Source organism: Sitophilus oryzae, unplaced genomic scaffold (assembly GCF_002938485.1).
Source record: "Sitophilus oryzae breed Bouriz unplaced genomic scaffold, Soryzae_2.0 scaffold_942_pilon_pilon, whole genome shotgun sequence".
Taxonomy (NCBI): Eukaryota; Metazoa; Arthropoda; class Insecta; order Coleoptera; family Curculionidae; genus Sitophilus; species Sitophilus oryzae.
The window spans coordinates 822,485-966,663 of record NW_022147575.1 but is presented as its reverse complement, the minus strand read 5'-3'; the positions used below and the strand labels follow the sequence as shown (position 1 = coordinate 966,663).

At 33.2% G+C, this 144,179-nt stretch overlaps 4 protein-coding genes, 2 long non-coding RNA genes and 1 pseudogene across 9 annotated transcripts; 2 read left to right on the top strand and 5 right to left on the bottom strand.

Moving 5' to 3' along the window:
- The first annotated feature begins 20,242 nt into the window (after positions 1-20,242).
- On the top strand, positions 20,243-21,862 carry LOC115890976 (annotated as a pseudogene).
- A 39,253-nt stretch (positions 21,863-61,115) lies between these two features.
- Positions 61,116-90,291, bottom strand: LOC115891010 (luciferin 4-monooxygenase-like). Of its 2 annotated transcripts, XM_030911400.1 has the most exons (6): positions 90,239-90,291; positions 89,786-89,915; positions 80,759-81,282; positions 80,489-80,648; positions 74,757-75,047; positions 61,116-61,663 (listed from the first exon to the last, which is right to left on the bottom strand). In XM_030911400.1, exons 1-6 carry the CDS (start codon positions 90,271-90,273, stop codon positions 61,151-61,153), a joined length of 1,653 nt encoding a protein of 550 aa, XP_030767260.1. In that variant the 5' UTR covers positions 90,274-90,291; the 3' UTR covers positions 61,116-61,150. The 2 variants fall into 2 exon arrangements, with proteins under 2 accessions (XP_030767260.1, XP_030767261.1); XM_030911401.1 differs by lacking the exon at positions 74,757-75,047.
- On the bottom strand, positions 66,739-66,980 carry LOC115891011. The gene is made up of 2 exons (XR_004051736.1): positions 66,938-66,980; positions 66,739-66,778 (listed from the first exon to the last, which is right to left on the bottom strand). It is a non-coding gene; the product is annotated as an uncharacterized LOC115891011 (long non-coding RNA).
- Positions 67,412-67,757, bottom strand: LOC115891012. The gene is made up of 2 exons (XR_004051737.1): positions 67,579-67,757; positions 67,412-67,525 (listed from the first exon to the last, which is right to left on the bottom strand). It is a non-coding gene; the product is annotated as an uncharacterized LOC115891012 (long non-coding RNA).
- Positions 90,292-95,569: 5,278 nt separating the features above from the next.
- LOC115891006 (luciferin 4-monooxygenase-like) lies at positions 95,570-116,688 on the bottom strand. 3 transcript variants are annotated; one of them, XM_030911396.1, is made up of 6 exons: positions 116,380-116,688; positions 112,971-113,373; positions 112,841-112,934; positions 112,613-112,772; positions 101,007-101,297; positions 95,570-96,701 (listed from the first exon to the last, which is right to left on the bottom strand). In XM_030911396.1, the coding sequence occupies exons 1-6, from the start codon at positions 116,488-116,490 to the stop codon at positions 96,180-96,182; spliced, it is 1,581 nt and encodes a 526-aa protein (XP_030767256.1). In that variant the 5' UTR covers positions 116,491-116,688; the 3' UTR covers positions 95,570-96,179. The 3 variants fall into 3 exon arrangements, with proteins under 3 accessions (XP_030767256.1, XP_030767255.1, XP_030767257.1); XM_030911395.1 differs by having other exon boundaries at positions 112,841-113,373; positions 116,380-116,687; XM_030911397.1 differs by lacking the exon at positions 112,841-112,934 and having other exon boundaries at positions 113,123-113,373; positions 116,380-116,687.
- A 3,685-nt stretch (positions 116,689-120,373) lies between these two features.
- On the bottom strand, positions 120,374-140,058 carry LOC115891017 (4-coumarate--CoA ligase-like). Its single transcript, XM_030911409.1, has 5 exons — positions 139,931-140,058; positions 134,876-135,393; positions 132,318-132,480; positions 131,964-132,254; positions 120,374-120,944 (listed from the first exon to the last, which is right to left on the bottom strand). Exons 1-5 carry the CDS (start codon positions 140,039-140,041, stop codon positions 120,387-120,389), a joined length of 1,641 nt encoding a protein of 546 aa, XP_030767269.1. The 5' UTR covers positions 140,042-140,058; the 3' UTR covers positions 120,374-120,386.
- LOC115891019 lies at positions 129,733-131,605 on the top strand. Its single transcript, XM_030911410.1, has one exon. It carries the CDS (start codon positions 130,173-130,175, stop codon positions 131,289-131,291), a length of 1,119 nt encoding a protein of 372 aa, XP_030767270.1. The 5' UTR covers positions 129,733-130,172; the 3' UTR covers positions 131,292-131,605.
- Positions 140,059-144,179: the final 4,121 nt, after the last annotated feature.

Genomic DNA, 144,179 nt, shown 5'->3' with positions numbered 1-144,179 from the left:
AATATACAACTTATTATTGTAGTGTGTAGCCACAGTTTAAAGTGTACGTGTAGCCGTCAAAATTTTTGTTTCACTGAAATTACTATTTTAGATCTCACTGAACGAAATAATGCAATAAAATTAATTATTGTGAAATAACTGAATACTATCATATTTATGATCGAAAAAAAAAACGGCGGCAGCGATGGCAATGAAATGAAAATTGCTGTCATTTTATATGTAAAATTATATGGGGAATGTCATCTATCGTCATTTCCAAGCCAACTAGACGCCGCTTTTTTTCGATCATACGGTACCTTTTTGTGTAAACTTTTTCCTGTGGGGAGAAATATCATACAAAACGGCCTTATCGTACAGTCACTATCATATATACGATGATCGTAATTACTTTGATGTAATTACTTCGACAATGAAATCATACCACCGAAATAAATCTTTAGGTACTCGTACAATTCTTTGAAACGACGATAGATTTAGACGAAAAAAAAATTTAGGTACTACTACAATGAAATCATAGTACCGAAATAAATTTTTAGGTGCTCGTACAATTTTTCGACACGATGATCGATTTAGATGAAAAAAACTTTAGGTACTTCTCTATATGTATAACCATATGCAAAAGAAATGTCAAAAATTGACATATTATATGTCATTGAGGGTGCATCCACACTATCCTAAAACGGCTTATCGGCGTAACAGCGTAACGACCTTAATTCCAGTAATTCTATTGGCTGAAAAATTCATCTGTCACAAATTTTATCTATCAAATTGAGCTGTCAAAAATTTCAGCCAATAGAATTACTGGAAATCGATTCAAGGTCGTTACGCCGTTACGCCGATACGCCGTTTTTAGGATAGTGTGGATGCACCCTCAATAGAATGACATGACATGGTTATACATATAGAGAAGTACCTAAAGTTTTTTACTCGTACAATTTTTGACCCTTCGCGTCGCGTCGCGTCGCCTCGATCGATTTAGATGAAAAAAATCTTTAGGTACTTTTACAACAAAATCATAGCATCAAAATAAATTTTTAGGAACTCGTACAATTTTTTGACACGGTGATCGATTTAGATAAAAAAAACTTTAGATACTCGCACAATTTTTTGACAAAACGATCGATTCTGACGATTGTCATTTCAAAGGTAATTTGACGCCGTTTTTTGGAATCATATATATGCCATGTGTATACTTATCTAATAAGTAAAGTGTATTCATTTAGAATATATTAAGAAATTCAGACGAAAAAAATCAAAATAGGTAGTAAGTATTTTTTAAGATTGTTTCTACAAGTTTTATTTAAAAATTGTAACAGAGAACCATTATTATTATAGGGCCCCTCTCGGACCGCTTGGACCAGTCCATTATAAAAAAGAGCGAGGGATAGTAGGTAGAAAAAACATATGATTTGATTTGTCACGGAAACGTGAAGTTTATTAATAAAAGTGTTTTGTTGAAATTCTTCGAGTTTTATCATAAAGTTTATGGTTCGACACCCAATAAAATAATTGTAACGAATCCCCGTCACAAAATATAAATAATTTAAAGTCTAATCTGGCGAGTTGAGTTTGGATGAAACTGTAAACAAAATGTTTAAAAGTGTAATGTAATCATTTAAATTTAAATAAAATTCGTATAGCAGTAAAGTAGTAAAAAAAAGTGTAGGTTTAAAAGCATGAACTTCTGGGAATTCCCTATTTGTATAGTCTGGGAACCACCTACTTTTCTGGGAAACACATACTTTCAAGTTCAATTTATAAGAATTGTGATTAAAAGAAAGCACTATTCTCATTCATATTGCGATTAATGAATATTAATATTAATAATATTATACTACCATATAATACTCAAATTAAGTTTTCGAATACATAGTAAGTAAACATAGATAGAAGATAGAACATATTATAGAGATGCAACCATAGAACGTGTTTGTCATATTTATATAGTGTTGGTAGATAGCATCCAACCGTAAACTGAATATACAACGTAGTACTGTTGCAATCAATATTTTTGTTACACTAAAATTACTATTTTAGATCTTACTGAACGTAGTAATGTAATAAAATTAATTATTGTACTAATTAACAACCATATAATCGAGAAAAAAAAACGGCGTCAGCTGTGGCATGAAATGAAGATTGCTGTCATTTTATACCGGGTGCGTCTCAAAAGTGGCTCACCGCTATAACTTTTTAATTTTTTTTAGATAAAAAAACGAGATTTGGTATGTAAGTATATGACATAAATTGGGAATGATTGACGTATTCAATTGTTTTTGGTCACTTCCTGTTTCACCGAAAATGACTACAACTTTTGATTTTAAATGACACCCCCGGTATATTTTTACATTATTTGATAGAAAATGACACTCTGAATCGAATGACATATCATATGTCAACTTTTGACATTCTCGCTTTAAACAAATTGTTTTTTAAATTTCAATCTAGAGTGCCATGGCTGTATTAAAAACACTAATTTTTAATCAAGAAGCCTTGGAAAAATAGATTTGATAATCTAATGATTTTCGTGTCTTGTCCGGGCCCGTTGTTATAAGATGCCCAAATCGTATTTTTAATCATATCTCAATTTTTCCAAACGGAACAAGGGAGGCTCGTTAGCATATTTGGAAAAAGCATTTTTTACGAATAATTTGGTACCACACACATGGTATTTCGAGTCAAATTGTCATATGAACCGCATGTTACTATTTCAAATAAACCATATGAGAAAATGTCAAAAAATTGACATATTATGATGTCATTCTATTGAGGGTGCATCCACACTATCCTAAAAACGGCGTATCGGCGTAACGGCGTAACGACCTTGAATAGATTTCCAGTAATTCTATTGGCTGAAAAATTCATCTGTCAGAAATTTTATCTATCAAATTGATCTGCCAAAAATTTCAGCCAATAGAATTACTGGAAATCGATTCAAGGTCGTTACACCGTTACGCCGATACGCCGTTTTTAGGATAGTGTGGATGCACCCTCAATAGAATGACATATAATATGTCAATTTTTTGACATTTTCGCATATGGTTATACATATACAGAAGTACCTAAAGTTTTTTACTCGTATAATTTTTGACCCTTCGCGTCGCGTCGCGTCGCCTCGATAGATTTAGGTATCCACACTATCCTACAAACGGCGTATCGGCGTAACGGCGTAACGACCTTGAATAGATTTCCAGTAATTCTATTGGCTGAAAAATTCATCTATCAGAAATTTTATCTGTCAAATTCATCTGTCAAAAATTTCAGCCCATGAATTACTGGAAATTAGAGTAATAATAACTTTCATATTATAGAGATGCAACCATAGAACGTGTTTGTCATATTTATATGGTGTTGGTAGATAGCATCCAGCTGTAAACTGAATATACAACGTTATTACTTGTAGCAATCAACATTTTTGTTACACTAAAATTACTATTTTAGATCTTAGTGAACGTAGTAATCTAATAAAATTAATTATTGTACTGATTAGCTACCGTATAATCGAAAAAAAAATCAGCGTCAGCGATGGCTATGAAATGAAGGTTGCTGTCATTTTATACTGGGTGCGTCTCAAAAGTGGTCCACCGCTATAACTTTTTTATTTATTTTTTTTGGATAAAAAAAACGAGATTTGGTATGTTAGTATATGACATAAATTGGAATTGATTGACGTATTCAATTGTTTTTGGTCACTTCCAGTTTCACCGGAAACGACTACAACTTTTGATTATTAAATGACACCCCCGGTATGTTTTTACATTATTCGATAGAAAATGACACTCTGAATAGAATAATATATCATAATATGTCAACTTTTGACATTTTTGCTTAAAAAATCTTATTTTAAATTTCTATCTATTATAGAGTGCCATGGATGTGTTAAAAACACTAATTTTTAATCAAGGAGCCTTGGAAAAATAGATTTGATAGTCTAATGATTTTCGTGTCTTGTCCGGGCCCGTTATAAGATATCAAAATCGAATTTTTAATCATATCTCAATTTTTTCAAACGGAACAAAGGTGGCTCGATAGCATATTTGGAAAAAGCATTTTTCTACGAATAATTTGGTACCACAATTTGGTACTCGAGTCAAATTGTCATTATGAACCGCATGTTACAAATAAATCATATGTGAAAATGTCAAAAATTGACATATTATGATATGCCATTCTATTCAGAGTGTGATTTTCTATCGAATAATGTAAAAACATACCGGGGGTGTCATTTAAAAATCAAAAGTTGCAGTCATTTCCGGTGAAACAGGAAGTGACCAAAAACAATTGAATACGTCAATCAATCCTAATTTATGTTATCATTTTAATAACAAAAACATACCAAAACTCGTTTTTTTATCTGACAAAATAAAAAAGTTGTAGGGGTAAGCAACTTTTGAGACGCACCCGGTATACGACGATCGATTTAAATGAAAATAATTTTTAAATACTTCTACAACGAAGTCATAGTATCGAAATAAATTTCTAGGTAATCGTACAATTTTTTGACACGACGATCGATTTAGACGAAAAAATTTTAGGTACTTCTACAGCGAAATCACAGCATCGAAATAAATTTGTAGTTACTCCTACAATTCTTTGACACGACGCGCTGATCGATTTAGATGAAAAAAAATTTAGTTACTTCTACAACGAAATCATAGCATCGAAATAAATTTTTAGGTACTCGTACAATTTTTGACCCGCCGATCGAAATAATTTTGTTTCTAATATTTATTAGCCGAACGACCGGATTTTTTTTGTCTGAATTTCTTAATATTCTAATTAAAGTATGAGCATTTTGTTTTCTACCAAATATAACACGGCTATATCTTCGTTTCCCTTTAATAGTTTGCTTTACCGTGTTGCCGGTTCTTGGGTCTGAATACATCGATTCAACGTAAATCGGCTTATACACTTATACTAATGTCGAAGGTGGCGCCGCCCGTGACAATACCGGTGTACCCCCAATCGTATATAAAAACGTAAAACCATTTTTTCAGGCCCAGCTGAAATTTGGTCAGGGAAGTGGGGGAAACCGTTCTAGACGATAACCACTGAAATCGTACTCAGACCCGACCCCGGGCCTGAAATGTTGAAATCGGTCTGAGCCCAATGAAGCAACGTAGTTTTTGGGCTCGTATAAGCGGTTTAATAAATCTATATATATATATATATATATATATATATATATATATATATATATATATATATATATATATATATATATATATAATAATATAATATATATAGGTACCAATTACCATTCTAAAACGGTACCTACAAATTTCTATATTAACCCAATTTTCTCGTTGGAGTGACTTTATCAGTGGGAAATTTATTAAAAATTCAACAAAAAAAATATCACGTCTGTCTCTAGTCTAGTAGTCATTCATCAATGCTCTCCAAATAGCAGCCAGAACACACCAATGCGCAGAGAGCACAGTATAAGACAAATAAACTATCGCCTCCGATTGATGATTCAATCTCTAGGCCTCACCTCAACCGATCCCGTTGTTTATGCGTCCGTCACACAGATGTCGCTGCGGGTTTTCCCTAATTTCCCCCTCCCCTGTAACCGGCCACGGCCCCCACAACTGTAGCCAACGGCTGGCGGCCTGCTTTATGGCGGCTCCGGATTTATGTGGCGTTATTGCCGAATTTATGGGTCTGGTTATGTAATGTGCCCGGTGCGCCCGACCGTATCAAGAAACAAATTCACTTCGTATAAATACGGCAAGGGGGTGGGGATCGGTTTTTTTCGGGTGTAGTCGTGGGTAGTTCGATAACGTAAAGATTCAAACCTGGAGAATGATGGATCCTAGCCACGATAATCATTATCGACAATGACAGTTGTTTGAAATCACATATTTGGATGTCGTTTGTTGACAACTGTGATTAAAAAAAGTAAGGAAGGGGTATAATACCAAATAGTCTTTTAGTTACGTGATTAAGCTTGACCGGCACAGCTTTGTCCCCTTTTACATATCTTCTTTTAATCAAAATATTTTAGGGAACAAAAATAAATTAATTATAGATATGTTAACAGTTATTTTTTACGTCAACAAAACTCACCTCTCTAACATCACTTAAGGGACATAAAAGCCATTACTACCCCAAAGTAGCATTTGGACGTTATCTAACGTCGGGTATACGTCGCGTTCAATAAACCTGACGTCGGATACCAACGTGGGCCGTCGGCGTCGGTTCCACCGCCTGACGACCCTTATTTGCACCTAAATGGGGAATACAGATTCGGGTCGCCTCGACGTCGGTATCTGACCTAATAGGGAATGTAATTCTACCAATTACCAACGTTATATTACGTTGGATTTCAGTCACTTAAAATTCGTCGCTAAGCACTTACGTTACGTTTGGTTTCAAATTCGCTACCAAGAATACATAATGGATTCATAATCACTCCTCGAATATAACTATAAGTGCCTACCTAATTTCATATTATAATAATTCTGAATTATTAATCCAGAACTCAGTTTTGTCAACGGAAGTCACTTTTTTGATATATCTGATTAAAATACTACGGAAAACAACGAGCGCCTTCAAAATTAGGTAGATTTATGAAATAAAAATATCTATAAAAAAGTAACTCGCAAAATATTTTTTTTTTATTTTCTAGCTGGTTTAATCATAAAACTGTACTGTGGTTCCCCCCAAACTCAACCTTATCAATATTATTCTACTAGAAATCGGAATGTGAATATAAATTTTAAAAACAAAAAACGATTTTAAAATGGCTGACAATCGGATACTAGTTAAGAATGGCGGATGTCCGACTTAATATGAACTACCAATATACCAATTCCAACCGGGTCTCCAACATTAGTCGTCTCACACGACCGAAGTCATCAAACCAGACGACCGTCAATCGTATTATGACGTATTTAATTCTAACGTACGCCACGTAAAATTTGCGATCGGCCGGCATACATAGGAGCATCCGTCGTACAGAGCATATAATTTTTCGTATTCCTGGTAAACGATCCCCGACGTTGTCTGTTATTGGTCTATGATAGGTCAATTGTTTGTTGTCAAAAAATGTTTGACGGTTGACGGTTCAATGGTTTCGTAGGCGTAACCTCACTTTGCGTATTAGTGATTTGTGGATTTGTGCAATTATATTTTAGTTTTTGTTTTCTCCTTAAAAAAATGGGCAGCCACTTTTTTATATTTTGTATATATACAAAATTTAAAAGAATTGGAACCAGTACCTCACATGTGGGAGGAGGACGGGGTCTGCTGGTTTCTTGAGCTAAAAAAGAAATTAAGATGCACCAGTGTAATGCAGCATCTCTTCCGGATTATTACCCATTAAGTTTTTACCACTACTTGAACGAGGAGAATACTTTCTTAATACCACAAACATATTGTATTGTATACCTACCTGTTCTGGCTGATTTGCAGTCTCCTCTGCATTCGTGGGTGGAGGCAAGACATCACTACTACTACTATTATTTTGCAAAAGCATCGACCTCTTTCTGTAAAACGTAGATGAATGTCTAAATGCCTTTTTAGTGATTTTTTAGGCATAATAAAAAAAATTAAGTTTGTTTACAAAACTTTTTATTAGGTTAGTTCATGATGTTCATTAGGCCGCAAATGCTACTTAATGGGTTGTATTTACGGACTTAAATAGAGAGACGTAAATTAGGTTATAAATATGAACATCAAATACAACAAAATATAATTGGACGTTACTTTAGGGATTATCAATGAGACGTATCCTATTCGGGCAACGGGTAGACGTCGAGCTAGTTCAAATATATATACGTCGTGCAAGCCAACGTGGGAACGATGTTGGGAAATTAATAAAAATGGTACGTTGTTATTTTGTACGTTGACAGATCGTTGAATTTACCGACTCGGATCCAACGACGTCGCTTTTGATAGGAAAGTGACGTCACCGGTCGTATCACCAGCACCCGACCTAAATTTGCACAAAGTCTGGCGTCGCTTCAGGTCAAATTTCGTTCGCTTTCCCATGAGTTTTTTGCAACCGATATTAAGCTTTTACCCACTTCGCACTAAAAGAGGTTCTAAAAAAACAATATTCAAGTACAAGGTCTGCTAGTAAACATTTTTAAGCTTAAAGTAGCTATCACAACAATTCATTTAAACCAAAACCTCGTCATACAAAACTAAAGTGTCAAAACGAATGACAGTGACAGGAAATAAATAAATAAATGTGGCACCTTGACATTTTTACAACAGAGCTACCACCTGAATCCGCAGCGGGAATTTTAAATTCCAGTTAGTTAGCCGAATATGTCTATGGTTGGCAACAATGAATTAAAAACCACGTGGTTACTTTTAAAAAAAGTGCCTGAAACCTATAACTTTCTGATTTTTTCAGATAAAAACCCAGATTTGGTATGTTAGTATATGACATAAATAAGGCATAATTGACGTATTCAATTCGTATGTTCATATATTTTTTGGTCACTTCCTGTTTCACCGGAAATGACCACAACTTTTTTTTTTTTTTAAGTGACACGCATATTTATATATTTTTTTACTTTATTCGATAGAAAGTGACACTCTGAATACAATAACATGTCATATATTAACTTTTGATATTTTTGCATATGGTTTATCTGAAATTGTAACATGCGGTTCAAACGACAATTTGACTCGAAATACCAACTATGTGGTGCCAAATTTTTCGTAAAAACTGCTTTTTCCAAATACGCAAATGAGCCACCCTTGTTCCATTTGAAAAAATTGCGATTAAAAATACGATTTGGGCATCTTTTAACCGGCTTGGAGAATACACGAAAAACATTAAATGATCTAATGTATTCTTCCAAAGCTCCTTGATTAAAAATTAGTGTTTTTAACACAGCAATCTAGATTGAAATTTAAAATACATTTTTTTTAAGCAAAAATGTCAAAAGTTGACATATGATATATCATTCTATTCCGAGTGTCATTTTCTATCGAATGAAGTAAAAATATACCGAGGGTGCCATTTAAAAATAAAAGTTGTAGTCATTTCCGGTGAAACCAAAAAATTACCAAAAACAATTGAGTACGTTAATCAATTCTAATTTATGTCATATACTAACACACCAAATATCATTTTTTTAAGTGAAAAAATAAAAAAGTTATAAGGGTGAGCCACTTTTGAGTCGCACTCGGTATATTTAGTTTTATTATATCCTATTTTCAATTTTAAAAAGAAACGTATAATAATAATCAACTTTAAATTACCTTAACATTTCGAATTATTTCTTCCTGTTTTAATCGAAATTCCATCTATTTTCTGAAAAGATTTTTTTCCTCCTGTTTTATAGGGATTGGTAAACAAACTTTCCCTGCTGCTAAATGGACCGGGAATTATCGGCGATTAAAAGTTTTAACGAGTGCGCCCCTATTAGAATCGTTATAGGAATAAGTTTCTTTACTTTAGATTCGTTACGCTTTTCGTTAATTAAATTTCAGTTTTATAAACTTATAACTATAATAAAAGAATACTCGAAATAATTTGCAGAGCAAAGTTCCCAGTCTGGCCCATAAACAGTAATTAGAAAAGTTTTTTTCTTGGGAGCCGAATGAAAATTTAAAATTTTTAGTGGGGTAGAACAACGATATAATGGATAACTTAAACTCTAAGCTAGGGCAATTAAAACTGTTGTTTTATTTCGTTTTTTTATTTGAAAATTATATTGTTTTGGTTCAAAGTAAATTAAACACAACGAAAGTAGGTAAAAATATTTTTCTGGAAACACCAATAAAATTTTAATTTTCAAGTATTTGAATGCCATTTCTGCAATGCAATGTAATGTAATGTTTCTCCCAAAAAGTCATGAAACCTACTATAACATCCTAGATAAAAAATCGAACGTTAAAACCCAAGATTTCTTTTTTCTTTTAATTTTCTTATTAATAAATTTTTGCGACGTTTCTACGCGGCCCCGATCGTTTTCCCGATGCCTCTCGGTCCAGAAACTCTTCGATTTTCCTTCCAGATAGCACAAATTTACTGCAAATTAAAAATACTCTCGAGCCATCGGAGGGGCTAGCAAGCAGCAGAGAAAAAATTGAGCTGTATCGCTTAATAGAGAGACACGAGCCAGTAATCTGGAAATAAAGCTTCGGGAAATATGAGAGAGAAGCGATCATCTGGAAAAGAGGTTTAAAGATCGGATAAGAAGGAAGGAGATAGGCGAGAAAGATGTAGCTAATTTAAAAAAGAAGTCGAAAAAAAATGGATAGTGACTAGTGATGGGAAAAAACGACTAATTTCAATAATCGAGTACTCGAGTTTCAAGCGAATGCAATAACCGAGTAATCGCTCGAGCAAAATATCACTCGTATTTAAAAATATGGTTTTTCACTCGTCGTCTGTTGTAAGTACTCGTTAACGCCAAGCGCCAAGTAGTAAGTTGCGTGCGCAGTGATGAATGGTAAGTAGCAAGCGGCGAGCGATTCGCTTGTCGCTTGATCGCTTGATTTAGTTTATTTCAAAGCATTATCGATGTAGGTCGTAAAATTTTGTCCCTCAGATACGCAACGGATAAATATACAGGGTTGTTCATCACATACGACACGGAGTATTGTAGCTAAACGATGAGATTTTTACAAATTGTAAGTTTTGGGTTCGATGAAGGACTATTAGAGGTACAATTTAAAAATAATTTTACAAGATACAGTGTCCCAAATAAGTAAAAAATATCAAAGTTGTATTTTTTTAAATGGAACACCCTGTATATTATTACATTTTTAGTTTCTACGATTAAAATAAAGGTAAATTTGATTAACATTTTAAGGCTTCATTTCTCCAAGGGTATCAAAGTTTTTAATACTAAATATTTACTGAAGTTTATTTACTGATCAGTTATTGTGTTGCAGTAATAAAAATAATACTACCTTATACAGAGTGTCTAAAAATTTATTTTAAATAATTATTAGCTTCAAACGGCAATAACTTGTTTAATTTAAATGGAACACCCTGTATATTTTACGAGAATCAGATGCACAATTTAATTGGCTATCAAATTATATTATACCATTTTCTACCTATCTCTTTAAGTTTCCGTAGAAAATGCATTTTCTTGTAATTTAGAACTTATTTATCAATAAACCCATGGACTATTGACATTTTAGATTATTTTTAAAGATGTACCAAATTTTTAAAGAGTACAGATGACAGATACTAATATTGTCGATATAATTCGTTTATTTCATTAAAAAATAAAAAAAAAACTGTTTAAATATTTGTTAAAGAGAACCAATTAATATGATTCCAGTATTCAAACTACATTAACTGACTGTTTGCGTTGATTAATAAGAATAGCTCCAAATACTAAAAAACTGAATTTTGTATGGGCATTAGACAGTGTGATAAAAAGTAACACCTTAAAAATGATATTTCATTTTTTAATAAATGCTTATTTATAACAACAAAGACTTTAATTTGATAACTTATTATTATATTGATTTCTGACTCAAAAAATCCACATTTATTTATAATAATTTATTAACGAACACAATTAAGTATGTCATTAATTAGTATATGGGCGGAAATAATGGTGTTATATTTAATTAATGGTATACTCTTTTATAAAGATTTAAATAGTTTTCTTTTTGCATACAAATTGGGCTTAGTAATATTATCGTTTTGCTAAAAACGATAATATTACTACTCTAACATTTTGTACATTTGTTGCTTTAAAACAATCTAAAATGTCAAAATTCCATGGATATATTGATAAATGAGGTCTAAATTATAAGAAAATGCATTTTCTACGAAAACTTGAAGGGATAGGTAAAAAATGGTATAATACAATTTGATAGACAATTTAATTGTGCATCTGATTCTCCTAAAATATACAGGGCGTTCCATTTAAATTAAAGAAGTTATTGCCGTTTGAAGCTAATAATTATTTAAAATACATTTTTAGACACCCTGTATAAGGTAGTATTATTTTTATTATTGCAACACAATAACTGATCAATAAATAAACTTCATTAAATATTTAGTATTAAAAACATTGATACCCTTGGAGAAATGAAGCTTTAAAATTTTTACTGCAATTTCACAATATTGAAAATATTTCAAAAACGGTAAGGTTTAAGTATAATAAACCTTAATCAAATTTACCTTTATTTTAATCGTAGAAACTAAAAATGTAATAATATACAGGGTGTTCCATTTAAAAAAATACAACTTTGATATTTTTTATTTATTTGGGACACTCTGTATCTTGTAAAAATATTTTTAAATTGTAGCTCTAATACAGGGTGTCCCAGGCTGAGCGTGCATTAAAAGTGTCTAGAGAATTGCAATATTTAAATCGAAGATTTTTTGCACATCATTGTTTTGCAACAAGATCTATCGTTAAAAATATTTTCAATATGGCTGCACTTCCGGAAATACCGGAAGTTGACAGCAACTTTCTTATTTTAAATGGGTGCCCCTATTTTCTATTACATATTTAAATTCTTTGTAAAATTTTATGAATTTTGATATTAAACACTCTATACCTTTTCTATAACCGTTTATGAAACAAAAAATTCTTAAAATTTTTGGACGAAAATAACTGTCTATCAAAAATATGTGTATAGTCTAAACGTCAAATTAAGTGATTACCACAGTCACTGTGCCATAAAGAGAAGACATGTTGCTATCTATTTCAAAAACTAAATTGTTCCAATGTCATATAATAATTGCCGCAGCTGTCATGCAATTGAGTGATTAAAAAATTATCATAAATCATTTTTTTCAAATAGAAACCCACTTTGTTTATTTAACTAGTGAAAAAGCTTTTCAATTTGTTACTTTTTGACTATGCATGTTCCTGTACCTAAAATAAATGGTTTTTAAGTTATTTAAGATTAAGTTTTAAAGCGTATATTTTTGTTGATGTTAATGAGTAGCCTATGAATTTAAACGTCAAGTAAAACAATAGATGTCCTTGTCATATTGTGACACTTTGTTCAAAAAACAGTATGTTATCGATCGTGATTTCCAAGCCAACTTTGCGTAATCATATGGTATATTAATAATAATTAATAATATCAACTATTAGATATCACTAAAGAGCGAAAATACGAGATATATTTTTTTTATAAATACACTTTTTAAACTCTTAAGGATTCAGTATTTCTAATATAGGAAATTTAAATAATTTGTTTCCTGACAGATGGAAATAGAAAGCTAGATAAAATCAAGAAACATATGCGTTTTCAAACTTAATCTTAAATAACTTAAAAACGATTTATTCTAGGTATAGGAACATGAACAGTGAAATTAAAAAAGTGGATTTCCGCCATTATTATATGACATTTAAACAATTTAATTTTTGAAATAGATAGCTACATGTCTTCTCTTTATGTCTCGGTAGCTGTTGTTATCACTAATTATAATAGGTAATGTTAGGTATGGAGTGTTTAAGATCAAAATTCATAAAATTTTAGAGAGAATTTAAGTATGTAATAAAAAATGGGGGTCCCCATTTAAAATAAGAAAGTTGCTGTCAACTTCCGGTATTTCCGAAAGTACCGCCATATTGAAAATATTTTTAATCGATAGATCTCATTGTGAAACAATGATGTGCAAAAAATCTCCGATCTAGATCTTATAGTTCTCTAGAAACTTCTAATGCACGCTCAGTCTGGGACACCCTGTATATAATAATATAAAAATATGTCATTATATATTTTTTCCGCATTTCTTCCCATCAGAAGATTTTTAGATACAGAAGAATTGTTACTTACACGAAATGTGAAAATATTCTGTTTTCAAGCAAATTTTTACTGGATGATCATTTTTTTTTATTTTATTGTGAACTCATAGAGTGCCACGACTATACTTTGCCTAGTTATAGTCCACGACTCGCGTCAGTGGTCACGGGACGCGAGAACAAGGTCATATAAAGTGGCAGAAAAAGAACAAAGGATTTGACAAGGAGTAAAGCTACTAGTTTCCTTATACTATGGTATAATTACAGTTTTAGGGAAAACGGATAAAAGAATGCGGGAAAATCGCTCAAATATCGCGATAAGCGGGCGCAATAAATCGGAAAAATCGCGAAGATATCGAAAGGTCCGGGACGGAGTCTGCTCTCGTCTCAAAGCAAACACAAACTTCGGGCTGAGTCGAGACGGTTTCTTATCGGCAAAGAAATAAAAGGAAGATTTCTTTGGATCCTAGTTACGCCTCAGCGGCTCCTACATTCCTTAAAATTGTATTTGTTTAATCTGCATTTCAGATATGAGAGTCCCGATCTATGTGTGTCTGTATGAAGGAGAATGAAAGAGTCCTTTTATTAAGATAAAAGAAATTTTCAAAGTGTTATCCAAAACGAAAGAGAATATTTGATGGAAGTCTCTATTAAATAAACCCAGGAAGCTTATCAAGAATATTGGTGTTGGTTTATTTGATGTATTTACGGTATTAATTGGTTAGTAATGGTAATTAATAAAACAATTAGAGAACAAATATACAAGATGAGTCTTAAATAAGTGTAAATATTTTTAAGGGTAGTACATTTTGACCACAGAAATACGTCTATGGGGTATTTTTGAAGTAAAACTGCTTTAAGCGCGTTGGGAGTAAAAATTCAAAGCCGTGACATACGAGCCAGCGTCAGGCAAAGTGGTAACGACAGTGTTGCCATAGCTATACCATTCGGGGTAGATCTACCCCTTTGTAAAACAATTTAACTCGCTCTGGGTAAGGATCTGGTCTTACGCGGTTAAGGAAATCACTATAGGTCTGTTCCCAGAAGAATCTTATTGGTTGAAATGCGTAGAAACCTGACTAACAATCAGGTTTTCTTCTGGGAACAGACCTTATAATAAACTTGATACTGAAAAAAATGTCTTTCATGATCCATCTCTTTTTCATTTCAATGATTCATCTCTCCAAAAAAATCCTATATGGGTTTTTCGCCACTGCAAGAAAATCTACAAAATAAAATAGTTATTTTATTTAAACACTTCTGCGTCAATCCCAAACGGAAACTACTTGTCAGAAGTTAGGTTTAAATATATACAAATTTGCCTAACGAACAAAAAAATGCTTAGCGTTTCGGAAAGTTTATCTCTTTCCGTCATAGGAAGTGAAAGAAAAATACAAAGAATGAAGAAAAAAACTATTTCAAATATTTAAACTCAACTATTCTATTATTGAACTATTCTATTAATAATAATAATAGAGTACGAGAAATTAAAGAAGAATATTGGCAGCGATTTAGTAGCGAAATGGAGGCGGATATGTACGGAGCACAAAAACGTATTTGGAAGATGTTGAGGGGTTTGAAACGAGAAACAAATGAAACAATACAACTAAGAAAATTGCAGAATATACGTGGGAAAAATATTTCAGAGACTTATACGCAGAAACAGATGAACCAATGGAAGCACAAGAGACAAGCCAAAGAGATAATATAGAAGATCATGCGCAAATCACTTACAAGCAAGTAGAAGAGACAATAAGGAAACTTAAAAATAGAAAATCAGGATAAAATACCAAACATGCTAATAAAAAACGCAGGCATGGCTATCATAGAGGAATACACAAAACTGTTTAACATTATATTACAACATAAGAAAATACCAGAAGAATGGAAACAAAGTATAACAATACCCATTTTTAAAAAGGGAGATAAAGCAGACCCAGCAAACTATAGAGGAATAACATTACTGAGCACCTCTCTAAAACTTCTGACTAAGAGCATTGCGGACAAAATCTCCTCAATAGTGCCAATAAGCGAGGAACAACAAGGATTCCGAAGAAACCGATCAACTACCGATGCACTATTCATACTCAGGCAACTAGTTGAAAAATCCTTAGAATATAACTCTCCAGCCTATCTATGTTTTATAGATTTAACAAAGGCCTTTGATAGAGTCCAACTAAAGGACATCATCACCATCTTGGAAAGCAGTAATGTCTCGAAAGGACTCACAGAACTTATCAAGGACTTAAACACAAACACAACAACCCAAATAAGAACAAACTTTACCTTAACGCAGCATCTTCGAACTACAACTGGTATTCGCCAAGGCGACAGTCTCAGCCCTCTGTTATTCAACACAATCATGGATCAAGTAATAAAAACCGTCAAGAATACTGGAATAGGATATCGAATGGGAATGCATAAAGTAAACATATTATGCTATGCCGATGACGCAGTACTTATTGCAGAGTCAGAGGACGACCTCCAAAGAATGGTACAAGCTTTTAACAGACAGGCAGAAAAACTTAACATGCAAATTTCCACAAATAAGACCAAATGCATGACCATTACAAAGGAGCCTCTACGGTGCAAATTGGTAATAAAAAACAAAACTATTGATCAGATAATGTCATTCGAATACCTCGAATGCAAAATTACAAGCTCAGGATTCCTGGAAGAAGAAGTAAGGAAACAAGCCAATAAAGCTGCCGCAATATCAGGACATCTTAAATATCCCATATGGAAAAACAAACATTTGAGTACAGAATGTAAGTCAAGAATATACGAAACCTGCATACGACCAGTGATGACATATGGTGCGGACACCAGAGCTGAAACATTAGTAACAAAGAGAATCCTACGAACTACTGAAATGAAGACCTTAAGAATGATAACTGGATACACATTGAGGGACAGACAGAGAAATGTAGACATAAGAGAAAAGTGTCAAACAAACGACGTTGTCAGATGGATAAGGCAGAGAAGAAGAGAATGGAACCAGCATGTCAATAGAATGGGCCCCAACAGAATGGCCATAATAATTCGCAACAACGTACCCCATGGCAGAAGACCTACTGGACGACCACCTAAACGTTGGCAAGACAATTGGCAGTCAACCTCGCAAGAGTTGCTTAGACGAGGAGGAAACCGGAACTAAACAGGCGATACGCCTTCTAAAAGAAGAAGAAGAAGAAATTCAACTATTCGAGAACACTTTAGTTTTTTAAAACAGATACGTCTACAAAAAACCGTTGATGTTCTGTTAAAATGGCATTATATCAAGTTAAACTTCAAAATTAACAATTACTACCTGATAACAATTACTTAATAAGGTAAAACCAAAAAGTCCCAAACTTTCTGTATGATTATTTTTAATTCTTACATATGTTATGTTTATTTATGTTATGTTCTTTAAAATCAAAAAAGCGATTGCCATACATTACTAAAATCTATAGATGCATGAGCAATACATTTGTTTTTAGTAGAATGTATTAAAAAAGCCTCCTTTATTTTTCTTTTAGAGGCTATCGCTTCTTTCATTATAATTTTGGCGTTATTAAAAAAATAACAATTTTTTTTTCTTGCAGTGGCGAAAAACCCATATAGGATTTTTTTTGGAGTTGATACTGTAACTGAGACCAATATCCTCTAGTTGTGTGCTAGAAAGTAAATGTTCATGCATATTTTCATCGATATGTTTGTAGCTTCTGAATAACGGTCTAGGTAAAGCATCTAGCTCATTTGCTAGCTCTACTATTAATAGAGTTAATAGAATTACAATTAATAGAGTTAATAGTCTAAGCTACATGAAAAACCTTATCATCGTTACATGGCTAATTTTTTCTTGTAAAGTATCCTTTTGAGTAGCCATTATGAAATAGTCATGTCTGCCAGCGCGATCCCGGGGCTTATAGCGGGGGCGGCCAATCAAAAGGGTGAAATTTTGACACTAAAAATATTATAAGGTACACGAGTTATCATTGCGAAAATAGCTTTTACCTATTAATTATTAAGAAAGGTGGAAAAATGCCGGCAGACAACGCCAAAGAGGCATGAAATTTTCAAAAAAGTATTATGGCATAAATGCATGCCTATTGATGGAATGACATATTTATTTATTTTAAAAACGGTATGCAAAAAAGGCAGACAAAAAGATCGTAGCTAAATCCGCGGCAGACAATTATCAAAAGCGCTCGCCACCTCATCCATTTAAGAAAAAAAATGTGTTATCTTCAATTCAATAGTATACATGAGAGTTTTTAAAATAGCTTATATTTTTTTACACACATTTTCCTACAAACGTAAAAAACCGGCAACACTGTATGCCGCTGTTGATTTTGTCTCTCTGTCTATCAACCGGTCATTTATATTATTCTCTTTCACGCGCATTAAAATCCAGACTACATAGTTTCGATGACCAGCAGGGTATATGACTTTAAGACAAACTTGTTTACAAAAAAAAATATTAATTTCAATTATACCGCTCTAACATTATTGAAATGATGATAATTTAAAAAATCTAAAAACGCTACTACAAATTAAATTAATTTAAATATAATAAAAAATAATAAACTATTTTAATTTTACTCTAATGTTATTACCGTCATTCTTCAGCTGTAAAATCTCTACGAAGTTAAATATCTTGTTTCCAATATAGATATCCTTCAAATCTCTTCTCTGCTAATTCTTTTTCCCCTGGAAAGCGCGGTTATTGAAGATCTTCAGGTCTTTATCGCTTTCTGCGTATTATTTACGCGTTGTTTAACTCTGAAGCCTCACTTAATTGTCTTCAAAGCCGTACCGGCTCCGCGCCAAGATTAAAAATTTAATTTTTTGTCTTCGTAATTAAATCTACTTTGTCTAGTTTCGTCTTCTTACCTTTTTCGAAAAATTCAACATCACCTGGAAAGGCAATTTACCTAATTGCCTTATTGCTAGTATATTAAATTCACAGGTGATCGATGTAATAAAAATTAAATGAGTTATAGGTTTGGTGCCGTCTCCGCCGCCGCGCCGGTGCTACTACCATTGAAGAATATCGTAAACAACTTGTATAAACAAATGCACGGGTTTAAATGGCGAGTATACGAAAAATGTATTATTTAATATTTAATTATTCTAAAAAGGTTAGGAAATATAATTTGGCAAAATTCTGAAAATAAAAATAAAAAAGTAAATATCTTCATATCTTCAGAAGGTCTAACTTGTATTATAATTTATTATTCTAGTTAAAAAAAAAATTTGATGAGTTCAACTACGGTAGCGAGCATAGTATTAATCACCGGTTCTGCTAGTGGAGCATAATAAGGATGATTCACAGTACACCGGACCGTGTCTGAGCCGGGCACGTTATGTGAAGTAGACACCGAGCCACGTCCGAGCCTTCTGTTTATGTAACACCGAGTTGATAACGGGGCTCGTATTAGTTCTGAGTATATTATAAAACACAGCCCCATAGACACGCGAAGATTTAATACGATAACAATGCCAAAGTTCTCGCAAGTGGAATTTAAGAAGTACCAATTACAGTTGATGAAGAAAGAACAACACCTGCTCAAAGGGCAAGATGAAGGACCTATCTTCTTCATTACATCCTTTCATTGTCCAGTTTTATGCATTCCCTGTCATCAAATACTGCTGTAAAATTCACTACCTACTACAGACATGATAAAAAGTGTACTTTGTTTATATTATGACTGCAGATTGCAGTCGGGGCACCAGGAAAAGTACATACATGCTTTCCGCAACGTGGCGGGAACGAAGCGGATCCGAGAAAAAAATGTACACCGACATTTCTGTGCCCGGGCACGGACGAGTTCCGGCGAAGCTCGGATCGTGCTCGGCCTGGCATGAATGTATATGTGTAAATAACACTTGACAATGTTTGGCCGTGTCTTCACCGACGCACGGCTCGGACCCGTCACGGTATAGCGTGAATCATCCTTTATTGGGGCTATTTCGGCTAAAACGAAATTTTTTAAAGGTAGACAATTATAATTTTAGATGTTCATAAAATATTCAATCACTAGTTGATTAAAAAAAGTATACCATTAATTTTACAAATTATATTTTATCCTCTCATAGTATATATGTCTTTTTAATTTTTTGATTATGTAACGAGTAACGAGCACTTTGTTTACTCACCTGTTTCGTCGAACTGTTTGAATCCATTTTTGGTCGGTGTGAGAATCTATGAAGCTATAAAATGTTGTTGAATATCCGGGAAAGTTGAATTATTGAATGTGATTGCACCCAACTACTCTCTAATTCCTTCCCAGGACTTTCACCTTGTCGAGGTGGGAGGGCTCAGTAACCTTCAATATCCAGGGAGCAATGCCGGCGGTAGCGTAGCTACTGGTAGGGCCACCCATGCCGGTAAGGTCTCGAAGTGATGAATGTGAAGCTAAGGAAGTCCATAGCATGCAGCGTCTGACTCAAAGTGAGCGGCTGCAAACAGCGTCTGTATCCATAGTGGGCGGCTGAGATAATACTCGCCAACGCTCGGCAAGCGGGTCGTTTTAACTGCCATTTACCTTCTTAGAACCATGCTAGAGTCGAAATCTAAAACAAGATTACCCCAGATGGGTAGAGCTCAAGTCTCAGAATCCCATCCCGCTACAAATTCGGGCAGCCTCACGGATTCTGGGGGAGGCAAGAAATCGATAAACTACAACAAACAAAAACGAAAACGGACACAGATTATATCCATTGCCACTTATAATATTAGAACGATGAGAACAAATGACCACTTGGAAGAATTTGAACAAGAACTGGGAAATATTAATTGGGACATAGTAGGCCTATGCGAAACAAGGTTGCAAGGAGAAAAAATGACAACTCTAAATTCTGGACACGATCTGTTTCAAAACAACTCAGAAACAAATCATAGCCAAGCAGGAGTAGCTTTTATTGTAAACAATAAATTCAAACACCTCGTCACTAAATATCATTCAGTATCAAATAGAGTGATATATCTAATAATACGCGCTTAAACCAAAGATACAGTATCCAGCTGATACACTGCTATGCACCTACAAGCTCAGCGAGCAGTGAATTGATCGAGGAATTATATGAAGACATTAGCCGGGCTAGGAACCTTGAAAATACACATTACGTAATCATAACTGGAGACTTTAACGCCAAGATAGGGAAAAAGCAACCGGGTGATACAAACTACATAGGAAACTTTGATCTCGGGGAACGGAACGACAGAGGAGACATGCTTGTAAACTTTGTCAACAACGAAAAATTATACTGTATGAATACTTTTTTATCAAAAACAAACTCAGAAAAAATAGACATGGCGGAGTCCAGACGGACGAGTAAAAAATCAAATAGACTTTATCCTCACCAACAAGAATACAATCTGTAAAGATGTCGATGTGTTAAACAGTTTTCGTACAGGAAGTGACCACAGACTAGTACGCGCCAAAATACAAATTTATACTAATATAGAAAGAAGAAAATTAATTACCAGGTCAATGTTTCCTACAAGGGACGCTCTACAACTAAATCAGGAAACCTATCAAAAAGAGCTTGAAAAGAGACTAAAGCCACAGACACTCAGAGATCAAGACCCCAACGACATTCTCAATAATCTAAGGCAGGGCATAACTACAGCAACAAAGAAAATATGTAGTAAAATGAAACACCCTTCGGAAACTAAATTAAAACCAGAAACGACAAAACTAATAAGGGAAAGAAGAAAGACTGACAGAGATGCCCCAGAATATGACACCTTAAATAAAACAACTAAAAGAGAAATAAGAAAAGATCTTAGGGATTATAAGAGAAACCAAATTTTGGAAACAATTGAAAACAATAGAAGCATGAAAGTGTTAAGACGCAAGCAAATGCGCGGAAAACAAAAAATAATAAAAATAAGAAACACACATGGCACGATAACAACAGACAAACATGAAATTAGAAATGAAATTCACAAATTCTACGAACAACTTTATCAGTCTGTTATACCAAACAAAGATAGAGTATAAAAACACATCACAAACGTAGGATCAGAAGATATGCCAGAAATATCAACCACAGAAATTAAATACGCACTTCAACAAATAAAAAATGGCAAAAGCCCAGGAGAAGATCGTATTACACCTGAAATGCTGAAGATAGGCGGAAAACCATTAGTGGATGCCGTGGAGTGTTGTTAAATAAATGTCTGATGGAGGGTAGAATCCCGGACGCATGGAAAAACGCAGAAGTTGTGCTATTATACAAAAAAAAGGAAAACAAACAATTAAAACATTGAAAAAACAACAGAATACAATATACCTCTACATTTGGCCTTTGTAGACTACCAAAAAGCCTTTGACTAGCTGCCTTGTTTCTAGCTGCAATGGAGGACGCGAGAATTGATTCCAGATATTATTCCATTATTAAAAATATCTATGATAGTGCAACCTTCCAAGTTAAATTAGATGATGACCTCAAAACAGAAAAAATACTACTCGGCAAGGGCGTGAGACAAGGACATACCATCTCTCCCAAGTTATTTACACTGGCACTGGAAAATGTCTTCAAGAAATTAGAATGGGAAAATAGAGGTCTAAACATCGATGGGGTACACCTTAGCCATCTGAGGTTCGCAGACGATATTTTCTTTGCTGAGCACCGACATTCAAGAACTAAACACCATGCCATGAGCTAAATGAGCAATCCCAGAAAATTGGCCTTAAAATGAACTTGAAGAAGACCAAGATAATGAGCAACAATATCCATAACATTGCCGTGGACAACATTATTATTGAAAACGTAGACCATTATATATATTTAGGTCATAAAATCAAGCTGGGCAAGGAAAACCAAAATACGGAGATCAAACGCAGGATCCATTTGGCATGGGTAGCATTTGGAAATATGAGCGATATTTTCAAGGATAAAAAGGTGCCCATGAACCTAAAGAAAAAGGCTTACGACAGCTGCATTCTACCTGTGCTTACGTATGGCTTAGAGACTATGGCAATTACTCGAAAAACAGCAGAACAACTACGAGTAGCACAAAGAGCCATGGAAAGAATCATGTTGGGAGTCACCATTAGGGAAAAAATACGGAATACCCACATACGTCAAAAAAGAAAATTAATAGATGTCGTTAGAAGAGTGGCAAGTCTGAAGTGGCAATGGATAGGACATGTGGCAAGACAGGATCCAGACCGATGGCCCCAAAAAATAATCCTATGGAGACCTAGGGGAACAACAAGAAGTGTGGGCCGACCAAAAAAGAGATGGGTCGATGACGTCAGGGCAGTGGCGGGAAGACAATGGATAAGATTGGCTAGAGATCGCGAAGCATGGAAAAAACTAGAAGAGGCCTAGAAGATATCCTAGAAGATATCCAACACTGGATGGAACCAGGCTGAGAAAGAAGAAGAAGAAGAAGACTCTCTAATTACGCTCTCCTTTACGCGTTAACATTTTTTTCGCCGATTTTATTAACATTTGAAATTATCACAACACAACACGACGCGACGCCTAGTTCGAATCCTTTTTCACTTATTTTTTGCTAACCGAAACAGCGTTACTAGAGACACAGCTAGAGATGAGCAGAAAATCGCAAAAAAAGAAATCGAAATAAATGGATCAGGGAAAGTTATAGAAGTGAGCCTTGAGAGTTGAAGTTACAAAAATAAAATATACAAAAATGTAACACCATTTTTGGATGCTTTGATTTCTTATAGCTTTTTAACAATTATTTTAACCGGTATTGGAACTTTGTTCCACCGATATGCTTTTTATAATTAAATTTATCCACTTCCCCAGCACCGCAGAATATAGAAACGGTAAATCAATGTCACCTCACCCCTTCCCGAATTATCATAGGGGGCCCGGGTGATTTTAGGGGGTTCACAGGGTGGCGCTAGTGTCGTTTGAGCGGTAATAAACGATCCTTCGAAGATTCTCCGCGGTCATATTTCCTGCTCTATTGGTCCCGAAAACTAAACTTTGCCGAGGGCTGAATCGGGCGGAGGTGGGAAACAGTCCCCGAAACGGGGGAGACCAAATGAAGCGCGAAAGATGACTGGGACTCGCCTGGCGGCGTGACAGTTTTATTTGGGGGGAAGAGGTGTTCTCCCCCCACGGGTTTGCGATAGGAAATGTGGAGATTTGATGGCGCGTTATGGACTGGCGACCTCTTGTCTACCGAATTTACATTATTAGCTGCTTTTAACAAAAACAAAATATTTTATGGGTATATGTGGGAAGGCAATGTGCATAATTTAAAATTATTTTGAAATGTACAGGGTGTGTCAGAACCGAGGTCAGAACTAAGATTCATATCAAAGTTATATTTTTTCTGAAGGAACATCCGGTATTTTATTTCATTTTTGGATTCTTGGGCATAAAATAAGGCATTTATTATAAGGGTATAATATGTCTAAAAGCTTTGGTTTTTGAGATATTTAAAGATATTTAAATATGCACGCTATAATAAGAAGTTATAATATAGCCTAAACTATCATTTGAGATTGGGGGTTGGAGACGGGAGGTTCTAAATAATGGTTGCCAAATATAAGCATCAGTACCGCATGATAAAAAAACGGCGTCAGCGATGGCTATGAAATGAAGATCGCTCTCATTTTATATGTAAAATTAAGTATATGGGGAATGTCATCGATGTTCATTTCCAAGCCAACTCGACGCTTTTTTTTCGGACTGTTTTTTTTCGATCATACGGTATATTGTTTTTATATATATATATTGGTAACAAGTTAGCTTGTTACCAATCTATTCTTGAATCTAAAAAATACAACTTATAACATTTCTTATAATAGATATATCTTTACAGTTGCCTGAAAATATGTCCTGAGTCAGGACATAGTTTCAGGTAACTGTGTCCTGAGTAAATGTAGTTTTGCAAAGTTCTCAGTTGGAGACAAATTAGCTAAATTAAAGATAATTTTAAGGGCTTGTATTGATGTAATCCTATTGTATAGAGTGTATCTCAGATGGTTAATATGTTTAATATAGCTTGGTCAGTTTGTTTAGCTTTAAAAGATAATTCAATATAATCTTAATCTTAATAATTATTATCTTGACTAATTAAAATATATTTTAAAAACATATTATCCGTCTGAGATACACTCTATAGGTACCCGGTGATGTAGTGGTACAGTTCTCGTCTACCAATCTAAATGTTGTGGGTTCGAATCCTACAGCCGGTTGTTCATCGGTCGACTATTTTTAATAAAATAAAAATAGTTTGGGTACTTAGGTCGACTCAGCCTTAAATGAGTGCTTGGGATTCACAATCCTGAGGTAATAATAGGCGGTTGAAGCATAGTGCTAGCCACATTACCTTCCTTGTATACCGAACGGCTCTAGCATGGCAAGCTGTACCTTGCTACTCCCAAGGCGTTAAACGCTATATACGGGATCTATTATTATATTATTATTATTATTAGATACACTCTATACAATAGGACTACATCAAGACAAGCCCTTAAGACTACCTTTAATTTAGCTAATTTGCCTCCAACTGAGAACTCTGCAAAACTCCATTTACTCAGGACATACTTAAATCCTGAAAGTAATAATCTGTAATAACATCTATTATATGAAATGTTATAAGTTGTATTTTTTAGATTTAAGAATGGGATTTGTAATAAGTTAGATCCTTTACAATATGGATGGAAGAAAGATCAAAAAGGCAATCTAACACCTATTCAATCAACAGAAGATGTGGCGCCTCCTGACCTAACTAAAATCATTGTTTTTTGCAATTGCAAAGAGAGTCAGTGCTCTAAAAATTGCTCTTGTAGAAAACTGGATCTTAAATGTTCTTCAAAGTGTGGTCAGTGCTACGGAATTAGTTGTACAAACTTACGCTCAAAATTACGCTCAGAATGACGCCATAGCAGATTTTATTTAATAACTTTAATTTAATAATATTTTTTTTACCAATAATTTTACTTAATAAATAATATTTAAACGTTATGTTTAATTGTTTTAATGCTTAAATTTATACTTGGTTTATCTATATTAACACTATACTGTTAACGCAAAAATTATAGCTGATTGGTTTAAAAAAACTGGAAAATTTATAAAACGTATAGTAAAAAATTGCTCTATCTCAATTACTATTTATTTTAGAAAGAAAATGATTAAAGATAAAATGTTGTGGACCGAATGGGACTTTTGAGGGGTTAATTAGGAGATCATTATCTACACATTCCTGTTGAGATTGGTTGGTTACTAATTTTTTCCACCTTTACATATAATACTCGGCTACGTTTACTGGCCTAGCAGTGGAGGGACAGCATCTGGAGGCATACAAGGTTTTACAAATTCTGAATCTACAAAAAAAATAATTTTCATGTAATGTTAGTGTTAAAGCTTAATAATTTCTATAAAATGGTGTGGCTTTGAACACCATTTGGCCAAACTTCAAAAACTCACGCGTGTGTTATATTTATTTTATATGCATGTATACATGTGAGTAATGTCTGTATAAGTAGTGGCTGTCCGATAAAAGAAAAATAATTTTTGGATAAAAGAAAAGATTTTACCGCCTAAGCATAAAAGTAAAGCACTTATAAAGATAAAAGTACGTGTCAAAGTATGTGTAAAGTGTCAAATTCAACGAGCGTAAGCATAGTTCCTCGATATACAGGGTCCGGCAATAGTGCGTCGGGCATCTGTAGCTCCTAGAATAAAAAATTTGGATTTTGTTCAAGTGCAAATATAAAGTATGTACCAGGATGTATTTCAGGAAAATATTTTAAGTTCTATAGGGTGTCTCAAAAAAGTGTGAGTGGATCGGGATGATTTTTTTAAATGGAACACCCTGTATATTATTGCATTTTTGGCTTCCTTTTAGATCACTTTACATAAACCTAAGATATGAATAGATATATTTCGATAGTTTTAGAGATATTAAAAAATAAATCAAAAATATATATTTTACAGCCGTTTTAAAAAAAAAATATTAAAAATACAGGAACTGTTCTGAAATCAAAAGTATATTAGCTATTTACTTTAGATGGTCTGTTCTTATTTTGCTATAAATATGGTAATCGTAAATCATACAGGATGTTCAATATTCTACGCCAAACTTTCTAAAATATAAAATATTTTTCTTTGTTTTTTTAAATGGAACACCCTGTATATTATTTTTTTATTAGATCGAGAGTTAAAAAATGAACATTTTTTGTATTTAGAGTATTTCAAAATTTTTAACGGTTATTACGCAGTATTATTTCATATGGCGCACTGTGGTCAATTTTGTCAAATTAGCCGGAAAAAAATATTAGTGAAAATTACTTAACTTTGATTACTAGCTATATCCGATTTTATATGTTAGGTATCATAAAATTACATTAATAATATAATTAATAAGAACAAGTCGTATACAGGGTGTATAATAATTAAAAACTTGGAAAAGTTTCGTTATTTTTTATTTTAAATAGATTTTGTTCGCGATCATTTGCATATGTTAGATATTTAAAAATTATCATATTATAAGAATAATACTATGGATCTTACAGATTTTGCTAACAGTTGCTTTTAAAAAGTCAACAACCTCCAAGCATTTAATATGGGCAATACGTCCTAAAAATGACCTGGACTTAATAGACGGATTAGGACGGTAAATTTGTAGGTTTGGTAAAGTTGTCTAATGGTTTAACTATCAACTTAACTTTATTTAAAACTGAAACCTCATAAGACTTTTTTCTGCTAGTTCGTTAAAAAAAATGTATATTCTAATAATTTAAAAAAAATCTAACCATATCAAAATTATTTACTCATATTTAATACTCAACAGAAGAACGTTAATGTCAAAAAACTTACCAACAACAATTGCTCTTTCCATTTTAGATAGTATTAATGACATATAACTTTTTGCATGGAATACGCAAATTAAAAACTTTATTCATGTGCAAATAACAAGATTATTTAGTTTAATTTGTCAACTATACTACACTTTCAATCAAAATAACAGTAAATTCGCAACGACCTTTGACATATTTGTTAATGAAATGTTTTTAGCAACTATTTCAAAGCCTACTTATGGAGTTTTTGACGCCGCTTAGCCTCATCAGATTTTTTAATATTTTCCTGTTAATTTTTAAAAATTGACCACAGTGTGGCGCTTTCAATGGTAAAATACGAGAGAAAAATCATTGGGTGGCTTTCATAAAAATTTACTGTGGAAAATGCCATATGAAATATAAAACCGCAAATATCTGCGAAACCGTTAAAAATTTTGAAATACTCTAAATACAAAAAATGTTCATTTTTTAATTCTCCGTCTACTGAAAAAATAATATACAGGGTGTTCGATTTAAAAAAACCAAGAAAAAATATTTTATATTTTAGAAAGTTTGGCGTAGAATTTTGAACATCCTGTATGATTTACGATTTTCATATTTATAGCAAAGTAAGTACAAACCATCTAAAGTAAATACCTAAAATAGTTTTGATTTCAGAACAGTTCTTGTATTTTTAATAATTTTTTTATGAAGGGCTGAAAAATATATATTATTTATTTATTTTTTAATATCTCTGAAACTATCGAAATTTATTTATTCACATCTTAGGGTTGTGTAAAGTGATCTGAAAGAAAGCCAAATATGCAATAATATACAGGGTGTTCCATTTAAAAAAAAACCATCCAGGTCCACTCACACTTTTTTGAGCCACCCTATAGAAGTTAAAATATTTTCCTGAAATACATCCTGGTACATACTAGTGATGGGCAAAACTGTTATTTTTAGGTAACAGTTGAAACTGTTATAGTTATTTATAAAAAACAACTTAAAATAACGGCTTAAAAATAACAGATTCCTTTATTTTATTGCTAAATATCTGAAATAGTATGAGGCGGTCACCGCCAGGCGTATTAACGCAGTTGCAAGTTGCAATAATGACATGCTAGGTGGTAGTATTTCCAGGGTGTCAACACATTTCTAAATATCGATTGTTATCTAAAATACCTCTCTAAAAACGGTGGTTGTTTACAAATAAGCGCTGTTTACAAATTGCGATATAAAAAAGCCAAAATTCCGCCACTCGTTTATACGTATACATTCCGATCTACCTACGCATTGCCCCTCGATCCGCGTAGATCCTGAATTGAAGAAGCTATTAGTTATAATTTTACCATTTGCGGGCAAAAAATAGCAATATAAGAAAATGTGTAGTATATTCTTCATAAGTAAACTACATCTACACAATAGAGTTCGAATTAATTTTACACTTAAACTAGCGTGTACCCGCGACTTCGTTGGCGTCGAATTAATAATTTGGAATGGTGATGATAAAGCAAAGCAAGAATTTCTATTAACATACAAACTGGATAAAATTTTCTCACATTTGCCAAAAATAAGCTTTAAACGTCGAGCAGTTTAAGCAGAATCGTGATTAATCAATTACTCAACTTTTTGGAACACCCTGTATGATTTTTCAAAAAATTTCAAAATATGTAAAAAAACAAAATAAATTATGCGTGTCCAAGCGTTTTCCCGAAAGACTAACCGTTTTTTAAATAACAAATATTGTGATATTTGATGGGCGTTTTCACCCTCTTGGAATTTGAGATTCGAGAAACCCCTCCTTATCGAACCTCAACCCCACAATCAATCAGTTTGCGAAAAATCAGCTTTAAACGTCAAGCAGTTTAAGCAGAATCGTGATTACTCAATGGTCATATTTTATGAAACACCCTGTATATATTTTTAAAAAATCTTAAAATATGTAAAACAACGAAATAAAATATACGTGTTTAAGAGTTTCTCCGAAAAACTCACCGGTTTTTAAATAAAAAATATTCTAATATTTGAGGGTGGTACAAAACACCCTGTATACCTTTTTAAAAAATCTGAAAATATTATTCCAAACCAAACCAAACCTCCGCCCGTTATGCTCGTAACAGGTTGAAAAACAATGTATCTAAAACAACTGATGCCGTTATTCTCCAACCTGTTTCGAACCTCCATCGACAATCGACCGATGCAGCCAGCGTTCCTTGCCCACTCCTATTATCTCGACCGCCAGGCGTTATGCCCGCAACTGTTTCAAAAAACCTGCTTCTTTTATATCCTATTATTTTTAAGCTGTTGCGACCGTCGACGGCATCGACCGAAGCAGCTACGTTCGCCGTAGCGCATTCCCCACTCCGTTGTCCGTTGTCTCGCCGCCTGTATCGATGGTTGACGAAATAACATGTTTTCCATCAATACTAGTTGTTTTTTGGAATTGTTTCGAGCAGCATTGAATTTTGTGGCGGTGCAGAGCGCCGACTTCGTTTTCCGTTTCACGAGCGGCCGATATCTACGCGTCGTTATTTTTTAGAAGTAGTAACGGTTGCGTTATGTTATTTCTAAATAATTGTTATAAAATAACAGATAGTTAAATAACAACCCATCACTAGTACATACCTTAGGTTTGCATTTAAACAAAATTCTCAAGTTTTTTATTCTGGGAGCTACAGATGCCCGACGCACTATTGCCGGACCCTGTTCTATTACTTCCAGGGTATTATTTTAAATCATTTTATATTATTTGGAACCTTTGAAATTGTTTCAAAACTTATTTGTGGCGTTTGAAAAAAATAGTAAATAGTAATTATAGTAAAAATGACTTTTTGTGTCTCGGCTGTATCAGCAGCCTCTTCAAATATCTCTAATAGCCCTAGTAAGTATGTAACCCCTAAAGGTCTTAGTGCAATAAACACATAACAGGAACGTATATATCTATATATAGAGGGGGTGATATAGTGGCCGTTTCGCTTTAATTCGAACTTTACGAGTCCCTGGGGAGTCTGCGGTCGGGGCAAATTTAAATATTTTCAGGATTACGTCTTTTAAACTGATAAAAACAGTGAAAAGGTGGGGGTGAGATGGTATAACTTTTATCGTTAACAGAGAACAGATCACTCATGCATCGGCGATACATCTTCTTTAACGTATATACAGACATGGCCAAAATTATTGCATATTATATCGTTTAAAAATATACGGAAATGAATTTAAAGAACCTTCTTTTTATAGCTTTGATAATCTGTAATAAACATTTTTTTGTTAAAATGGATATGGTAAACAATGTTTATCGTTCAGACCCAATTTTATTACAAATTCTTGCACATTTCGATTTGTGGTCTCTTGGGTTTCAGAAGAAATTTGACCATTGTTTTGGCCTTAAAATGCCTAGAAACATTATTTCACAGTTTAATAGAGTCAGAATAGTAACACTGTCTCAACAGGGCTACCGGCAAGTTGCAATAACTGAAATTGTAGGAGTTAACCAAAGCGATGTTTCACGAATATTAAAAAAAAACAGGGAGACAAACGAAGTTACAGACCGGCCTTGAAGAGGTAGAAAGAGAGTTACTACTGCTGTGCAAAACCGTCAAATATCCCTAATTGCACGACGCAATCCCCTGCTTTCTACACTGATAAAAAAGATAGACTTGGACTAAAGTCGTCATCGTTCTTAAAAAAAAAATTAGTGGCAAGAGAATTTATTTTAGCGTAAAAGAAAATATTTTGCCTGAAGAAAAACTTTCTTAACTCAAGAAAACTGGTTCTCTGGGAAAATTCGAAAATTTCTCTTGAATCTATTTTCATTCAACCAAGTGCAAGTTACTTTGTTTTAAGATAATAACAAAAATACGCTAGGAAGTACTTCATTCAAGAAACATGGCCATTTTTCCAATACCCAAATACTCTTTTGATGAAAAATAATAACGACACGCAAAGACGATGACGAAGGACGGTATATACAATCAGTCGGCAGTCCGATCAGTCGTACGTCGCATTTCATAGGTCGCACATCATAGTACGCACGGGTTTTGTTGCTTGGAATTTTCCACTTGGAATTTTGCATAATTTGATTTTTACACGCATATCGTATAACAAATTAGTGATCGTTAACATGCATTTGTCATTTTTTATGGACAAATTTTAGGATATATGGATTCTTTAAAGGAGTTTCTGAAAAAATGGAAATTAGAGCATTATTTGCTATATTTGAAGGTAAGAGACATTTACATAATGCACCTGTTTAGATAATGGATGCGTGACTATAGATAGAATAAGAATATAAGTATCGGTTTTTTATGCAAATAATTACAAAAATTTTAGAATTTCAAGTCATCGTATTAAAAAAATCAAAATGTGAAGACTGGTTATAATTTTAATAATTTGTTTGCTTTACTTTGATTAATCGTGATGTAACATTTTTTTGTAATTTGTAGAGTGATGAACCACCCCAAAAAATACCAAGGAGTGAAGAAGCAGAAATAACTACTATCGAGGAAAATAATATCACTTTACTTACTACAGACTAGGAAAACCTAAATTTATCAGAAAATAATATACCTACCTCGTAATATGCCTGTATATGATGTATAGACTTCTCTTAGATCAAAATAAATTTTAATTGAGTCAATTGTATTCGCTATTGGTTTAAGAAAAGTGTCTCTTTAATTAAGAAATGTCCCTTTTCAATCAAGAATTTTTGCATGAATCAAAGAGACTATTGTTCTTGTAGCAAGAACATATTTGCATATTAATTTTGGGTCAAGAGTGAAATACTTTGGACAGTTAGATTCTTCTCTTCTCTAAAGTAGTTTTTTAAAGCTTATGAAAAGATAGTTAATGCTTTGGGTAAAGAAACGTCGTTCTTGGCCAATCTTTTGGGTCAAAGTCATATTAATTTCGACTGAGAGATCCTTTTTTTCAGTGTAGTACTGCTATAAAAAATGAGTTAGCTTGCTTTGAAAGAATAAATGTTTCAAGAAAGACCATAGCAAGAAGACTCCATGACAGAAGATTACATTACATTTAAAGAGGCCTCTACGTGTTCCAAAGCTTAATTTACCGCACAAAATTACGCCACTACAATGGACTGTAGAGATGAGAGCAAATGGACCTAATTGGAATGTCGTCATGTTTAGTGATGAAACAAGAATAGGCCTAGTGTCAGACTTGCGACGAACTTTGGTCTGGAGAGCATCTGGAATACGAGCACGCTTGAATGCAGCTCAACCCCATGTCCCGTTTCAAGTGGGAAGCATTATGGTATTGATAGGTATATAATGCACAGAGCTCGAACTCCTCTTGTTTTTATTGATGGCACAATGACAGGTGCCTCATATCTTAGAGATGTTTTAGAGCCTATCGTGCGTCCATTTCGAGAAGCAGTGGGGGATGAATTTGTTTACATGGACGATAATACTCCTCCCCATCGCACTTTAAAGGATTAGCACTTTTGCGAATTTTGCGAGGAAGTGGGTATAAGAAAACTGTAGTGGCCACTTTTAAATTATTAATTTTAAAAAAAATATATACTTAAACCATTAAATTCTACATAAAAAGGTACTTTGGAAATACCGTAACTCCGAAACGGTAACAGATATCGATATGTGGTTTTCATCATCATGTTTTTGATAAAAATTGAGCTCCAGACATCGATATTAGTTTTCGTCTATCTCCTATAGAAACCTGTGTTTCCCTTTAAAACTCCAATTTGGCCCACCCTGTACAAAGTATTTAAGGATCTCATTTAAGTTCAAATTTTAATATTTTAAGTGCTTTTTTGATTCTCCATTAATGTTTACAATATACAATTATACAAATTAATCTGCAAATATACCGAGAATCTGCCCTGGAATATTTCTTTACATAATATTGGTACATATTTCTTTTTCCGATTCACTAGGACATATATGTATACATTTGCGGCGAATTCAGGAGTAAGACTATTTTCTTTAAGAGCTTGATACCATTAGCTATAAAAAAGAACCTTCTCCAGCAAGCCATAAAGCCATTGTTCCCTGAAAAATTGATGTCAGGAAAAGGTGACATTAGTTGGCTCTTCAGAAGTTTCCTCGGCTTAGCTCTAAGGGTATTTTTTATAAGGGCTAACATAAGCATTAGGGTTTAGGGTGCTTTTGTGCTCTGTGGTAAAATAGCCGGTAAAAGTAACGATCATTTTACTATCAGGAACGTTCTGAAAATAAAAGCATTAAACAAAAAGCTTAAAAATAATATACAGTTCTTATGTATATGGCGAAAATTATTGCATATTTATGTATGAAGATATGTCTCTCTCTGTATTATGTCTCCAACATCACGACATGCCATTTTCAAACCTTCTTTATTGCACTTATGAAACGTTCAGTAGTTTTGTCTTTCTCGAGGACCTTACTTTGTGCATGCGCATTAACAGTTGCACGTATTTCCAAAATAATCACAATTTTATACGATTTAGAAAGTACAAATTATACATTGTTATGGAAACCAACTTTTCATTGTTTTTATATTGTCATAATCATATGTCATAATCTTATTTCCATTGTGTAACGACGCTTGTTTTTTGCGTTTTTTATTTTAAAAATTGTATTAATTAATCATTTATCGACCGCTTTTATATAGCAAAGGATGCAAGTGTGTTCAGTGAGAAGTTAATTTTAAGTTTGTACAACTATATTTCTATTTTTTTTCGTTGGATACTCGTAAAAATGACTTTTAAGTGTTTAGTGTGTGAAAGTTCTAATATAAAGGTCCCCGAATTATCTTTTCATACACTGAAAAAAAAGATCTCTCAGTCGAAATGAATATGACGTTGACCCTAAAGATTGGCGCTTTTCAATTCAGGGCCAAGAACGACGTTTCTTTGCCCAAAGCATTAACTATCTTTTCATAAGCTTTAAAAAATTACTTTAGAGAATAGAAGAATCTATCTGTCCAGAGTATTTCACTCTTGACCCAAAATGAATATTCAAAGGAGTTCTTGCTACAAGAACAATAGTATCTTTGATTCATGCAAAAATTCTTGATTGCAAAGGGACATTTCTTGATTAAAGAGACATTTTTCTTAAACCAATAGCGAATACCATTGACTCAACTAAAATTTATTTTGATCTAAGAGAAGTCTATACATCATATACAGGCATAATGCCTGAGGTATATTATTTTCTGATAACTTTAGGTGTCCCTGGTGTGTAGTAAGTAAAGTGATATTACTTTCCTCGATAGTAGTTATTTCTGCTTCATGACTGCTTGGTATTTTTTGGGGTGGTTCATCACTCTACAAATTACAAAAAAAAAATGTTACATCACGATTAATAAAAGTAAAGCAAATAAATTATTAAAATTATAAGCTTTGGTCACATTTTGAATTTTTTAATACGACGACTTGAAATTCTAAAATTTTTGTAATTATTTGCATAAAAAAGTCGATACCTATATTCTATCTATAGTCACGCATACATTATCTAAACAGGTGCATTAGGTAAATGTCTCTTACCTTCAAATATTGCAAATAAATGCTCTATTCCATTTTTCAAAAAGCTCTTTAAGAATCACCATATCTAAAATTTCCATAAAAATGGCAAATGCATATTAATAACTTAATTCACTAATTCTTTGATATGCGTTTAAGCAAAATATACATTCAGAACATGGAAAATTCAACCTTATTCTTGTACTGATTATTTGCGACCTATGAAATGCGACGCGACGTACGACTGATTGGACTGCCGACTGATTGTCTTTACCGTCCTTCGTCATCGTTTTTGCGTGTCGTTATTATTTTCATCAAAGTATTTGCTATTGAAAAAATATTATTTCTTTGAATGAAGTACTTCCTAGCGTATTTTTTCTTGATATCTTAAACAAAGTAACTTGCACTTGGTTGAATGAAAATAGATTCAAGAAACGCAGATTTTCGAAGGCCAAGTTTTCAGTTAAAGAGGTTTCTTCCGGACAGCTCATTTTTACGCTAAAATAAATTCTCTTTCCTATTTTTTAAGAACGATGACGACTTTGAACCGAGTATCTTTTTATCAGTGTGAACAAATTAAATTATTCAGTTGTTTCTTTTATTTTCATTCAAAGCCACATGTGTATTTCTGATTTTCTGTCTGATGTTCATTTTGGTATTCTAAATGGCATTAAACAAAAATTATTAATTTTTGTGACGTGACATTCAATTATTAAAACAATACTAAGCATTTCAAGTTCTAAAATTAATGTGTTAAATTTGGCTTAGCAGGACGATAGTGTGCGAACACAGTGCAAACAGGTTTGCCGCTTACTGATAGCCAGCGCCAATCTGGTTACCTATTCTTGACATCGTTCGCAACTTTGCGTATATGCATCACATGTATTGTTATAAACAGAATTATCCAAATAATTACAAAATATTTAAAAAGAGAAAAAAAAAAAAAAAAAAAAAAAAAAATTTTCTCTTTATCGTTTTTCAAATATTTTTTTTTTTTTTTTTTTTTTATTTCAAAAAATTATTTTTTATAAATTTTGAGAAACACTACCTCTTTTGTGGATTTTCTTACAGTATAGGAAAAAAGTGGCGAGACGTCTATTCTTTTTTGAAGAATTATTTAAAATTAAAAATTTCAAAAAATTTCAAAAAATATTTAGAAAAAAACATAATTAGCTTTCTGAGTTTGAACTACTCTTAGTTAAATGCCATCATACTTACTGGACACCTATATGGGTGCATCATGCCGCCGCCTCGCGGTTACCAGCGAAAAAATTAAAGCGTCGTGTTATCAAATCAGCTGGTTACCACGGCAGGCAGGTGGCGGGCGGCTGGAAATCGCCTCGCTCTTACCGGAACGAAAATTTATTTATTTCTCTTTTTTTTTTTTAAAGTTGTAACATATTATTTAGAACTAAAAGTTGGCCCAAAATTATGTTTTATGATTTTTTGCTTTTTGCTTATATCAAATGATACATTAAATTACGAGGAGGGTTTACTATCTTGGACTTGTTTTAGACTTTCAACTTGTTTCCTCTACTCTGAAACCTTTTCCACCGATCAAATAGGGTCATTCTGTGCAAAATCAAGCAATTGGATGCTAGAACAATGTTGTATATTATAATTGATATTTACAGGCAGGATAAGGTGGTATAGAGGTAAACTATTTCCTTTAGAATCTAAATCAATGTTTTTTTTGGCATTTCTTAAGATTTCCTATTACATTCCAAAACTGGAGACTTTAAGCATTGAACGGATATTAATTTCCATGCGGAATATTACCGAATAGTCTTACACCCCATATAAAAATATACTCTGTTTTTTTTTTTTTTTTTTTTTATAAAGAAATAGAATAGAAGAAAACGTTATTTGATAGTCAACTTACGACTTAAAAAAGCTAATAAACGCTGGCTTTTATGTATTTTACCGTTTTATTCAGTTAAGATAAAAAGCGAAAATAAAAATATTTCACTTTTGGCCAGGTTTATAGACAAAATACCCCTATGTGCGGCGCTGGCGCGGCGGGAGCAGCGTTAGGTTGGGTTAGTTAATCAGGTAAATTACCTCTTAATTAACTACTTCCAAAAATTTCTCGCATCTCAAGGCAGCCTGCCATACACGGCGCCTGCGAAACTGCGCGTGTATTGGTATATGAAAGTATGCAGATAATAACGATAATAATGGTCAGAATAGGTCCCCAGAGACGGCGCTGGTTGCCGGAAAGCAGAAGCCTGCCTCCACTATGTTCGTACCCATAGGTTCTCGACAAGGATAGATAGAGTAGAAGCACACGGTATTTTAATAAAAAAAGAAGACCAAGCAGAGTGATTGATATGTTTGCGACAGTTTCCATAGTGATTTACTTATCCATGTAAAACCTCTGATCTACAAATAAGTAAATGAGTACGCCGTATGGAAGGAAGTAAATGCCGCTATAATATTCATAAATACAATATGTTAGCGTTTTTAAATAATATAACGATTGCTGTTTTAGAAGCCAAAATTTCAACAGTTCAAAGGATTGGAATTAAAAAAGGTAACTGTAAGATGTTCAAAGAAAAAAAATGAATAAATGCTGAAAAAAAACGAGACTTTTTTTCAAGAAGACATGAACATATTTAGTACTGCAACAATATGAACTGATCTCAGACACATCCTAGAATATTTCTTTTTTGCCCACCCACTTCAGACTTTGCAGTGGTTCGTTTATAAACACATCCTATCAACATATTTTTTTGAATGTCCTCCTTTAGTATTGCCATGCATCTCATTAATCTATTTATATTCCTCCTATTTCATGATTATCTGAAATGAATTTTCCACATAATTTTTCTGCCCGCCTTAAGCAAAAGAACATTGCTTGAAACAAGTTGCCTCTCACTTTTCTCCATTCTTTATGTAATTCCCAAATTTTTTGATATGCTTTACATGACCATCAGAGCAAACGAGGAGCGAAACTCCATTCTTTGGAAACATAATAGTGAGATTTACTCCTGACTAATAATGTCGTCATTTTGTTTTCTTTTCGTAAACGGAAAGTAGTATGCTGGTTCAACAACTAAGTTATATTAGGTTCACCACTTGGCACATATATAATTAATTTCACCTTCTTCTTTTTTGGGGACTTGGTATCTAACCGACACTTTCCAACAAGTGGGATTTAATATCTCACTGTGGGTTTTAAATGCGTTTGTGGATCTGCCAGGCTCACTGATGATGGTCGAAGGCCGGTAATTGAGCAGATTGAATCTGAACCATATTGGCTTGACATACAATTTCTAAATGGAATCTTATATTTTATTATATACTGAGTTGTTCTAGCGCATGTTTGTTGCCACAGCATCCTTTACTATCGTGGTTTAGCCCCCGATTTGAAAGTACTACTGTGCACTATCTCCAGTTCCTCTGAACTGCTCCGACAAGTCAGGATAAGCTGTGGTTTTCAGTTTTTTAGGATGCCAGGGCTCACTGAGTGATGATGGAGTAGAACAAAGGAGCCAGTGTTGAGAGCAGTTGATCTGATACCAAACCAACATAGCATGGAGATCATTCCTATAAACAATTTAAGTGGCAGAATCCTTATATGATTCTATTCTCATACCTATACTGAAGGTTTCATAAAAATAGTTGCGCTTTGTTGTTTTGGTACTACCATTACTACCATATCTCCGTTTCAGTTAATATGTGACACTTTCGACCGAGGAATTCAGATTCGCTATCTCACGCTATTAAGTTTGTCCGTTTTTGGTCTTTGGGCTCTGATGATGATGTGGGCAGTGGTGAGGAGCAGTCTACGATATTAATAAAAATCAAACCTATCTAAGCAGTTGGTGGCGAGAATGCTTATATGCTGCAATTTGTTTCTTTCAATTTGACTTGCTGAAAAACTTTTAATCCTTTACTATGATAGTTGCGCCCGTTGTTTAATGCATAGGCACTTCATCTCGTTCGGGAACTTAATATCAACACGCACCGCGATAGTCGAGATTAACTTCATCTCGCTATGGTTTTCAGTTTCGTGGGATCACCTTCGAAACCACTGTTGATAGATGGGGCTCCGAATGTTAATTGAGGTAGGGTTAGATCCACATTAGCAGTAACAGCGTAATTAATTTCTATAAACAGTTAAAGTGGCAAGATAACCTGTTTTATTACTATCAATTAAAAAAATAAAAAAAAAAAAAAAAAAAAAAAGCCTTTTACCATCCTTTTATCGATAGTTTGGTGGTACCTTTACTTTTAGACACTTATCTCCCGTTAGGACTTAATATCTAACAGGCACTTGACAATTCAAGATTAAACTATCTCTATTTCTTGTTTGTCGTTTTATTAGGATCTGCCCCAAACCACCTGATGATGGAGTGGGCTCCAAAAGCCAGTGGTGAGCAGATTGATCCCATTATGACAAACACAGCGTAAAATTAAATACCTATAACGTTAAGTCTTATAAATTTTATACCCTCTGCTGCAGAAATTTTGTTTCCTATTTTATAATTTGTACCTGAAAAAAGGCCTTTTACCATCCTTTACTATCGATAGTTGCCCAGTTGTGCCATTGCACTGAGGTATATCTCCGTTCAGGTTTCATCTCTTCATGCCAGATAAGTCGGAATTAAACTATCTGCGCTGTGGTTGACCAGTTTGTCGGATACTGATGATGGGTAGGGCTCCGAAACCAGTGGTAGAACCGAATTGATCCCCATTATGACAAACTGGCAAAAATTAAAACCTATAAAAATAAAAAAAAAAAAAAAAAACTATATTTGTTATATTATAACAAAAAAAAAAAAAAAACATTTTTTATATTTAGCTTACCTGAAAAAACATACTTTTCATCGATAAGTTGCCCAAATTATTGCATTTTACTATCCGTTAAGGAACCATATCTACTAACGTTAACTTCTCTCACTTCATGATTTTGTCGTTTGTGGATCTGCCCAAGTTCAACTGATGATGGAGTAGGGCTCCGAAACCAGTAGTGAGAGAAGGTTGATCCACATTATTACCTTGCAGCAATAGAAATCATTCTATAGCAGTTAAGTGAATCACTTATTTTATTATGCCTATACACGAAATTTGTTTCTATTTTATAATTTGGCTTGCTTAAAAAAAAGCCTTTTACCATCCTTTTACTATCGATGGTTGCGCTTTAGCGTTAATTTTTTTTAAAGAAAGTACTACCATTGCACGCAGGCCGCTATCTTCCGTTCCGGACTTAATATCTGTGAGCACTCCGGCCAAGATTAGTTAAACTATCTGCGCTGTGGTTTTGACCGTTTGTGGATCTGAGCTCACCCTGATGATGGAGTAAGAACCCGACCGGTAAATCGAGCAGGGTCGACATTTGCGCAACCAACTTCAATTCTATAAACGGTTAAGTGGCAGAATCGCCTATAATTTTGGCTATTTTCCTGTCTGCAGAAATTTGAACTTATTTTATAATTTGACGCCTGAAAAAAGCTTTTTACCATACTTTTACTATCGATAGTTGCTTCTCGGTGGTACGAAAGTACTACCATTGCACGCAGGCCGCTTTCTCCCGTTCGGGACTTATATAACGTACTTTCAATTCGGGATTAACTACGCTGTGGTTGTGTTTCTTGGATGTGCTTGGGCTCATGATGATGATGGAGTAGGGCTCTGAAACCGGTAGTGAGAGCAGATTGATCTACATTATGACAAACTTGTGAATTAAATTTCTATAATTTGGCAAGGGTACCCCAATATACTATACACAAAATTGTTTTCTACTCATTTGGCTTTTGAAAAAAGCTTTACCATCCTTTTACTATCGATGGTTACTTTGTTGAAATTTTCCATTACTACTGAACACATATCTCCGTTGAACTAGCCATCCCAGCAGGCACTTTCCGACAAGTCGGGATTAACTATCTCTGCGCTATGGTTGTCGTTTTGTGGATCTGCCCAGGCTCACCTGATGATGGAGTAGGGCTCCGAAACCGGTAGTAGAGCAGGTTGATGCTACATTATGAAAACAAGCGTAGAATTAAATTTCTATATAACCAGTTAAGTGGCAAGAATCCATTATATAATTTTTATTAATATACCTATAGCTGCAAGAAATTTGTTTTTCTATTTAATATTTGGCTTGCCTGAAAAAAAAGCCTTTTACCATCCTTTTACTATCGAATAGTTCGACCCCGGTGGTACGAAAGTACTACCATTGCACGAAGGCCGCTATCTCCCGTTCGAGACTATAATATCTAAACGACACTTTCCGACAAGTCGAAATTATAACTATCTCTGCGCTGTGGTTGTCGTTTTGTGGATGTGCCCAGGCTCACCTGAAGATGGAGTAGGGCTCCGAAACCGGTAGTGAGAAGCAAGAAATTGATCTCATTATGACAACACAGGCGTAGAATAAATTTCTATATAAAGCAGTTAAGTGGCAAGAATCCTTATATAATTTTATTTATGATACCCCTTATACTGCAAAGAAATTTGTTTTCTATTTTCATAAATTTGCTTGCCTGAAAAAAAGCCTTTTACCATCCTTTTTATTATCGGATAGTTGCGCCCCGGTGGTACGAAAGTACTACCATTGCACGCTGGCCGCTATCTCCCGTTCGAGACTTAATATCTAAACGACACTTTCCGACAAGTCGGAATTAACTATCTGGTCTGGTACGCTGTGGTTGTCGTTTTGTGGATGTGCCCAGGCTCACCTGATGATAGAGTAGGGCTCCGAAACCCCGGTAGTGAGAGCAAGCGCCAGTGCATATGATACTACATTATGAAACAAACACAGGTAGAATTAAATTTCTAATGATAAAGGCAAGTTAAAGTGGCAAGAATCCTTATATAATTTTATTTATTACCTATACTGCAAGAAATTTTGTTTTCTATTTATAATTGGCTTTGCCTGAAAAAAAGCCTTTTACAATCCTTTTACTTTCGATAGTTGCGCCCCGGTGGTACGAAAGTACTACCATTGCAAGCAGGCCGCTATCTCCCGTTCGGGAATTAATATCTAACCGACACTTTCCGACAAGCCGGAATTAACTATCTCTGCGCTGTGGTTGTCGTTTTGTGGATCTGCCCAGGCTAACCTGATGATGGAGTAGGGCTCCGAAACCGGTAGTGAGAGCAGTTTGATCCGCATTATGACAAAAACAGCGTAGAATTAAATTTCTATATAAGCAGTTAAGTGGCAAGAATCCTTATTAATTTATTCTATACCTATACTGCAAAGAATTTGTTTTTCTATTTTATAAAATTTGGACTTTGCCTGAAAAAAAAGCCTTTTACCATCCTTTTACTATCGATAGTAAAAAGATAGTAAAAAGATGGTAAAAGGTACGCAGGCAGGTTTGCACGCAGGCCGCTATTCCCGTTCGGAACTTAATATCTAAACCGACACATTCCGACAAGTCGGAATTAACTATCTCTGCGCTGTGGTTGTCGTTTTGTGGATGTGCCCAGGCTCACCTGATGATGGAGTAGGGCTCCGAACCGGTAGTGAGAGCAGATTGATCTACATTATGACAAACACAGCGTAGAATTAAATTTCTATACTAGCAGTTAAGTGCGGCAAGAATCCTTATATAATTTTATTATATAACCTATACTGCATAAAATTTGTTTTCTATTTTATAATTTTGGCTTTGCCTGAAAAAAAGCTTTTTACCATCCTTTTACTATCGATAGTTGCGCCCCGGTGGTAAGAAAGTACTACCATTTCACGCAGGCCGCTATCTCACCGTTCGGGACTTATTATCTAACCGACACTTTCTGGCAAGTGGGAATTAACTATCTCTGCGCTGAGGTTGTCATTTTGTGGGATGTGCCCAGCACCTGATGATGAGTAGGGCTCCGAAACCGGCAGTGAGAGCAGATTGATCTACATTATGACAACACAGCGTAAAGTAATTAAATTTCTATAATAAGCAGTTAAGTGCAAGAATCTTATATAATTTTATTATATACCTATAACTGCAAGAAAATTGTTTTCTATTTATAATTTGGATTGCCTGAAAAAAGCCTTTTTACCACCCTTTTACTATCGATAGTTGCGCCCCGGTGGGACGAAAGTACTACCATTGCAAGCAGGCCGCTATCTCCCGTTCGGAACTTAATACCTAACCGATACTTTCCGACAGGTCGGAAATAACTATCTCTACACTGTGGTTGTCATTTTATCTGCCCAAGCTCACCTAATGATAGGGTAGGGCCTCGAAACCGGTAGTGAGAGCAGATTGATCTACATTATGACAAACAAAGGCGTAAGAATTAAAATTCCTATAATAACCAGATTAAGTGGCAAGAATCCGTATTATCAATTTTATTATATACCTATAGGTACTGCAAGAAATTTGTTTTCCCGATGACGGCGGGTATTTTAAATAATTGGCTGCCTGAAAAAAAGCCTTTTACCATCCTTTTACTAACGATAGTTGCGCCTCGGTTGTACGAAAGTACTATCATTGCACGCAGGCCGCTATCTCCTCCCGTTCGGGGAAGCTTAATATTAACCACACTTTCCGACAAGTCAGAATAAACTATCTCTGCGCTGTGGTTTGTCGTTTTGTGGATGTGCCCAGGCTCACCTGATGAAGCAGTACTGCTCCGAAACCGGTAGTGAAAGCAGTTTGATCCACATTATGACAAACACAGCGTAGAATTAAATTTCTTATAAAGCAGTTAAGTGGCAAGAATCCTTAAATATTTTTATTATATAATTTTTTTTTTTTTTAAATTTTGTTTTCTATTTTATAATTGGGCTTGCTGAAAAAAAGCCTTTTAAGACATCCTTTTACTATTGATAGTTGCGCCCCGGTGGTACGAAAAGTACTACCATTGCACCCAGGCCGCTATCTCCCGTTCGGGACTTAAATATCTAACCGACACTTTCCGAACAAGTCGGATTTAACTATCTCTGCGCTGTGGTTGTCGTTTTGTGGATGTGCCCAGGCTCACCTGATGATGGAGTAGGGCTCCGAACCGGTAGTGAGAGCAGATTGATCTAACAATTATGACAAACAGCGTAGAATTAAATTTCTATATAAGCAGTTAAGTGGCAAGAATCCTTATATAATTTTATTATAATAATTTTTTTTTTTTGTGTTTTTGTTTCTATTTTATAATTTGGCTTGCCTGAAAAAAGCCTTTTTACCATCCTTTTACTATCGATAGTTGCGCCTCTCGGTGGTACGAAGTACTACCATTGCACGCAGGCCGCTTATCTCCCGTTCGGGACTTAATACCTAACCGACACTTTCCGACAAGTCGGAATTAACTATCTCTGCGCTGTGGTTGTCGTTTTGTGGATGTGCCCAGGCTCACCTGATAATGGAGTAGGGCTCCGAAAACCGGTAGTGAGAGCAGATTGATCCACATTATGACAAAACACAGCGTAGAATTAAATTTCTATATAAGCAGTTTAAGTGGCAAGAATCCTTATATAATTTTATTATATACCTATACTGCAAAGAAATTTGTTTTCTATTTTATAATTTGGCTTTGCCTGAAAAAAAGCCTTTTACCATCCTTTTTATTCGATCAGTTTGCGCCCCGGTGGTACGAAGTACTACCATTGCACGAAGGCCGCTATCTCCCGTTTGGGATTTAATATCTAACCGACACTTTCCGACAAGTCAGAATAAACTATCTCTGCGCTGTGGTTGTCGTTTTGTGGATGTGCCCAGGCTCACCTGATGATGGAGTAGGGCTCCGAAACCGGTAGTGAGAGCAGTTGATCTACATTATGACAAACACAGAGTAGAATTAAATTTCTATATAAGCAGTTTAAGTGGCAAGACATCCTATATAATTTATTATAATACCGTATAACTGCAAGAAATTTGTTTTCTATTGTATAATTGGCTTGCCTGAAAAAAGCCTTTTACCATCCTTTTACTATCGATAGTTGCGCCCCGGTGGTACGAAAAATACTACATTGCACGCAGGCCGCTATCTCCTGTTCGGGACTTATTATCTAACCGACACTTTCCGAAAAGTCGGAATTAACTATCACTGCGCTGTGGTTTTCATTTTGTGGATCTGCCAAGGCTCACCTGATGATGGAGTAGGGCTCCGAAAACCGGTAGTGAGAGCAAACCGGTAGTTGATCCACATTATGACAAACATAGCGTAAAAATTAAATTTCTTATAATAGCCATTAAGTGGCAAGAATCCTTTATATAATTTTTATTATATACCTATATTTTTTTTTTTTTTTTTTTTTTTTTTTTTTTTTTTTTAATTTTATAATTTGGCTTGCCTGAAAAAAAAGCCTTTTACCATCCTTTTACTATCGATCAGTTGCGCCCCGGTGGTACGAAGTACTACCATTGCACGCAGGTCCGCTATCTCCCGTTGGAACTTAATATCTAACCGACAATTTCCGACAAACGCGGAAAATTAACTTCTCTGCGCTGTGGTTGTCGTTTTGTGGATGTGCCCAGGCTCACCTGATGATAGAGTAGGGCTCCGAAACCGGTAGTGAGAGCAGATTGATCCTACGATTAAAATGACAAACACAGCGTAGAATTACTTCCTATATAAGCAGTTAAGTGGCAAGAATCCTTATATAATTTTATTATATACTATTTTTTTTTTTTAATTTGTTTTTCTATTTTATAATTTGGCTGGCCTAAAAAGCCCTTTTACCATCTCTTTTACTTCGATAGTTTGCCCCCCGGTGGTATCAAAGTACTGACCATTGCACGCAGAGCCGCTATCTCCCCTGTCGGAACTTCAAATATCTAAACCGCGAAAACACTTTCCGACAAGTCGGAATTAAATATCTCTGCGCTGTGGTTGTCGTTTTGTGGATCTGCCCAGGCCTCACCCTGATGATGGAGTAAGGGCTCCGAAACCGGTAGTGAGAGCAGGTTGATCTACATTATGACAAAACACAGGCGTAGAATTAAATTTTCTAATAATTTTTTTTTTTTTTTTTTTTTTATGAATTTTAATTATATACCTATAACTCGGCAAGAAATTTGTTTTCTATTTTAATAAATTTGGCTTGCCTGAAAAAAAGCCTTTAACCATCCTTTTACTATCGATAGTTTGCGCCCCGGCTGTACGAAAGTACTAGCCATGCACGCAGGCCGCCTAATCCCCGTTCGGAAACTTAATATCTAACTGACACATTCCGACAAGTTGAAATTAACTATCTCTGCGCTTTGGTTTTCATTTTGTGGATCTCCCAGCTCACCTGATGATGGAGTAGGGCTCCGAACCGGTAGTGAGAGCAGATTGATCTACATTATGACAAACACAGCGTAGAATTAAATTTCTATATAAGCAGTTAAGTGCAAGAATCCTTATATAATTTATTAATATACCTAATACTGCAGAGAAATTTGTTTTCTATTTTATAAATTTGGCTTGCCTGAAAAAAAAGCCTTTTACCAAATCCTTTTAACTATCGATAGTTGGGCGCCCCGGTGGTACGAAGGTACTACCATTGCACGCAGGCCGCTATCTCCCGTCCGGGACTTAATATCTAACAAGTCGGAATTAACTAATCTACTTGCGCTGTGGTTGTGTTTTGTGGAATGTGCCCAGGCTCGACCTGAATGATAGTAGGGCGTCCGAAACCGGTAGTGAGAGCAGTTTGATCCACATAATGACAAACACAGCGTAGAATTAAATTTTCTATATAATTTTTTTTTTTTTTTTTTTTCTATATAATTTTTATTAATATACCTATACTGCAAGAAATTTGTTTTTCTATTTTTATAATTGGGCTTGCCTGAAAAAAAGCCTTTAACCATCCTTTTACTATCGATAGTTGCGCCCCGGAGGTACGAAAGTACTAACCATTGCACCAGGCCGCTATCACCCGTTCGGGAAACTTTAATATCTAATCGCTACTTTCCGACAAGTTCGGAATTAGGTACTCTGCGCTGTGGTTGTCGTTTTGTGGATGTGCCCAGGCTCACCTGATGATGGAGTAGGGCTCCGAAACCGGTAGTGAGAGCAGATTGATCTACATTATGACAAACACAGCGTAGAATTAAATTTCTATATAAGCAGTTTAAGTGGCAAGAATCCTTATATAATTTTTTATTATAGTACCTATACTGCAAGAATTTTTGTTTTCTATTTTTATAATTTGGCTTGCCTGAAAAAAAGCCTTTACCATCCTTTTACTATCGATAGTTGCGCCCCGGTGGTACGAAAGTACTACCATTGTACGCAGGCCGCTATCTCCCGTTCGGGACTTAATATCTAACCGACACTTTCCGAGAAGTCGGAATTAACTATCTCTGCGCTGTGGTTGTCGTTTTGTGGATGTGCCCAGGCTCACCTGATGATAGAGTAGGGCTCCGAACCGGTAGTGAGAGCAGATTGATCTACATTATGACAAACACAGCGTAGAATTAAATTTCTATATTAGCAGTTAAGTGCAAGAATCCTTATAATAATTTTATTATATAACCTATAACTGCAAGAATTTTGTTTTCTATTTATAATTTGGCTGCCTGAAAAAAGCCTTTTACAATCCTTTTACTATCGATAATTGCGCCCCGGTGGTACGAAAAGTACTACCATTGCACGCCGGCCGCTATCTCCCGTTCGGAACTTAATATCTACCGACAGCTTTCCGAACAATCGGAATAACAATCTCTGCGCTGTGGTTGTCGTTTTGTGGATCTGCCCAGGCTTACCTGATGATGGAGTAGGGCTCCGAAATCGGTAGTGAGAGCAGGTTGATCCATATTATGACAAACACGGCGTAGAATTAAATTTCTAATATAAAGCAGTTAAGTGGAAGAATCCTTAATATAAATTTTTATTATATACCTATACTGCAAAGAAATTTGTTTTAATATTTTTAATAATTTGGCTGCCTGAAAAAAAGCCTTTTACCCTCCTTTTACTATCGATAGTTGCGCCCCGGTGGTCCGAAAAAGTACTTACCATTGCACGCAGGCCGCTATCTCACGTTTAATATCTAACCGACACTTTCCGACAAGTCGAAATTAACTATCTCTGCGCTATGGTTGTCCGTTTTGTGGATCTGCCCTTATGCTCACCTGATGATGGAGTAGGGCTCCGAAATCCGTAGTGAGAGCAGGTTGATCCAAACATAATGACACAACACAGCCGTGAGAATTAAATTTCAATATAAGCAGTTAAGTGGCAAGAATCCTTATATAATTTTATTATATACCTATACTGCAAGAAATTTGTTTTCTATTTTGGTTCCAAAGTTACACATCATAATTTTATTGTTCTGTGTTTTGAAGTAAACCTTCTTTACGCGCGTTGGGAGTAAAAATTCAAAGCCGTAACACACGAGCTAGAGTCAGGAAAAGTGTTGCCACAGCTACCCCATTTGGGGTAGTTCTACCCCTTTATAAAACAATTTAACTCACTCTGGATAACGATATGTGCCCTACGCGGCTAATAAAATCACTATAATAAACTTGATACTGTACCTGTGAACTAATATCATCTAGTTATGTGCTAGAATGTATTTTTTCATGCATATTTTCATCTATAGGTTTGTAGCTTTTGAATAACGGTCTAGATAAACATCTAGCTCATTTGCTATTAGAGTTAAGAAACTCGCATTTTGATTGAAGAATATTGTCATATTTATTTCCAACCAATAATCAACGAGAATATTAAAACGCAACCAACTAAAAAAGTTCGTATAAATGTATGTCCTAAAATGCTTAGTTTTGGAGATCCCAATAGAGAGACATCCCAATAACAGAACAAGAAATAAAGACCTCCATAAAACAGCTTAAAAACAACAAATCAGCTGGCTGTGACGATATTCCGGCGGAAATCTATAAGTGTGCAAGTAAAGAACTTATTGGTCATCTTAAGGCTCTCTTTGATGTCGTATGGGAAAGCGGAGAGGTGCCTCAGGATTTTCGCAATGCGAATATAAGTGAAATTATATTTTAAGAACAAAGGAAGTGCATCAGAATGCGGAAATTACCGGGGAATTTCGCTATTGGCTATCGGCGGAAAAAATTCTTGCAAAAAAAAATGTCAAAAACCGCCTGCACCCACATAATATAGAAAAAATTAATTATTTGTTAATCATAGATCGATTTCCGATTTATTAATACTATTGTCCGTCGATTCCATATTTTCCATCCGTCACTACAGGAAAAAGTAAAAAGCAGCAGTCTAAAACTTTATGTTGCATTCATACGATCTACAAAAGCCTTCGACTCGGTGAACAGAGATGCGCTTTGGGCAGTTATGGAAAAGTTCGGAGTACCCAACAAATTCCTTACAGTGTGTAAAAGCCTCCATAACCACAAGTCAAGAGTGTCACATCAATGGATCAACGAGTCGAACCCATTCCTAACAAAATTACAGGAGTTAGCAGGGATGTGTCTTTAGCGCCTCTCCTATTCACCATATTCATGGCAGCGCTCTCCATTATAGTGGACAGCAAACTGCATGAGAGAGGATTGGGCATTAGATACAGATATGAGGGCGGTCTGTTCAACATAAAAAGACTCAGGGCAAAAAAACACGTACAGAAAATTTATCAAACAGAACTTCAATACGCTGAAGACTAGTTAGGACCGCTCCTAGTTGCAAACAGACACGGTAAACCAATTACAGAACAAATGTTGAACACATATTCCTGGGCATACGAGGCCTTTGGGCCTTAAAGCTGAACATCGGCAAAACTAAAAACATGTGCACTCCCCCGGAAGATCACAAGAATGCTAAAAAGTATCGGAGAAGAACTATTTCGAAATGTGGCGGAATTCAATTACCCTGGCAGTTTGATTTCGGAAAAGGCCATTATTGACTCTGAAATCAGCACAGGATTAGTAGCGCCTCAAGAGCATTCTGGAAATTAAAAGACAGGGTTTTCTACAATCATGACTTGAGTACAAAAAACTAAACTTGCAGTCTACCGAACTATTCCCCACCATGATATATGGGAGCGAAACCCTGGGTGCCTTACCGCCGACACATGAACGCATTGAACAAGTTGCAACAGAGACATCTTGGACAACTCTTAAGAGTCCGGGGTGGTTCCATTCAATGTCTCAAACGTATCAGTCCTTGAAAAATCTACTGCGAGAGTATTGAAGTCATGGTACAAATCCCCGCTAAGATGGGCTGGTACGTATGCAGAATGCAAGAAAACCGCAATACCAAAGAATCTCTGCTTTACGGTGACTGTGGACGGTAAGAGGAGGCCGGTGGACAACTGAAAAGATACACAAGGACATTTTCCACGAAAAATTTAAAGGGAATTAACATGCAGAATGAGTGGGGAAAAGCAGCTCAAAATAGAACCCAATGGAGAAGGGTTTGTAAACTCAGTTTAACAGCGGCAACCAAAAAGTAGAGAGGCAAAAAAGCAATGAGATTTTTGATGTCCGGAGTGCGGTAGGCCAGATAACATCTACGTATTCGGGCTTTTTCAGTCACAGAAAAGCAAATGAAAGAAAACGCCTTGCGTGACCATTTTCTTTATGTGTGTCGAATACTCGTCAGCGAGTAACGGCTGTATGTATGTAGTTTTGGAGATAGAGGGTGCAGAAGTTTCATTTTTATTTTGATTCTTTCCAAATAATTTCAAGTAACTTTGAATGAAAATTGCTGTCTGGAAGTTTTTTGACATGAGAAATTTGATTTTGATTTATTTTGACTCCTATTTGTAGGGGGCGCCACCTACATGTGTTTTAACTATTTTGAAGTGTTTATTACTTTTTCGCCCGTACCTGTATAAAGATAATTGTAAAAAATATACATTTTCGTGATTTTTTACGTAAAAATCGCTACGAGCAACCGTTCTCAAGATATTTAGAATGGAAATAATCAATACATGTCATTATTGACAAAAAATAAACATGTTGAGTAGATAGTTATTTGACAGAAATGATAAATTTGGGAACTTTTTATTTTTTTATATTAATCATAAAATTTTCATTGGAAAAAATGACGATAAAACATTTTCTATTCAACTTTTGGCACAATAACTATTTAAATGTAATATACCAAATACCCTGTGAATGCGATAAATTTTACATTGGTGAAACATCTAGACCTTTAAATGTTAGAATTAAAGAACATAAAGAGTATTTAAGAAAGGGAGATTTTCACAAATCTAAGATTTGTCAGCATTCATGGGACACAGGGCACAGAAAAATTTTTAAATAACGCCAAAAATAATGAAAGAAGCGATGCCTCTAAAAGAAAAATAAAAGAGCTTTTTTAATTTCAATCTAATAGATGAAATGTATTGCCATGCATCTGTAGATGTTAGTAAATGTAAGTCATCGCTTCTTTGATTTTTAAAGAACATAAACATAAATAAACATAAAACAATAGCGTAAAATTTAAAAAATAATCATAACAGAAATTATGGGTTTTTTTTGGTTTTAACCTTAATTAAATAATTGTTATCAGGTAGTAATTGTTAATTTTGAAGTTTAACTTGATATAATGTCATTTTAACAGAACGTTTCTTGTAGACGTATCTGTTTTAAAAAAATAAAAAAAAAAAAAAAAATAGTTGAATTTAAATATTTTAAATAGTTTTTTTTTTCTTTATTCTTTGTATTTTTTTGCTTCCGACGACGGAAAGAGATAAACTTTCCGAAACGTTAAGCATTTTTTTCTTTGTTAGGCAAATTTTTATTTCTGTAAACATAACTTCTGACAAGCAGTGTTCGTTTAGGTTTAACGCAGAAGTGTTTACAAAAATAAATATTTTATTTTGTAGATTTGTCTTGCAGTGCAGTGGCGAAATACCCATAAAGGATTTTTATACCACATAGGTATAGACATTTTTTATAATAACTATTTATAGTCAACATATTTAATTTATGTCAATAATGGCAGGTATTGATAATTTCGATTCCAAATATCTCGGACCATTACTCGTAGCGATTTTCACCAAGAAATCTTTTTTACGTAAAAAAACGTCTCAAATGTTTATTTTTTTACTCAATAGATTTATACAGATACGGACAAAAAGTTATTACTCTTAAAACCAATTAAAAAATATCTAGGTGACGCCCTCTACAAGTAGGAGACAATCAACACAAATCAAATTTCTCATGTCAAACCACACCAATTTTCATCCAACTATTGACGTTACTTCAGAAATTATTTGGAAAAAATCGAAATAAAAATGAAACTTCTACACCCTGCATCCCGAAATTAAGCATTTTAGGAATAAATTTATACGAATTTTTACTTATTTTTATCTGCAGAATATGTTTCGGAATACATTTCGGACCACCCTGTAGATATAATAAATTCTTCTTATACTTGCTATTTAAACCCGATTATTTATATATACCGGTTGTTTACGATATTCTCCGATGGTGGCATCACACAAGCCTATAGATATATAATATGTTAAAGACAAATTACTACACTATCAATAACCAATGAAGCAGGAATACCTCCGTTAAGTGGCAATGTCGTGAACAAAGACAGAAACAGGAACAGCTCCCTCTGTGCCACGTAACCCGCGAAATTATTCAATCCGCCGTGTGAAAGTTTGGCATTAAATGGCACGTGTGCCGGCAAAATCCCCGCGACGTTCGCGCCCTCTGCGGGGCGCTATAATCTCTATCCACTCGCCGTTTCACAGTCTTATAGAGGGTTGGGAGGTGGAAGAAATGGACCGGTGTGACTGAAAATCCGTCAGATTTACTTTACTGCCATTAATAAGTATAGTCTATCCAACGACAACATCCTTGACAGTGATAGATGTGTCTGTCATTTTAATTTCAAAGCAGTTTATTTTATTTTACAAAGAAATAAATTGGTACAACTGGAACGCATAGCAGGAAATTAATATATTTAAAATTTGACTGATAAGTGGTTACTTCAAAATATTGTGAATAAAACTGTATATAAAACTGAAAAAATGCAATCGAGTTATTAAAAAAAAGACGGTATGTGTTAACACAAAACAAACAAGAACAAAACACCACATACCAAAAAAATATAAAGAAGAACTATTGCTTACTTTCAAGCTTCAAGAAACTTCCCGCATTTACTATTATATTTATCAATATAGCTGTGTACATTACTGTGTAATGTACAGGGTGTCCCATTTTGGTTGAAATCATACGGTATCTCCGTTATTCGTGAAGATAGAAAGGTGCGGTTGGCACAAACCTGTGCCACTTTTTTGTCAAGCGGAAGATGCCGTAAACAAAATTTTTATAGCGCTCCTCGTTTCTGAGCTACAGGGTCTTTTCGAAAATTTTCCAATTTGGGACACCCCCTGTATCTCTGTTATTGTTAAGGGTATTGAGACGGTAAAGACTGCTTATTGTAGAACTTTTTACATAGAATATAGTGGCGTAGTCTGTTATTCTACGAAACGAATATTTTAAAACATATGTACTAAAGTTATGTTTTCTTAAATGGAACGCCCTGTATATTTATAAATTATATAATCTGGCTTGCCATAAGCTTCTCAAAAATATATAACATTCTATATTTATTTTCACTATTTAATGCAATATTTAAAAAAATATATTAAAATATCATATTTATGAGGCCATGATTGATAATAAAAGAAACTAAAGAATTATTAAAAGTATACTGGCTATCTGTCTCTTGTTTTATTTTGAGAACCACTAATTAATTCTTTATATAATATAAAATAAATTTCTTGCAGTTTTTAGGTATATAATAAAATTATATAAGAGTTTCTTGTCTTGAACTGCTAATATAGAAACTTATTTTACTATATTATACTATATTTACTATCGATAGTTGTGCCTCGGTGGTACGAAAGTACTACCATTGCACACAGGCCGCTATCTTGCGATGCGGGACTTAATAGACAGTTAAAGCACGGCCAAAGACGTAGACGTAAACGTATCGTTTGACATGTACGCTTGCGCAGTGAGAAATTCACTTGCGTTTACGGATACGTGATACGTATCTTTACGTGCCTTTACGTACGTACAAAACGCAAATGTATCGAGCCGAAGGAGTTTCGATTTTCACCCGAATGATGCCGAACGTACAAATTCACAAACAACTGGTTTCCACAACTGGCTAGTAATTAAGTTATTTCATAAATTTTGGGTCCAGTGTCACAGAACTGGGCCTATTTTATTACAACAAATTAGTATGAAAATATTAAGCATCATAATAAACTCATTTTGGAATCTATTTAATTAAATGCTAGTTCTTATAGCTAAAATCCATATGAGGATTCTAAAAGATGGAATCTAATAAATAATCATAAAGCTGTGTCTGTTTTCCAATATTTTTTTATTACGAAGAGCATCTTAAGTTGTAAGGACTACTTTCTGTAATAAAATAATTTCCGTTTATAATTTTCTTCATTTTTCGATATTACTTTTATAAATTTAATGTGGAATCAATGGAATAATAGATATCCATTTTCAATTTTAAAATTAAATAAATTGTTTCACAAAATAATTTAGAACTACAAAACCAAACCTTTATAATTACCAAACCAAACCATACCATTTGCGTTACGTACGTCAAAATACTTGCTTTAACTCTTGTTTACACGACAACGCAACGGCAGACGTAACGTAAGTTTCTGCGTTACGTGTCGAGAGATACGTATACGTATTGTGCCTTGCTTTAACTGTCTAATATCTTACCGCTACTTTACGACAAGTCGTATGTATATACTCTGCGCTGTGCTCGTCGTTTTGTGGAAATACCCAAGCTCACCTGATGATGAGCAGGCTGATCCACATTATGACGAACACAGCGTGGAATTAATTTCTATATTAGCAGTTCAAGGCAAGAAACTCTTATATAATTTTATTAATTCTTTATATATTAGGGAAACTTAAATCTCTACCGCTATTTGTAAATAATCTTGGAAGCTATCGTATTAGAACTTATATAGGTACTTTCAGCAAGATGGGGCTCCCCCTCACAACTTAACTTACAACGAAAATATTAGAATTTTGTTAAATTATTATTTCTCAAATCAATGAATTGGAACTAATCTTTGAATAAGAAGACTAAGGAAGGAGCATATCAAAAATCTTAGGTACACCGCGATAGGCCTCAAATATGGCCGACTTAAATTCCGGTTTATCAGTGTCGTTCTAATTTTATTTAAAAAATGTAAAACTATGATGTAGGGTAGACGTGGGGTAGACTCAATAATTTGTTGTTTTATTTTACGTTGTGAATAAATGTTGGTAGTTATTAAAATTGTTATAAAATATATAATTCTAATAAAAATAGATAAGTTATAATAAGTATTTATTAACACAAACATCCGATACGCTACTGAAGCATGTAAGTCAAATTAACGTATCTAAATTCTTTGACATCTAATCTTTGACAAGCAATAAATAAAAGCTAAAAATGCAAGAAAAATATATAATTTAGTTAATTTAAGTGAATTTCATAAATGATCGGTTTACTACACGTATGTATATTATATAGTCACTTACTAGCGAAAAGTTGTTCCATTATTTCACTCAATTTTTGCCGAGAGCTACCGCACGCTACACAACCAACTATTTTAGAGTCTTTTCGATAAATCGCGATAGTGTCACTGTTAATTTAAGTGCTGCCACAATTTCCATCTAGATTTACTACCTTTATACAACTATCAGTAGTAGAATAAATAATAAATAACATAAAATAAGCTCCGTAAAGACTGACAAATCCACAAAATTTCAAATCAAATTCAAATGTGTCAAATGAATCGTCAAACAGAACTGTCAAGGATCCCCACCCTAGAGTGCTTTTATGGTGCTTTTTCCGCCCACCATGCATGAATACATGGATAGCATTATGCTCCTTCCTTAGTCTTCTTATTCAAAGGAACTAATGTACCCATATGATGGCCTCTCTGATTCCCGGATTTGTCCGTGCTCGATTTCTGATTTTGGGGATTTTTGAAATATGAAATATATCGTGGCAACTAATACAATGTCGAACACCTGGAAAATGCTTTAATAATGCAAGCTTTTAGATATTTACAAACTCATCCCATTATAATAAATTCCGTTATAAAAAAGAGAAAAATATATTCAGAGGTTCAGTGGTAACAATTCAAAAGTAAAATATATCAATTCCAAATAAAATTTTAATATGTGTATGTCTATTTTAGTAAATACCATTTTGATTTTGTTATTTATCACGGCCTACTAATAAGAAAATGATATATTTTAAATGTTGCAGTAAATAGTGAAAATAAATATAGAGTGATATGTATATTTAAAAAGCTCATAGGAAGGCGGATCATATGATTTATAAATATACAGGGTGTCCCATTTGAAAAAATATAACTTTAGTTCATATTTTCAAAAATATTTTTCTCGTAGAAAAACAGACTACGCGACTGTATTCTACGTAAGAAGTTCTACAAGAATCAGTTTTCACCTTTTCAATATCATCCGTAATAACGGAGATGCGGGGGCTGTCCCAAATTGCAAAATTTTCGAAAAGACCCTGTAGCTCAGAAACGAAAAGAGCTATGAAAATTTTGTTGACAGCATCTCCCGGTTGACAAAAAAGTGGCACAGGTTTGTCCAAACCGCACCCTTCTATCTTCACGAATAACGGAGATACCGTATGATTTCAACCAAAATGGGACACCCTGTACAAATACAAATTTGTAATATTCCACAAGAATAAATAAAACAACATAAATAAAACAAACTATTTTATTAATAATAACACTTACCAAATTTTATACATTAACTTTGATCTTATTTTTTTTTAATAACCAGTACCTTTTGACATTATTTTTCTGCAGTACTAAAATCCACTATTTGTCTATCATGTGATATCGATACTTTACAGCTACTCCAGTAGTAGGTATATGTATATGTTTAGTATTTATACAATCCTTGTAGCATATACGAGATGCACTTATCTACGACGAGATGGTATACAAACTTTATTGATGGTAAATGGTAACTTTATTGGTGTATAAGACTTTCTGCCTTGGCAGCGAGTAATACCTACTCTACGAGTATTAACTATAAACTGTGCTCTGGGTCTACAGTTAATTTTCCCTCGATTTTTCCTCCACTTGACTTTAAAAGACACAAATCACGTAATGTATCATCAAAATGCATCATCTTCCAAATCCAAAACGCAGATATTTGACATAAGCTGACACAAAATTATAACCTAAAATTTGGCAAGACTTTGACAAGCTTCAAAACCCTAAAGGCGAGTTCATACGCATCGGCGTCCGTTTGTCGTTCATCGTTCCGTCAAACCAATAAAATTGAAATATGACCTGTCATTTTTGAAATAAACCAATAAAACCGGTTAAAAACAACAAGAGACGACGTATGACGGATTTATATTTAAACCCATCCATAGTTAACTTAAAAAATATTAGAAACTTTTTTTGTAGTAAAATAAATAGATTGGTCTGAGACGTCATATGCTTTTCTTCAAAACAGAGTTATAACTAGGCACTAATATAGCCACATTTTAATGCGCTTATAAATTTGGTGCATTCTCCGCCGGGGCTGCGACCATCGGAAAATACTGTAAACAGCGGACTAAACAAATCAAAGACATTATAAATATAGACCGAACATCTCATTCATAAATACTCGTTGGTAGTGTATCAAACATTCCAATGTGTCAAACAAGGACAGAAGAGACAGAGAAGTCTAAAATTTCCGACCCCGGCAACTAGGCGCATTTGGATTGTTCTAATGGCCAGTGGCGTATCGTTTTTTGGAACGAATTTAATTAGTAAAGTAAAAGTAAAGTAATTAGTAAAATGTTTACTCCATATTAATATACTACATTAACACTTTTTCGTCAGATGCGTTTTGTTATAAGGTCTAATATAATAATATAATTAATATCCCACATATACTTATGTTGAAACGTTAGTAGGTAGTTTTCGAAAATCGCTCCAACGTCGATTTTTAATTTAAACTTTCAGTTAATTCTATATAAACTTTCAGTTACTTTTGAATATTTATAGGGTGACTCAGGCTTCCGAAACAGTTCTATATTAGGTTTGTGGCTGGTGACTTTTCTTTCAATTTTTTTTCAGAATATGGAGGCAATGGTAAAGCACATTTTAGACATTTTTGTAAACATAGGTGGCCGGAACATATTTTCAAACTAAAGTTGTAGATTTGCCATTAAATTTCCAATCCAGAAATACCTAGGGTTGCCACCTGTCCTTTTTGAAAAGGACAGTCCTTTTGGAATAACTTGTCCTTTTGACTTTTTTTTACTTAAAAAGTCATTTTTATTTACGTATTTTCCCTGAGAAAATTATCTACAGCAAACAGAAATGTTATTTTCGTCCAAATTTAATTAGAGATGTTATAAAACTTATAAATAAATTTTTCTTGTTTAGAATAGGCAACATTATTTAGAACTTCCCGTTTAATCTCAAATGATAATTTAGGTTTTAGTTTTACCTTTTTTGATCTTAAAAAGAACTTTTTAAAATTAGCAATTAGTAACGATTTAGTTAGTTCGCAATCGATAGCTTCCTGTAAAGTACTATGTAATAGTTGTTTAATCTTGTATTATTAATAACTTCCTATACCTAAAATCAATATTTAATGAGAAAATTGTGTTTTTTTGAAAATATAAGACAAGATTTGACTCTTTCGGTCTTCTTCTTGTATTATGATGGCTCTGATACGAGGCAATTACCTTTTAGTCTCTCAATAGAAGGCATTTGTTGTTAGAAGGCAATTTATCATTAAAAGTATCAAATCTGTGTGCTACAGTATGGGATTTCTGTCGCATAATAATAAATATTACGTTTATTTACAAATCCATTACTTTTAAAGGTAGCTTCATCAGACAATCAAATTTTAGTTAAATGTCCCAATCTTCATGAACTGTATAAAGCATATGTATTGCGGTTTGAATCACCCTGTATGTTGACAAAAATATTTTGAAAATGTGCGTTACAATGGCCCCCATCTTATGTAAAAAATTGAAATAAAAATTACAAACCAAAAACGTAATAGGTAAAAAGCTTTTTTGGAGGCCTGGGTCACTCTGTATATAGGTATGTATAAAACTAGTAGCCTAAGAATTATTTCCAGTTCGTCCCATTCTAAAAAAAAGATAAACACACCGTACAAATAACTCTAGGAAGAGGTATTTGTACGGTGGTAAAAAATTGTTTAAACGAGGCCGAAGGGGCAGATATAATAATGCAATAAAATGTAAAAAAGGGCGGGTAAACACCTTTGTTTATATGTTGAGCAAAATTCCTTTAGAATATCGTATATAATGACCAAAATATGATGCAATTTTAAGAAAAAAAATGTCACTTTCTGGCTTATAATAAAGTTTCAAATGCAACGTTTATATTCAAGTTTGTTATGATCTACAACAGTTAAGTAGTAATTGAGACGAATTATAATTCAATTACCGGCTACTACGTTCTTGTTTTAATAGCTCAAAATTCAACAAATATAATTAGAAATTATTTTAATTGTGAGAGGCTCCTTGTGGGACGCCTATGTACGGCGATTACGGCGCGGCGGAAACAATACCTACCTGTGAAGAGACAAATTCGGGTAATTTGAGCTTATTTTTCCACACATTTGACACTGTCGTACCATATTGAAAATTCGCAGATTCAAAAGTACGTTAAACAAAAGCAAAAACTACTGAAAACACTGAAAAGTTCACTTCAGGCTTGATTCCGACTGCAAACATACCGTAAGCTAAACGTAGTACGCTATAACGGACCAAGGGCCGTCGCGAGGGGTGGTGGGACGGACGGCTCATTTCATTCTGGAAGACTAGCAGCGACGTTGCCAATAGTTCTAGACGTTTCAGCACATTAAACAGTAAACATGTCCTTTAATAGTAACGCATATATCCTCTGGTTAATAACATATTATTACGCATGCTTCTTTAAAAATAAACTATTAATTTAATTAAGAAATTGAGATTTATTGATATCCGGTAAAGGTTTTAAAGTCCCCTTTTCTGCAAATTAAACTAAGTAGATAGGCGCAAATTTGAGATGTGGCAATGTCGCCTTCTCTATCTCAGTTGGTTTTTACAGTACGTAGTCAACCTCCGATTGTTTGATCGGGTTAAAATGTCTAATGTGATATCTGTTCTTACTAAATCTATGAAACAAATACACGGGTTTAAAAAGCAAATACACGAAAAATGTTTTATATAGGGTGTTTCAAAAAGCATGTGCCATCTCTCGTGGGGAGATTCCGACTAGAGATAGAGATATAGAGATAGAGATGAGACTTTTCATATCAACATAGGTCCAATTCTGCTTTGTTTCGTGGCTACAGGGTGTTAAAGTTTTAATATTTTTTCGATTAATTATAATTTTCTTCCAAGTACTTTTAGCGTCTCGAACGAAATTTTGAGGATAAAAGTCACTATAAATGTGACATATGTTAAAGCTAAAAAAGCGTTAACGTATTCACCAGGGACGTGCATATGGGTTATCGCTGGAATATTTTTCTTAAAATAGCATGTACGCCACTGATTTTTTTACTAGCAAAATAGTATAAGCAGTTTAATGCCGATTAAAAGTTGTCTCTTGATATTTTGTCGATTTCAGCCTCCTTGATGAGATAAACGCAATTTTAAGAATTTGATCCAAGTCTAATAACAACCTTTAAAGAAATGTAATTTCATTAACTTGCTAAAGTTTTAAATAAATACTCATTGGTTCTTCATCCAAAAATATTAAAATGCATAGTTTTAGAGTTACAGGACGTTATTTTTTTAAATTAGTTTTTTTTAATCATCTTAAATACAATTAATTTTTCTTATTTGAAATTGCTATAGGTGCGACTAATAGTAATAATACCTAATAGTAATAATATTTAATAATAAAGTAGGTAAAATATATAATGTATTAATTTTATTTTAATTTAAATTTTATTAATTGTGATTAATAAAATTGCGTTTATCTCATCAAGGAGGTCGAATTCGACAAAATATCAAGATATAACTTTTAATTGGCATTAAAAGGCCTACACAATTTTGATATCCAAAGAAGAGAAGTCAGTGGCGCACATGTTTTTGTTTGAAAAATGAATTGAATCTTGAAAATTGATTGAATATCCGGGAAAGTTGAGTTATTGAATGTTATTGCACCCTACAACTACGTAATTACTGGTGTTTACAATTTTTCGGCAATTTTATTCACATTTAAAATTTTACAATTAAAAGGTATAAAAATTGATAAAAATATGTATATATATATATATGATCTAAAATTCTTTATTCTTTATCTTTCTTACATTTTTCTGAAATTTAAAAACAATACCACTATGCAACTATCTCGCTTTTTTCCCGAACATTTCTTTGAGAGACCTTCTTTGCGCTTTTCCCGTTGGAGTTTTTGGAATACTGTTCACAATGATCACTCCTCCTCTCAACCTGTGAGTATCTGCCAATCGAAGATCGGTAAAATCTATCAATTCTTTTGCTTCCAATCTCTGACCGGGCTTGACAACTACCAAAGCAGCGGGATGATTATTATCTATACGATGTGGAACACCAAACACCACAGCTTCTTCAACAGACGGATGGGATAATAGACTATTTTCTATGGTGGATGGACTGACTTGGTTGCCCTGGTATTTGAACATCTCCTTGATGCGATCAGTGACGTATATGTAGTGGTCAATATCGTAATAACCTAAATCGCTCATTTTTAGGAAGCCATCTTCATCGAAGCTGTCGGTTTTATCTAGGTTGTGGTATCCACACATAAGGTATGGTGTTTTGAGTCGAATTTCACCTTCTTGGTTTGGTCCTAAGAGTTTTCCTGTGTCCACATCCACAATCTGTAATAATAACGATTATTTTTTAGCTAGCATTTGGAACAAAACTCTTATAAGGGGTTAGGGGTTCGCTCAAGTCAAAGAAAACTCTTCGAAAAACACTACGAAAATTCTTTATTCTTGGTATCTAAAATACTATACATTTACTTAGCAGGGGGAAAATTTTATATATATATATATGGTACAATCTTACCTATCAAGCCTTTCTACTAACTTTTAAAAGTACAGTTTTACACTTTATGGCCACAGGATAATAAAATGAATACAATAAGAATAGTTGTTTTCAGCGTACAGTAGCGAGAGTAAAATGAGAATCAAATTCAAATATGCAAGGCGCAAAAAGATTTAAATAAAAAACTGACTCTCCAGGTAGAGCTACGACCAAATAAGATTCTCCACATTGTTATTGCTGTTACACATTACTGGAACGTCAAAATACAGGGTGTCAAAAAATACTGTATCTATTTTTGATGGGTGATTCTACGGAAGAAAATAAAACAAAAAGTTCCAATGAACATATGCCCTAAAATGATTCCTGAAGAAATTACAGCCCTCCAAAGGTTAAATAAAAATAATATATTTTGTTTTTTTACATAGCAACTGTATATATATATATATATATTGCTATATTTTACATAGCCTTATATCTATCAAAAATAGTAGATAAAATAGTACTTTAACCGCAAGGGTAGATTAAATAATACTTTAACAGCGAGGATAGGTTAAAAACTTATTTCTTCTCGCACGTTTTTTAATTGCCTCCATTTTTGAAAATGTTTGTATTCCTTTTCATAAGTTATTCGGGATTTAAATGGAATTAGTTTGGATATGGCGTTTGTCGCCTCAGCCTGAATATCTGTTGGCAATTTGCTTATTTCGTTTTGAGCCCCATCTCTGGCTCCAATTCAATCAGCAATCGACACGAAAGAGAATTAAAAAATATTGACTCAAAACTGATAACTAAAGAGACAGCTTTATTTATTTGTCAAATTACATAGAAACCAACGCCAACCCAGCACAATATTTTGTCTACTCGTAATAAATTCCTTGAAATAATAATTTCTGAATATTTTTTAAAACGTAACTCGCTATGGAAAAAATATTGTTTTATACACGACGATAAAATTACATTATCTTCTCCCGAAATTAATTCACTCGCGATATCATCGCTCGTGAATTAATATTTTCGGTCGACGATAAAATACCATTTTATTGCCTTGTATAAAAAATAACAATTGTTTATTTTTAAGAATACTTGTAAATCGTTTTTCTTGAAATTTGGTGCTATTACACATGTTTTAATACCAAAACGAATGGCGATACTGTAAAATTGAAATTAAAGTTTCCGTTATGGTAGTAGAGGGTAAACTGGTACCCTTTCAGGGCTGTTACAATTTTTTTTACAATCGCCATTCGCTTTGGTATTAAAATGTGTGTAAGAGTATACCATATTTCAATGTTCTTAAAAATAAACAAAATACAGGGTGAGTCTTAAATAAGTGCAAATATTTTTAGGGCTAGTATATTTTGACCCCAGAAACACGACTATGAGTTTTTTGTCGCGAGAAAAATTCTTTTAAAATTTGGAATTTTTGGAGAAAAAATTTGAATTTTTTTAAAGGTGTCTCATCCTGATTTTTTATTTCCCATAATTTAAGTAACACAGGGGAAACAACTTTTTTGGAATTTTATTCTAACAAAGTATTGTTGTAAAAATCGATATATATTTTTGTAGGACATTAAACAGTTCTCAAAAAAGGCCTGATATGATTTTTCATTTAACCGACTCGTTTGAAAGTTACTGAACGTTCAAAACTTCAAATCGTACTCATATGATAACATCCACAATTTTTAAAATTTTATTACGAAATAATGGCTCAAAAACATAAAATATTCTATTTTTCATAAAGTTCATCAAGTGTTTTTTGGTAAATTGATTTTTTTACGAAATACAAATAATCGTAAGAAAAGTAGATTTTTTCCATATACTTAATCTTAAGTGGCACTCGAATTTGTTTTCACCTGCATAATGATTTAAAGAATTAATAATTTTTAAAAAGGCTGTACTTAAACTGCCGTTAAACGGTAGCCTACTGAAATGCCGTTAATAGGTATGACGTCGTTGATGTGACGCACTTGACGGCTTTTTAATGCTTTGGTTAAAATGCCGTCGAACGGTCGCGTACTAAAATGCCGTTAATCGTTAATGCAGAGTAGGCTACTGATTAATACTTAATAATTTGTAATGTAATGTTGTCCAAAATCCGTCATGGCTTATTCTGAATAAGGTTTGAAAATGTATTTGCGATAAAATGTAATATATGGCATTGGTTTTCAGGTTTTTATTGCAAATTATAAACTGACAATTTAAAAATAATTCTACGTCAACTTATATTATAACAAAAATTAATAATGCTATAGATAGCATTCTCTGCAAAACCACAGTTTTGATTTAGGTCGCTTAGTCAATCCTGCACAACGAATATGTCTCCATATAGTGTGACCAACGGATCTGTAGCTACGGGGTATCGGCAGGGGAACGCAGTTGTAAACAAAACACGCCCAATTTCATTCATAAAATAGGCATGGGCGTACGGTGTTTTTATGAAAATAATGTGTATCATAAATATAATATTCAGATTAATAATTTTTTTCAAAAAACTTTATCCTCTTTGTATCGTTACTGTTGAGTTAGCAGATAAACACTAAAAGCTTTTATTAAAGCTCACTTAAATATTTTGAATAATTTTATTATTATGTGTTGTTAATATAATTGAAGAAATAATTACAGCTGGGGTTGGAAGCTTTGATGTTACACATCAAAATAAAATACTAAATCAGCACAATACACCATAACACTTTTACTTTTACACTGGACGCACGTTTTGCTAACCATGTTAACATCATCAGCAGATGATCAAGACTGAGTCTTGAGGTATATTTATTTATATATCTGTACTAACTATATTTTTTCTATAATACATTATTTTAGATATAACTATTTCCAGCAAAAAAAATCTTGAAAATAGTTAACTTTGGAAGCGCAAACAAAACATAATTTTACACACCAGTAGATCCAATATTGCCTATTACACCAGATATGGTATCGCTCCGCCAGCACTTTTTAAAGGTTAGGTCATTGTCTACCTATGTTTCATCCAAATAGATAATACTTGACGATATATTCGAATTTTGCGTATATATTTATCTCTCTCTGCAATATAATGGGCCGCTCCATTAATATTTATCTGTTATTTTGACATTTACGCCAAAAAATCCATTTGATTTTAATAACCCCCTAAGCGTTTCCCTGTCAAAGGAAAATTCAATTCTTCCTTCAATTTTTGCAAAAGCTTTCTAATTGTGGGGACGACTTTGAATTCGAGATAAAATCTATTTATCAAATTCCTGACCACTTGGAAATCAAAGTCGTCGAGCTTTTCAACAGCAGTCTCACGTGGCCGTTTCTTTCCAGGGCTGGATATCATTTTATCGGGGTTAGTTTCCAGTCTTTTTTTTATCTTCTGTGTGAATTTTTTTATAGCCGATACGCTAACTCCGGTATAAAGAGATATCCGCTTAAGTTTACGTTTAAGCGGCAACTTAAGGGAAGTCTCTGTAGCTTCTTCGTCGCAAACCCTATTATGAACACAAGGAAATAAACCAAATGAGTTTTCATCCACGTTTATTTACATTTATTTTAGTTTAGCTAAAATATTTAGGTAAAATGTGGTGCTTTTTATTTTAGCCAAATTTAATTTTAATATTCTAATAATTATATTAATATTATTCTACTTGCCTATATAAATTAGCTATTATTTCTCTTATCCTGGCTATGTAGCGTCTTACCCTTAACAAATTTATTCATTTTAAAATACAAATATACGCGATCCAACTTATAATTAAAAACTACTAACGAAAAACATTATAACAAGATAACAAAACAATAAAACACAACTTAACTATTAAATATACGAAAAATATAGGAATAAAGTTTAGGATAACCGGTATAAAATAACGAGAGAAAGTAATAATGATCAAAAGAATGACACCGCCACTGGATATTTCAATAGTATTCAATATTTCCACTCTTTTCAGAAGTGACCGTGAAGTTGGGGATAAGGCTAGCGAATAGGAAAGGCGTAAAAGTCATGGCAACCGCGTGGTAACAAATCCTATGACGTACTCTCGCCAATCATGTTCGACGAATAGGCGGCCATGCGCGGCGATGCCGGTTTGTCAATGATGTCCTTGATATATCTTCACCTTTCGTAATAAGCAGATTATACAGAATGAAAGAAATAAGTTATTAAATAAAACATATCCAACAATATGAACTACGTTAAAATTCCTTAGTAATATACGTCAGAATATATGCTAAACACATTATATATAATAAAAATATATTAAATTTATAGTTCATGTCTGGCAATTTTGTAATTTTATAGATAAACGTGGCAATATCGATTTTTTTTTCTCGCATTCCTTCCGTAGCTTCAGATCCGCTGGTCAAACAGTAGAAGGCATCTACTGCAACAAAGTGACATATGATTTTTCTGCCTGTCTTCACTGCACACACAACAAAACCAACTTTGTTGAAGTCGTTTCTGCTCAACTAGATTGGTTATTTTTTCAAAGGCTTTCTCGGTGCAAAAACTTCTAAAAATCGTAAATTTACATTATTAGTTATTAATTTGGTAATTATTAGGTATTGCTAGACTTACCTTATTATGTGGATATCAACAGCCTCATCAAGAACGACATGTGATATTTCTTCTTTATATTTGTGATGTCTCTAACGATGTTACGATCCTTAACGAAGCAATTCAGGATTACATTTTGTTTTTCATGATAGGATTGTTTAGCAAATGCTACAGTACATCTTTTCTTTTTCTTTGGTAGTCCTATGACTGTTAAGTCCTGTCCTTTTGGACGTCCTTTATGAGAAAAACAGGTAATCCTATTTAAGTAATTTATATGTATACTATAAATATACTATGTATATTTATACTGTAAGAAATTCTGGAAAAGCCTTCATTGTACTTTTCATGGTTGGACTTTGAATGAAAAGTCCTCTGAAATTATTGTCTTCGTCTCGCAAAACAGCTACATTGGCACCTGAAAACAGAGTAGTTATTGGGACTAATAAGACGATAATAGAATATTTTAGTTTACCATATTTAGATTTAAGTATATTTAAGCAGCCATCTAAGTTTTCTTTTCTTGATTGATCGGATATCTTCATATTTGTTAAATCTTGTTAAGTAACAATTTTACCAGTACTTTCTTGAACTTTTTGCTGTATCATTTTTCTATTGGCATTCATATTCAAATAATCCTTGACACTTTCCTTCATGTTACTGGGAAGTTTTCTTTGGCTAGGGTTATGCGCATGTAGAACCTACAAAATATATCTTTTATGAATAAAATACTGTTCAAGCAAGAATTCTAAAAGCATACTATATGTCAACTAATTTGTAAACTTACGTTCGAAGTGACATGATTGTGCTTCATTTGAACCGATGTTACCTCGAGTGCTTTTCCATCATACGATGCTTTCAATCTTACATGTACTGGGCAATCTTCTTTAAATGTCCAAGACTGTCGAATTTTTTCCACCCCCCTTAAACTTCTTTCCACCGTGATTACATGCATATAGAAGTTGATAATAAATCAAAGAGCTTTCTACTGGTCTCACAATTTTACTGCTTGCAATCGTACGGGCATCTCGTTTCCAAAATGTTGTGTACGTATTTTCAACAAGTTCCTCAATCGCTTTCTTTGCGTCAGCGAATGAGCTGAACCTATCCCCAATTTTCAGCATGCTAATTTCAGTCATGAAAAATAATTAGGTACTTAACTAACCTAAAAATGTTTATAGATAAATTAACAATCAGAAAACTAACTGAAACACTTACTCCATCCTGAACCGATAATATCCAGATGTACACCTTAATTAAAATCAACTTATAGCACTTAGCACAAATTGTTACTACAATAATAATGCAAACGCGACGAAAAAAACATACCAAAAGGGCAACGGAAAACGGAACACAAATTGATTAACGGCATTTTAGTACGCGACCGTTCGACGGCATTTTAACCGAAGCATTAAAAAGCCGTCAAGTGCGTCACATCAACGACGTCACATCTATTAACGGCAGTTTAAGTACAGCGTTTTAAAAAAAAGCCTTAGCCAATAATATTTTATTTGTTTAAATACATTATTTACACATTATTGTACAATGTAAGATAATAAAAGCCATGGTCCAATAATTTTTCAATCAAAATAGAATTTAACATTTAAAATTGTTCTTTATCAGGTTATATTTTTCTATAATTCTTTTTTCACTTAACATAATCACCATTTTAACCATAATTTTTATCTGACAAATGTTTCTATAATGACCCAGCAAAAATTTACAATATTCACTACAATAATTATTAGGAATCATCCTGATTCAACATAATTATTTATTATTATTATAATAACTATGACTGTTTGTTTTTCTATCTTGTCTGGCGCTCAAAACTTTTAGTTGTACCGGGTGTCCCACTAAGAATAGCTCTCGGCTGTATCTCGGAAAGCATTAGCCGTAGGGCTTACGGAAAAAACATATTTATAACTAAAGGGGCCAAGAGAAATTGCTGGAAATTATTTTCAAGTTTGTAAAACAGCCCCTAGTGGGCGCAACAGCTACTGAAAATAAGAAAATAGATTTTTTACAGAATTTTGCTTAGATAATGGGTACTATAAATAATAGCTTCATAATCTTCAGTAAATTTTGGATTTTTTTTTGTTAGAATCATTTTCCCATATCTGCTAAAATAAAATGGTGGGGGAAGGTTAGGTCTATCTTTCTTTAAATGTTAATAACTCCGGTCTGGATGATCAGAATCCAATAAACGAGAGCTCGTTTAAAAGAGCGTTTCTTACTCTATAGTATACCATAATAATAATAATAATAATAAAAGAAAGAATCAGAAAAGTGCTAGACACAGAATTATGTGCAAAAAACAAAATAAAAGCTATAAACACAATAGCAATTTCAGTAATAACTTACAGTTTTGGTTTAGTGGAATGACCAAAAGAAGAGATAACGAAAATTGACAGAAAGACTAGAAAACTACTTACCTCAAGGAAAATCCACCACCCAAAAGACAATGTTGATAGGAAGACTAGATGGAGGAAGAGGTTTGCTAGCAAGACGAAGCAAGAGCAAAATACTCAATTACGAAGGAAGCAGCACGAATCAGAATGAAATATGACACAAATGAAGAAACATCCAGGAACATGAAACTGAAAATAAGAGAAGAAATAGAAAAGCGAATAATAGAAAGATTAAAAGAAAAACCACTATACGGACAATTTATGAGACATTTAGATAATGACTTCGTCAATAAAAAGAGTAGCATACAATGGTTAAATGGTGCAGGATTGAAAGGAGAGACAGAAAGCCTAATAATGGCTGCACAAAATCAAGCCCTAAGTACAAGATATAGACAAAAAAAGATCTTCAAACAAAATGTGGATAGTAGATGTAGATTAAGTCATGCATGGGTCAGAGGAACACGTTAGTCATATTATCGCTGGCTGTACAAACTTGGCCGCCACTGAGTACACTCATAGGCATAATAAAGTAGCTGGCTATATGCATTGGAACATCTGCAAAGCATTCGGAATGGAAGTTTGTGCGAAATACTACGAGCATATTCCTGAAACAATTACAAACATCAAAAACAAAGACAATGAAGTAACAGTAATGTGGGATTTGCCCATCATAACAGATCGACAAATAAATGCGAATAGACCAGACATCGTGGTACATGACAAAAAGAATAAAACTTGCCAACTTATAGATATATCAGTACCAGACGATTCTAACGTACAATTAAAAGAAAACGAGAAGATAATGAAATTTAAGAACCTAGAAATAGAAATCAGCAGAATGTCAAATGCAAAGTCTTGTACTATACCGGTTATTGTGGGCGCCTTGGGAACCATATCCAAAGGAGCAGAACTACATCTGAACCGCATCCCAGGAAAATCATCTATCCAAGAAGCCCAAAAGATTACGTTGCTCAGCACGGCTCACATCCTTCGCAAAGTGTTGAACTAAGTTGCTTTGATCCCAGGCCGGGAACTGGACTTAGTCAATAATTACCGGAGAACTTCAACCCCCATCTCCGTGGAATATGTTAAATAATAATAATAATAATAAGGTTTTGAACGTAGACGCTAGGGGGCGCTTTCTTACAATTTAACAAACATAGCGCGTTTTTCAAAAAAAAATAAATACGATAGTATGTGCTATTTTAGCTGGTAGTAAAGAGTAGTAAAAGCTTAAAAAGTCAGCGAAAACCGCATCTTGATATCTTCTTTCAAACCGAAGATATTAGCAAAATTATAATAAATACCAAAAAATAAGCCCTTAATTCCCTTACTTTTGCAATACAGTATCAGTAGCCCTCTTGATTAGGCCCATTCTAACAAAGAAATAAGATAGAAACAGTTAGTTTATTTTAAAATCGACTAAATACCAGAATACCATAATACCAGATGTATTAATATCTAATAATTAAGATATTAATAATAGTGAACAAGAAACGATGATTCAGTGAAGTCATGGTAGGCTTTGGAAAAAAGTTGCTTTTCGCGTAATAGTATAAACGTCAAATTGTTATTAGATCAACATTTTGATAGTCTTAGCAGCGTTTTTTTTATTCTTTAAATGCGTTTTCAAAATGCTTTAATTATTTGAAGTAGTTGAAGTTGTTGGCATTTTGAAAAAGCAATCAAAAGATCAAAAACGCTGCTAAGACTATCAAAATGTTGATCTAATAACAATTTGGCGTTTATACTATTACGTCAAAAGCAACTTTTTTCCAAAGCCTACCATGACTTCACTGAATCATCGTTTCTTGTTCACTATTATTAATATCTTAATTATTAGATATTAATATATGATATTATGATATTCTGGTATATCGTCGATTTTAAAATAAACTAACTGTTTCTATCTTATTTTTAGGTTAAAATGGGCATAATCAAGAGGGCTACTGATACCGTGTTGTAAAAGTAAGGTAATTAAGGGCTTATTTTTTGGTATTTATTATAATTTTGCTAATATCTTCGGTTTGAAAGAAGATATCAAGATGCGGTTTTCGCTGACTTTTTAAGCTTTTACTACTCTTTACTATCAGCTAAAATTACATATACTATTGCATTTAATTTTTTTGAAACAACGCGCAATGTTTGTTAAATTGTAAGACAACGCCCCCTAGCGTCTACGTTCAAAAGCTTATTATTATTGTTTATAGGGTACAATATATAGTAAGAAACGTTCTTTTAAACGAGCCCTCGCTTGTTGGATTCCGATCATCCAGTCCAGAGTTATTAATATTCAAATAAAAACAGATCTAACCTTCCCCCACTAGTTTATTTTGGTAGATAGGGGAAAATGGCTCTAACAAAAAATATTCAAAATTTACTGAAGATTATGAAGCTGTTACTTATAGTACACCTTATCTAGGCAAAATTGTGTAAAAACTTCATTTTCTTATTTTTTGTTGCAGTTGCGTCCCCTAGCGGTCGTTCTACAAACTTGAAAATAATTTCCAGAAATTTCCCATAGCCTCTTTAGTTATAAATATTTTTTTTCCGCAGCCGCTACGGCTAATACTTTCCGAGATACAGCCGAGAGCTATTCTTAGTGGGACACCCTGTACATACTTTTAGTGTCTGATTCGATTTCTGAAGAAAATCCAAATATTCTTATTATGGACTGTAACATAGCATTACCTCAGAACTCAGAACACATTTATATCCACTGCCTAAGTCTAGGTTTTTTTCGTTCGAATCATGGCATTATCTTACAAGATGCCAAATGTAGAAAAGTAGAAAGGAAAAGTGATAAGAACTAATATAATAACCTAAAAACTGCAACAGTTTTAATGGCGACCGCCGCGCCGACCGCAGTTCATTCAGTTAAAAACACGTATACACGACGAGGCTGCTGCTTTACCAGAAAAGGGAGAACTTCTTTCTACAATGTGTAAGAAAGTATATACCTGAAAAGCTAAAAATAATGTATTTCACAGAGAATTGGGCCACCTGAACTGAATGAATCAGGATGTCAAAGTTTCTCAAAATCGTGACTCAAAATCGTAACCTATTCAAGATCAAATTACCGTTATCGATAATGGAAATAAAGCAGTAGAACCCTGTAAAATTGATCTTTGTGAAAATTTGATCAAGACAATTTCAATTTAAAAAAACCGGAGGAAAAAGAGCTTTTTTCACACGAGCGAAAAACACCCTTACTTATATATTAATAAATAAAATATGTTTCTTCGTTAAGGTCATTTTGTTTTTGTGGATTTGGGCCGATTGCCTGTTATTCCCGGGCCGGTTTCCACTTCCCCATCCACCCCTGATGACTTTCAAACGAGTCGATTAAATGAGAAATAATAATAGACCTTTTTTAAAGATCGTTCAATTTCCTACAAAAATATATATATTTTTAGAACAAACAAAAATATATATTTTTGTGGGATTTTACAACAAGCTGATTTGTTAGAACCGAGGGGTAAACCGCAGAGGAATTATGGTGTATACTATGAAGGAAAGGAATTACGAGGAATTCCAAGGAATTCCATAGAAATTACTAGGGATTCCAATTATTTCCGTAAGAATTCCAATGAATTCCAAGGAATTCCTTAGAAATTTAGAGGAATTCCACAGGAATTAAGAGGAATTACAAGCAACTTTATAAAAAATTAACGAACATTAGTAAACCATGAATACTATAATAGGTAGTACTAAATTTAAAGAAAAACGTTTTGCAGGCGATTTTTACTATCCTTTTACGTTTTCGCTTCCAAAATTTCCCAATATCAAATATCTACAGGTTAGATATTCTTTTAATTTAATATTGTACCCTCGATTATATATCTAAAATATTTTCCAATAGTACGGCCGAACCACCCCCGAGAGATCTAGTTATAACGTTCCCTGATTTCGCCATTTTAAAGAAATCCTCATAAGATTTTTTTATTCAGTACTCCAGAAAGTGTAAAGTTGATTTTTTCATTTCCTCGGAATAATACCTAGGTATATACTATAGGAAAATTAATACAACTTTAGGTGCACTTCATCAATGATACCATGCGTAATCTTATGGAATTTACTGGTGATCGTATTATGACGTGCAACTGAAGTTTTATTAATTTCCTTTCCTATAGATACGAGTATAACTAGGTACCTATCATTTTCAAAAAATCCCGAGAAAAAATAATTTTAATAAGTAAGTGCCGACATATTTATAGTGTTTTTACCTCATAATCCCCTATTAGTCCTAAAATTTAACTAAAAAAACGTAAATCTCGTAATAGTACTTTTTATTGTTAGATCTAGTACTTATAGAGACATTACACATTTATAAAAATCACCAGAAAATTCATAGCGGAACTGCGAAACCGAGGTGGCAACGCTGGGTTCAGACTGAAAGAGTTACCGAGTTCGTACCAAGGAATTCCAAGGATGACCTTGAATGATTGACCTTGACCTTGAAGACCAGGAATTCCAAGGAATTCTGAGGAATTATTTGAGTAAAAAGAATTACGGTGTACACTTTTCCCTCTGCGGTTTACCCCTCGGTTAGAACGCACTAAAATTTAATAAAAACCTTAATTTTTGACTGAAACACCTCTCAATATTAATATTAAAAACTCAAGTTTTACTAGAACTTTTTTTCATCACCTTGAATCAGTGGCGGATACAAAGGGGGGTGCCCATGGGGCCCGGCCCCCCCCTAAAATCTATGAAATGGGTTAAATATTAGCCTTTTTGGTGAAAAATGGCGCCCTAAAAAGCATATTCTACATTACTTTTCATTTGGCCCCCCCCTAAAATAAATTCCTGTATCCGCCCCTGATTGAATGGTATTTTCACGGTAACTATAAAAAAAACAAAGTATTTTTTTGTGGAACAGGAAATTGTAGAGAGAAACAAGCCCTATAACATAGGATACAACATTTTAATGAACAGTGCTTTCCATAAAATCAATAAAATGAAAAATATACAAAATAGTAGGTATACATGTACTGATTTCTTTCGAAAATCGACAACTATGAAACTATGAACCCTTTCCGGACACAAACGGTACGTTGTCAGACAGGAAATTGTAGAGAGAAACAAGCCCTATAATAAGATATAGTAAACGCCACGAATGTTTGGGAGTGATTCATCGGTCGCTACCATGTGAACTAATCTGTTCAAGGTCACATAAAACTTAATTCCAGTGCCGTGGTCTTTCAAGTAATATAATTATCAATATATAATCTGTTGTAATTTGTTGTTTTAACTGTCAAAGTCTTGTCAAAACATATATTTGGTTATAAATATAAAATGGAATGCCCCATTGGTCGCACTGCAAGTACGCCAATTTTAAAATAAGTAGGAGGAGCGCAGGCAGATGATTAGACCGGGCCTTTAAAAACCTACGTCTGCGGTAAAAATTTACGTTTTTAATGTAAAAATGATAGCGCGCGTGTCGATTCTAACTTCATCAAGCGATGAATCACTCCCAAACATTCGTGGCGTTTACTCTACAACATTTTAATGAACAGACAGTGCTTTCCATAAAATCAATAAAATGAAAAATATACGAAACGTACATATACATGTACTGATTTCTTTCGAAAATCGACAACTATGAAACTATGATCCCTTCCCCGACACAAACGGTATGAGACAGGAAATTGTAGAGAGAAACAAGCCCTATAACATAGGATACAACATTTTAATGAACAGTGAAAATTCTATGAATAACAATCTATCAAAGAATAAAAACGAAGTTATATTACCATAGAAACGCGTTTTGATTTTTAGGACTTGTAAAAAATTCAACCATATTTTTGTGTTTTGAAAATGGTATGAAAATTTGAAAATGTGTAAACGGGATTAACCATTTTAGAACAAACAACATTTTTTATGAATTTTTTTCCTCTTGTAAAGACAATCCGAGGACATTCTGTATACCCTATCGATTAGCTCTCATTTTTTGACACTTAATTTTTTTGATGGGATACTTACTTTTAATTCAACATCAGCCAGTAGCTTTCCAGAAGATTCAAGCTTGGATTCGTAGGCTTCTCGACTTTGGAAATCAAAACAACTGATGAAGCTGGTCTCCGTGGATCCGTAACCCATGGCCACCTTGGTGTAAGGGAGCACTTCTCTGAGTTTCAGAATCTGAGCTGGATTCACTGTAGCTCCCCCCACAAGAACAGAATACAAAGAAGATGTGTCGTATTTTTTAATGATATCAGGGCCTAAGGACGATATGCCGTAAGTAAAGCTGTTAGACATAAAGGTATATGTAATCTAAAACATAAGAGATATTTAATTTACTATAGTTATCTCTCTTATACAGGGTTGTTCACCACATACGACGCGGAGTATTGTAGCTAAACGATTAGATTTTTACAAATTGTAAATTTTGGGTTCGTTGAAGAACTATTAGAGCTACAATTTAAAAATATTTTTACAAAATACAGAGTGTCCCAAATAAATAGAAAATATCATTTTGTATCTAGGTTAAATTGTTCATTTTAGAACCTCTTTTAGTGTTAAGTGTACAAGATAGCTTAATAGCCATAAAAAACTCATTTAATGCAACTTTATTAGAATATTTTGAACGGAAAAGCGGTATAGTAATGGAAGTGGTATAGTTAAGGGGCATAAACATTTAAGTGCTGTTAAGGAAGTGAGTTTTGTTGATGTAAATAATAACTGTTTATATATTCATAATTAATTTAATTTTGTTTCCTAAAATATTTTGAGTTAAAGAAAATATGTAAAAGTGGGCAACGCTGTGCCGGTCAAGCTTAATCACGTGACTAAAAGTTTATTTGGTATGATCTATAGTTAATTTCTTTTTTTTAATTTCTTAAGCTTATACAGGATGTTCGAAAAACACACGTCAAAATTTTAGCGGTGATTCTTCATCAAAAATATGAAAAAAAGATCTTATAAGCATTATAAGCATTGTTCTTATAAGGGTTGGGAAATGCATAGTTAAACCTTTTTTAACAATAAGTTCTTTGTAATTATCTTAAACATATTTTTTTGGATATGTTGAACGTAGCACTGAACATAAGATATTCTAATATGTTATGAAATATTTTTATACTTTACTATAGGCTTGGTGCATTCTCCGCCGGTGCTGCCACCATCGGAGAATATCGTAAACAACTAGTACTTGCAATTACACGGGTTTAAATAGCGAGAATACGAAAAATTTATTATTTAATTATTCTAAAAGTGTTAGAAAGTATAATTTGTGAAAATTCTAAAAATAAAAATAAAAGAGTAAATATTTTGATATCTAACTTGAATTATAATTTATTATTCAAGTTAAAAAAAACTTTTTAGATGAGTTCAACGACGGTAGTGAACATAGTTTTAATCACAGGTTTTGAGTGAGGCATAATTGGGGCTATTTGGGCTATGGCGAAATTTTTTAAAGGTACATAATTATAATTTTAGAAGATGTTCATAAAACATTTAATCACTAGTTGATTAAAAAAAGTATCCATTAATATTGCAAATTATATTTTATCCTCTCATAGTATATGTCTATTTATTTTTTTGATTATGTAACGGGCACTTTGTTTACTCACTTGTTTTGTCTCTCTCGAACTGCTTGAATTCATTTTCACTTGTGGTCAAATCGGTGTGTAAAACAATGAAGCTATAAAATGTTGTTTCGGGAGAGTTGAACATCCGGGAGAGTTGAGTTATTGAATGTATTGCACCCAACAACGCCCTAATTAGGCTCTCCTTTACGCGTTAACATTCTTTCGGCAATTTTATTAACATTAGAAATTGTCACAACACAACACGACACCTAGTTCGAATTCTTTTTCGCTTATTTTTTACTTCCCGAAACACCGTTACATCACACAAACCTCGTACCTGAGTGTTTTATAGTTTCAATAACTGCACTAGCAATAAACAAAATACTTAAATATTATGAGAAACCCATGATTTCAATATTATTTTAATGCGATCAACACGACGCACTGTGCTTCTAACATATGGCTCTAGAGGACAAAAATGCAAAACTTCTCTTTTATTGTAGGCAATTTATTCAAACTAGGTTTATTTGACACAAATGATGAGTACTCTCATTGTACTAAATGATGATGTTCTTAGTCCCACGTTTGTGAAAAAAAAATCTTATAAATAATAAAAATGTTGGAGCTGTGTTATAAAGGAAATAATAATTTATAGTATGAAAACGGTGTAAGTATTAAATAAATCCCTGTGATAAAAAAGAATTGAAATAACATTAGAACATGATTCCTACAATATAAGCCTAATATAAGATAAAAATGTTTTTCTTTAATTAAAAAGAAACATCAATGTTATATTTAATTAAAAAAAAACTTAAGATACCATAAATTTACTTTAGGACAACAAAATGCATAGATCGTAACTACTCTGATTCAGAAGAATCACTGGTGACAGAATCTTCCAAATTTATAATATCCAAATCACCAGTAGATAAAGTATCCTCACATGTAAGATATTTCTGTACATCATTTTCTAATATGTCACTTTTTCGCGTTGTTACTGTTCTTTCTGTTGGTATGAGGGGTTCGGATGTTAATAGTTACCTCTTTAATAGACCATATCCATATAATATTTTTTCCTTTTCTTGGGTATGAGGTTTTATAATAAATTGAAGATGGAAACTTTTTTATGCGACGTTTCGCTCCAACATAGTGGGCTTTTTCAGGCACAAGTGGTGTCTCATTTGACTGGAAGGTTCATCAATATCTAATAAAGAACACATTTTTTGAAATACAAATAATTTTGAGTTCTTGTTCCTATGATCAAGCCAAGTATTAACCAGATCGGCATTGCTTATCAATTTTACTCCATCTGAAAAGTATTGTAAAATAAACTTCGTCGCAAGCAGACGCAGGTGAACTATACTAAAATTAAAATTGTATGAATATGGCAATAAATATATTCAATAAATACGATATGTTTTGATATGCTTTTTTTAAATGCCTTTTTGAAGTTTGAAAACGTAAAATTTTTATACCGATTTAAGAATCATCTTAAAAAATAAATAAAAACTAAACAATCACGAACTTGTTTAGAAATAAATTTAAAGTACATACCTTGTTTAACAATATCCATAGTTGCTTTCAATTAAATACGTACCTCTTAACTCCATAATATACGGAACATACGTTATTCTTTTCACTTATAAGATAATGATCGCAAAATTTATTTTTAGTAAAATTATTTGCTAACAAAAAACGCTGTTTATGAAAAATTATATACAAGATGGTTGAACATTGCTATAAGTATAAAATTACATATTCAGATATTAGTAAATTTTAACTTTTTTTTCGATTTTTGTCCATGGGACGAAGCACTGTGACCCGGCGCGGGCGACGCGCGACGACGCGTGTCGGCTATATTGATAATTTCAGATTTTTTTCGTTGAAGTGCTACGGTCGGAATTTATTGAAATCAACTAAAATGCACCAAGACTATAGTTGCAACATTTTTTTAATAAACTAGTTGTTTGAAACAGCCGACTAGGCCAGTAAGCGAGGATAAAAATAGGGTATTACCTCCGAATTCTTGACACCCGCACCGATTGATGTGAAATTTTAACAGTGAATAGAAATATATGTACTGCCGGGTCCAGACCTAGGCGTCAAAAAGTAAACACGATTTTGAGAGAAAGACAAGACAAACTTGTCACAAAAAATGAAGACTTCTGACAAGACAAACTTGAGACAAACTGTCCACACAGGTATAACAAAGTCAAAAGTTTAGTTGTTGCGAATGAGTTTTATTAACCATATGTGATTTCACTGGTCTCCTACTGTTGCCAGCACACGCCATCCACACTGCGCCGACAACTTGTCGCAAAATATACGAACAAAACATAGACACTCTGATCTTTACCGACTCGAGACGGGATATTGAAAAGTCTCCGAATTTTGAAACAAAACAAAAATGAGACAAAAATGTCGCAGTAATGTATTGGATTTGTCATAACTTTGTCGTAAAACATGAATGTTTTTGTCTTGTCACTGTGTTGTCTGCTTGGTCTGGACCCGGCATAAGAAACAAAAGTTACATAGTAGCGATGTGTGCTTTCACCATAGTGGTGAGTGTCACCCCTTCTATAAAAAATAAATCACCCATTTTAATTGCAAAAATCAATAAAGGGATGAATTCTAAGCAAAAAATGTTCTATAACATTTTTTCATAAAGTTTTTCATATTTTCCGAGTTATTTAGTATTGAAAATGTTGATTTTTCATTTAAAAGCTACATATTTTTCTGCAATTTTTTATAAATAACTCGAAAACCTTACGTTTTATCGCAAAACTCACATAAAGCAAAAATGAAGCCTTTGGAATAACAAATCGATTCATTTTTTGCTGATTGCCGTAGGTGTAATAATAGCCCGGTTATCACTCTGTAAAAGTGATTTTTTATTTTTCGAAAACTAAATTGCAACCCTTTTACTGTAAAATAATGGCAAAAGAACACATTTTTCGAAGAAAATGAATATGACCGTTTTTAAAGTGCTTGAAAAGACCTTTTACATGCTTTTTTAAAAGGTCTTTTTAAGTTCGTAGCTCAAAAACTAGAGGTGTTATGATAAAAATAAAATGGTCACCTCATTTTTTCGGAAAAAAATTAACAACAAAATATATGACTAAAATTATAAAAATAAAAACTATCAATTTGTAGGAAATTACACGAGTTACAAATTAACCTCTATAGTTGGACAGTCGTGAACTCTAATTTTTACAAGATTTATGGGTTTTAAGCGCTCAAAGAAGGTGGTCCTTACACGCAAGTCAAATTAAAAAACGTAATATCTACGAAATAAAGAGATCTACAGAAAAATTGGAAGAGCGCAAAAATATTGCAAAAAAAGGCCTTCAATTTTACTCTATTGCATGTTTTACGTTATTAAATTTTTTTTTTTATAAATTAAGAAATAAAAATTTTTATTATTTTAAACTTTTTTCCAAATTTAGGCATTCTAAACCGCTGAAACTCGCAAAGCATATTGTTAGTACCTAAATATTGCCAACTGTGTATCTATTACGCTTAGTTTTTATTTTTATAATTTTGGTCATAGATTTTTTTCAGAAAAAATGAGGTGACCATTTGATTTTTATCATAACTCCGCGAATTTTTGAGTTACGAACTTTTCTAAAAATGCATTTAAAAGGTCTTTTCAAGCAATTTAAAAACGGTCATATTCATTTTCTTCGAAAAATGTGTTCTTTCGTCATTATTTTACGGTAAAATGTTTACGGCAATTTATTTTTCGAAAAATAAAAAATCACCTTTACAGAGTGATCACTCGGCTACTATTACACCTACAGTAATCAACAAAAAATGATTCATTTAGTTATTCCAATATGAGTTTTGCAATAAACCGCCAGGTTTACGAGTTATTTATAAAAAATAGCAGAAAAATATGCAGTTTTTAAATGAAAAATCAACATATTCAATCCTAAATAACTATAATAGGAAAATATTAATTTTATGAAAAAATGTTATATAACATTTTTTGCTTAAATTTGCTTATTTTTTTGAGAAGGGGTGACACTCACCCCCAGGGTAAAAGCACACATCTATACTATGTAACTTTTGTTTCTTACATATATCTCTACTCACTGTTAAAATTTCAGGTCAATCGGTGCAGGTGTTCAGAATTCGGACCCTAAAACCCTCGCTGACTGGCCTAGACATATCTTATAGATTTACTTTATATTTTTCGACTAGGTTTAAATACTTTTCAGCTGATATACTGTTTCCCAAAATTCTGGTAGATCCAGTCAGAAAGCACTTGCTAGTGACTAACAGAGTTGAGACCCAGTAAAACGATGTGAAATTCATTAACACGCCTGGTTTCGTATATCCATTCCTAAAATATAAATATACATACATAAACATTTATTATAATTAATAGCCACTTAAAAAATAGTACATGGCATGTTGGTTACGTCCATTTCTAGATAATACGAGTAAACTTACTCAATTATTAATCTTCCTCCTTCCAAAGCAGACCTGTTTGAAATATATATTCCTTTGGGAGACGAAGTCGTACCGCTGGTGAACAAAATAAAAGCGATATCGTTGCCTTTTTGTTTAATCGGACTAAATGATTTCTCTTCTTCATAAAACCGAGACTCCATGGATCTCATTGTAGGATATTTATCCGAATTTCCAACAACAACTATAGTTGCTTTCATTCCACATAATTCCATAGCTTTTTCTACTAAACCCACAGAGTCTTGATCGACAAACAATAATTTTGGTTGTACCAATCCTAGAAAGTACTTTACGTCGTCCAGCGATTGTTTGGGATGAGCTGAACTGACATATCCTCCAAGATACAGGGTTCCAAGTACCGGAATAATGTTATTTAAATCGTTTTTACAGCACAACAGTACAACATCTTTTGGTTTTAAGCCTAATTTTTTTATGGCAAGAGCAACTTTGATAGATCGGGCCTTTACTTGACCGTAAGTCTCCGATTCGTCAGTGGTACCATCGATCTGCAAGTTAAAAATATATAGGGTGTCAAAAAATAGTATGTAGTTATGTAGAATGTAGAATGTTTAGAAGGGGATTAATCACCGCGACCTTATAGATCTATTGTGTGTTCCCCTTTCTTGAGTTATAACGAGTTATAACTCATCATACAGTCTCAGGGCTTTAAGAAAAGCCAGTATCTGAGACGGCTCCACAGAGGCCAGCTCTCCATCCTCGACATCAGACCTACCAAGGTTCATGGCACGAATGGTCGTCGTCTCGGCGCACTCAGTGATAAGGTGTTCTGGTGTTTCCCCATTTTCCCCACAAAATCTGCATTCGCCGTTGTTTCTCAGTTTCAGCCTACTGAGGTGTTCGTTGAGGAGACAGTGTCCTGTTAGAAACCCCGTGACAATCCGAAGAATGTTTTTACTTAAATCAAGGAAAACCTTTGATTTTTCTTGGTCATAAGTTCTGAGGAACTTTTCGAGTGTCTTAGACCGTTGGAGGACACCCAGTCCAAGTTACGGATGGAGTCTTCCAGATTCTTCAGTTCCGCTTTCAGTTGGTTCCCGTTTGGAAAACAGAACGGTTCTGGTCCTGTTAGTGGAGTGTTCGCTCCTTTTCTAGCTAGATCATTTGCTTGTTCATTGCCTTCTATCCCTTGATGAGCAGGCACCCAGAGTAGGAGGACTTTATTTTCTTTGCCTAATTTGTTGAGCTTCTCTAGGCATTCTTTGACCAACTTCGAATTGATGGTTACTGAGTTGATCGCGTTAAGTGCTGCCTGACTATCGGATAGGATGGCAATTTCCTGTTTTCGATAGTTCCTATCTAAGATAAATTGTACGCATCTTTCGATAGTGCAAATTTCTGCCTGAAGGATACTGGGGTAGGTGCCCATTGGTTCGGAGTATTCAGTTTTCGGCCCAAATACTCCTATCCCTGTCCCTGCTTTGGTTTTGGAAGCATCAGTATACCACGTGATGGTGTGATCTTTTATATGCTGAGTAAGCGTTTCTTTCTTCCAATCCTTTTTATTACTCAATACTACAGTGAGGTCTTTCTCAAAGTTGTAAATTCTTGGTATGTCATCCACTGGGAGTTGGAGAAATGGAATTTTCTTTTTGAGGGTGTCCCAAGCCCCTGACCTGAAAGCGCCTGACCTGAACCAAGCCCCTGACCTGAACTACGAATGTAGTTATAGGTACTATTAATATTATACGGGGTCGCTGTTATGTATGGAAACGGTCGATTATTAGGTAAAATATAAGATGTACCGCAAAAAGTTACATACAAAAGTTATAAGGTTTATAAATATCTATTAGCGGGTAATAAACTTAAGTATACAGGGTCGATCATAAGGTCGTGGCACATCAAAGTCTCATTTTTTTTAAACCGAACCCCCTGTATATTATTGCATATATCGGTTCTTCCTTCAATTCTAAGCAAAAATCGAGATACACACAATACACCTCAAACCAACCGTTTCCGAGTTATTGATTTTTGAAAATATCATTTAAACAATTTCATTTAATTAATTTCGATGTTTTTGGTTTCATTTAACGATGGCAGTCTGCGGAAACTGTGATACTTAATAATATATGACATTAGTTTTCAACAGGGTTGGCCTGATTTAAATCGTGATTTAAATCAAGTGATTTTTTTAATTTTAATCATGTGGTTTAAATAAAAAAAAAATATTGAAACTTTATAATAAATCAAAAAATAACTGTAAGAGTTATAAAAATGTGTCCTACAAAACTAGAAAAGATATTCCTATAACAGATATAACAGATAATAAGTCGAAAAATAATTGTAAATGCTATAAAATTAAATAAAAATATATATTCCTCAATTTAAATGTTGGACCAATTTTTGAAGTAATTTCGTGTGAATACATTAGACCGCTAAACGCAGGGATTTACTGTAAAATTTATGTATAAGTGACAAAAATTCGCTGTTCGAATACATATCATTCCCAAAGTCTAGTGCAGAACAAGGTTCTTCTGATATAAACACTATCTTCATTCCCGAGAATCTATAATCGTTGTCAGAAAATGTGTTGTTTTATTTTTTTTTGAAACGGTTGGATGTTTCCAAATTCCTACCGACATTTTAATGTGCAGTAAGTACTTTATACTTTGACATTAGATAATACATACTAATTTCATTCTCGGCTTTAGACTATTTCCGAACAATAGTGTATTGTTTTATTAGGAGTAAAAATTATACTTTTTTTGACGATGCTGTACCTTTGAAGGACCATCGTAAAGCTATTCCGATGTTACAGGGAGGCACAAAAAGTACATTTTTACTCCAAATAGAACATACTATTTCTTTTAAAACATTACAAATTATTTTTTAATAAATTTCAAACATTGCAATTAATATGAACAGTAATCGAGCAACAATTTATACACTCGTTGAATTTGACACTTAATATCAGTTTAATAATATATTTTTGTACTTTTGTGCTTAGGCGTTACAGTGCTTTACTTTTATGCCTAGGCGTTAAAATAACAAAAGTTAACATTTTTGAGATGTTTAAAAAAAATCCGAGCGACTTTTTTTGCGGAATATATTGGTGACCGATGTGGAAAAATGACACGCGCCGTAGAACTGTTAATGTTATTGGTATCGGGCGGGAGTTATAAAGATTTAGCCATTTAGGATAGGACTTTAATTGGTACCAAAGAATATTATAGTTTTAAGAACTCTCGTGTGGAAGCTTTAGTGATTTGTCATATGGTGGCGCTTTTGAACATAATCGAAGCCTGAAAATGCTAATATTTTAAATTTTGAGGACTACGCGCGGCGATATTTCGTACGGTGTTGCCAAACATATTTTATTTCTCGATATTTAAAGAAAGTTCAACACGTATTGATTATATATTTCGTATATTCGATAGTACATGAGGCATCCTAAGGCTATGAAAAAAAAACGTAGCTATGAAAATAAAATTTTAGATTTTTAATTTTTTTGTACCTTCTAATAAAAATTACTTCTATTCCAATAAAAAATTAACTAGTATGATTATGTGTTATCTGTGTTAGTATTAGGAAACTGGAGTAAATACGGAGAATATTAATTCGTTCTCTAAGATGAGCACTACTAAGTAACTTTTTAAAATTCGACCCATAAGGGGGTGTTATTAGATAAAGGGACGTAATTATACATAAAAAATCTGTACCTACTAGGAGTATGAACTTTTGCACAGATGTGGCGCATTTGAACATTGATAAGCGATTTTTGGAAATGTATAGCCTAAGGGTAGTGAAACTGGGGGGTGAAATTTTGTACAAAAAGTGTTAGTTCTAGGAGTATGAAATTTTGTACAGAGTTTCCTTAAGTGACGAAAGTGAGTACCTAGAAGCTAATTTTGACATTCATCCCTTAGAAATAAGGGATGAAAATTTGTACAAAAGGTTAAAATCGGTTTTAGAAGTATGAATTTTGCAGACGTTCCTTATGTAACGTAATTTAGCACTAAGAAGCAATTTTTGGAAATTCGCCCTCTAAGGGTGTGAAATGAGGGGTTGAACGTTCTGGAACAATAAATTCTGTTCAAGGAATATGAGAATTTGCACAGAGGTTCCTTATGTAGCGTAATTGAATAATTAGAGTGATTTTTGGAATTCATTCCTTAAGGGGGTAAAACTAGGGGTGAAAATTTGTATAATTTTTTATGTAAAATCCGTTCTAGGACTAGGAGTATGAAATTCTGTTCAGAGGTCCCTTAAATGATGAAAGTGAGTACCTAGAAGCGAATTTTAGGCATGCATCCCCTAAAAAATAAGGGATGAAGATTTGTACAAAAATTTGTTAAAATCGGTTTTAGAAGTATGAATTTTGCAGACGTTCCTTATGTAACGTAATTTAGCACTAAGAAGCAATTTTTGGAAATTCGCCCTCTAAGGGTGTGAAATGAGGGGTTGAACGTTCTGAAACAATAAATTCTGTTCAAGGAATATGAGAATTTGCACAGAGGTTCCTTATGTAGCGTAATTGAATAATTAGAGTGATTTTGGAATTCATTCCTTAAGGGTAAAACTAAGGGTAAAAATTTGTATAATTTTTATGTAAAATCCGTTCTAGGACTAGGAGAGTATGCAATTTTGTACAGAGGTCCCTTAAGTGATGAAAGTGTGTACCCAGAAGAAAATTTTGGACATGCACCCCCTAAAAAATAAACACTCCCTATAAAACAATTAAAATAAAAAATTTGTCTAAAAAATAAAAAAAAAAGTTGGGGTGGGCCACTCTTATCACTTAGGGGTATAAAAAATAGATAACAACCTAGGAATAGGTTGTGACCAAACCAAACCAAACCAGACCTACTGAATATACATATAAAATTTTATCAAAATCGGTTTCGGAGATGGTAACAAAAAATTAAAAAAAAAACAACCCCTATTAAAATATAGGGGATGATGGTGGAACGGTGAAAATTTATGGTTATTTGTATTTATTAATGCCAACTAAAAAAATAAAAACATTTTTTCTTTTCAAAAAATAAAAAATGAGGGTGGGCTACCCTTACCACATAAGGGTATAAAAAATAGATAACAACCTATTCTTAGACGTACTGAATATACATATAAAATTTTATCAAAATCGGTCAAAGCCGTTTCACGGTGAACGGTGAAAATTTTGGGTTCTTTGTATTTTTTAATGCAAAATAAAAAAATAAAAATATATATTTTTTCAAAATATAAAAAAATGGGAATGGGCTACCCTTATCACTTAAGGGTATAAAAAATAGATCACAAACTATTTTCAGACCTACTCAATATACATAATAAAATTTCATCAAAATCGGCAAAACCGTTTCGGAAATGGTAACAAGAAACTTTAAAAAAAAAACCCTATTAAAAAATAGGGGATGATGGTAGAACGGTGAAAATTTAGAGTTGTTTGTATTTTTAAGGCCAAATAAAAAAAATTATTTTTTTTTCCAAAAATAAAAAAATGAGGGTAGGCTACCCTATCGGCTACCCTTATCACTTAAGGGTATAAGAATAGATAACAACTTATTCTTAGACGTACTGAATATACATACATATAAAATTTTATCAAAATCGGTCAATCGGAGATGGTAACAAAAAACTTGAAAAAACAACCCCTATTAAAAAATAGGGGATGATGGTAGAACGGTGAAAATTTAGGGTTGTTTGTATTTTTTAATGCCAAATAAAAAAAATTAAAATAATTTTTTTTTCAAAAAATAAAAATGGGGTGGGCTACCCTTACCACTTAAGGGTATAAAAAATAGATAACAAACTATTTTCAGACCTATACAATATACATAATAAAATGTCATCAAAATCGGCCAAGCCGTTTCGGAGATGGTATCAAAAAACAACCCCTATTAGAAAATAGGGGATGATGGTAGAACAGTGAAAATTTAGAGTTGTTTGTATTTTTAAGGCCAAATAAAAAATAGTTTTTTTTTTCCAAAAATAAAAAATGAGGGTGGGCTACCCTTATCACTTAAGGGTATAAAAATATATAACAACCTATTTTCAGACCTACTCAATATACTTATAAAATTTCATCAAAATCGGCCAAGCCGTTTCGGAGATGGTATCAAAAAAACTACCCCTATTAGAAAATAGGGGATGATGGTAAAACGGTGAAAATTTAGAGTTGTTTGTATTTTTAAGACCAAAAAAAAAAATTTTTTTTTTTTTCCAAAATAAAAAATGAGGGTGGGCTACCCTCTCGGCTACCCTTATCACTTAAGGGTATAAGAATAGATAACAACCTATTCTTAGACGTACTGAATATACATATAAAATTTTATCAAAATCGGTTAAGCCGTTTCGGAGATGGTAACAAAATCTTAAAAAACAAGCCCTGTTAAAAAATAGGGGGATGATGGTAGAACGGTGAAAATGTAGGGTTGTTTGTATTTTTAATGACAAATAAAAAAAAATTAAAATATTTTTTTTTTTCAAAAATAAAAAAATGGGGTGGGCTACCCTTATCACTTAAGGGTATAAAAACTGATAACAACGTATTCTCAGATCTACTGAATATACATATAAAATTTCATCAAAATCGATCAAGCCGTTTCGGAGATGGTAACAAAAAATTAAAAAAAAAACATCCCCTATTAAAAAATAGGGGATGATGGTAGAACGGTGAAAACTTAGGGTTGTTTGTATTTCTTAATGCCAAATAAAAAAATAAAAAACATTTTTTTTCTTTCAAAAACTAAAAAAAAATGAGGGTGGGTTACCCTCTCGGCTACCCTTATCAGTTAAGGGTATAAAAATAGATAACAACTTATTCTTAAACGTACTGAATATACATATAAAATTTTATCAAAATCGGTTAAGCCGTTTCGGAGATGGTAACAAAAATTAAAAAAAACAACCCTATTAAAAAATAGGGGATGAAAGTAGAACGGTGAAAATTTAGTGTTGTTTGTATTTTTTAATGCCAAATAAAAAAAAATTAAAATATTGTTTTTTCACAAAATAAAAAAATGGGGGTGGACTACCCTTATCATTTAAGGGTATAAAAAATTTATAACTACCTATTCTCATACCCACTGAATATACATATAAAATTTCATCAAAATCGGTTAAGCCGTTTCGGAGGAGTACGGTAACCAAAACTGTAACACGGGAATTATATAAGATTAATAGGTTCTCATACACCAGCGTTCTTTCCTGTAATTCTTTCCTTATGCGTTCTTTCTTGTCAAAAAATTGAAAGGAAAGAACGAAGGTCCAATCCCACTAACACAAACGCAATCTTGTTAAATTTCCTGTCAGTTTTTACTGTAAGACTGGCCTGTTCTTTTTGAAGGAGTTATATTCCTTGCAAAGCCCACTTACACAAAATACCTTTCGTTGCAGTTTTTAAAGGATTTAGTTTGTTGTACTGTAAATGTGACACGATTATTAAAATTTTCCCGCTAGATGATCATTTTACTAAGGATCGTGAGATTTGACTTTTATAAAATTTGTGTTGTGCAATACAAGTAAACAAGTGGTGTGCTTTGAATAATAAAATTATGTTTATTTTTATTATTATTAAACTATTAATATTAAGATGAAACCTAAAAGAATAATTGCAATTGCTGTATTTGGTATTGCAACTGAAGTTTTGTTTAAGAAAAAGCAGAAACGCCGCATGTGGTCAAAGAAGTGGCTTCAGAAACGGAAAATGTACAGCAATATGAATCTGTTACGAGAATTACGGACAAGTGAGCCTACCGATTTCCAAAATTATTTAAGAAAGGATCCATTCTTAATAATAACATTTGATGAACTGTTAAAATTAGTTAGTCCATACATACAAAAATTCATCGTAATTAATTCGTAAAACACTAACTAGCTAATAAATATCTAAGACTTAAAAAAACTACCTGGCGTTTTAACAACAGACTTTCCTAACAGGAGAGAACACACGGATATCATCTCTCAAATGAAATGACCCCAAACCACTAATACAAATTTTTTACACGTTTTATCTTGTCGGGCTGGAACGCCAGTAGATCCTGACAAGAAAGACGGAAGGTGCATGTGTCGTGCATATACCCACTAACTGGCGTTCTTTCCAGCGGGATTAGACATTCCTGCAGGAAAGAACGCTGGTGTATGGGTACCTAATATTATATGTAAACTGCGGAGTGCGGAGAACGGAAAGACTGATTATAGCAATAGATAAAATTTAAAACTATAATTTAAAACTATTCAAGAAAGTACACACAAAACAAGGCAACGCCGCGCGTCTATTCGTTCAATTCCGAGCAAAATAGCGAGGCTCCACGAAGTTGGGGCCTCGCTCGCCAAAGCGAGGCCCCATCGACAGGTCAGATTTTGATGCCAGACGAGACTTCTAGGGTATTAAGATATTCTTTGTTGGTACTAAGTCCTAGTCATTTGGAAATCCAATTTATATATTGTTTTTAATTAAAATAAAAAAAATCTGATTTAAATAAAAAAAAATCCGATTTAAATAAAAAAAAACTGATTTAAATAAAAAAAATCCGATTTTTTTTTAATCATGATTTTTTCCAACCCTGATTTTCAAGTTAGCATTTATATACGTAGATGTATAAAATGAGATTATATCGAGTCTGGAAATTACAATATTTTCGTTTAACATTTCAAAATCAAAACTTCATAATTCGGAAATTGTTGAACTTACGTACATTATGTGTATTATGATTTTTGCTTAAAATTGGAGGAAGAACCGAAATATGGCAATAATATAGGGGAGGTACCATTTAAAAAAATGAGACTTTGATGTGCCACGACTTTATGACCGACCCTGTATACTTAAGTTTATTATCCGCTAATAGATATTTAAAAACCCTATAACTTTTATATTTAACTTTTTGCGGTACCTCTTAAATTTTACCTAATAATCGATATATTCATATACAAATCAGCGACCCTGTATAAATGCAATGGTATCCCGGAAAACAAAATATCTCTACATATAAATTTAAGAAAAAAACAAAAACGATTTTACAAAATTCAGAAAAAATAGTGGAAAATAGTTACCTGTAAAATGTTGTCTTTAAATTCTTCGGCAATATCAAAAAAATATTCGGCATATCCTTTTGGAATGGGCTTGTAGCTACTTTTTGGGCCACGAATAATGAAGTCCTTCATCCTTCCAAACCAAACCAAACTGTTGTATATTAATATTTAAAAAATCAGAAACAAGCTATTTAAACAAAATGATAAATCGATTAAGTAGCGTACTTATTATAAATGAAGAGAGAGAGAGAGAGGTTAAGATAATTATTATAACCTCATTGGTGGCTTAATATGTGATTTGTAAATATATGTAGTTTGGTGCATATTAGAATTTCTTTAGAGCAAATTTTTCGCATATTTAATGCTCTCTGCTATTTTTAAAAGTATTTTTAGTATTTTCTCAAACAAGTTTTAGATAAAATGTTACTACAGTACGTTCATAATCGTATGGTTTTGTTACGGATAGGTCCTTACCTTAAACGATAAAAAAAACTGCAACTAAAATTCATTATACAGGACGGGACGCTCCGAATAACTGTATTCCGGAAACTTTGGCAGTATATTCTGCAGATAAAAATAAGTAAAAAAGTTCGTATAAATGTATGTCCTAAAATACTTAGTTTCTGAGATACAGGGTGTAGAAGTTTCATTTTTATTTCGATTTTATCCAAATATTTTATGAAGTAACGTCAATATTTGGATGAAAACTGGTGTCTTGGAGTTTTTGACAATTTGAAAAATATGATTTTGAAGTCAATATGACTCCTGTTTGTAGGAGGCGCCACAAAATATACATTTACGACGTTTTTTATGTAAAAAAGGTCTTTTGGTAAAAATCGCTACGAGTAATGTTGTGTATTTTCTCAAACCAGTTTTAGATGAAATGTTACTACAGTACGTTCATATCGTATGGTTTTGTTACGGATATGTATACATAAAATAATTAACTAGAAAGAAGTGTCAACTCTGTGTTAAATCGTGGAAACACGATACGCCACCGAAAGCCTTCGTTGTCGTCTGGAGAACTAATTTTCCAATTGACAGGTTGACATGATGGCTTCGTATTTATTTCCGTTTCCGGTTATTTAATGGCGGACCCTCTTTCAGTTTAAATGTATTTTGTACTCTTTCTTATCATAAATAAAACAAAACAAAATTTTATTCAAACATATTTATTTGAAATATGAGACAACGTGACTAAATATATATAAAAAATAAAGAATTGAATGATTTCAACAGCAATTACTTAATTATATGCAATTTTAACGTAAATTAATAAGGTATAAGCATGACTTACAGTAATTTGTAAATAAATACACGTATTCACAGCCATCAGAGACAGAAAACGGGGGCAGGCATGAAAACGGGAGCCTTATACAAAAACCTGAAAATAGAAAAACAATTTTTTTATACTAAAATTAACAATGTAAAAATATCAATAGGTATAAAATACAAATATACTGTTTTAAAAAAGCGTCCATTATTCTCAAAGAGACCTGGTTTATAAATCAAAAAGAAGCAAAAAGAGACTTTTAGTCGGATAACAATCGTATTGTATCAGTCAGATTTATTGCATTATTGACAATAAATCGCACATACTGGAGATAACTAATGTTGACTATAGTTAAAAATGATTTAAAAATGATCTTACCTTGCTGTAAATTGTTTCCATTTTCAAAAAAAATCGCCGATCATAAACATAACAAAATTTTCTTGCATCTAAAAAATACAGAAATAGTGTTTATTTACTACCTATTTTTAATATACATGGGACATACCTAGTACTGCAGAAACGTCTTTTTCTCCAGGATTTTTCATGTAATATATATTTTATATGCTTTATTACCTTTACATTTATAAATTTCTGCCGAAATATCAAATTGAATTTACAAAACAAAACTAAACGGAGAGAATTAAAATGGCGTCGAAATTTATTCTAGAACAAATCTGAAGTTGTCTCTGAAATATGTCAATTCTAAACTGTGAAGTTAGACAATAGTTAGAGAGAAACATTGCTGTCCTTGTCTAGGCGGCCATACTTGTCGTCAGGAGATGACAGGAATGACACTAATGACTGTTTCCAATCTTCCTATTTCACTGTCACCCCCCTGTATGTATATACGTAATGTTTCTTGAGATATCAATACCTGTCATAATTGACATAAATTAAACATGTTGACTAAATAGTTATTAGACTAAAACCATAAACTTGAAATGTTTTTGTGTCAAAAGTTCAATAGAAACGGTTTTATTGTCATTTTTTCGCAGAAAAATTTATGATTAATTTAAAAAAATTAAAATTTCCGAAACTTATTATTTCTATCTACTCAACGTATTTATTTTTTTGCCAATAATGACATGTATTGACTATTTCCATTCTAAATATCTTGAGAACGGTTGATCGTAGCGATTTTTACCAAGATAAATTTCTTACGTAGAAAGTCACGAAAATGTATATTTTTTACATTTCAGTAGTCTTATACAGGTACGAACAAAAAAAGTTATTACTCTTCAAAACAGTTGAAACAGATGTAGGTGGCGCCCTACAAATAGGGGTCATATTGACATCAAAATCAAATTTAAAAAATTTCCAAACACCAATTTTCATTCATATGGGGGTGAACAAAAAACCCGTGCACTATGGACGTACACTAACACTCGGTATTACCAGTAGGAAGAGAGATTTGTAATTTCGGATGTAATACGCGATACTTTACGCCCAATTAGAGGTGGGAACTCTAGTTCATTGGGAGGGACTAGTTCTTTAGTCTTTAGATCACAATAGTTCCCGACTAACATTGATATCCCCGTTGCTTGCTAATGGGTTTCGTTGTCGGTCAGAACTATTCACAGTATGATTTGTATAATTTTTATAATGTACGAAATATAACGAGACGTGTAACTTAAAAACATACGGGGTATGTTATATTGCAGATAAAAAAAATACTTTCAAGCTTTTTGTTTTGTCTAAAAATTCAGAATATCTACTTCGTTTTATAAGATAATTCTTAATTTTAGGGACCTAAAGTAAAATATTCTCATAAAATATTCAAAAAAAAATCAAAAACTGTACGACAATTTTCTGTGGTAATTACTACGGCTCTATGACAATAGACAATGCTGAATCCATCGTCGGTGCCTTGCATTATATCTCGGATCTGCCGACTGAATAGATTCCCGTGAACTAGTCTTTTAATTAGTTCCTCTAGTTCCTTTCGGTGCGGGACAGGTAACATACGGCTGGCACTCTCCACTCCCGCCTATCATCGGGCTACGATCGCGCTGGCCGATCCGTACGTATACCTACTAGTCTTTTATTTAGTTCCTCTAGTTCCTTTACGTCCGGATCCGACAACATAAGGCTGACACTCCTCACTCCCGCCTAGCATCGGTATACGATCGCACTAGCCAATCTGTACGTTAACTAGTCTGTTATTTAGTTCCTCTTTCCTCTAGGTCCGGATCCGAAAACGTACGGCTGGCACTCCCCACTCCTGCCTTGCATCGGGTTACGATTGCGCTGGCCGATCCGTCGCCGTCGTATATTATTATAAAGCGGTCACAGTCTCGATTCCGGAATAGGTCCAGAGGAACTAGTTCTTTAAGAAACAGGGAACTAGTTCCTTTCATTCCGGGGTCGGAATAGTTCGTTGGAACCACTTCGTTCGCGAACCACACACCTCTACGCCCAATGTCCCATGTTTTCCATTACAGTCAGGCGTTAGTTTTAGGGTATATTCCGTTGCTTACCTTGGTTATGGTTTTATGTTCCGTTTCTATAGGTTTCTTGAAAGTTTTCTTATTACGGAACACGGTTCCTGAAAAATTCTGTTATAACTGTCACCAAACTAACCAGCGCGAGAAGGCTGGTTTTTCTGGTTTTGTTTGTCAATCAATATCATTTATGTGACAGAAATCAAGCAAATAGAGTGAAATTCTCATTTAATTTCTAAAATTTGTAATAATATCTTGTATTTACATCCAAAAGCAATGGAGGTAGGCAGTAAAGGTAAATAAATTTCATTAACTAAATAGAATTACTTTTTAAATAGAATTACATTTAAACGGCTTCGGTGAACTATCCTGACACAATTTTTCTTAAAAAATGAAGTTTATGTTACCTTAAAATGAACTTCTTGAATTCTTTGACTAAAATCTGATGAGGAAAAACACGTTTCACATAAAAAATATTCTTAAAAATGTTGTTATTTGGTTTTTATAGCAAATTCCAGGGCAAATTCCATAACCGATAATGAAAGACTCGCGGACTTGTTTATATCCTTTCTATGTTTACGCTGACAGTAGTGAAGGTCGAATTTTGACAAATATTGCGAATTGATATATGGTTTTCAGATCAGCTAGTAAATTATCCGGAATTGCATGCATCTTTTTTGTTTAGGGAAAAAAATTACGTCATAGGTTTTAATTTTTTTTAATACGAATTAGATTACTTTAGTTTATCAAATTGCAAGAAAGCAATGAAAACACGCTGTAAGCTGGAAGCCATCAAAGCAAGGAAAACACGCTGTAAGCGTGTTTTCATTTCTTTGGTTTGTGTTTGGCTCGGATTGAGTTGGTTTGGTATTGGTCGGTTTGGTTTTGTATTGGTTAGTTTTGTATTGGTTGGTTTTGTATTGGTTGGTTTTGTATGGGTTGGTTAGACTTTGGTCGGGTTGGTTTGGGTTGATTTGGCTGTTTTTTTTTCTTTTTATCTGTTTGATTGATATTTTGGTTTACAAGAGCGAAACAAAAGCCACCAAGGTTGGTTTTGATTGCTTTTGTTTCACTCTTCTGTTGTTTTTTTTTAGTTTTCCCATTCACACATTAACAACGCAGTTTTATTATTAAAAATGGCTATTTTTTCAAAATAAAAATAAAAAACAGAAAAAGAAAATTCAGTGAAACTAGCAACATGGCTTTTCCTTTTGTCGCTGTCACGTTAAATCAAGTGTTAAAATTCTCCATAACGTCAAATATGTGTCAAAAACTACGAAAATTAAATTAAAATATTTTAAAATTCTGTGCATAATCTCCATTTATTTTTGTTTAAAACTAAATAAACATGGTTACTTTTTGATAAAAAAAAAGAAAAATGCAAAAATCGTGTGTCAGGATAGTTCACCGGACCCCATTTAAACTTATCATGCAGCCATTGTTTCTTAATGTCAGGAATATTTAAAGGAAACTTGAAAAACAAGACAAGTAATCGTGAATGTTTTGTAATTTATAAAAATATAAATATTGATTAGATTTTTCTATTTATTATTGATCTGTTTTAATATTGAACCTGCAAATCTTCACTTGAGCTGTTTAACGATTTTAACAATTTATTAATAAAGTACTTTTCAATATTAAACTCCATTGAAAAGAAGAAGCAAACGTAAAAGCAGATAATAGGTACATTAAAAACGCATAAAAGATAAATTATAACAGAGGTATTGAAATTTAGAAAACGTCAACATTTGACGTTTCCAGTATTTTACCAAAACGTTCCGTATCAAACCGATGTTATTCAGGAACCGCTCTTTACCGTAGTTTACCGGTCTGGTTGGCCAGGTTTTGCAACGGAATACAGCCTTAATGGTTTTATAAAAGTGGCATTTCTTAACAGCATGATTCAGTTATTTTTGACTGATTGCAATTTATTTATGCATAATAACAATTTTTGTGCCTTACATTGTCTTTATTTATTTTGATTAACACTCATATCTAAAATTATATCGATGTTCGTTTCCAAGCTAACTGCTATTTGTTTGCGATGTAAGTTATATTACAGGTTATGCCTTGGGTAAGACAATAAAGCAATTTAATATGCAGGATAATATTGTATTTTATTTCCTATAATTTTATAAACGTTAATAAAAAAGGATGCAAGATTTTAGAAGGTATTTTACAAAAACGTGTCAATACTTCTGTAGAAAAAAAGTTAATTTTCATCTCTCCTATACCGGGTCCGTTTGAAAAGTGGCTCAACCCTACAACTTTATTATAAAAACGATTTGGGCATCTTTTAATCGGCCAGGATAAGTCACGAAAAACATCAGATGATCAAATCTATTTTTCCAAGACTCCTTGATTATAAATTAGTGTTTTTATGGCACTCTAAATTGAAATTTTAAATACGATTTTTTTGTAAGCAAAAATTTTAAAAATTGACATATATGTCATTCTATGCAGAGTGTCATTTCATATTGAGTAAAGTAAAAATATACCAAAGGTGCCGTTTAATTATCAAAAGTTATAGTCGTTTTTGGTGAAACAAGAAGTGACAAAAAGCAATTATATACGCCAATCAATCCTAATTTATGTCATATACTAACATACCAATTTTCGTTTTTTTTTATCTGAAAAAAATAAAAAAGTTATAGAGGTGAGCCGCTTTTGTGAATCACTTTGCATAATAAATAATAAATAATTATACACGAGGATCTGGATTTTTTCCAAAAAAATCTTTCAGAATCCTTCTCTGAACTTTTCCCGATGGTGTTCTTGGAATGCTATTCACAATTATCACTCCTCCTCTCAACCTGTGAGAATCTGTCAAGTGTTGATCAGTAAAATCAATCAGTTCCTTCGCCTCCAAGCTCTGATCGGGCTTCAAAACTACCAGAGCAGCAGGATGGTTGTCATCGACGCGATGCGGAATATCAAACGCCGCAGCTTCTTCAACAGCCGGATGGGATAACAGGGTATTCTCTATGATGGATGGAGTCACTTGGCCGTTTTGGTACTTGAATATTTCTTTTATGCGATCTGTTACGTAGATATAGTGGTCGTCGTCGTAATAACCTAGATCGCCCATTTTTATGAAACCGTCTTCATCGAATATATCCGTTTTATCCAAGTGGTGGTAGCCAGATGTCACGTAGGGTGACTTTATTCTAATCTCACCCTCTTGATTTGGTCCTAAAGGTTTCCCTGTCTCCAAATCAGCAATCTGTAACAAAATACAGGGTAGGAAGATCAATTTTGTCGTTGTTGACAAAGACATGTTGTATACAGGGTATTTCAAAAAACATGAGCCATCTCTCGTGAGGAGATTCCTCACGTAAAAATATGATTTATTTTTCATATAAACATAGGTCCGATTCTGCTTCGTAGCTTCAGAGTGTTTAAGTCTTAATAATCTTTCGATTTATTATAATTTTTTTCCTAGTACTTTTCGTGATTCGAATGAAATTTTGAAGGTAAAAGTTACTATAAGTGCTACATATTGCTAAAAATGCTAAAAATGCTAAAAAAGTGTCTATAAATTTATGAGGGACACGCATATGGGTTATCACTGGAATGGTTAAAAAAATATATGCCCCACTGAGATTTTTTTTATTTTGATATCAAAATTATGTAGGCCTTTTAATGCCAATTAAAAGTTATCTCTTGATATTTTGTCGGATTCGGCCTCCTTGATGAGATAAACGCAATTTTATTAATCACAATTAATAAAATTTAAATAAAAATAAATTTAATAAAATACATATTTTACCTAATTTACTATTAAATATTACTACTATTAATTATTATTACTAATAGGGTCCAACCTACAGCAATTTCAAATAAAAAAATAATGGTATTTAAGATAATTACAAAAAACCTAATTTTAAAAAGTTCTGAACATCCTGTAACTCTAAACCTATGCATTACTATACCCATGTTTATAGGAACTTTTATTCATATTTTTTGGTGAGAAATCAGTGAGTAGTTATTTAAAACTTTTGCAAATGAATGATATTAAATTCTTTTGCTATATAAGGTTGCTATTAGACTTCAATCAAGGCAAATTAATAAAATTGCGTTTATCTCATCAAGGAGGGCGAAATCGACAAAATATCAGGAGACAACTTTTAATTGACATTAAACTGCTTACAGTATTTCGCTGAGAAAAAGAGAAAAACGTCAATGGCGTACATGCTTTTTTAGAAAAATATTCCATTGATAATCCATATGCACGTCCCTGATGAATATGTCGACACTTTCTCAGCTTTAAAATATGTCGCATTTAGGGGAAGCCCGGGCAAAGTGAACACCCCGGGCAAAGCGAATATCCCCCACTACTCTCAAACTATTCGTTTGGCATCAATCACGTGACATAGCAACGCTCGTCTGTCTTTGCTCAATACGCGGCAAACACCTAAGTGGGAGAGCAGGCCATGCGGCGTCCGCAGAACGGCAAACTGTGTTTTCGAAAAATAATTTCGAGGTAAGTATTTTGATGATATTTTCTATATTATTTGTTTATTACTATTGGGCGTATTACAGTTCTATTACGTGTCAAAGAGCTTTATTATAATATATCGAACGGAGAATTGAAATCAATAGTTTTCTTATGAATTGACTTAACCTTAAAAATGGTTGTGCTGGGCAAAGTGAATAGGGCAAAGCGGATATGGTATCCACTTTGCCCGGTTTTTATGATTATTTAGTTTCGGTATTACAAAGCTCATATTTTGTTGCAGATGGTGCATAAATATGAAAAAAGACTAATCAAGGCTCTTGGGATAAAGATGTTATGCGGACGGCTATAAATTTATGCAAAGCCGGAGAATCGGTGAAGGGCACAGCTAAGAAATATGGTATGGCTTATGCGACTTTGTACAGACACGTCAAAAGTGGTAACGTTACTCCAAAACTCGGCAGATTCCGCCCAGTTTTCAGCAAAGATCAGAAATAGAGTTAAGGACCTATCTCAAAGACATGGATTCCGTGTTTTTTGGATTAACTCGAGATGAGTTTAAGAATTTAACATATACTTACGCCAAAAAAAATAATTTGAATTATCCAAAAAGTTGGGACAAGTATGAAAAAGCCGGAGATGATTGGCTACAATCATTTTTGTCAAGTCAAAATGCCATTACTCTCAGGACTCCGGAGGCAACATCGGTTGCAAGAGCGAAAGGATTCAACAGACTTTAAGTCGGACGTTTCTATGATAATCTTGAATATTTGATTGACAAATACAATATTGACGCATCTAGATTTTATTTATAAAATGGACGAAACCGGTATTTCGACGACAACTAACAAACCCCCTAAAGTACCATCAATAAAAGGAAAGAAACAGGTAGGCATAATTGCAAGTGCGGAGCGTGGCCAATTAACGACAATGATCGGTTGTTGCAATGCCACTGGTTCATTTTTACCGCCCTTCCTTATTTTCGCCAGAAAGAAGATGCAGTCTAGGCTACTCGACGGTGCTCCTCCCGGGACTCAAGGTACTTGTACACCAAATGGTTGGACTTCAGGTGAGGTATTTCTTGCTTGGTTGCATTTCTTTGTAGAATATACACGACCTAACGCCGACAAAAAGGTACTTTTACTTTTGGACAACCATGAGAGCCACAAATACTATCCTGCATTGGAATATGCAAGTAAGAATAATGTCATAATTTTATCCCTGGCCCCGCATACTACTCATAAAATGCAGCCTATGGATGTGGCCGTTTACGGCCCACTAAAAACCTACTTTGAAAGAGAGGTTAATATGTTCCAAAAGGCTCATCCTGGGCGCATTATAAATCAATACGACGTAGCCAGACTGTTATCACCAGCCTTTCTGAAAAGTTCAGTAGCCATAAATGCAGTTCATGGATTTGAACGGCCTGGCATTTGGCCAGTAAACAAACACGTTTTTGGTGAAGAACACTTTGAACCAGCGGATGTGATTGCAGGCAGATCAGATATGAATATTAGCCGAGTAAGCATACATTCCTTACAAACAATAGAAATTCCTGATACCGCTGCAGAAGCCTCATCAACTCCTTTGCCCTCACATTTACAAGAAAAGATTTTAACAGTTGATCCTCCAGGAGAAATGATTCCGCTTTCAGACAAACCCACAAAGAGCGACTCATCTAAGCCTCAACTTCAAGAAAGGACCCCAGAAAAAAATAATGTTCAGAGTGACATTGCCATTACACTAGAACCAGGAACAGAGTCACTTAAAGTTTCTTCTACTTTGGAACCGAATGCGACAAGTATTCCTGTTGTACATTCTCTAAAAGGTGATGCAATGGTACCAGAGACTTCAAAAAATATTCGCAGAAATAACGACCGTGACGACCCTCCACCGAATCCGGAACCTGGATGTTCAAACTTGCACCAGAGTCCCATATCATTAAGACCAATACCAAATCCTTATAAACCACTGACAACTCGTAAACGCAAATTTCAAAAATCAGAAGTTTTAACTAGTACTCCTATCAAATAAGAGCAAAAGCAAAAATTTGAAAAAAATAAAGTAAAGAATATTACTAAAAAACTAAATGTAGAATTAAACAAATTTCATAGAAAGACTGCTAAAAACCCTGTTAAAAAAGGTAAACAACCAAAGAAAATTAGGAAATTTGAAGATATTGTATGTTTTTTTTTGCGGTGAAATATATATTGAAGAAGATGATTTTCCAATTGAAGATTGGATTCGCTGTGGTCGGTATTTCCAATGGTGTTACGAAGAATGTTCCGCTTTCGAAGGCATAGGAGATTATATTTGTGATAACTGTCAGTCTTAATTTTTAAGATATTTCATTTAAATGCGAATTTAAGATTTTGTTCAGTTTATTGATTTTGTTTTATTAATTTTTTCTGTAATTAGATGAAGGTATTCACTTTGCCCGAACACCTTATCCACTTTATCCGGGGGTCCGGGCAAAGTCAATATTATCACACTTTTTTTTAATTTTGTTTATGTTTACTAAATACTCTACTTATAAAGTTAAATAATTATAATATATATAAAAGCAATTAATAAAGAATTATTTCAGATATTTGTTTTGTTTCTATCTCTTACACCTTTTCTGATAAAAGAGTGAACATCTTAAGCTATTCACTTTGCCCGGACTTCCCCTATACACAGTAACTTTTACCACTGTGCTTTTACCCTCAAAATTTCCTTTGAAACGCTAAAAGCACTTGGAAAAAAATTATAATAAATCGAAAAAATATTAAGACTTTAACGCCCTGTAGCTACAAAACAAAGCAGAATCGGACATATATTGATATGAAAAATAAATCTTATTTTTACTTGAGGAATCTCCCCACGAGAGGTGGCACATGTTTTTTCAAACACCCTGTATAGATGTTGTAGAGGTTGAAGATTGAACGAGTATTATTTTTATATATTATGAATCGTGAGATTCGAATCACTGCTTGTATTTTATTCAACCTGTTCTGCAACCTCGGAACTTATTGTCAGTAAAGAAACTTTATTCATTATTTTATGATTTCATATGTTCTTGTATCTACTTACTTTTAACTGAACATCAGCTAGCAATTTTCCTGAAGATCCAATCTTTGTTTCGTAAGCTTCTCGGTTTTTGAAGTCAAAGCAACTGATAAAAATGGTTTCGGTCGATCCGTATCCCATGGAAACCTTGGTGTGAGGCAGCAGTCTTCTGAGTTTCGACATCTGAGATGGGTTTACCGGAGCTCCACCGATTAATAGAGAATACAAAGAGGAAGTGTCATACTTGTCAATTGTTTCCTGACTTAAGGAGGTTATGCTGTGAGTGAAGTTGTTGGACATAAAGGTATAAGTTATCTAAAATATAATAGATATTTACGATTTACGATACAAGTGAGTTAACAGCATCATTAAGATACGCGTGTGAAAGTTACACATAAGTTAACACAAGTTAACTCGCGTGTATTCTACAATATTTTATCTACGTCTAACCAAAGAGTAGATAAGACAGGAGACGACAGTTCGCGCGGTACTTCTCATGTTGAGTGGTGGGGAGAGTGACCTCGTCTCGCTTGTCCCTTTAAATTTTCGTAATTTTTTCGCGGGAAATTTGAAATAGACTATTATTAAAACTTGCCTGTATAGCTTATAAATAGTTACTGTATGGGTAAAGAAATAAATAGAAATGAAAAAAAAAATAAGTTTTCTAAATATTATATAAAATAAATTATAATTAGAAACATATTTGTCGGGGAAGTTATATGTATAAATAAGTGTTATTTCATTGTAATTAAATACTGAATGCCTATTTTACATTATGTCACATATAAAAGCGAACTGCACGGTTCGAAGCAGACTTTTCACTCTCTGTACTTTGTCGAGAACGTTTGTAACAATAAAATCGTTTTTTAAAAAACAACTCTATTAAGAACGTTTGTAATAAAATCGTTTTTTAAAAACAACTCTTGCTAATTCAGACTTCAAAACTGGCGCAGTCAGTGCAGGATTTCGTGTCTTCCTTTCAGGTGTATCACACATGCAGTTAGTAAAATCAGGAAGTGCGGTTTCAACCCCTTAAACACTTGAAATTCGAACAAAAAAGCAATGAAGTGAAGGACAGGATAAGTGCAATCGATCCGGATTAGCTGTATCTAAACCTGAACGAGCAAAGAAAGTTAATCCTAAAACCAATTCCGACGAAGAAAGCAGAGAGCGGAGTCCAGGGGAAAGGACAGGAAAGACTTCAAAAAGAAATAAGTGCCTGTCTCTTTTGTCTCTTTAAATTTTGGTATACCACCTCTGTCAAAGGAAATCAGTAGGGATAGTTATAGGAGCAGTCTATCGCTGAACATTAGATTAAGAAAACAAACCAAAGAAGTAAAAAAAATTCTTACTAGTAAAGTAACAAAAAAAGTTACCTAATTACTATATTTTATTAAGTAATAAACAATAATATAAAAAATAAAATAAAATTTACGCTCATAGATCGTAAAATGAAAAAACTAACACGTTCATGAGTGTAGACGAGTTAGCGAACAGACTATCAAATTTAACAGTAAAACTTAATACACAAAATAAATAAAATGAATGCGAGAACAAGTGCTTCAGGAAATGAAAAATATGCAGACTGTAAAATTGGGATATTTTTAAGTCAAAGATACAAAATATTAAGCCCACTGACCAGAGCAGTAATACATTAAATGCACATATATTTAAATGCAGATCACTTTTACTAAAATATTTGTCGGGGAATGATAATAAAAGCAATATTTTTGTATATCGTTGGTAAACAAGATAAAATGACGAAGTCACTTTTACTAAAATATGCTACCGGCGTACCAGACGAGGATTTTTAAACAGCATGTTTTGAGTGCGTACAGTCACAATGAGTGGGAAAAAGCCGAAATAATGATAGAAACAGATTGGGATTGAACAATTGGTCAAATATTGTGCCGCTTTAATACAATGTTTTCTCAGATAGACGTGACTTAAGATTGCTTAATAACAGAATTGACGAGAACGCGACCGTTTAAAACGAACATCTTTTAAGTTTTGGCGGCAGATTACAACTCTTAAAAAGTGCAACGTAATTCAAAGAGATCAGTAACGATACGTACCTAGCGCACCTCTAGAGAAAACGTGTCGTGATAAGCCACTGTGTGATAAGACCGCGTTAAATACATTTTATTGCAGGTTGCAGCGGAACTTTAAAAACAATCTTACATTAAAACCGACATCCTTAGGAAGATGCAATGGCGTGGCGTAAAATGAATTTGAAAATTTTGAGCGGTTTCTATTAAGCAGTTCTAACGAACAAAACAAGGTGTACAAAACACAAAATTTCCATCAAAAGCCAACACAACAAAATTTCCAAAATCAAAAATAATTTTTCTAACACAACAAATTTTCCACACAGCAATTCTAACTATCAAAGATAATAATAGACAACCAATTTAATAATCAAACATCGAATTTAATCCACCCAAATCAAGTATTTTAATCAGTTCAATCAAAATGTACCTAATACAAATTTTAACCAAAACAACCTTGGCCTTGTCACCCAACCAATACAACTGTCTAACTAAAATGTACCTAATACAACTCTTTAACCAAAAACAACCTTCATCTTTGTCAACCAATTAATATTACCTCCAGGAGAAATGCCTCCCAAGACGATATCCAACAAATGGGAAGTCTTTGGACCACCTATAAATGTCTTCGTGCCAAAGCTCCATTCCAATTCACACCAGCAAAACAAAACCAGACATGCATGTCACCACAACTGGCAATCAGATCTTTTTATCTTTGCTTTGAAGAAAAGGGATAGTCAAATCCAATCATATCAGAATAGACAGTATCCAATACCTTTCCCAATTTTCAACTGGACCACCAGATTTCACCTTCCAAAGGAATTATTTATCAATGATTACAGCGAAGATATGAAATAATTATGCGTGCCAAGACACAACTGTAAACGCATCCTATGAACAAAACTATAATTATACCGATTACGTAACAATTATGACAGATACGAAAACCAATATTCTGAAGAAGAATACCTGTTCATAGTTGGAAGAAAATTTCAACAGGAACCCGAATACGAGAAAAGCCGTTGAGGAACAAAAATCCTGCACACAGAGGGAAATTTTCGAAACCCAGCCAGAAAGGAAGGAAAAACATATTAGAAATAAGCATCTGTTCAAGTAACGTAGCTCTTCCGTATGTAGAAATAAAAACATCCTAAGTTAAAATTATTAATCGATACCGGAAGCCTCGCGCTCTCCATTTTAAAACCATCTATTGGCCAAAGAAACTTTTTTTTTCCCGAACTGTGGTCTATCAAACAACCAATATAATCAAAACAGCTATTGGTCAAGAAATCAACAAAAAATATCAAGCTGACCTCTCATTCCCCGGAATTTGGAAGTAATCATAAAATTCAAATTAATTTATTTTATTTGATTTCCAATGATTATTTCGGATAGAGTTATAGAGTTTAAAAGACTTAATAAATATGAACTTAAATATCGGTTTTAACTAATAAAAGATTAATAAACAATTTTGTCGAAATACCGTTCAAATATCGCCAACTGAGGAAAATAAATTTTTCTTTTTTCCATAAACCCCTCAATGAAAAACTAATAAAAAAGTCTAGCAGTTAATACTTTTCAAGGAGAAAATTATAACTCGACCAGAAGAAGAGTTTGATTACAATATCAAATACAAAAAGGCAAACAAAATCAAACCCAGCCGGATGCGTTATCAAGAATTACCAATAAAATCCAAAGGAGTTAAACTTAGCTTAGAGACAGAATCAATCGATAATAACCCAGGAGATATTGACAGAAGTAATCAGAAGAATTAATAAAAATGAGAGAAGTTTTACCTGATATAGAGAAGAAAAGAATTAGAAGAAATGTTAGGAATAAAACCTAAACCAAAAATAATTATCCACTCCAGATATACAAATAAGACCACCAAATCCTATAAAGAAAAAAAAGAATCAACTGATCTAGAAACACGTCATACCTCTCTAGAGAACCAATAATAGGTCCTCTATTTCAGAACGTTCTGTATTAAACACTCTTATAAAAATCAAAAGTAATATTCACCTACGGAGAGATCGATAATATAAAATGTAGACACGAACAAATATTCAAAAAATACTCGAATATATGTAACTATATCCACAACGCCGATCAACAGAAAACTTTATGTAAAATTCTCTCAAGGAATTTATTGACCCCAAACAAACCTATGCTATGTATCTTTTAAAGATCAATTAATAGTTAGAAATAGCTAGAAATCTTTATTATTACTTTACACAAAAATTATTTAAAAATACCTGCATTTAATTTTATTCAGGGTGTAGTAAGAGATTTCTAGAAACGATATCAAAACATTAACGAGTAACAAGAAAAACTTTGAAATGTACCACGACAAAGAAACTTGTCATCGCGATTTATCAGTAAGAATGAAAAACAGCTTTTAACATCAAAATTTTTACTGGCCAAAATGAGCGAAGATGTTGAAAACTACGTAAAACAATTGTGAGACTTGTCAGAAAAAATAAGTAAGGATCGAAATCCACCCATCATGGAAATTTAATTTAGCACCTGGCATATCTCGAAACCTTAGAACAAATCCATTATTGATACATTTAAAATATCAAATGAGAGCTTTTTAACAATTATAGATGCTTTTTCTAGATATGGACAAGCATATCATTTTAAACGTTTTGTAAGTCCCACGATAATCGAAAATCTATACACTTTTATAACCCATCACGGTTTACCTTTGAAAATAAGCAATCCGGATTGTGGAAACCGAGTTCAAAAAACAAAGTAGTAGATTTTTGTAAAACTCTATAAATTTGAGATACACCTATACAACACCGAAAAATTCAACACATCAAACTCACCTGCAGAGAGATTTCCTTATCATCTCTGATCGAGACATTATAGATGTACAAAAGTGATCATCCAAATCTTGAGTCCCAGATCAATTAATGGAAGCAGTCTATATTAGGATATAATAATTCCAGTTGTAGCGTAACAAAACAATAACCTTTGAAATAATTAAAGGGCATATAAATACTTACTGGACCCATTCGATTTAAAATGACGAAATAATAGTATCAAATTATATACAGCCCATTATATACAAAAACATAAAGAACAAGCTGAAGATCTTTGGCAGAAATATTCCAAAGTATAAACGCAAAGAACTAAAGAATTAATTATAACAAAACGACAGAATGAGAAAAAGACAAGATCCACCTGAATTCCTTAAATCCAGATGTAGTTTATATAAAAACGAAAAAGCTAGGGAGTGAAAAGATCAACCCTAAATTTAAAGGCAAACGATCCAGAAAAAGAAGATCAAAATTCAGTGTATAACAAATAAGGGAGCTTATATCACTTAAGAAATACAAGCTAGGAAACCTAAGGTAAAGAAAAAATCAAATTCCTTTCAGGAGAAAACAACGATGAAGAAGATCCAGATCCTGCTGATATTCCTGGTACTTCACGCGAAGACAATTTGTCACAGGACATCAGACACTTAAAAACTATACAAAACCCTATTTTGCCTATGCAACTAGGAACCCTCAGTTAGTTTATCTAAGCACACATTTTCTGCATTATATAGATATAAGCCCTATTATTAATCAATTAATTAATATAGGTTCAATGCTTTTCGCTTATTAAAAATCATGTAAATAAGAAAACGTTACTAACCATATGTCATATTATGGATTATCAGGAAAGTACTTTTATTAAGAGACACAGTTCTTGATCAGTTCAACACAAAATAAATTAAAAGAATCTTTATCCGCACATTAGGATAAGCGTGGATTGAAAGTAAATGTGTAGGAAAAACCTCTAAAATGGCTTTTCAGTACACTAGATTCTGAAGACGGACAAAAATATCAAAAATGCTATAAATAAACTAGAACAAAATCAAAAAGGCTTAATAAACGAAGCTAATTCCCACAAATTTCCTTATCGAAAACTTAATAAATAATTATAATAAAACAATTGATTCCCCTCTCCCTTTATCGAAAACTTTCTTAATAAATAATTATAATAAAACAATTGTTTCTCTAATAACTACAAATCCAAAACTAGAAAAAAGTCTGAAACTATCTCCAACAAACAGGCTGATAAAACTATATCAAATTTAAATGCATACTTGAATTTTCAAGGCATTGTTCAGCAATGGCTAATCTAGACTGCCAGGAGTCTGATTACTTCTTCTCGATAACTTTCGAAGACGCGATTATGCTTGCAAAGTTGAACGCCTTACATAACGTTATCATATCAAGCTACGGATTAAAATGAACTATTAAATTACTTAGAACAATTCTATAAAAATAACGAAGTTCCAAATTTTAAAAATGTATTAACCTATTATCGTAAGGTTATTGGGTACACAGGTAACATTTTCTGAAAATAAATTAATTTTTCACTGCTTACGTCTCCTATAATTAGATCTAAGGAATACACAGCACACCACCTATACCCAATTATCCTAAATCAAAATATTTTCATTCCCAAATGCACCCATTCCTGGCACAAGAAGACCAGTCCATACCAGATTTTGAGGGAAGAAGCATGTCCATTCCTGGTTAAGAAAATACTTCACATCAAGAAAAACTTCAATTGCACAGGACAGATGCACTATCCAACTACTGTCCGGAAACTTCAACTGTTCAATCGATCCACATCTGACATAAAAGAATCCGTCATTGAACCAAATCCACACAAAAGAAGTTCTACTCTTTATGCCAGCCAAAGAAGAACAGATATATACACAATGCAGAATCAATCAATGCATCAATGTTAAGAAACCAGCTTTAATGGAAATCCAGATGCCAAAGAGTGACCATCAGTTCAAGGAACATATAAGGCGATGTTCAACTAAGAGAAGAAGAGCATGCAAATCCTGCCTGTAATTTTGGCAATCTTGAAAAACCAAAGTCCTAAGAAACCAACTTTAATTAAATCCGAATGCCAAGTGACTATCGATTCAAGAACATATAGAAACGATGTTCAACTAAGAGAAGGAAAACCTTTAATCCTGCCTGAGGTACAACTAGAAAATCTTGAAAACCAAAGTCCAAATTCGAGATATATTGTCTTGAAGCTATCGAAGAGTATCCTTGACGATACGAACGAGATAAAGAAAAATTCAATGAACTATCACCGATCAAAGAAGACGAAGAAAGAGAACCTATCAGCCAAGTCATCTCTCGATATTGCGATTATTTTCATTTTGTCTAATAATTTACGAAAATATGCACCTAGTGTTCAGAAAATACCCACAACTCAAAGGAGTACTTTCCATGTTTTAAAGAAGAAATAGAACAGCGTAATTTCCAGTCCCACAGAGGACCCCCGAAAAATAACTCCGTTATTTTCTTGTCCAACAAGGGAGGATTATATGTATAAATAAAGTTATTCTTTCATTGTAATTAAATACTGAATGCCTAATTTTACATTTATGTCACATATAAAAGCGAACTGCACGGTCTGAAGCAGACCTTTCACTCTCTGTACTTTGTCGAGAACGTTTGTAACAATAAAATCGTTTTTTAAAAACAACTCTGTTAATTCAGACTCTCAAAACTGGGAATAAAGAGATAATAGAAAGCAATATTTTTGTATATCGTTTGGTAAACAAGATAAAAGTGACCAAGTCGATTTGTAAAGAAATGTTTTATTTACGTGTATTTTTACATATGCACTTGAACAAGTGTAATATCAACAATGTATGGGTTATGTAATAAAAAATACAGCTGCTCAATTTTTTTAAAAAATATATTACAATTTCTAAATCCATGTCTTCGATCTATGGAATTACATTTAGTTTAATAACATAATTATATAGTATATTTTATAAAAAGAAATACTTTTCAGGATCCCTTTGGAAAGAGTGAAATATTATGTTTGTCGAAGAATAAGACCTATTTTTGCAGTCTTCCCATAAGCACACACATTGCCACCCATCTCGTCTCTTTTCCTGCTACTCGTGTCCTGTCTCAGGTATTCATATTTAACAATAGTTACAAATTAGTACGCAACAAAAACGATACTAAAATTAAACCTTAAAACCTCTCAAAACGATAATATATGGAAAAACTCTGAAAACACCCTTTAAAAAGGCAAAAATGCAAGAAAACAACCAATCAGATTTGTTTATGTTTAAGCCTGATTAGCACAGCTGATTAGCGTCCTAAAATCATAGGTTAGAATAAATAAAATACGCCGTTGTCAGATTTTCAGATTTTATCTGTTTATCTTTGAAATCGATCAACTTTATTCTGTTTCTTTGATATTATCATTGCGAAAAAAGAACTTAAACCAACCTAAACTAAAAATTTACATTTCCGTATTAACATACGTTACTTATATCCTTCTTATATTATTAATTTATTTTCAGAAAATCTTGTTTATTTTTCAAAGAAATTTACTGGGCAACAGACAAAATGGAACTTGATGGGACCTTTAAATTTTAATATATCTGCGACTCTCTCGCGAAATTCGACTTCTTTGTTCACTGTCGTCTCTTGGCTTATCTACTCTTTGGTCTAACTATAAAAACACAATGAATTTTAAAAATTATTGTACTTAAGTATATACCTATCCTAAAAATCAGTTACCTTAATACCTTTGTTCAAATAACACCATGCATGGCAATGTCAATATGACAGAGTAAATACTATTGATGTCGCTAATTTAAAAAATGAGCGATTCGGAATGTATTTCCTCTGACATTGAAGAAGAGGCATTCAGAGCCATTTCTGGATTGCTTCCAGCAAGATCGAAACAGAAGTGTGAATATATAATCTAAGTATGGAAAATGGTGCACCCAAAAAAAGTACACAACTATGGAAATGAAAAGATAACATATTTTTCCAATTTAGTGCAAAATAAGTGTTTTACAAAATATTTTTTTCTTTTTGGTAGTCATCTAAACAAGGAGTGCGGTAATGAAAATGCCCGAGTTAAGAAGATCTTAACTCACTCAAAATGATTGAGTTAAGAGCTTCTTTACTCACTGACGTAGATAAAAGAAATTATCTACTGTGAAACTTTGTAATAATTAATAGATGATTTTTGAGATGTAAAGTAGTAAAATATTTTAAATTTTGTTTCTTAATATTTTCTGTTAAATTAAAAAAAATTGGTAGATTTGCGTCCTTATGTTATACAGTATGTCTATTATGAGTTTACAAGAGAAAAAGCTTTTTTATTATTGACATTTTCAGAAAAATGCTTATAGTTTATGTTTATACTTTTCTAAGTTTCTATACCGTTTTAGAGAGAATTAAAAAAAGACATGAAAATATAGAAAATATAGTTGAATTTTTTGTTCTAAAAAAACCGCAAAAAATATGACGTTAATCAAAATTAATAATAACTATCTATCAAAGAATGAAGTCGAAATTATATTACCATAGAAACGCCCTTTAATTTTTAGGACTTTTTCCTCTTATAAAGACAATCCGGGGACATACTGTATATGAATTGGCAGGGTTAGGGACCAGGAAATAAAAAAAATATTTAAAAAATTGCCGACGTTTTGACCTATATTCTCGTCTTTTCCAAGGCTATTTTCAGCTAAAATATTCTTTGGTCGATCTTAAACATGTGGCTTTATCCTGATGATAGTATAGGTACAATTTCAATGATACTGTACAAAAAAAAATAAAATGTGGGTGGAATTATTTTGATAGTAAATTTGCAAGGTGTTGATAACATTGCGCAAGGTATTGCAAGGCGTAAAATTTTGAAAATTAGAAATTTTTTGGAAATGTTTTTAATTTTTAGTTAAAAAAAACATAAAATCTTCATAATATGGCAACATAGGTAGTATATTAAATTTACTAGAAAAAAAAACATAAAAGATTCCGTGGTTCTCAAAATTATTTTTAAAATATCTCGGTTATTTTGAACTTATTTGTAAAACGGCTGAGAATATGTTTTAGCCGGAGAGCTGGCGACATATTTAGAGAACATATTTTAGGCAAGTTAGAATAACAAAAAAAAATAAAGTTTAATAACTTGTGAACCCAGAATCCTAAGTCTGGCTGGTGGGTTGGGGGTATTTCGCTACTGCGCAACCCATAACCATTTGCAAAAAAATAAATCCAAAAAACATTCTGTAGGCAACTTGAAATTTGTTTATTCTTAAATTTTAGCATCTATTTAACCTAGAAATAAGTGTGCCAGACTTTTTTTTCGGGTTTAAAGTGTAACCAGACCATTCCAAATATGTTTAATTATTATACCTGGAAAACATATTTTAGGCATTCTAAAATTTTTACATCGTGTTTATTAGATGATATTAAAAAATGTGTGTTAATTGCCAGACGAATTCGATGGGATTTAATACTTGCCAGACGCGAATAAAGATTTTAAATGAGCGCGACAAGAAAGTCTTATGAGTATCTATAAGCGCGAGAAAGATAGTTTATTGAGACCCGTCGGCAGCCGATGCGGTTGACGTAACAGTATTTTGGAGTATGTACTGCAAATTTTCATAAAAACAATTTTTTTCGGTTTCATTTCAATTACTTGCAGGCTTTTAGTTGTGTAGTTTGTAAAAAATTTAATAGTGACAAAGTTATTGTTTTTGATGAAGGCACACTACAAAAATCTAAAGAATTTTTAAAAGTGCGCCAACAACATGGTTTAAAATTTAAAGAAGTAGTTTTACCAGAAAACGTAGTCCCGACAAAAGGGTACCATGTACAGTGCTAAAAAAATAAGTATTCTGGAATTTTATTAAAGTACCTACCATTGTTAATCTTTCTAAATAGATTCAAAAGTAAGTAAAAGGGCTTTACTTTTATGCTTAGGCGTTAAAATGACTATTTTATATTGTCAATCAGGTCGCAAAAATTAATAATAATATAATATGTCACAAAAGTATAATAATAATTATACTTTTGTGACGTTTGAAAAAAATATATTTTATATTATGCTAATTTTTAAATAATTATTCGTCTTTTTATTGTTTCAGTTACAAAATACTTAAATTAAAAAGTCTTCTTATTGAAAGGATTTCAATCATACATTTTTATTAAAAAATGTTTCTTTTTATTTATTCAATATTAGTTTTTTTTTAGTTTTTACGACTCCAAAATGCTGTTACGTCAGCCGCATCGACTGCCGACCGGGTCTCAATAAACTACCCTTTCTCGCGCTTATAGATACTCATAAGACTTTCTTATCGCGCTCATTTAAAATCTTTATTCGCGTCTGGCAAGTATTAAATCCCATTGAATTCGTCTGGCAATTAACACATATTTTTTAATATCATCTAATAAACACGCTGTAAAAATTTTAGAATGCCTAAAGTATGTTCTCCAGGTATAATAATTAAACATATTTGGAATAGTCTGGTTACACTTTAAACCCAAAAAAAAAGTTTGGCATACTTATTTCTAGGTTAAATAGATGCTAAAATTTAAGAATAAACAAATTTCAAGTTGCCTAAAGAATGTTTTTTGGATTTATTTTTTGCAAATGTTATGGGTTGCATGCGCAGTAGCGAAATACCCCCAACCCCCCAGCCAGACTTAGGATTCTGGGTTCACCAGTTCTGTCTGTTAAATAAAAGCTTTACAGTATTTTGATAAGAATAAGAAAAAAGGTTATATTTACTTTATATTTATCGGTGAGGTATAGGTACTTCTCAGCTGAAATATTGGATCCAATAATTTTGGTAGATCCTGTCAACACACAGACGCTTGTACATATTAAGGCGGATACCCAATAGAAGGAGGCAAAGTGCATTATCATCCCTGGTTTCACACTTCCACATCTACAAAAAATTACTACTATTAAAAAGACCTTACTAGGGCTAGAATAGAATCTCTCTAGTAAACCTACTCAAATGTATATATTGCAGCATTCATGGCAGATTTATTTGAAATATATACCCCTTTCGGAGATGACGTAGTACCGCTGCTGAACATAATAAAAGCTATATCGCTGTCTTTTTGTTTAACCGGACTAAAAGTCTTCTCGTTTTCATAAAACTGATTTTCTATGGATTTCATTGTAGGATACTTATCAGAATTTCCCATAACAACTAAACGCGCAGTACTTTCACACGATGTACTTTCACACAAAGCCTTTTCTACTGTATTAACAGAATCTTGATCAACAAACATTAATTTTGGTCGTACTAATCCAATAAAATACTTTATGTCGTCTAGTGATAGTCTTGGATCGGCGGAACTAACGCATCCTCCAAGGTACAGCGTTCCCAATATTGGAATGATGTTGTCTAGATTGTTTTTACAACATACCAGTGCCACATCTCTTGGTTTGAAGTCCAAGCTCTTCATCGCAAGAGCAAGTTTTATTGATCTGGCTTTTACTTGGCCATACGTTTCTGATTTCTCAGTGTCACCGTCAATCTAAAAGTTTGTTTGAAAAAAATGCTTATATTTATTACTCAGGGCAGTTTAATCAGTCAGTATCAGCAGACAAACAATATCAATAAACAAATATTACAAATATTATTTCAACACCAGTGTGCCAACACCGGTGTCGGTGTCGACACCGGAGCACCGGATAGCCCATATTTCACCACCGGTGTCAAACGGTGTTCCGGTGTTTGGAACAGGCCTAGTTTCATCTCGTAGTAATTTGACTTTCGAAAAATTCGTTTGCCAAAAATATGCTTTTTACGTCAAGCAGTTTAAGCACAATAGTGGTTAATCAATTACCCAACTTTTTGGAACACCCTGTATGATTTTTTAAAAAAAATTCAAAATAGGTATGTAATAAAACCAAATAAATTATGCTTGTCCAAGCGTTTTCCCGAAAGACTAACCGTTTTTTAAATAACAATTATTGTAATATTTGAGGGGCGTTTTCACCCTCTTGGAATTTGAGATTCGAGAAACCCCTCCTTATCGAACCTCTACACCCACAGTCAATCCGTTTGCCAAAAATCAGCTTTTAACGTCAAGCAGTTTAAGCAGAATCATGATTACTCAATGGTCATATTTTATGAAACACCCTGTATAAATTTATAAAAAATCTTAAAATATGTAAAACAACAAAATAAAATATACGTGTTTAAGAGTTTTTCCGAAAAACTCACCGGCTTTTAAATAACAAATATTTTAATATTTGAGGGATAGTTTCACCCCCTTAGAATTCGAGTTTCGAAAAATCCCTTCTTATCGGACCTCTACACCCTAAAGTCAATCTGTTCTCCAAAAATCAGCTTTTTACGTCAAGCGCTTTAAGCAGGATCGTGATTAATCAATGACCAGATTTTTCGAAACACCCTGTATACATTTTTTAAAAATCTTAAAATATGTAAAAGACAAAATAAAATACACGTGTTTAAGCGTCTTTTCGGAAACTTGACCGTTTTTTAAATAAAAAATATTGTAATATTTGAGGGGTGGTTTCACCCTCTTGGAACTGGAATTTCGAAAAATCCCTTCTTATCGAACCTCTACACCCTAGAATCAACCTGTATGCAAAAACTGAGCTTCTTACGTTGAGTGGTTTGAGCAGGATCGTGATTAATCAGTATGTCAGTCACTTAAGGATTTTATACCCCGCTGGTAAGCGAACCTTTAGGTCGGCGTTTACATGTATTTACCGACTTTAGGTCGGCGTTTACATGAGTCGTTATGGCAACCTAGTAAATCGGAATGAGCAAAAATACGAAGTATTTATTACATAACTGCTTAATCTGACGCTAGATTCCATGCGCTTGGGAAAATACTCGCCTTCTGTCTTTATTCAGTACATCTTATTTTACTAAGCATGTTGACCGTACTCTTCGTACACATGAAAACCGGCACCCAAGACCAGAAATGCCGACCCTTAGTATATTAGTATAGATTCTAATGGACCGATTTTGATGATTTTTTAAGCAATTTGTAGCTGAACTATTCGACTTTTTAGTATCTCTTCTAAATTAAAAATAAAAGTTGCCATCTATCAATTATACGAGAGAAAACAATATTTTGATATTTTGGTGAAACCTTCAAACTAGATGTTAACTAGAACATTATCTAGATGTATCTTTTCTCGATAGTTTTTTTTGATTCATCTCAAAAAGCATTAATTGTTTTAAAATATTCGCTTTTTAAGAAAACTAACATTTTTTTTTCTAGTCCTAGTCAACAGACCTATAAAATAGTATTTATGATTTATGGAATGTCACTGTTTTTGAAAAATCGAATTACTATTGTCTGTTGGGCAGTTAGTTAATCTAGCAAATATGGTCCAAATAAGTCCAAAAGTTTATCTCCACCATGATCAATTAAAAAATAGCTGACACTTCAGAACGTAACACCATTTCTACTAGAGTAGACGCCAATAAACAATAATAATATGACCTTTCAGTGACAGTGACATTACAAAAACAATAATAGTTATTTTTTATACAAGACGATAAAATGGTATTTTATGGTCTGTTGGTACGATAATGCAATTTTATCGTCGTGTATAGAACAATATTTTTTTCCATAGCGAGTTACGATTTAAAAAATATTCAGAAATTATTATTTCAAGGAATTTATTACGAGTAGAAAAAATATTTTGCTGGGTTGGCGTTGGTTTCTATGTAATTTGACAAATAAATAAAGCTGTCTCTTTAGTTGTCAGTTTTAAGTCAATATTTCTTAATTCTCTTTCGTGTCGATTGCTGATTGAATTGGAGCCAGAAATGGCTCAAAACGAAATAAGTAAATTACTAACAGATATTCAGGCTGAGGCGACAAACGCCATATCCAAACTACTTCCATTTAAATCCCGAATAACTTATAAAAAGGAACACAAAAATTTTCAAAAATGAAAGCAATTAAAAAACGTGCGAGAAGAAATAAAGTTTTTAACCTATCCTCCCTGTTAAAGTATCATTTATTATACCCTGGCGGTTAAAGTACCATTTTATCTACTATTTTTGATAGATATGGCAATTTTAACAGTTGCTATGGAAAAAACACTATTTTATGAGTGTGTTGATGAAGACCCAAAATCAATGCTAAAATTGCTGTAAATCGGTAATGTTTTATTCAAAAGCCAATATATCCAATAAAAATAAAGATATTGAGATGAATCAAAAAACAAATAATCCAGAAAAGATGTACCTAGATGATAAAATGATTTCTAAATTTCTTGCTTTGTTAACATATTCCAAAGGGTGCTTTAAATTTCCATCAAAATATCAACATTTTGTTTTCCATCGTATAATTGACAGATGGAAACTTTCATTTTTAATTTAGGAAGTCAAATAACTTAGCAGCAAATTGCTTAAAAATAATCAAAATCGGCCTACCAGCACAAAATATATTAAACTTTAAAATACATGACAATTTTCAGGTGCCCGTTTTTCATGCCTCTAAACGAAAAATAAGAGACTTTTTTAAATAATGACATCAAGAAGCACATACCTGAAAAATTCTGTCTTTTAATTCTGCAGCTTTCTCAAAAAAATATTCGGCAAAACCTTTTAAAATAGGTTTATGGTTACTTTTTGGTCCTTGTATAACTAATTCCTTCATCTTGATTGGTATTTTAAATTTAAAAAAATAAAAAACACGTATTTAAAGAAAAACACAAAGATAACATAATCACCGTAAACAGAATGCAAGTGCAGTTTTTGTAATCTGTTTTTATAATTGACTATGGCGTTCTATTAATACATCACACAAGCACAACTCAAGTGTGCAATAATTGCACTATTCACTGAAAATAGTTATTAAAAACAAAGCATTGTAAATATTGTTTGAGAAAACTACATTGCGAACCTAGCAATGCAAATATTCTTAGAAGTTATTGTTCTATACAGGATGATCCAATGTTTGGGTTTATTTTTTTCACATTTTTGATGACTATTTATGTTATGAAAATACTTAATTAGCTTTATTAATAAATTGTTTAAACATAATTGTTATTAATAACATTCTCAGCTAATAAACCATTGAAAAAAAAGGCGCCAAGGATGGCTTGGAAATCTACACTATCGCGCTCTCATTTTTTATGGGAAAGATACAAGGAAAGATATACCTATGGGAAATATCATTGTGAAGTTTGGAATATAGGTTAAGGAATAAATTGGATATATTTGATCTATCTATAGCAACCAATTGGATCTCACCTTGATCTCACACAAGGAGTTACACAGGGTGAGTCTTAAATAAGTGCAAATATTTTCAGGGATCGTATATTTCGACCCCAGAAACACGTCTATGAGTTTTTTTTCACCAAAAAAAGATCTTAAAAATCGTGCATTTTCTTTTAGATTTCTCTGTATATTTTTCGAAAACTTTTTGGAACTGCCTGTTCACCGCAAATTTTGCCACGTTATAATTCCTTAATCTCAAATATTACCATAGTTACGGTTGTGGTTACGGCATTACCACGCATTACTCTATGTTTACGGCACTAATCCCTTTTAGCAAATACAGAAAAAAGCCGGTGGCTCTCAAAATATTTCAAAAAAAAGTTTATATTATATTTTCAAACTATTTTTAAACTTTTTCAACCGTTATTTTCGACATATCTGAAAAATGGTAAAGAGAAAATATGTTTCTTTTATCGAAATCTACCAGCCCTAAAAATATTTGCACTTATTTAAGACTCACCCTGTATATAGCTTTTGTTACGAGTAAAAAGGGGATGGGGGATGGGCTAGTTGAATTTGACACTTTATTTCAATTTAATAATATATTTTTCTATTTCTATACTTAGACGTAAAAGTGTTTCACTTTTATGCCTAGGTGCTAAAATTACTTTTTTATATTGTCAATAGGCGCAAAATTAATACTTTTGTGACATTTTAAAAAGATATATTTATTTATGTTTGTTATAAAATTACTCACATCTTTGTTGAAAATTTTAAATTTTTTCCGGCAATAATATACCCGGCGCTCCATTTAAATTAACAAAAATGCTACTGCTTTTCGAATGACGTTGCAACATTGTAACGCTGACAATAACTTAGACAGATGGAGCAGGGAGCAGGTGCCTTTGTGTGAAAATCCAAATTTTCGAAAAAAAACCTCTAACCTCTAAATTACAGCGTTGCCATGAATCATCCTGTATATGTTTTCTCGACCGTGACATTGAAGTACGATTATAAAATTAATATAAATATTTATTTATACTTAAGTAGAACTATTTCATAATACCATGTGTTAGATGAAATGTTTAGCTTAGTCAATAACAAATCTAGAGCAACTATGTTATTATTGACGAATAATTTCAATGCATAATCCATTTTCTGTAGTTATCTTGAATGGCATCTGAAGGTAGACGACTTTTAAACGGCCCACAGACGATTCAATCTGTTGTACAACAAGTTGGACGATTTGGTTTGATCCAACTGTTTGAACGATAATCGTAACGTCTGTGGGCTTGTCGTCCAACTTGTCATTAAGACGCGGTTGGATCGTTTGGTAGTTCAGCATGTTTTAAAAATCTGTCGTACAACTTGGTTGGATCAACGACAAGTTTGAACGTCTGTGGCTTTTTTACCGACTTGTTGCTACTATGTTAATACAGAAGTACATCGTGTAGCGAGATTGTGGTGTTTCATCATGGAGGAAAATAGGCAGTTTTGGACAGAATAACAGAATTTATTGAAATTTATAGAGACTCATCATGAGATGAGTTATCATTAGAGAGATTATTAGAGACTCGCCATTAGAGAGACTATCATCCGAAAACAACGCGACTACTAAAGCAGCTACGGTTTTTTTTACATGGTTTATGGCATAGTCAAACATACACTGAGTCACTGAACTAATTCATTTAAAATATTTAACTAATCGTACTACAAGTCGCTTTAGAATGTCGCATGTCGTTACGTTTGTGGCCAAAAGTATATACGGTCGGTCTGAACGATTTTTCGTCCAACCTATCGTACGATCAGTTGTACAACTGATTGTATCATCTGTGGGCCTCTTTAATTACACAAGCAACTCTTTTATATTGTACACAGACTGTCCTTTTTAGATATATAACATTTTTCTGTCGTTGGTCAAAAATTTATATATGACACATTTTATTTTATTAGACCTAGAATTTTTAATCTACTGAAACGAAAGACAGATTGGTAAATTGTACAAGACAATGAGATGATTTGTTAACATAAGAAATCCAATAAAGTATTGTTGCGAGCCGGTGTGGACTCGACCTAACCTCACAATATGGCCCGCCCTCGGATGACCTTAACATCGCCTAGACACCGCAATGATTCATTCGTTCGAGAAGAATCGAGACCCACTGGAATGGACTAGTACATACGAGAACATTCGAAAACCTTCTCTATGCGCCTAACGATCTATGGACTATTCTAGATTTCTTTTGCTGTAGGTATAAAAGCCGGCGGCAGTGGCCTAGAGGGGGCAGTTATAAATATACAGTTGACGCGCTAAAATTCAAAATAAATTCTTAGTTATAAATCGTTTGTAAATAGTTCTATAAGTCTTTTATCGTTATTAATTTTGTTAATTAGTGTTAAATAAATAGTGTTTAAATAAATTGTGACTTTCTATCCACACGGAACCGACGAAAAACGTAACAGTATGGTTTATGTTGGAGATAAACCAGATAAATTCAATTGGACAGTAGAAAATTAACTAAAAGTAATATAGTACATATATAGAGTAATATCTGAGAAGTCGACTTTATTTAGAATAATTTTGTAAATATAATATTATGTGACGTTAATAAAGGCTTCAGGATACTTAAAGTAGTCTGTGCAACTATGGAATTCTGTGACAGTGACAGCTCTTGTTTGTTATTTTATATCAAGTAAGTAAAGAATTATTTCTTTCTTTGAATTTTTGGATGTTGCACGTCGAAATCAACTCTTCTAGAGTTGGACATGGAATTTATATTATCTGCACGTCTATCGTTGATATACAACAACTCTAGTCCAGCTTAATGCTGTCTAAAAATATCGATATTTTATAATTTCGATCTCAAATAAAAATAAAGTACATATTATATCCATGTTTAAATTTAAGCACCTGTTAATTATACTATTAAAAATATTTTTTACATATTTCCAAATATTTTCATTAATTTATAGTGTCTTTAATGGGAAAATATTATACGGTCTTCTAAAAGAGCCTGCATCTACTGGAATTTTTTTATTATTAAAGAATACCAATAATTTTAATATTACTATAATATGTGTGTCATTAAGGAACATGTATAATAATCTTGTAGATTATATTTTATTTGTCTTACTATGTTGCTTTCTAAAAATATACTAATGAATATATCATGAGCTTTTAGTCACAAATACACACCCTTTGATATAAAGTTAGGTTATTTACAAAGATATTTAAACTCGAGTTTAAATATCTTTGGATATTTATAAGAGTTTTACAAAAAAAAACACATTTTATGTAGTATAATTTATTTTGAGAAAGTCAGTCTCAACATTCTATGATTTACAATTTACTGAATGAAATGCAGTATTAAAATTTTGTAAACTAAACATTTTATTTAACATTTCTTTGATAGTCCTACGTTGTATTTTCCCTGTTGGTGTCTTCGGAATATCGTTCACAACTAAAATTCCAGCTCTCAGTCTATGACTATTTGATACCCGTTCATTTGTATAAACCATCAATTCTTTCGCATCCACTTCAGACATCGGTTGCAAAACTACCAAAGCTCCTGGATGATTATTATCTACTAAATGTTTTACGCCAAAAGCTACAGTCTCTACCACTGCTGGATGCGGAACTATGACGTTTTCAATGACACTAGGAATGATCTGATTGGTTTGGTATTTGAAGGTGTCGTTCACTCGCCCTGTGACGTAGACGTAGTGGTCCTGATCGTAATAACCGAGGTCACCGATTTTTAGAAAGCCGTCCTCGTCAAAAGCGGCGTTTGTGTCGAGGTTGTGGTAGCCTGACATTGAGGATGGACTCCTGATTCGGATTTCTCCTTCTTGATTATGTCCCAGCAGGTGGCCTGTTGTCAAATCAATAATCTGCAAATAAGAACATTAGAGCTTTGAGCATAATATTCCAAAATAAATAGGGACAAAGAACTACAAGCACGTGACATATTCACCAGGGCCTGTGCATATCCGTATAAAGAACCACAAGCACAAATTAATGAGGTAAATACAGCCAGCAATAAAGTGGAGTCAAAATAAATTTAGCAAACACTAAAGTAATGTACAACGAACTAGTGGAAAGTAAAGACATTCTAATAGATAACATAACTTTGAAAATAGAAGAATATATAGGAGATCCTTGCTACCAGAAACCAACAGAAGAATTAAGTTAGCACGAAGTACTGTAGCGTTTTTTAAACAACCACCACTGCGAACGGCAGCTTTTCATCGGAGAGCAGTCGTGGATAAGGTATTTCACTGGAAAGAAAACTAATTAATAACAATAAACAAAAAAATAGATATTGGGCGCCAGGCATGTACAGAGAAAGAAAACACAGTTGTATATTACTTAAAACTAATGACTATATTCATTCATGATGTTCGTGCTGATACATGACATTGTAGAGTTCTAGTGAATATGTAGTGGTTATATGTCAAAGAAAGTGGTGGTAAGAGTTGTACTAAATATCTATGAAAACAACTATGATAAAATACAAGACATGTAAAGTTTAAGAGAATATATGAAATGTAGCATTACTTTAATTAATTTGATATATTTTATATGATGTTAGTGCAATAATAATATCTATAAAAAAGTAATACTATTACAAGACATAATGCAATGAAACCTAAGATCTAAATTATATTTTAACTACTAAATCGACATGAATGTTCTTAACAATCTAACCACTCAACATAGTCTATACGATATTATTTAAGATGTACGTTATTGTTTAAGACTGTAAATGTTTTGAATGTTAAATGCAAAACTATAACTTAAATCTACACTTAGCTGTTCTTTATGCAATCCTGCTTAAAACAGTAACATCGTGAGGTGGTCTCGCATTTCTCTGTACTCAGCCATCCAACACAACCAAAGGGGCCAGAATGAGGACACCATGACTTGATACACCCGTAACTAACTAGCTTATAGCTGGGAACGAAGCAGCATGGGACTCAAGCTACATCCACGCTGTGGCACTTATATGTAGGAAAAAAATCATTCTCACTGGGGACACTCGTCCACAGGACATCTGTACATAAGATAATGTCTGTACATAAGACACTATCCGTACCTTGGACACAGTCCGTACCTTGGACACAGTCCGTACCTTGGAAATAGTCCGTATCTTGGAAATAGTCCGTACCTTGGAAATAGTCCATACCTTGGACCCTCGAAATACTTCCGAGGGGTCAATAAATAATAAACAACGTGTCCTTTCTTCCATGTGACATTCTGGAGGACAAAAAAAAAGGGACGCCAACGTGCCAGCAAAACACAAATACAAGTTGAGACATCCGTAACTCTACCCTAAAAATATTCAATAATAATATCGAATCTAAAAGGATAATATTTCATCTTTACCTGTTGCTTTGAAATAGCAGCTGATTCAGATTATACAGCAAGATTTAAATAATCACCATTTCTAAAAGCTGGGATACAACAGAGCGTCAAAATAAAGTGAGGTTAAGCACAGAGAGTTGACAGAAGCGATGTTGACAGCGCGCGCCTCCACAGAATAGTAACAGGGTTGTGTCGAACGATAACAGGGTTGGCGACTAGAGAACGTAAAAATTACGCGTTAAATAAACTATCCGGCCTGAACGAGAGGGAATCCGGTGATGATAGGCGAGACATCATATATTATATATAAAAAAGACATGTAACGAACTAAAAACGTTACAGTACTTATGGCAGAAACTCAATCATATTCAAATCTAGATCGATATATGACATTCAATCTAAAGAAAAAAACATTCGACTAATGTGTACCTACTACTACCAGTCATGACCTATGCATACGAAATCTGGACACTTAAAACGGACATCATAGGCAAAAACGAACACGAAAAAATACCTCAATTCGGAAAAAAAATAGTGTCAAAGAAATTATTGTTTTAAGTGGATCAGTTGACCCTTAGAAGTAACATACCAAAAGTACTCAGCCATAGACCTTGTGCGTTAGCCGGGGGTGGGTGGAGGGGGAAGGGGTGAAAAGGGCCGGTTTATATATGTTTCGTTATTATCTCGAAAACTAAGCATCCTAGCGAAAAAAAATGTCCTATACAAAATGAAATTAAATTCAATGGTTTACAAAAAAGGTTCTATTCTTTTTTTCGCTAGGCGCAGTAGTGAAGAGTGTATGATACTTTCAAAATGCGAAAATTATGAAAAACCATGTTTTTGTTGTTCAAGGATCATATCAAATGATCATATAACCTAATATCAACAGAAAAATAAAGTTTGTTTTGCGAGAGGCATCTTGCGGCAAATAAGCTGACTAGTTGTAGCTTAGGTATTGTATTAAAAAATATAGATGTCGCCATCAATGATCTAATTAAATTGGTTTGCTGCTTTATCGTGTCAAGTGGAACGTTGGCTCAACATTCGGCAAAATATGCGACCTGTACGTGAAATACATAATTTGTCACTATGGTGAACAGTGCACTGTGGTATTTGATGGTTACGGTGATGCCAACAACATCAAAAGGGCTGAGCAAAAACGAAGGGGGCTTTCAAAACCCTCATTCAACATCCACTTTGATGAGACCACATCCTGCACTATTCAGCAGGAGAACTTTTTATCTAGTGAGTTTAACAAAACCAGGCATATCAACTTTCTTGCAAAAAAATTCAAGCTCAAGGACTAATAGCAATAGTAGCCACAGGAGACGCTGATACCAAAATCGTAAGCTGTCGTTTGCAGGCAGCTAACCAGCATCAAACTGTGACAGTCATAGGCGAGGATATAGACCTGCTGGTGTTGCTTATTGCATTAACCCCCCCTGAAAAAGAGATGCCTTCCTTTAAGCAAAGCAGGGGAAAGGTGGAGTCACGTTGGTATAATGTCGCCAACTTCCAAAAGCTTCCATATGCGAAGGCCATTCTGTTACTCCATTCGTTCAGCGATTATGATACTACCTCCGCAATTTATAACAAGAGCAAGGGAGGGGTGGTTAAAGTATTTTTAAAGGCTGAAGAGGAGATCACAGACATTTACAAAGTCTTCTCTGATCCCTTAGCAACACAGGACATGGTAGCTGGTGCAGGAGAGTTGCTTTTTTTGGCATTATACCAGGCCCTAAAAGGAGCAGACCTGAGCTGGGTACGACACCAGGCCTTTGTTACAGCGTCAACCAAGCCAAGGCCTTTTGCGGCACTTCCACCTTCTAGAGGCGCTGCTCGCCAGCATCAGCACTCCCTCAGAGTTTATTTGCAGATTTGTGTCAATATATGCTTTGTTTACCTTAACATTTATTTTGTATTACTGTAATGACCAACAACGAATTAATTATCATTTGCAGCTTCAGCACTGGCTGCATGGAAATCAGCAGCAGGAGCCAACTGCTTGGCGATGGTTGAATGGGTTGGACGGCTTCCTCACCCCTGTCACAAGCATGGATCTAGTTGCGCCAGAATCTGTCCCAAGTAATATATTTTGCGGGGCAAGACTGGTTGCGAAAGCCGTTGTGGGTGCCGTAAAGCAGGCATATATCTTCGCTTGTGTGCAGCACTTGACGCGCTTCGCGTACCAACGGTCCTCCAATCATCGGCATCAACGGCGACGACGATGATGATAACTTTGACGATGAACTCGAACAATAAAATACTTGATATTGCCATATATAAGCTTAAATACTTATTTACTTATAATTTTTTTTCGGGTTTGTGTTAATCGTTAATCTTCCACAATACACAGTTTTTTTCACCATTCGTATTTTCAAAGTATTATACACCCTTAACTACTGCTCATAGTGAAAAAATTAATAGGACCTTTTTTGTGAACAATTCATTTTGTATTGTGTACTTTCGCTAGGATGATTAATTTTAGAGATAATAACAATAAACCTATAAACCGGTCTTTTTCACCCCTTCCCGTCCCCCCACGGCTAACGCACAAGGTCTATGGCTGGGGACTTTTGGTATGTTACTTCTCTGGGTCAACCCAACCACTTAAAACAATGATTTTCCAAATTCACAAAGAGTAGATGGCTTTCACTGCCTTGCCATGTCGCTAAAATATGCCATCAAGACTGTCTCCGAAACAATATTCTTAGCATTTCTCTCGACACACCATTTTTCGTATACTTTCAATGCTATTTCATATCGCCCTTTACTTTTCTCTGGAAGTAAACTGGCTTCTGCTCTTTTTGCAGCTTCTGTAAGTTCTGGTGGAGTACCAATATTAAAGTGGTCTTCATTATCAGAACTTTCCGACAACATTCTGACTTTCTGTGTTATATAAATTCGAAAAACGAACGAGAAATTCAAAACTGTCACTTAGTTGTTTGTTTTGATGTTGAAGGTTTGCGCCATAACAACCACTGGTACCGGTAACTATAGATATGGAAATGCCAAAAAAGAAAACGACAAATTTTCGTATATTTATTTATTTTTTTCAAAATAAAATACTGTCCCGATTTTTTAATTAATAATGTGGTTGTAAATAAAATAGTATACAAACCTCGGAGGAGAGTTTTCATTATTGTCTCGAGATTTAGTTAAGGACGCTACGCGTCTCGATTAACAATAGACAGTTAAAGCACGGCCAAAGACGTAGACGTAAACGTATCGTTTGACATGTACGCTTGCGCAGTGAGAAATTCACTTGCGTTTACGTGATACGTATCTTTACGTGCCTTTACGTACGTACAAAACGCAAACGTATCGAGCCGAAGGAGTTTCGATTTTCACCCGAATGATGCCGAACGTACAAATTCACAAACAATTCGTTTCCACAACTGGCTAGTAATTAAGTTATTTCATAAATTTTGGGGCCAGTGTAACAGAACTGGGCCTATTATATTACAATAAATTAGTATGAAAATATTAAGCATCATAATAAACTCATTTTGGAATCTATTTAATTAAATATGCTAGTTCTTAGCCAAAATCCATATGAGGATTCTAAAAGATGGAATCTAATAAATAATCATAAAACTCTGTCTGTTTTCCTATATTTTTTATTACTAAGAGCATTTTAAGTTGTAAAGACTACTTTCTGTAATAAAATAATTTCCATTTATAATTTTCTTCATTTTTCGATATTACTTTTATAAATTTAATGCGGATTCAATGGATATCCATTTTCAGTTTTAAAATTAAATAAATTGTTTCACAAAATAATTTAGAATTACAAATGTACCATTTGCGTTACGTACGTCAAATACTTGCTTTAACTCTTGTTTACACGACAACGCAAGGGCAGACGTAACGTAGGTTTCTGCGTTACGTGTCGAGAGATACCTATACGTATTGTGCCTTGCTTTAACTGTCTAATATCAAGCTCTCGACAGTAATGAAACACTTCCCTCCTCGGTATGTAATATAATACTATTGATATAAATACGGCTAATTTAAATTTACTATTTTTCCAATGGGGATATGAAGTTGGTCGATAACTGTCAGTGGTAATGGCTGACCAAAACGTTAATTCATTCAGAATCAATATGTAACCACTACATAGGTGGAAGAAAATGCTCAGAAATATGGAAATTTATTTCAATTGTTAAGAACCCAGGAAAAAACAAGGCTAATATACACTTAATTAAACCTGAACAATGGTTCGAACATTATAGGGGCCTCCTTCAAGAATCTAGACAAGAGTACTTAATTGATTCACCAAGAAACATCTACGTACAGGGAGAAGTAGTTGAAATGTCGGAAGAAACAATAAGAATGGCTGCCAAGAACTTAAAATCGGGCAAAGCAAGCGGCCCAGAAGGAATATACTCCGAAATGTTGAAAAATGGTACGCAGAAACTATTTAGAAGCTTGGCATTAATTTTCAATATTTGCTTAAACGGACATCCCGTTCCAGAAGACTGGAAGCTGGCTTATATATCTTCGATCCGTAAAAAAAGGCAATAAGCTGGACTGCAGTAACTACCGTGGTATATTAGTGACGAGCACAATGAGCAGGTTATATAGTAGAATTTTACGTGATCTCATAGAAGAAGATTATAGAGAAAAGGAGGAAGAAGAACAGAATGGTCTTAGAGCAGGAAGGTCGTGTACAGATAACGTGTTCTGTTTAAAACAAGTTATAGAAAAAAGATCGGCAAGAAACTTGGACACACATATAACATTTGTTGACTTACGGAAAGCGTACGACACTGTCCCAATATCAAGACTATGGAGGGTACTAGAACAATCTACGATCAACCATACTTATATAACAGCTCTTAAGGAACTATATAAGGACGCAAAATCAAAAATAAGGGTAGGAAAAGAGCTTACAGAAACATTTATAACCGACAAGGGCTTGCGTCAAGGTTGTTGTATCTCCCCTACTCTCTTTAAAATATACGTTGCAGTCGCTTTACAAAATTGGAAAAGAAAGATCCGTGGTATGGGCATAGAGATTGATAATGAATGTTTGTTCACACTTCAAATCGCAGACAATCAAATAATAGTTGCCAATGACAAAAATGATATGCAATATATGCTAAGAAAACTTATTGAAGAATACGGAGAATGGGGCTTGACAGTTAACATAGCCAAAACAAAATATCTATGTATAGGCGCACCAGAAGGAAACTTGAACTTGGACAACGGTCACGAAATTAAGCAGTGTCAAGAGTATGAGTACCTGGGAATTACATTTGATAACACTGGAACTGACGGCAGAGAAATAGAGAAAAGGATTATCAACGTGAAAAAAATAATCGGATGTCTAAATGGAATCTTATGGAGCAAATTAATAACACAGCGAAGAAAATTCAATATATATGAAACCATAATAAAGAGCAACCTCCTGTATGGAGCAGAAACATGGAGAATAACTGAGAGATACAAGAAGGGGATAGAGGCCGTAGAAATGGATGTCATTCGAAGATCAATGGGAATTTCAAGACAACAACGAATAAGAAATAATACCATAAAACAACAAATGGGTATAGAAGATACGATAACACAGGATATAGAGAAAAAGCAGCTGATCTGGTATCGGACATGTAGAGCGAATGAAGGACACTAGATGGCCCAAGAAAATAATCAATTGGCAACCAAAGGGCAGAAGAAAACAGGGAAGACCAAAACTGGAATGGCAAAAAAGCGTACACAAAGCGATGAGTGAAAGAAACCTGTCAACAGAGGATTGTACGAATACAACAGGCTGGAAATTGGGTATCGGACAACGTAGAAAAACGTTCTAAACAGACTAATATATATATATATATATATATATATATATATATATATATATATATATATATATATATATATATATATATATATATATATATATATATATATATATATATATATATATATATATATACTGCCGTCCTTAAAACACATGCCGTATCTACAAAAAACGAAAAAAAACGGATTTTGAGATTTTTACATCAATGGATCAGTAACAAGCTAAATTAACTTTTACCAAGCCTATATGCCGTATATGCCTTCGAAATATTTGAAATCGCACGTAATAAATGGCCGTATCTACCAAATTATTATTCTGTTTTAAGAAATAACGCGGTATATGCTTGCTACCAGTAATAAATGCCGTATCTACTTCCACAACTGTGTAGATACCGCCTTTCGAGTTAGAACCTGTCAGATACGGCAATTTGCTATTAGTTACGTCGGTTATGCGCCATAATCAATTAATCGCCGAATTCTGTCACAGTGTATTTCTTCAAGCGTCAAGGGTTAGTTTTCTGTGTTACATTTTTCAAGTTTTTCGCATTTTTGGATAATATAGGGCAGGTATGTATACTTTCCGTAATTTAGTAAGCGAATTACCCAAAAAAACTATTCTAAAATACTACGATGCGACGTATTGTTAAGTAAGAATACTTCTTAAGGTTACTAAATAAGTTATATTCTGTTTATAAAGAATACTTCAGTTTAAATTCGTAGGCTTGTTTGTTTTTTTTTTCAAAAAAACAATAATTATATTAAAATGTGTTGTCGGCCTTTAAGTAAGCTGTCGTCCGATGGCTGTTTAATTTCAGCTTTTATTGTTAGTAACTCTCGTTTCATATTTTCAGGAAAATGTTAAGTAGAACTCAGAAAATTCTTTCTTTGGTTTCGAAAGAACCCCCCGTTCCCGATAACAACACTTGGGCTACAACACCTAATCAGCAGAATATAGAAGTTTTAACTGAAGATGGTTGTCTTCTGACTACTTTAAATTGTGCGATCAAAGATGTTTTGCCAGAAATAATACCGAACCCAGAGCCAAGCCTTTATCCTACGGAAATTTTAAATAAAGAGCCCCTAGTGCTAACTAACTTAACAAATGTAGTACTATTAGAAAATAATGTGGAAAATTTACCTCAGGAACCTACCATTCAAAGTATTAGTTTGGACCAAGGAAAAACTGCAAATGACACAGGATCCCAATTTATTAAAGTTGATGTGCCATGCCAGATAGTAAATAACCAAGTGATTTAAATAATGAATCGCAAACAGAAGAATTGGAAAACATCGGTTATACAAAAGATGGCAATTTAAGGAAAAGAAGAAAAATAGATAAAATTTCTAAGCAAGAAGAACTTATAAAAAAACGAGAAAAACTAATTAAAGATCACCAGGTGTTGCCTGGTTGTAACGTGAATAGATGCAAAAAAAGTGTGTGAAGCTAATACCAGAAGATCAACGAACAATTTTAAACGCTAGTTTTTGGAAATTTTCTAGCAAGGAGAGAAAAGGGTTTATTTTAAATACATGCAGTCGATTGAATGTAAAACGGCGAACTACTGAAAGCGAAAGAAAACAAAACACCTTTAAATACAAATTAAAAGCTGCAAATGGTGAAATCATAGAAGTCTGTAAAAATTTTTTCCTCACAACGCTTGGGTACAAAAAAACGAACGACAGGGTTTTACACGATACTCTCACGAAAATCCCAAGAAACCAGTTAAATGCTAGACCAGATCAACGGACAAGATCAGCCAAGAAAAAAATAAACTATGAATTGGTAGATGCGCACATAGAATCTTTTGAACCATCTATATCACATTATAGGTATGTAGATTATTAGAAAAGAAATTATTATCCTCAAAGTTAAAAAAAACTTTATTTTTCATTTTAGGAGAGAACACGCTCCAAATCGAAGATATCTGCCGAGCGACATTTCCGTTTCTGTAATGTTTGAGTTATTTAAATCCCAATACCCAACCATGAAAGTTAGCTACGAAGCTTATCGTTTACGTGTTAAGGTCAAAAATATTTCATTTGCTTCATTAGGACACGAGGAATGTGAACGCTGTGAAGAATTCAAATTGCATGATCACACGAAGGATGATTTGCAAGAAAATTGTGAAAAGTGCTGCTCTTGGAAGAAGCACATTGATCACGCCAAAGACTCCAGAGAATTATACCAGACGCATGCCAAAACTAAGTTTGAAGATGGTACTGTTTGTTTCTCCGTGGACTTGCAGAAGGTGATCATGTTGCCCAGGGTCGATACTTTTAAAACAGTTCTGTTTATTAAAAGACTTACAACTTATAACGAAAGCTTTGTCCCAGTAGGAATTATGTCAAAACAAAAACCGTTTGCAGTGCTTTGGAATGAAGCTATATCAGGTAGGGACAAAGAAGACATTGTAAGCTGTTTTTATGCATTTTTTCTAAAGCATCGAGACGCACCAAAAATTATTCTTTGGCTGGATAATTGTTCCAGCCAAAATAAAAATTGGTGTCTTCTTTCTTTCTTTGTTAGGATAATAAACTCCTCTGAAATATTGGCTAGCGAAATATTAATCAATTTTTTTGAGCCCGGGCATACTTTCATGTCCGCCGATAGCTTCCACCACCAGGTGGAGCTATCACTAAAAAGGAAAGGCAAGGTATACGATTTTAATGATTTTGTAGAAGCTGTACAAAAGGCACAAAAATCGAGAACTGAAGTAAAAATAATGTCTCATCACGATTTTTACCAATGGAAAGACCTTAAATCTGAGGCAAAAATGAAACAACAAAAAAAAAGAATTTATTTAAGCGATATTGTACAAATAAAAGCTACTCGTGGGTCATTTTTTTTACATTATAAATCTTCTTTAAACAACGAATTTGAAAAATTAGATTTCCTATACAAAAAGGCAATGACAAAGGGTGGTATTTTTTCACAATTTGTGCCACTTCGTCGTACTGCACCTAGAGGTTTTCCGAAAACAAAAAAAGATGCCATCATTAAAAATCTTGGTAACATAATGCCAGAGAACCGAAAAGAGTTTTGGATAAATTTGCCCGAAACTGATAACTAATGAACTTTTGAAATTTTTTGCAATTTGTTATTGTGTGCCTTTTTGTATAAGCGTTAAAGTTTAAGTTAGTGTGTTATGTTTTAGTAAGAAATTAGAAATTATTTGTCGAATTTTTTAACTGTTTGTATTTGTAATTTCTAACTGTTTATATTTGCGATTATTTCATATTATTATAACCTAATAAAGCACCTAATAAAGCACATTAAAAAATTAATCTATAGTCTTATTCAAAGTAAAAATAAATATTTATACATTTTTGTCAATCTATTGAGAGTTTTGCGCACATACGGCATTTTTGTTTTGCATAAAGGCCATAAAATTTTAGTTCAAAACGCCGTAAATGATTTTTTAAATTAGTGTTAATAAATACGATTATTTTTGAGTACTTAACTTATTTTTATACTTATTTTGTTCAATAATTCACGATTGTTATCTTCTAAATTTTCCTAATAGTCAAGGACTAATCAAATAATTTTAACCTCATTTTTCTCCGCTTGGCGCTCGTTGTAGATACGGCATGTGTTTTAGGACGGCAGTATATATATATATATATATATATATATATATATATATATATATATATATATATATATATATATATATATATATATATATATATATATATATATATATATATATGTGTATGTATATACGTTTGATATACCTACATACTTTTAATTCAACGCCAGGCCTTAAGGTTCCAGAAGATTGTATCTTGTTCTTATAAGCTTCTTGGTCAGTGTAATCAAAATAAGTGATACTATTTGTTTCAGTTGACCCATATCCCATACATACATGGGTATAGGGCAATAGTTGCCTAAGTTTACTTATTTGAGCTGGATGTGCCGGCGATCCTACTACCGCAATGGAAAGTAATGAACTCGTATCATATTTCTCGATGAGTTCTTTACTTAGAGAGGTTATTTCGTAGGTGTAACTGTTGGACATAGAAATGAAAGTAACCTGAAATATATCAGAAAGAAAAGTAAGTGTGTGCCGAACACTTGCACCGCTATATCATCTTACTTTATATTTTTCTACGAGGTACAAGCATTTTTCGGCTGAAATGCCACTTCCAACAACCTTGGCAGATCCAGTGGCAATTGCGGCACTAGTCATAAACCAGGCAGATATCCAGTAAAATGAGGTAAAGTGCATTATGACTCCAGGTTTCGAAGTATCAGCGTTTCTAGAATCCAGAATATTGCAGAACATGATATACATCATACCAAATAAACTTTTAGTCGCGTGATTAAGCTTGATTTTGATGGACCGGCACAGCATTGCCCACTTTTACTTATTTTCTTTTAATCAAAAGTATTTTTAAGAAACAAAAATAAATTAATTATTATAAATATATAAACAGTTATTATTTATATCAACAAAACCACCTCTTTAACAGCACTTAAGGGACATAAAGGGTCATTACTACCGATTTTCCGTTCAAAATGTTCTAATAAGGATGCGATGAATTTTTTACAACGACTATTAAGCTATCTTGTACAGGGTGAGTCAACGATAGAGTAAAGTCGATTATCTCATTTGTTTCGAGGTTTACAAAAAATATTAAATATAAAAGTTATAGGGAAGGTTTGGATACACATTTTAAAATTATTATAGAGTATACAGGGTGCTTCAAAAAAGTGTGGCGGATATAATATATGTTTTTTTAAATGCAACACCCTATTTTTTATTTTATTTTTAGATTCTGCGTAAAATTTTATAATTTTTTTTTATATATAATGTTATATACCTAAAATTAATAGTTTTTGTAATATTTAAATTTGTTTAAACAAATGTTAAATTGCAGTGTGACAAAAGATTTTCAGTGGTACCATTGTTTCTGAAGTTGGAGTACCAAAATTTGGTATGAGAGTTTATAAAGATGAAAAAAAAGATATATGTAAAGATATTTTAGTTAAATGCTACAGGGTGTTCAAAATATACTTATGAATTTCAACTGTTTAAAATTAACAAAAAATAATTATTATCAAAATTTCATGTGTCTGTTAAGCAAGTAAAGAACAAAACGTGAATTTTAGTTTAATTTGTTGTAATAAGTATAAATGGTAGAGGTAGAGATAATAGTTACAGGTTTTCCTGAAAATGAACAATGTGACTAATATACACGAACAAGCCAAGATAAACATATTTTTTGGCTCAGTACTATATATTTATAGTACTTTGCTAAGTACTATAAGAATAAATGTAGATTATCTAGAAAACATTTTCAATATTATATTATATTATATTATTGTCAGTGTGTAATGGGACGGTCTCGCGGCTCTAGTAATATTGGTTTTACGAAATGAATTATAAACCAGAATTACTACGAGAAAAAAACTTTACTGTCTGTCGTAAAAAAATCCTATATCAGTAGTCGTCAACAATTAGATAATCTAGTTAGTATTACCCTAATCTGTGGCTATTAGCCCCGACGGAAAATCTAAGTGTTATCTTTAATAATACAGAAATACACCAAGAAATTCACGACTAAGATTTTAGTTGATTTGAGTAAATTTAATTAATTTTAACTAATAATAACAATTGTAACTAATTATTAAACTACTTGTTAAAGATAAGTAATAAATACTTTCGTTTTGTCACGGCAACTATGATGTTATAGCGTAATTATGGTATTAAAAATTAGTTTAAAAATAGAAAAAATTGGAATAAATCGCAGACTATTAAAAATAGGTATATGACATACTTAATAAAAGTTGAAGAGCTTTGCAAAATCTATCAGAAAAAATGAAAATATATAGGGTGTACCATTTAAAAAATTTAAGATTTTTTTAATTTTAAGTAGTTGAAATTCACAAATATATTTTGAACACCCTGTAGCATTTAACTAAAATATATTTACATATATCTTTTTTTTTCATCTTTATAAAACTCTCATACGAAATTTTGGTATTCCAACTTCAGAAACAATGGTACCACTGACAATTTTTTTATTACACTGCAATTTAACATTTGTTTAAACAAATTTAAATATTACAAAAACTATTAATTTTAGGTATATAACGTTATATATAAAAAAAGTAATGGAATTTTACGCAGAATCTAAAAATAAAATAAAAAATAGGGTGTTGCATTTAAAAAAACATATGTTATATTCGCCACACTTTTTTGAAGCACCCTGTACACTCTACAATAATTTTAAAATGTGTATCTTAACCTTCCCTATAACTTTTATGTTTAACATTTTTTTGTAAACCTCGAAACAAATGAGATAATTGACTTTACTCTATCGTTGACTCACTTAGTAAAATTTTTTAAGCTTAAAGTACCACAACACAATTCATAAATGTGACAACTTGACATTTTTTTACAGCAGAGCTACCACCTGAATCCCTAGCGGAAATTTTAAATTCCAGTTAGTCAGCCCGGCCTCGAATATGTCCGTGGTTGGCAACAATGAAAATGGCGCCCTCAATTACGTAACTAAAAGTATAACTGGGGGTATCGCTAATAATAGCTAGTACAACCTCCAGTTATCCTGATGAAAATGTGGTACCAATGTAAAACATCAACTGTAGGCCGTAGTATATGTATATTCAAACAACTTCAATGTTACTTACTCTAATGTCATCATTCCTCTGTCCAAGAGATATTTGTTCGTTACGTATATTCCTTTAGGAGATGAAGTAGTTCCACTACTAAACATAATAAAAGCTATATCAGCGAGTTTCTGTGGCACTGGACGAAAAAACTTTTCTTCATCGTAAATCTTCTCCAAGGATTTTAGAGTGTACTTGTCAGAGTTTCCAATTACAATAATGCAAGGTGTTAAATCCAGACCCACTAAACTATGATGTATCAACTCGACCGATTCCTGGTCTACAAAATTCATTTTTGGTTTTACCAAACTCATTAAATACCGTATTTCGGAAGTTGATTGTTTTGGATTAGCAGAACTGACATATCCTCCCAAGTACAATGTTGCTAGGACTAGAGTTATGTTGTTTATACCAGATTTACAACACAAAAATGCGATTTCTTTTGGTTTAAAACCAAGTTGTTGTTTTCCTAAGGCCACTTTAGTTGATCTGGACTTGACTTGAGCATATGTTTCTATTTCATCAGTGTTGCCGTCAATCTAAATGATATTTGAAATAATAAAATCATTCATCAAAAAAAAATGAAGCAAATTATACGCTGAAAAAATATAAGTAATTTTACAAAAAAAATATTGATACATTAGAGTATTTTTAATAAGCAACTTGTAAAAATAAGATATTTTTGCATAGTTTCACAAAAAAATGTAATTTTGCAAAACAGCTTATTAATATTAAATGATTATTACTAAACGATTTTATTTTCACAATGAGTTTTGTGAGTTCAAAAACTAAATACTAATCTTGTATAAGAAATACAATCTTGCAGTAATGTCTCTAGACATCTTCTCAAAATTTGTGTGAATTTTCCATAATATATTTAGTAAAATATGACGCCATGTCACGTGACAAGCTGATGCGTATTAAGTAATCGATGAAAATGTAGTTATAGGACAGTCGGCAAGTGTATCGATAGCGGGAGCAAATCCGGACAAGCTGGAATAAGTTTTATTTTGTTTAGTTTGGTGTCGAGAAGCACGTATTAAATTTGCACTCCCCGTAAAGCCCGGATTTGGCCACCATCTTGGAAAAATTGGCTAAAATTCGGTTTATTTTTCATGATTTGTCAATAACTCGATTTCCATCAACTTTAGTGCAAAATATGTAGATACCAAAATTAAAGAAGAGGAAAAACTCTATAAAAAACGTTGTATGGTTTTTTTTCGTGCGACTACCCAAAGTATCGAATTTTACGAAAACAAAATAAAGTTTGATATAATGTACGTGTTCAATATATCCGGGGTTAACTGTACTTGTTTCCACACCACCTTGAGCGGCACCACCGAGACATAAAGCCTAAAAACTTGTTTGCTACTGGTTGGCAGTAGCCTGCTGTCGCGGTCATAATGGAAGAACGCAATTTGTATTATGACCGCAATAACGGACCAAATTTTTATTGTTGCGCGACTGGTGGAAAATCAAGTTATTTGAGTTGCTCTCCCCATTTCCAATAGGCCTAATCCACATGTCGTCAACTTAGGTTTCTGTTGAGGTGGAAGGTTTATCAGAGTTCCTTCGTTTTTTTTATGTTACTGGCTGTTCAATATAATCTTCATGACTGTCTTTTCGTTGATCTTTATCGAGAGGAAAATTGTCCTCGTACTCATCTTCATATAATTTTGCCACCTCCAAACTATTCGAACATGATTTGCCCTGACAAAGTGCACACATTACCGAGCAACGCAAACCTGCTTTCCGGCAACTACAAGATGTATTACAACCTTTGGCACATTTACATGAAATCAAATTTAATAATTCTTGGGGAGCTGCAGCTTGGGAAGTAGCAATGGGCATCAACCCATTCTTTGAATTTTTCCATCCCCACTCCAGAGGTGATTTTTAACCAAGCGAGCTGCGTCTTTGGTCGGTGGTAATGATGCTAGATTTGGGAAGTGGTAATAGATTTTACGAAACACTGGTATCTGTACTTATCTAATGAGTCGCATTTTTTGGATCCATATACATGAAGAAGAAATCGTTCTCCAGCTTTTTCTGTATCTTCTGGGGGTGCGTTTGCGTCTTTGAAAGTTTGTGCAGCTGTCTGTAATAATTCTTTTTCTTTCTGTAAAACTTTAAAGAATTAAATTTTTCCTTGTCTGTATAATGCGGATATGGTGTCGCAGCCACTAAATGCGTGGAGAAATGAAATGTCCATAACTGAAGCATCTACATTCATATTATGGGGTGCATACGTCCTACTTTGCGACCCCTTGCCTGACGGCAATAAGAATTACAAATAAATCGGTGTCTTCGCCGACTATAATTACCGTTTCATTGTGATTTGATTTTTCAATTGCAGTGTTGACAATTAATGTGTCAGCATCTTCATCAGCCTGCTTGACTCAGAAGTCCTCGTTCGTCAAACGATTACGTATCATTGATATTATTCGACATTTGTTCCTCTTATTTGACAAGAATTTTCCCTGAGACACTGTTGCCGTCATTTTTTCATCAAAATAAATTTCCGGTGATAAAGCAATTTTAATAATAGAGGAAATAATAACTGCTTATAATATATTTAGCGTGTTTAAACCGAGATAACTTGAAAACGAGTCGTCGCACGGAAAAAGTGCATAGAACGTTTTTATAGAGTTTTTCCTCTTCTTTAATTTTGGTCTGTACATTTTTTGCACTAAAGTTGATAGAAATCGAGTTATTGGCAAATAATGAAAAATAAACCGAATTTTAGCCACTTTTTCCAAGATGGCGGCCAAATCCAGGCTTTGGGGGTGGTGCAAATTTAACACGTGGTTCCTTACACCAAACTAAACAAAATAAAATTTACTCTAGCTTGTGCGGATTTGCTCCCGCCATAAGCTATTTTTTAATACTTGGCGACTGGCCTATTAGAGAAAAGACGAAGAACATTTTAATCTAAGCTGTTTTTTGCACAGGTGATAGTCTCAGTGCGTGGATGATTAGTGTGTTTATAATTTAAAGTATATTATACTAGTTATGTTTATATTCATATGTACAGGGTGTCCCACTAAGAATAGCTCTCGGCTGTATCTCGGAAAGTACTAGCGGTAGGGGCTGCGGAAAAAAATATTTATAACAAAAGAGGCTATGGGAAATTGCTGGAAATTATTTTCAAGTTCGTAGAACGACCGCTAGGGGGCGCAACTGCAACAAAAAATATGAAAATGGAGTTTTTACACAATTTTGCCTAGATAAGGTGTACTATAAGTAATAGCTTCACAATCTTCACTAAATTTTGAATATTTTTTGTTAGAGCCAATTTCCCCTATCTATCAAAATATAGTTAGAAGTTAGGGAAGGTTAGATCTGTTTTTATTTAAATATTAATAACTCTGGACTGAATGATCGGAATCCAACACGCGGGGCTCGTTTAAAAGAGCGTTACTTACTCTATATTGTACCATATAAACAATAATAATGAGCATGTGTAATAATAAGCTTTTGAACGTAGATGCTAGGGGGCGTTGTCTTACAATTTAACAAACATTGCGCGTTTTTTCAAAAAAATTAAATGCAATAGTATATGCAATTTTAGTTGATAGTAAGAGTAGTAAAAGCTTAAAAAGTCAGCGAAAACCGCATTTTGATATCTTCTTTCAAACCGAAGATATTAGCAAAATTATAATAAATACCAAAAAATAAGCCCTTAATTACCTTATTTTTACAACACGGTATCAGTAGCCCTCTTAATTATGCCCATTCTAACAAAAAATAAGATAGAAACAGTTAGTTTATTTTAAAATCGACGAAATACCAGAATACCATAATACCCCAGAGGTATTAATATCTAATAGTTAAGATATTAATAACAGTGAACAAGAAACGATGAATCAGTGAAGTCATGGTAGGCTTTGGAAAAAAGTTGCTTTTGACGTAATAGTATAAATGTCAAATTGTTATTAGATCAACATTTTGATAGTCTTATCAGCGTTTTTTATCTTTCGATTTCTTTTTCAAAATGTCAACAACTTCAACTATTTCAAATAATAAAGGCATTATAAATGTGATCTCTCTACAAGATAAATGTGATCTCTCTACATCCAACATATCTATAAGCATTATTTCTTCTTTCAGACTGTGTTTCGGAGGACAAATTTAATAGAGGACCGAAGTAGAAAACTCTATACATCCATAGTCTCTAAGTTGGTAAGTTGATTGTTTTGATTAGAATCATTTTTCTTGCTTGTTTTTTTATTTTGTATCTAATGTCAATTTTGTTCCTATTTTGGTTAGGTCCAGAATTCCCAACAGGTTATTCTAGACAAGAAGAGATGGCAAAAAGTATCCAAAATACATAAGTTCTGTTTTGTTTTCATTAACCTTTATAATAAATATTATAATATTATTATAAACACGTATTTTATTTAATTTATTAATATTTACTAACGCTTTGTGAATTTACAACAAAGTAATTGTAAATTCACTCTAATAAAATATTTTAATTTGTTGTTACTCTATAGTAATAATACAAAAAGATGGTGATTTTAAAAGATAAATTTACTATGAGATACATATTGTTTTAAACAAATTCACAAAGAATATTGGTGAATATAAAGATATATTATAAACATATTTACATACATTTACAAACGAATTGTAAAACTAAAAAACGGATGATAAATTTACTACAATAATCTGTGGCAAGAAATAACCCTCAATATTGTTATTAAATTCAGAAATTAAAATTTTCAGTGTATAGTATGTCTGCTGATTGTCTTTACAAGGGGAAAAACTTTTTCATTAAAATTTTTAATCATGATTTTTTTTAATTTTCTCTAAAACGTTATGGAAATTTGGAAAAGTATAAAAAATACTAGATCACAAAAGACGTCTTGCATCTAATCAAGATCAGACTATTCAGTCACTTACTAATTTTATAAGGAAACAATAGTGATTGTTGAAGTAGTGTACGCAACCAAGGTGCCTAGTGTTTTTTGTATAATTTTCGGGAAAATCATTTGGGATTGGAGGGATTGGAAAATTGATTTGATAATGTTTCTATTGAAGCTGCAACGTACACAATCTTAGAAAGTACATTACCTGACATATTTTATCACCCAATTCATCAGCCCTCTCAAAAATATACTGTCCAAATCCTTTAGAAGGTGTTTCTATTGTTCTTTTGGGCCCTCTAATAATCAAATCACTCATTTCCAGTTATTCCTTGTTTAAATAACTTAAAATAATAAAAAATGTATAGACTTTGATTTAATTTATAGGCTTTCAGCTTTCAATGTGGAGATATAAAAATATTTATTGATATGAACTCACACAGGGTTGCCCCGTTTTTGTAACAGGACAATAATTGACTTATATTTAGATATTGTCATTGAAAGGGTAGGTATGTACTAAAGATAATTAATGTGTTTTTTCTAGAACTATTAGTATGGGTACTGATAAAAAAATAAAATTAACATTCCTAATTTTTTTGGCAGAAATTTAAAATTGCCGTGAATTTATAAATATAGAAATGATATAGGAGGTGGCAACACTGCAAGGTTTAGATATACCGTAGAGAAATCTCAAGCAAATAAACAAGTGGCAGTAAAAAGTTTTTTAAAATTTCCCGAAAAATGTCAAGAAATATTTAAAATTTTCAACCGGGGTCGAAATACACTACCAGTTAAAATATCTGCACTTATTTCTGACACCCTGTATAATTTTATGATATCAGGTTATTTCGAAAAGGCGATAATGCAATTTTATCGTCGTGTATAAAACAGTATATTTTTCCATAGCGAGTTACGTTTGAAAAACTATCCAGAAATTATTATGGCTGTACTTAAACTGCCGTTAAACGGTAGTTTACTAAAATGCCGTTAATAGGTATGACGTCGTTGATGTGACCGCACTTGACGGCTTTATGAAATATATGAATTTTATAAGGACTAACCAACGCTATCCACCCCACTAAATAACCAACTTAACCAACGCAACTAACCTCGACACTGATAAAAAATATAAAAAACAAATATAAATTAGTAAAAATCAACCAACCCCACCAAATAACCAACTAACCAATGAATTAACACCCTCCAAATAACCAAGCTAACCAACCCGCCAAATAACTAAACCAATCCAACCAAAAAAAATGAAACCAATGCAATAAGATCACGCTATAAGCAAAAAAAAATATAAAAAAGTCTTGGTCGGCGTGAGATTTGAACCACGGACCATTCGCTTACGAAGCGATAGCCTCAGCCACTAACCCACAGGTGCTCTTACAAAATGCTTAAGGCTAGGCATTATTTTCCGCCGACATGAACGACGTCACAATATCTATTAACGGCATTTTAGTAGGCTGCCGTTTAACGGCTGTTTAAGTACATCGAATTATTATTTTAAGGAATTTATTACGAGTAGAAAAAATGTTGTGCTGGGTTGGCGTTGGTTTCTATGTAATTTGACAAATAAATAAAGCTCTCTCTTTAGTTGTCAGTTTTGAGTCAATATTAATTTTTTAATTCTCTTTCGTGTCGATTGCTGATTGAATTGGAGCCAGAAATGGCTCAAAACGAACCAACAGATATTCAGGCTGAGGGGACAAACGCCATTTCCAAACTACTTCCATTTAAATCCCGAATAACTTATGAAAAGGAATACAAAAATTTTCAAAAATGGAAGCAATTAAAAAACGTGCGAGAAGAAATAAAGTTTTTAACCTATCCTCGCTATTAAAGTATCATTTAATCTACCCTTGCTGTTAAAGTACTATTTTATGTAATATTTTTGATAGATATAAGGCAATTTTAACAGTTGCTATGGAAAAATATATTTATTATTTTGAAAATTCCACACCTGTAATTTTGAACCAATCAAAACGTGTTTTTTTGACAAATCACCATGGCAACGGATAAATTTTAGTGAATTTTGTTTCCTTGTGGGCAGCCAACAGCGAATTATACTGGAAATTTTTTGACGTTTATAATGACCTATGATAATGACAGAATATCTTTTTGAGAGTCTGGTTTTTATTTGTTTACTTACATGATAATTTTGATACATTTCAATCACAAAGTTGAGATGAGAGTTTGTAAACTGTTTCCATACGCTTGACTTCGATTTCCTAGTATTCGCGGGTGTCAACTGCTTAATCTCCTGGCGAATATTTTCTTTGCTTTCATGACCGAAGCGAAACATTTTTTTTACCGCTTGACAGCTTCAAAACTGAAATAGTTCTTAGGTTTGAGACAAGGTTTGGGATGGGTTTGGGTGTCACTTAGTTGTCATAGTAACTAAATAATCAATTTGACCAAAAATCGAAAAATACATTTTAATTATTTGACTTTTAAACACAATTTGGTGTGGAATTTTCTTACCGAACACCACACGAGGTCAAATTAAATACGGACATTTTTTCTGGCTCATAAATAATTTTCAAAATATTCATGAGCTCGAAAAAATTTCCGGAAATAATTTGACCTCTAGTGGTATTACTAGTGAAAATTCTCAGGACATTTTATTTTGATGGTGATATTAACATTAACATGTTAAATTTCTTTTTTTGCGAGTTTTTAAAGTCTGCTACAAAAACTGATCACCATATAAAAAAAATGCACCATACATTTCGAATAACAAATCCCAGGCAATAAATCTTTATAGCTTGTTTGACATAATTTAAATGCCTAATTTCGAAAATATATATTGTACTAAAAATTACCTTGAAAAATCGATCAGCTACAGTAAAATTCTACATGTGAAAAGTATACAGGGTTGTTCACCACATACGACACGGAGTATTGTAGCTAAACGATGAGATTTTTACAAATTGTAAGTTTGGGGTTCGTTGAAGGACTATTAGAGCTACAATTTAAAAATATTTTTACAAGATACAAAGTGTCCCAAATAAATAAAAAATATCAAAGTTGTATTTTTTTTTTAATGGAACACCCTGTATATTATTACATGTTTAGTTTCTACGATTAAAATAAAGGTAAATTTGATTAAGGTTTATTATACTTAAACCTTACCGTTTTTGAAATATTTTCAATTTTGTGAAATTGCAGTAAAAGTTTTAAAGCTTCATTCTTCCAAGGGTATCAATGTTTTTAATACTAAATATTTAATGAAGTTTATTTATTGATCAGTTATTGTGTTGCAATAATAAAAATAATACTACCTTATACAGAGTGTCTAAAAATTTATTTTAAATAATTATTAGCTTCAAACGGCAATAACTTCTTTAATTTAAATGGAATGCCCTGTATATTTTAGGAGAATCAGATGCACAATTAAATTGTCTATCAAATTGTATTATACCATTTTTACCTATCCCTTCAAGTTTTCGTAGAAAATGCATTTTCTTATAATTTAGACCTCATTTATCAATATATCCATGGAATATTGACATTTTAGATTGTTTTTAAAGCAACAAATGTACAAAATGTACAGACTAGTAATATTATCGTTTTTAGCAAAACGATAATATTACTAACCCATTGTATGCAAAAAGAAAACTATTTAAATCTTTTAAAAGACTATACCATTAATTAAATATAACACCATTATTTCCGCCCATATACTAATTAATGGCATACTTAATTGTGTTCGTTAATAAATTATTATAAATAAATGTGGATTTTTGAGTTAGAAATCAATATAATAATAAGTTATCAAATTAAAGTCTTTGTTGTTATAAATAAGCATTTATTAAAAAATGAGATATCATTTTTAAGGTGTTACTTTTTATCACACTGTCTAATGCCCATACAAAATTCAGTATTTTAGTATTTGGAGCAATTATTATTAATCAACGCAAACACTCAGTTAATGTAGTTTGAATACTGGAATCATATTAATTGGACCTCTTTAACAAATATTTAAACAGTTTTTTTTTATTTTTTAATGAAATAAACGAATTATATCGACAATATTAGTATCTGTACTCTTTAAAAATTTGGTACATCTTTAAAAATAATCTAAAATGTCAATAGTCCATGGGTATATTGATAAATAATTTCTAAATTACAAGAAAATGCATTTTCTACGGAAACTTAAAGAGATAGATAAAAAATGGTATAATATAATTTGATAGACAATTAAATTGTGCATCTGATTCTCGTAAAATATACAGGGTGTTCTATTTAAATTAAACAAGTTATTGCCGTTTGAAGCTAATAATTATTTAAAATAAATTTTAGACACTCTGTATAAGGTAGTATTATTTTTTATTATTGCAACACAATAACTGATCAGTAAATAAACTTCAGTAAATATTTAGTATTAAAACTTTAATACCCTTGGAGAAATGAAGCCTTAAAATTTTTACTGCAATTTCACAAAATTGAAA

Excerpts from the sequence above, each read along its gene's own strand:
- LOC115891010 (XM_030911400.1), bottom strand. The coding sequence starts at position 90,273 with ATGAATTTTAGTTGCAGTTTTTTTTATCGTTTAAG. Across the intron at positions 89,916-90,238 it reads AGTTTTTTTTATCGTTTAAG|TTTGGTTTGGTTTGGAAGGA; the intron begins GTAAGGACCTAT and ends AATATACAACAG. Across the intron at positions 80,649-80,758 it reads GGAGGAAGATTAATAATTGA|GAATGGATATACGAAACCAG; the intron begins GTAAGTTTACTC and ends TTTATATTTTAG.
- LOC115891019 (XM_030911410.1), top strand. The coding sequence starts at position 130,173 with ATGTTTGAGTTATTTAAATCCCAATACCCAACCATGAAAGTTAGCTAC.
- LOC115891017 (XM_030911409.1), bottom strand. The coding sequence starts at position 140,041 with ATGAGTGATTTGATTATTAGAGGGCCCAAAAGAACAATAGAAACACCT. Across the intron at positions 132,481-134,875 it reads AGAGGAATGATGACATTAGA|AAACGCTGATACTTCGAAAC; the intron begins GTAAGTAACATT and ends TCTGGATTCTAG. Across the intron at positions 132,255-132,317 it reads ACCTCGTAGAAAAATATAAA|GTTACTTTCATTTCTATGTC; the intron begins GTAAGATGATAT and ends GATATATTTCAG.
- LOC115891006 (XM_030911395.1), bottom strand. The coding sequence starts at position 116,490 with ATGAAGGAATTAGTTATACAAGGACCAAAAAGTAACCATAAACCTATT. Across the intron at positions 101,298-112,612 it reads ACCTCACCGATAAATATAAA|ATAACTTATACCTTTATGTC; the intron begins GTAAATATAACC and ends ATTATATTTTAG. Across the intron at positions 96,702-101,006 it reads TAGCTGATGTTCAGTTAAAA|ATTGCTGATTTGGAGACAGG; the intron begins GTAAGTAGATAC and ends ATTTTGTTACAG.